Source organism: Leptodactylus fuscus, chromosome 7, assembly GCF_031893055.1.
Source record: "Leptodactylus fuscus isolate aLepFus1 chromosome 7, aLepFus1.hap2, whole genome shotgun sequence".
NCBI lineage: Eukaryota > Metazoa > Chordata > Amphibia > Anura > Leptodactylidae > Leptodactylus > Leptodactylus fuscus.
In genome coordinates, this window is record NC_134271.1 from 28,476,509 (window position 1) to 28,620,687 (window position 144,179).

A 144,179-nucleotide genomic window follows, 5' to 3' on the forward strand; every position below is an offset into this window, starting at 1 on the left:
GTTACACATGGAAACATGCTGACCCTATAGACTATAATGGGGGCTTCCAGGTTTCTGCTGATTTTGTACTGAAACTAATGGAGAGAAAAGTCCTCTTTGCAGGTGTGAAGAATATTGCCTTTGCCAAACTACTTGGCACACCTGTGATCACCCTTCTTACCTTTTAGGGCTAGTTCACACGTGGGCAAAGGGGCAGGTTTTGACAGCGGATTTCGCTTCAAAATCCGCCCCTTTACAATGGTGGTCTATGTAGACCGCCGGGCTTTTTTTCCGCTAGCGTCTCCCTCGGTGTCAAAACCCGCGCGGGCAGTTCACGTGTGAACTGACCCTTACTCACACCCCAGGAGTGACTGGGTTCATAGGATAAAATGAAACCAGCTTTATAAATTTTATATACTTATTAACCTGAGTAGGTTGGTACTAGCCACTAACATATACAGAAATATACATCAATGGCTGGTCAAGCAAATACAGGTAAAAGCCCAGTACAATACAGAAAATAAAATGGGAATAACAGGCAAAATGAATACCAGAACAAATCCGCAATCTGGTTCACTGAGGCTGGACTCCTCTCGTCTACTGAGGCCTGACCCTCCAGATTTCAAGCTGCCTCCTTGCTGAGTGACTACCGTAACAGTCTAGATATTCCTTTTAGCGTATGGCTAGTGTCCCACCCACACTTCCCTCACAGGTAGCTCCCCTCCTCTTTCTCTCACTGCAGGACCATGGGAACAAAGGATGTCTTCCTAGGGGATAGGAAGGATGTGTGTCTGGGGGTGAACTTGGTGTCACTAGCCTCCTCTCCCTCCCTGGGGTTGCCTGTTGCCCAGGGGTAATAAACTGGATGGCCATCTCCCATGGTATACACATAAACCCACTGAAGCGAATTGACCACTAATATAAACACAGCTTAAATACAATAGGGATGATATAAACAACTAAAAATACATTTCTGAAAAAGATACGTAACTGAGGCTCTCATCATCACAGCATGACTTTTCTCGCCGCCGATTTCCTCAGGTTTTCTATGAAGGCTGATTAAAGAGGACATTTTATGCCCTTGGGCACACGCATTTTATGCCCTTGGGCATACTGCTAGAAAGCCACTGAATTCAGTGCACTGTCAGCTTTCCCCGTTATGTGACCCGGGGCAAGAGATATCGGTGCAGTTACCGATATCTCTTCACTGACAGTACTGTCTATAGCCCTGTACTGTCAGAGGGTGGGTTCCTTACCACCCAGTCATAACACTGAGCTGTGAGCAACATTCCCCCCAGTACTAGTCTATGGACGAGTGCAGGCAGGGAAAGGTGGGGGGCATTCCTCACAGGTTAGCGCCATGGCTGGGTGGTAAGTATTGCCCCCTCTGACAGTACAGGGCTATAGACAGTAGTGTCAGGAGGGGCGTTCCTCACAGCTTGGCTAGACTGTCAGAAACGCCCTTCTGACAGTGAAGAGATATTGGTAACTGCACCGATATCTCTTGCTCCGGGACACATAACAGGGAAAGCCGACAGTGCCCTGAATTCAGTGGCTTTCTAGCGGTATATAAAACCGCATGTGCCCAAGGACATAATAGGTTCTCTTTAAGGCTAGGGTCACATCTGTGTTGGAGTCTCCGTGCGAGACACCGACGCAGATTCCGCTTAAAATCAACAGAGAAGAAAGTCCTGCAAGGACAACTTGTACCAAATCCAGTATAAAATTGGGAGAAATCCAGCGGACCACATTATAGCATGGAGCTGGGTCCGACAATCTCAAGTTCTGGGGGATCAGAACCAGGCCAGAACCCCCAGGTCTAGAATCTGCCAAATCAATAAAGGTAATTTTTGGTTATCTCAAGAAATAATATCTTCTCCAGCTAGAAAGTATTACTTATGGCAGAAACTGGCGTAAGTAATTCCCAATGTGTCTCGCTGTTAAGGCCCTACCCATCGCTACCCAGAGCCAGTGGCATAACTAGGAATGGCGGGGCATCAAGGCAAAAATTTTATATCCCCACCCCCGCATTCTTACACACAGTATTATGTCCCATAGTGGCTCCTGCACACAGGAATATGTCCCATAGTGGCCCCTGCACACAGTATTATGGCCCACTGTGGCCCCTGCACACAGTAGTATGCCTCATAGTGGCCCCTGCACACATATTATGCCTCATAGTGGCCACTGTACATAGTATTATGCCCCATGGTGGTCCCTGCACACAGTATTATGCCTCATTGTGGACCAATTGTAGTACAATTATTATACTTTGGGGCCCCATGCTGTGGAAACGCATTGTTTATTTGTTGCAGAATTTACTGCGTTTTTCTGAGCCAAAGCCAGGAGTGGAATTAACAGAAGAGAAACATTTAAGATCTTCCTATGTATTTCCCATTCCTTCTGTAGCCACTACTAGGTTTGGCTCAAACAAATGAAGCAAAATCTGCAACGAAAAAGCAGTTTCAGCCTACGGTGTTTTCTGTAGCCATTTTTGGCTTTGGCTCAAAAAAAACTCAGCAAAATCTGCATCAAAAAAGCTGCATTTCTGCAATGTGGGGCCTCAGCTTTAGGCTGGAGCCTCACAGGCCGGAGTCGCCGCGATTTACAGTAACTGCAAAGTGGATGTTATTCTTGTGAATCCCATGTCCACTTTGTGGTAATAACCACGGCATGGACACGCCGTGATTTTCAAAACTGGCGCAGTTTTGGAAATCGCAATATGTCAACTATAGCTATGGAAACGCCAGCGGCTTCCCGTAGATATAGTTGTAAAAGAAACTCTGAAAGATTTCTGTTCAAAGCGCTGTGGGAAGAACTGTGATGTGCCGCGGTTTTTCCCGCAATGCTTTATAGCTGTGGGTTGCCCAGTGGGGCCTTAGCCTTACAGTTTTTTTTTTGTTTTTTTTTTAGCCATAACTTTTTTATTTTTCTGCTTGTAGAACCCATTGAGGGCTTAATTTTTGCAGGAGAAATTGTACTTTGTATTGGTACCCTTTACTATTCAGTATAATGTACAAGACAACTGGAAAAAAAATACAGAATGGAGTGGTAGAACTAGAGAAAAACTGTATTTGCGCAACTTTCTTGCTTTGTTTTATGACCTTCACTATGTAGCCAAATTGACATGTCATTTATATTCTGTGGGTTGTTGTGATACCAAATTTAGATAGTTTTAACCCATTAAAAAAATCCCAAACTTTGCATTAAAAAAAGGTCGTATTCTGAAACCCATACCTTTTATATTTCCATGCATAAGGCTTTTTATTTTTTTATTTTTTGCCGGGCCAGATGTACTTGGGAAATGTCTTGTTTTCTCCAATTTATTTTTATAGGAAGCAAAACAGCAAAAAAAACCCTGCGGTTCAGCTCATTTAAATTTTTCCCCCGTTTACCGTTTTTTGTTTTTTTTTATTTTTAGTTCTGATTTTTTTTAGACCACCATGGTGTCTTGATTGCCAAGGGGGTCTGCTCACTAATTCAATGTATGCAATATATTGAGAAATTTAATGCTTCTATAACAGGCATTCTAGTGACAAGTCTCATAGTGAGTGAGATCCAGGGTCAGTGATTCACCCCAAAATTGCAGTGCCCATGTCCCACGGGGGAAAATGGTGCCTCACTCCTCTTTGATCGAGGTTTTACGAGGGTTAATCAGTGCTTAATATATAATACAATGCGCTTCAGTGGCTGTCATATTTAAATATCCGCTGGAAAAATATGATGGATGTCAGGAAAGGATTAATCTGCTTTTCTAACACGGTTTTTGCAAAAAATTTTTTTTTAAAAATGTGTTTAACTGATACATAGGCTTCAGTAGAAAAATGCATACTCTTCTTTTTTTAACTAGATAAACAGATGATATCTGCTGTAATCCATCCAGAAAAAATGCATTGCTTTGCATTTTTATAAAAAAAAAAAAAAAAAAAAAAAAAGAAAGAAACTTCTAGATATATCTTATTAAAGAGAAACGCTTCTCTCTCCATTGATTAAAGCTGAGTTACATCTACGGAGAGGGGAGCGGGAGGAGCTCAGCTAAGGTCTTCTTCACTTAGTAACTAATTTAGCTATGTTGACTCTACTATATCTAGTAGTAGTAGATAATGCTCGACCACTGTAAAGAATGAGGCAATAAATCAATTAACTATCCAGCAGCATCCTCCTTCACCCTACCCTCTCCATAGACTGCTGTGTATGAGGCTGAATACGGATACAAGTGCTATTAATGTAAAATGGCTGCTTACACAGTAAGCTGGTGAAAGCGGCCAGATAGAAGCCGCAATCTCAGTACTGATGCCAGTGCTTATGGGTCCCCTAAGGCTCCTGAGCCCTGGTGCGACTGCACATTCTGAACCCCCTCAAGTTACGTCCCTGTACATACTATACTGACACATAGTATATTTGAAATAGAGTATCTGTAAGCATTACAGTGAAATTACTGTGCGATTCTGGGTGAGCTGGGAGCCATCTATCTCAGGGGTCCACTGGGAATACACCTCTGGGCCAGTCCCAGCCTGCAGAACATGTCTGCTGTATTGCCGATAATCTGCATCATTTATGCTGCACAAAAGACATCATTTTTCATCTAATCGGCTCAGGACAGTTTGGGCGCAGGCACACAATGGGGCCCAATGGATTCACAATTTACAGATTGTGGTATAATTCAGTTTTGCCTTTAAAATCTTGCGTGCGGGCGTGGCTTTGACTATTTGCAGTTAATACACTGTCTACCTGTTTGTCAGCTTATAGGAAGGATCATTTTACAGGAAGATCATAGGGGACCAGTGTACTCAATATGATGTGTAATACGTGAATGAATAAAATGGTTATTTACATGAAAATTGGGCTAAAAAACGGAATAACAGAGGCATACTCTATAAAGTACTGGGATTATACCCAAATTACTGCTGGCTAACTCCCTTTAAATCAACTTTTCAAAAAACACGTATTATTATGCTCCATAGTGGCCCCTGCACGCAGCATTATACCCCATAGTGGCCCCTGCACACAACATTATACCCCATAGTGGCCCCTGCACACATTATACCCCATAGTGGCCCCTGCACACATTATACCCCATAGTGGCCCCTGCACACAGTATTATGCCCCATAGTGGCCCCTGCACACAGTATTATGCTCCATAGTGGCCCCTGCACACAGTATTATGTCCCATAATGGCCCCTGCACACAGTATTATGCCCCATAGTGGCCCCTGCACACAGTATTACACCCCATAGTGGCCCCCGCACACAGTATTATTCCCCACTGTGGACACCCATGAACAATTATTATACTCTGGGATCTTCTCAGACCCCAGAGTATAATAATCGGAGACCGAGGGGGATACCAATATAAAAAACACTGTTACTTACCTCTCCCTAGCTCCACTGCACTCCTTGGTGGTGTTGGCCATCTTCAATGACGTCCGGGACGTCACGTGACTCTGGCCTTGGTCATGTGACATCAGGGACGTCACACAAGTAGCCCCGAAGCCTGTCTGGAGTGTGGGGCCTCCGATAATTATACTTGGGGGTCTGAAAAGACCCCCGAGTATAATAATAGTGTTTGCGGGGCCCACAGTGTCACTTACTGATCTCAGCCCGGATCGGTAAGTAAATAAGGCCCATTACTGTCTGGAGTAACTCCAGCCAGTAACGGCCCATTAAAAACCCCCAAAAAACACAGCAGTAGCGTCTGTCGCTGGGCCCCTAATGTCCCGGGCCCTGTGGCAGTCACTACCGCTGCTACCCCAGTAGTTACGCCCCTGTGTAAGTTAGCTCTTATTCTCCAAGTGGGTGGTACCTTTGTATTTTTCTCCAACAAAATAAAATGCTACCACCCACTTGGAAAATAAGAGTGAATTTACATACATGAAAAAAAATAGTGACAGGTCGTCTTTAACATTACTTGTGGGGTAAAAAGTTGGGTATATTTCACTATAAAAAGTCCAAGACCTCTTAGCAATTGTGGCACCAACACACCAATGATCCTTCTTGCTCCCACGTTTCATAAAAATAGACTAAGTGGAATAAAACAACAAAAAGTTTAATTTTTTTTGCATAACAATACAAAAGTGGAGAACATTATTAGACTGTCATAGGGCATTTTATTAACCCCCCCCCCCTCAAATAATGATTGGTAAACCTACCCCAAATTAAAGTGTGCTCTTAATTGCGGTGATTAATGAAGACTGGCATTATTAATGCCAGTCTTCATAACCCCTGAGCCAGCAGAGAGTGCACCTCATTTACTAGGTGCACCCTCCATCAGTCCATGTATCTTGCAGGAAATATACACAAAGTAATAGCTGGCTCACATTTCCCGCATCACCTTATGCCAAAGTATTTTGTAGCACTGATGTGGAATACAGTGAGGCCTTTTTGGGCAGCTGCCTGGGGCCTGAAGCTCCTGGGGAGATTTTGATACTTAGAAGTGGTCTGTGGTTGCAGTAGAATTTTGCATATACCTGTGAGTAAACACATGTACTGCTGTAATCTGTCTTTCTTGCAAGGGACAGCATCTTAAATGGGTTATCTACTTTCTAAAATTGATGGTGTATCCTTAGGATAGGCCTTTGATGGTGAACCTATGGCATGCGTGCCAGAGGGACACTCAGAGCCCTCTCTGCTGGCATGCGCGCTGTCGCCCGGATGGCTCACTAATGGGGAATCTGGTACAGGATTCCCCGTTAGTGAGCAAACACTTCTTTACATACAGCTGAAAGATGTCAGTGTAGGCCGCAGGTCCGCAGTTTACACTGATTGCACTGTGTGGGACTTCAGGTAAGTATAATACTGTGCGTGTGTAGGCTACTGTGGTGCATATAATACTATACAGGTGGGTTCGAGGGGAGGCTACCGTGGAGCATATAATAATGGCTACTGTGGTGCATATAATACTGTGTGTGGGGGGCCTTCTGTGGAGAATATAATACTGTGTGTGAGGACCCTACTGTGGTTCATATAGTACTGTGTGGAAGGGCATACTGTGGAGCATATAATACTGTGTGGAGAGCTTACTATGGCGCATATAATGCTATGTGTGAGGGCCTACTGTGGTGCATATAATACTGTGTGAGATGGGCTACTGTGGAGCATATAATACTGTGTGGAAGGGCATACTGTGGAGCATGTAATACTGTGTAGGATGTCTTACTATGGTGCATATAATACTGGGTGGAGAGCTTACTAGGGCGCATATAATGCTATGTGTGAGGGCCTACTGTGGTGCATATAATACTGTGTGAGATGGGCTACTGTGGAGCATATAATATTGTGGGGGGGCCTAAAGTGGAACATATAATACTGTGTGACAGTCCAAAGTGGAGCATATAATATTGTGTGAGGGTCCACTGTGAATCGTATAGTACTGTGCAGGAGCCCACTATGAGCAAATAATACTGTCTGGGGCGACTGTGGAGCACATTGTACTGTCTGAGCGCCACTGTGGAGTGTATTATACTATGGGGAGCCACTGTGGAGCATATTTTACTGAGTGGGGGCCAATGTGGAGCACATTGTACAGTTAGATAAGGCATGTCGCTTCTTTTTTCCACTACTAGTTAGCGGAAAAAAAGCGAGCAGCTCCCATTGAAATCAATGTTGCCATTTTTGAAGTCAGATTTGGAGGCGGATTCTGCATCATAATCGGCCTGCAAAAAACTTTGTGTGAACATACCCTTACCTTTCAGTACAAAGTTGTTTGTATTATTGAACGCTCGATAAAGCCCCATTCACACAACTGTATTTTGCGGGTCCGGAACTGTCCACAATTGTGGATCTGCACAGTATTAAGGTTTAATTGCCGTGTTGGCACTTTACGATAATTTCGTGGGTTTTGGGCAGGGGTACACCGCTAATGAGGCGAGGTGAGGCGGCCACCTCAGGCGAAACTTTTGGAGGGGAGGCAATTTTACTTTTTTTAAATCTTTTTTTCCCCTAAACTAGCCCAAGATAGGTCACTCTGAAAACAAAACTGAGCCGCCCTGTCCTGGCTTAGCCCTCTGTGTCTCAGCGTAGCAATGATGATAACTTGTTATTACGCCTCCTGCGCTGAGACGCAGACATCTTATGTGCGGCCAGGTTTCTTCCCCACAGTGGCCCCTGCATTTTCTATTATGTCCCACAGTGGCACCTCAACCTGTATTATTCCCCACAGTGGCCCCTGCAACCTCTATTATTCCCCACAACGGCCCCTCACTGGTTTTGGGTTGCAGTTTGGGCTCTCGATCTCTAAAAGGTTTGCTATCATTGGGATAGGCCATTAATATTAGATTTGCAGGGGTCCAACTTCTGGATCACTGGTACAGGGGTAGCGTGGGATAGCTGCGCTGCTCACTTGCTGTACAATCTGTAGCGGTGAGTGTAGGTACTCTAGTGCTTCCCCATAAACTTCAATGGGATAGCGCTGCAGTACCTACACTCACTGCTACAGTTCGTACGGACACTGGGCAGCAAAACTGAGCGGGTGCAGTAATCTTAGGGGGTCCCAGGGGTCAATCCCTACAGATCTCATATTAATGGTCATGAATTGTAAAAAGAACCACGCACCCTTTTAATGTGTGTGTGTGTGTGTGTGGGCATGGTTATTTCTGTCATAGCGAGTGAGGCTGTTGCTCCTTCACAGTGAAGTCCCCCGTCCTGTACCTGGTGGCCTTAAAAATAAAATTACCGTCACCTACACTCACACGTGCAAGGTATAAACCCCACTTAACACTGCAAAGTGACTGAGAATGAACATTCCTATGATTATAAATGACTATTCAGCTGATTATCAGCTCATGTAAAAGACCTTGAAAGGCGCTATAACTTGGTGGGGGCCGCAATCTTCATATAGCCCACGGTAGTCTAGCGGGGGTTTGAGGAACACTCCCCCGACTGTACTGTCCACAGTGCTATACTGTCAGAGAGGGCTTTCCTTACCACCCAGCTATGACCCTAACCCGTGAGGAATGGCCCCCCTGACTGTACTGTCCATAGTGTTACACTATCAGAGGGTAGTTCCTTACAGCCCAGCCATGATGCTAACAAGTGAGGAACTCCCCCCCCCCCAACTGTACTCATCCATAGGCTAGTATGGAGGGGTGTTACTCACAGCTTAGCGTCATAGCTAGGTGGTAAGGAGCGCCCTTCTGACAGTGGGCAGAGAGAACCTAGAGGAGCAGAGCGTTTTGTAGCACAAAGGTGTTTAGGCTGCAGAACATTTCATACCCCAGTGATGCAGAGCATTTTGTATCCTAGGGGTGCAGAGCTTGGCATGTGTGCAGAGCATTTTGTATCCTAGAAGTGCAGAGCTTGGCACGTGTGCAGAGCATTTTGTATCCTAGAGGTGCAGAGCTTGGCATGTGTGCAGAGCATTTTGTATCTTAGAGGTGCAGAGCTTGGCATGTGTGCAGAGCATTTTGGTATCCTAGAGGTGCAGAGTTTGACATGTGTGCGGAGCATTTGTATCTTAGAGGTGCAGAGCTTGGCATGTGTGCAGAGCATTTTGTATCTTAGAGGTGCAGAGCTTGTCATGTGTGCAGAGCATTTTGTATCCTAGTGGTGCAGAGTTTGGCATGTGTGCAGAGCATTTTGTATCCTAGAGATGCAGAGCTTGTCATGTGTGCAGAGCATTTTATATCCTAGAGGTGCAGAGCTTGTCATGTGTGCAGAGCATTTTGTATCCTAGAGGTGCAGAACTTGGCATGTGTGCAGAGCATTTTGTATCCTAGAGGTGTAGAGCTTGGCATGTGTGCAGAGCATTTTGTATCCTAGAGATGCAGAGTTTGTCATGTGTGCAGAGCATTTTGTATCCTAGAGGTGCAGAGCTTGTCATGTGTGCAGAGCATTTTGTATCCTAGAGGTGCAGAACTTGGCATGTGTGCAGAGCATTTTGTATCCTAGAGGTGCAGAACTTGGCATGTGTGCGGAGCATTTTGGTATCCTAGAGGTGCAGAGTTTGGCATGTGTGCGGAGCATTTTGTATCTTAGAGGTGCAGAGCTTGGCATGTGTGCAGAGCATTTTGTATCTTAGAGGTGCAGAGCTTGTCATGTGTGCAGAGCATTTTGTATCCTAGTGGTGCAGAGTTTGGCATGTGTGCAGAGCATTTTGTATCCTAGAGATGCAGAGCTTGTCATGTGTGCAGAGCATTTTGTATCAGAGAGGTGCAGAGTTTGTCATGTGTGCAGAGCATTTTGTATCCTAGAGGTGCAGAGCTTGTCATGTGTGCAGAGCATTTTGTATCCTAGAGGTGCAGAACTTGGCATGTGTGCAGAGCATTTTGTATCCTAGAAGTGCAGAGCTTGGCACGTGTGCAGAGCATTTTGTATCCTAGAGGTGCAGAGCTTGGCATGTGTGCAGAGCATTTTGTATCTTAGAGGTGCAGAGCTTGGCATGTGTGCAGAGCATTTTGGTATCCTAGAGGTGCAGAGTTTGACATGTGTGCGGAGCATTTGTATCTTAGAGGTGCAGAGCTTGGCATGTGTGCAGAGCATTTTGTATCTTAGAGGTGCAGAGCTTGTCATGTGTGCAGAGCATTTTGTATCCTAGTGGTGCAGAGTTTGGCATGTGTGCAGAGCATTTTGTATCCTAGAGATGCAGAGCTTGTCATGTGTGCAGAGCATTTTATATCCTAGAGGTGCAGAGCTTGTCATGTGTGCAGAGCATTTTGTATCCTAGAGGTGCAGAACTTGGCATGTGTGCAGAGCATTTTGTATCCTAGAGGTGTAGAGCTTGGCATGTGTGCAGAGCATTTTGTATCCTAGAGATGCAGAGTTTGTCATGTGTGCAGAGCATTTTGTATCCTAGAGGTGCAGAGCTTGTCATGTGTGCAGAGCATTTTGTATCCTAGAGGTGCAGAACTTGGCATGTGTGCAGAGCATTTTGTATCCTAGAGGTGCAGAACTTGGCATGTGTGCAGAGCATTTTGGTATCCTAGAGGTGCAGAATTTGGCATGTGTGCGGAGCATTTTGTATCTTAGAGGTGCAGAGCTTGGCATGTGTGCAGAGCATTTTGTATCTTAGAGGTGCAGAGCTTGGCATGTGTGCAGAGCATTTTGTATCTTAGAGGTGCAGAGCTTGTCATGTGTGCAGAGCATTTTGTATCCTAGTGGTGCAGAGTTTGGCATGTGTGCAGAGCATTTTGTATCCTAGAGATGCAGAGCTTGTCATGTGTGCAGAGCATTTTGTATCAGAGAGGTGCAGAGTTTGTCATGTGTGCAGAGCATTTTGTATCCTAGAGGTGCAGAGCTTGTCATGTGTGCAGAGCATTTTGTATCCTAGAGGTGCAGAACTTGGCATGTGTGCAGAGCATTTTGTATCCTAGAGGTGTAGAGCTTGGCATGTGTGCAGAGCATTTTGTATCTTAGAGGTGCAGAGCTTGGCATGTGTGCAGAGCATTTTGTATCTTAGAGGTGCAGCGTTTGGCATGTGTGCAGAGCATTTTGTATCCTAGAGGTGCAGAGCTTGTCATGTGTGCAGAGCATTTTGTATCCTAGAGGTGCAGAGCTTGGCATGTGTGCAGAGCATTTTGTATCCTAGCGGTGCAGAGCTTGGCATGTGTGCAGAGCAATTTGTATCTTAGAGGTGCAGAGCTTGGCATGTGTGCAGAGCATTTTGTATCTTAGAGGTGCAGAGCATTTTGTATCTTAGAGTTGCAGAGCTTGGCATATGTGCAGAGCATCCTGTTACATGTATATACAGGACACTGTATGCCTAGTTCGGGTTCCTCGGCCATTACAACCCCCGCCAGATGATGGCGCAGACCTCCAGCCCCCAGGGTGTCCCCTCTCTCCACCCCTCGTCCCGTGCGGCACCACAAGGGGAGGGTCACACCCCACGTGACGCAGCCTAGCCGGTCCCTGTCCTGTGCGGCGCTCGCATAAGCCCCCGTCCTGTATCGTGACGTCACCGTCCCCGCCTCCTCAGTCCTGTGCGGCGCTGTACAATAGCGCTTCTCCAATGACGCCATGTTCCCTCCCCTCAGTCCTGTGCGGCGCTGCCTGGCCCTGCCCCTTCCGTGGCGTCAGGCAAAAGCCCCGCCCTCCTGTGCGGTGCTGTGCAGCGTGTACCTCGGGCCCTTCGCGTCTGTGCCGTGTGCACTCAGGGTTGCAGAGCGGAGAACGGGACAACAAGGGCGGAAGGTGAACGAGAGGCTGAAGGGATGCACCGCGCAAAGTTTAAGGAAGAGGAGCCGGAAGTGGCGATGGGGCCCAAGATGGGCCCGGCCTCGGAATCACCATCTAAGAGCGGCAGCCTAGAGCTGGATAGTCCGATGCTGGGAATAAAGGAGGAGGCCGCAGGGGGTGAGTGGCGGAGCCTGATCGCGAGCGGTGACACATGGCGGTACGAGGCGGTAATTACATGGGAGGGAATCCGGCGACATCTAGTGGCTGCAGGAGATGTGGCATGCTGGTTCATCACTCGTGACGTTCAGACTGCCGGGTCTGCTAGCTGTGGGGGGCGAGTGGTGTGATGTGCGGGGCTAGTGGTGTGATGTGCGGGGCATGCTGGAGCTTGTGGTTGGCTAGTTATCTGCTACAGCTTACTGGCAGCTACTATACTACATAACTAAGAGGGATTCGTCATATTATATGTCTAGAGCTCTCCAGATATCAGATGTTTTTATCTCCAGCAGTCTAAGAACTACAACTCCCAGCAGTCTCTAGGTCCCTTTTTATTAGTGAGAAGGTTATTCACTCCTCGCTCTATTTTTTTGTTACCTTCTATAGTGCAGTTGCTCAGAGGCCCAGAAGGTCAGGGGCCCCCATCATCTTAAAGGGGTTTTATAATTGGTGACCTGCCCTCTACCCTGGTCCCTGCCCAGGGCCCCTCAGCTGTCATTGTATGCCCCATGTGGAAAAATCTCACCCTGACTTCAATATGTAAGCACAGCCGTAACTTGGGCTCTGTTCACACTGCGCTGTTCACAAGAAAAGCTCCATGGTAGCTATATGTAGACCTATAGGCCCCCATGATTTTACAGGGGACACTGCAGAGATCTTTTGGAATCTGTTTGGCGGTATCTTCACTGGTCCAGTTTTTTAACTGTATGGAGTAGACAATGGACAGAGGGGCTTCCTTTTATAGGGGTTCTCCAGGATTTACATAATGATGAATGCAGGTGCAGGGTGAATTGAGTGTATTTCTGGTCTATGGTTGTAAGGGCCCGTTCCCACCATGTAGTGCGGCGCTCACTCTGACACATAAACACGTGTCAGAGTGAGCCCTTCAAAACAGAATCCCATTGACTTCAATGGGTTCCATCTTACGCTAGGTTCACACTAGCGTTCGGCAGTCCGTTCTGTGGTTTCCGTCTTCTGCATGCAGAAAACGGAAACCTGTCAGACTGGGTCTGGCATTGAGCGGCGGTGAGCGTTTTATGCTCTCCGCCGCAAAACTGTTTTTTTTTAAACCGGACACAGAGTACTGCATGTCTGACTTAAAAAAAAACGGTTTCGCGACAGAGAGCATAAAACGCTCACGGTCGGACATCTTTCAAACCCATTCAAATGAATAGGTGAGAAAGAGTCCTACAGGTTTCCGTCTCCTGCCTCTGTTTTGTGCAGGAAACGGAAACCTGTAGAACGGAGACCGGGCGCAGATGTGAACGAGCCCATAAGCGCACTACACATTGAAATCAATGGTAGGCTTTTTTTTTTTTTTTTTTTTTCAAATGTAGATTGTGAGCCCCACATAGAGCTCACAATGTACATTTTTTTTCCCTATCAGTATGTCTTTTTTGGAATATGGGATGGAAATCCATGCAAACACGGGGAGAGCATACAAACTCCTTGCAGATGGTTTTTTGCCCTTGGCGGGATTTGAGCACCAGGGCCCAGCGCTGCAAGGCTGCAGTGCTAACCACTGAGCCACCGTGTGGCCCCCCCCACTGAGCCACCATGTGGCCCCCCCCACTGAGCCACCGTGTGGCCCCCCCACTGAGCCACCGTGTGGCCCCCCCACTGAGCCACCGTGTGGCCCCCCCCACTGAGCCACCGTGTGGCCCCCCCCACTGAGCCACCGTGTGGCCCCACCCACTGAGCCACCGTGTGGCCCCCCCCACTGAGCCACCGTGTGGCCCCCCCACTGAGCCACCGTGTGGCCCCCCCACTGAGCCACCGTGTGGCCCCCCCACTGAGCCACCGTGTGGCCCCCCAATGGTAGGCTTTTTAACCCACTGATTTCAAAGTGTTACACTCGTTAAACGGAACCCATTGAAGTCAATGGGATTCTGTTTTGAAGGGCTCACTCTGACACGTGTTTACGTGTCAGAATGAGCACCGCGTTACATCGTGGGAACGGGGCCCTAACTGCCAGGGTAACAGTCATTGCAGCTGCTATGGGGCCCAACAACTAATTAAGAGGCTCATATAAAACCTAGGATGTATTCACTGATAGCTGTGGATGATGGAAGAAAATGCGAAAATCTGCTTTCACCTCCATTATTTTACTTGAACTTCATAATACCTTGATGTGACATCATAATCACTATTAGCATATGCTGTGATGTCATAGCGTATACAAAGATCTTTGTTTGTGAGTTATTCGTTTGCTATGGTTTCATAGTGAGTGTTATTCCTGTACTATGACATCACTGTGCTTATCATCCCTTTACTGTGACATCACTGTATGCGTTATCCATGTACTATGACATCACTGTGATTATTATTTCTTTACTGTGACGTCTCTGTGTGCGATATCCTTGTACTGTGACATCACTTTGTGCATTATAATTGTACTGTGATATCAGTCTGGATGGACACTAGTTACCATACACTGTACACAGTAGGTAGAGGAGAATCTGCTCTATAACGCTCTCTAGCCGCCCCAGAATAACTACTGACCTGTACTGATGTGTATAAAGTATTTTGGTTGTGATAAAATCAGACGGCGACTGTGGTTTCTTCTTATATGTCCTCTGGTCACTTCTCCCCCACCCCTCTCCATAGACTACTGTAAAGATTAGTCATCTGAGTCATGTGACCTATGACAATTAGTTTTGGTGTCTGATAGGCTATTTAGGCATCTACTGTCAAGCGGGTGGTGTCAGGAGCAAAGGGAGTCTGATTCTGAGCTGGGACACTTTCCAATTAGAGGTGGACAATATCAGAGTTCAGAACCAAGCCCCCTTGCCTGTTCCTGCCTGGCACCGCCCACTTGGCAGAGATTGATCAGCCTATCGGACACTAAAACTAACTGCACCCGGGAACGGAGCGAGCTAGAGTAAAAATTCCACCGGTTCTGGGATCAATCTGTTAAAGAGCTAGTGTTGGTGGTGAAGGGGACTTAGTATGTTTGTGAAGTCAGCATTTAGTGGTTTGGGATATAGTGTACATATAGCTGAGTTAAATCTAAGATTTTCTGGCAGAATTTGTGACTTTAGTAAATTTTGTAATAAACTCTATTTTTTTATGTGAAATCCTGCATTAACCGTTTCTGTATTGTGAGCTGAATTTACACTGCGTCTCACTGCTGTAGTGGTATACAGCCTTTGTATAATGCAGGAAAACTGAGGCAGAGGGATCACGTCAAATGGTTATAAAATATAGAACCATGCTTCTGATGTCCTATGAAGGATGAGATTGTTCTTCCATACAACACCAAGGTTACAGTTCTAACTACGGTATATTCTTTCCAGTGATCGTATTGAGAGAAGTTGAATCCTGACTTCTTTAAATCAATAAGGTAGAACTGCAACCTTGGTGCCATATGACTGAATGTAATCTCATGTTTCATGTAGTCTTAAGAAAGGCTATTCTTCTCCTACATTTAGATGTCTTCTCCAGGCCACCATTTGGTTAAAATCCTGTTTTTTGCCAGTATGCAAATGAGTTCTCTCGCAGCACTGGGGGCGGGCCCCAGCTCTCAAACAGCACTGGGGGTGTCGCCAATGCTGCAAGAGAAATCTCCAGCGCCACTTCTATCTTCTTCAGGAATGGGGTCTTCACGCGTCTTCTTCCGGGGTTGGTTTCAAACTTCTAGGGCAAAGCTGACTGCGCATGCCCACCGGCCACAATAAAATGGCCGCTTACACAGTATTGGAAGCGGCCATTTTCTTGTGAAAAACAGGATTTTAACCGAACGGCGGCCTGGAGAAGACATCTCAAGGTAGGAGAAGAATAGCCTTTCTTAAGGCTATTCCTACGTCTTAGTGAGAAAAAATTGAGTTTAAATGATAGGATCCCTTTAAGCAGGGAAGCAATGACTAGAATTACATTCCATGTATTAATAGCCAAATTAGGGTTTCATTTTTATGGCATTCACTGTGAATTTAAATTGACATGTTACTTATATTCTTTGGGTTGGCATGATCATTCCAATAACAAATTAGTATATATTTGCTACGCTTTAATACCTTTACAAAAATCCATAATTGAAAAAATATAAATAAAAAAAATATATATTTTAGTCTCCATATTCTGACCACTTTTTCATGTTTCTGCGTAAGGCTAGGTTCACACTACTCTTAGTTAATGTCCGTTGCTGTCATCTGTCACAGGATCACCCCAATGTTAAGCAGTTATTGTTCGTTGGTGGTCTCATTTTATCCCAGAACACCGCATGTGTGAATATAACCCGAGGGGTCTCCTTTTTTTTTTTTTTCTTTGGGTACAAGATGTACGCTTTATTTCTACCATTTAGAGGAATTTCTGATGTTTTGATTCTGCTTTTTTGGGAGGTGCAACATAAAAATGCCAATTCGTTTTTTTTGTTTTTTTTTTACCGTCATAGTGTTCACAATGCGGGATAAATCTTTTTTTTCCATTTTTATAGTTTAATCATTTTCAGAGGGGTGGGAGTCTAATTTGTTTAGTCTTTTTGATCTAGGGAAGGGGTAATTTGAACATCATATATATACAGTCCTATGAAAAAGTTTGGGCACCCCTATTAATCTTAATCGTTTTTAGTTCTAAATATTTTAGTATTTGCAGCAGCCATGTCAGTTTGATATATCTAATAACTGATGGACACAGTAATATTTCAGGATAGAAATGAGGTTTATTGTACTAACAGAAAATGTGCAATATGCATTAAACCAAAATTTGACCGGTGCAAAAGTATGGGCACCTCAACAGAAAAGTGACATTAATATTTAGTAGATCCTCCTTTTGCACAGATAACAGCCTCTAGTCGCTTCCTGTAGCTTTTAATTAGTTCCTGGATCCTGGATGAAGGTATTTTGGACCATTCCTCTTTACAAAACAATTCAAGTTCAGTTAAGTTTGATGGTCACCGAGCATGGACAGCCCGCTCTCAAATGATCTGAAAACAAAGATTGTTCAACATAGTTGTTCAGGGGAAGGATACAAAAAGTTGTCTCAGAGATTTAATCTGTCAGTTTCCACTGTGAGGAACATAGTAAGGAAATGGAAGACCACAGGGACAGTTCTTGTTAAGCCCAGAAGTGGCAGGCCAAGAAAAATATCAGAAAGGCAGAGAAGAAGAATGGTGAGAACAGTCAAGGACAATCCACAGACCACCTCCAAAGAGCTGCAGCATCATCTTGCTGCAGATGGTGTCACTGTGCATCGGTCAACAATACAGCGCACTTTGCACAAGGAGAAGCTGTATGGGAGAGTGATGAGAAAGAAGCCGTTTCTGCAAGCACGCCACGAACAGAGTCACCTGAGGTATGAAAAAGCACATTTGGACAAGCCAGCTTCATTTTGGAACAAGGTCCTGTGGACTGATGAAACAAAGATTGAGTTGTTTGGTCATACAAAAAGGCGTTATGCATGGCGTCCAAAAAAAACAGCATTCCAAGAAAAACACATGCTACCCACTGTAAAATTTGGTGGAGTTTCCATCATGCTTTGGGGCTGTGTGGCCAATGCCGGCACCGGGAATCTTGTTAAAGTTGAGGGTCACATGGATTCCACTCAGTATCAGCAGATTCTTGAGAATAATGTTCAAGAATCAGTGACGAAGTTGAAGTTAGGCCGGGGATGGATATTTCAGCAAGACAATGAACCAAAACACAGCTCCAAATCGACTCAGGCATTCATGCAGAGGAACAATTACAATGTTCTGGAATGGCCATCCCAGTCCCCAGACCTGAATATCATTGAACATCTGTGGGATGATTGGAAGCGGGCTGTCCATGCTCGGCGACCATCAAACTTAACTGAACTTGAATTGTTTTGTAAAGAGGAATGGTCCAAAATCCCTTCATCCAGGATCCAGGAACTGATTAAAAGCTACAGGAAGCGACTAGAGGCTGTTATCTTTGCAAAAGGAGGATCTACTAAATATTAATGTCACTTTTCTGTTGAGGTGCCCATACTTTTGCACTGGTCAAATTTTGGTTTAATGCATATTGCACATTTTCTGTTAGTACAATAAACCTCATTTCAATCCTGAAATATTACTGTGTCCATCAGTTATTAGATATATCAAACTTAAATGGCTGCTGCAAACACCAAAATATTTAGAACTAAAAATGATTAAGATTAAGAGGGGTGCCCAAACTTTTTCATAGGACTGTGTATGTATATATATGTGTATGTGTGTGTGTGTATATATATATATATATATATATATATATATATATATATATATATATATATATATAAATTTTTTAATTCCCCACAGAGGGATTGAACTTGTTTTTTTTTTTGTTTTTTTTCCCCTAGACTGCAGTATAATTGTATGTATTGCAGTCTATGGGAGAATCACTGTACAGCTATAGAAGGTGGTCACTGACGAGCCTCACTGATCAGAAGGACAGGGGACCAAAAGTCCCTCTAAGTCCTCCTTGTGAATGGAGCACTTGTGTGATTGGCACTCTATTCACTTCTATGAGGCTATGGGTACTATGAGAGATTACGGTCCCGACAGCTCCATACAAGTGAATATTGGGCTGGTCACACTGGCGCTTTATTCACAAGGGGGGCTTTTGGTCCCCTATCTTTCTGATCACTGGGGACCCCAGTGATTGGGCCCTCAGCAATCAGACACTTATCCCCTGTCCTGTTGATAGTCGATCAGTGTCCATAACAGGCCTACCAAGGTGGTTATGAGCCCACTCTTGCTTCTGAGCGGACAGACGCCATAGTACTGTGGGTATCGATGAGGGTTGACTACAGGAAGAAATCTGGCATGTTGAAATCCAACTTGCATCTCCTTCTTACCTTTGACATCTGCTCCCGGGGACACCGGACCCCCCCCACCAGCATATATGATCGACAGTAAATTATTTTACATTATCAGCACTTGAGCAAGAGGGGTCTGTTTATGATCAGGTGATGTTTTTGCAATTTTTTTTTTATTACAGTGTTTTTTAAAAATTAAACCAATTCATTTTATTATCCCACTGTGGTCGTTTATATATTATTATAGTAGCTGGTTGAACTAATCCAGGAGCCGGTATTAAATTTTTACAGAATTTTGTAGACCTCCAGTGTTAGTCTGTAATTTCTAGGCACCCTTGAATGTATCCTGCCCTATATTAGAGAGGTTATCCTATATGTCCTATATGTGTTACGTGATCGCTCGGGTGACATCCGAGAGGAAGTTGTCCAGCGCTGACAACCCTATCTCTTGGCTTTCTTCACTGGAATAAACTGCACTTGGATTCCTTGTATTTTACCTTCTGTCTTCATAAGGCTGGGTTCACATGGGAATTTCGGACCAGATTTTGATGCGGAATCTGCCTCCGAATCCGCTCCAAAAAAATGCCTCCTTTTGATTTCAATGGGAGCTGTTCACTTCTTTTTTCTGCTAGCGGTTTTGTGCTGCACGTGGAAAAAAGAAGCGACCTGCCCTTTCTTTCTGAGGCTGAATCCACCGCGGCGTTTGCGGCACGACACCTCCCTCCCGACTAGGCCCGTTCGTTTGGGCCTAATCCAGAGTGGAATGCCGAAGTTTCCACCCTGATTCTGCCTTCTATAGTGTTCAGTGGGCATCAGAGATCAGGCGCGACGTAGAAAAAAATAAGTGTCCTACGTGATCTCACTGCGGATTCCGCGGCTGATTCAAGCCACAACGGAATGCTAATACTCGGCATTGTCGCGGGGGGAAGCAAGGGGTGTATAATGAAGGGGAATTTGACTCATCTGTCCAGTTTCTGATGTGGACATCCCACAGTGGACCCAACATGTCTGACCTTAGCCTTAAGGGGATCTCGGACCACATGGATTTTCCTACACAAACACCCTGATTTGGCGTAACACCACATGCCATTTACCATTTTGCCAAACTGCAGTTACTACATGTGGTCTCACCTCTCAATTCAAGATTTGGGCAAGGATTCCTTGGTATCATTTGGTCGCACCTAGCAGCAATTTGTTTTTCTTTGGGGAGAACTTCACACGTTGCTTGTGACTCCTTCCCATGAAGGAAACCCTTGAGGTCACAAATAAGTCGTGTGATTTATGGGCAGCTATCCTTGGGGCAGGCTCAATGGCTTTTTGTGACTTGAATGCAGTGCTTTGTTTTGTCATGCTATAGGTGCTGTTGTGTGACCCCGTATATCACTATGGGCTGTAGTTTTACATTGCATAACGTTACCGTACATTGCCCATTACTGGGTATTTGTATAGTGCCAATATATTCCACATTGCCTCCTATCTACGCCTGAACAGACACCATCTGGAATTTTAGGTCTCCCCTTCTTTTTCTATGTTATGCTATCAGTCCTACGATGTCTTTCCACTTGGGTAGCTAGAGATGGTACCATAACTGCTCATGTACGTGTCCCGATACCTGTATCTGTAGTGCCGTATTGTATGTTCTAAAAGGGTTAAATGCGCTACCGTAGCATCTATCTGTAGTATGGTAACTGGGTTTCTTTCACTTGTCCAAGTGTCTTTTCATATTTGCATTGGGGGTAAATTAGCCGAAACTGAACATTAACCCAGAACATCAGTGATTTTGTGCATGTCGGTTATTTTGGTTCAGTTATTACAATATGTGTGAGGTTTTACCTGCAGTATTATAATAATATAATAATAATATTTTTATATAGCGCCAACATATTCCGCAGCACTGTACAATTTGTAGGGTTCAAGTATAGACAAAAAGATACAATACAAAGAAATAGTCACTTCACACAATGGGACTGAGGGCCCGGCTCGCAAGAGCTTACAATCTATGAGACGAATATCACAAGTTTCATCCGACACATACTCTTACTTTAAAAGAGTGTGACCTAAATAGTCGCCATTAATCGTAATTGAGGTAAAATGCCTGATTGATGGCAATTTTGATATAGGTTGTAATTAACCAGCCGTAATTGAAGGATTGATGGTCATGTTTTTTTTTTTCGTTTTTTTTCCTCCTCTCTCTCCTCATTCTGGTAACATGACAAAAATCCCGACAGACCCCATCAGTAGTCCATCTAGTATCCACCATCTGCTGAATTCCTCACAGTCCTATGACAGAACATAAAAACGGAATGCCCAACTCGGATGTAACTGAGACTTACAGAGGACCTTTCATGTCCTCGTGCGCTGTCTGTTTTCCCATTATGTGTCCCAGGGGAAGAGATATCGGTGCAATCTGAAGGGCATTCCCGACAGTCTAGCTGGGAACGCCCCTCCTGACAGTACTGTCCATAGCTCTGTACTGTCAGAGGAGGCGTTCCTTACCGCTCAGCCATGACGCTGGTTGCTAAGGAACTCCCCATCTGACATTATAGCGCTATGGACAGTACTGTCAGGAGGGCCGTTCCCAGCTTGACTGTCGGGAATGCCTTTCTGACGGTGAAGAGCTATCTGTAAAGGCACTGATATCTCGTTTCCCCTTGAGGACATAACGAGAAAGCTGACAGTGCGCTGAATTCAACGTACTGTTGGCTATCTAGCGGTATATAAAACCGCATGTGCCCGAGGACATGAAAGATCCTCTTTAAAGGGGCTCTGTCATTGGGAAAAGTCATTGTTAACTAATGACATCCTTGCATAGCCTTTAGAAAGTCTATTCCACACCTACCTTTAGTACGTAAATTGCCTCAGTGGTTTCTGAATAAGTCCATTTTTATTCATATGCTAATTAGACTGGTGCACGATGCATGGTGCACCCCCTTTGCTATTGTTTCCTATGGGTGTATATAGCACAGGCTGCTGCTGATAACTCAGCTTCCTGTTTGCACACACATAGGAGATAATAGCAGGGACGAGTGCTGCTGGGTACTTCCTGTTCTGGCTGGAAGCTCATTAGCATATGAATAAAAACAGACTTATTCAGAAACCACTGAGGCAATTTACATACAAAAGGTAGGTGTAGAATAGCCTTTCTAAAGCCTATACAAGGATGTGATTAGTTAAAAATGACTTTTCCCAATGGTAGAGCCCCTTTAAGATGTTTGCTTCCGATTTCATAAAGAGGTTTTCTGATCCCCAAATTGAATTTTTACACAACAGGTCATTGGTCTGTGATCTTTCAGGAACCAACACCCGGACCCTGCATAGATCATCTGTTCTAGCAGCCTCTCGGTGCCGATGGTGATGATGTACCTACCTTTCCATTTGAGGCTGGAAAACCATTTTAGGCTGAGGCCCCTCATTGCAGAAACGCAGCTTCTTCTGTTGCAGATTTTGCTGCGTTTTGTTGAGCCAAAGCCAGGAGTGGATTGAGCAGAAGGGAGAAGTATAAGAGCTTCCTATGTATTTCCCATTCCTTTTGTAGCCTTTCTTAGGTTTGGCTCAAGACACCGGAGCAAAATCTGCAACAAAAGAAGCCGCGTTTTGGCAACGTGGGGCCTTAGGAGTAAAATGTGGGTCTGTTTGGTTTAAGTTGTATGTGACAAAATCTATCTAGTCGCATGTTAATAGCCCAGAATTGTGTAAGGATCTAATAAGTTACTATTTGGCAGTCAGCAAATTTTTTTTTTTTTTTATATATATATATATCGAAATAATGTTTAATAAATAGGAAAATGGTAAAAAGAATAGGATAGTTTGTCTTCTCTCTTTTATCTGTTGTGGTCTATTCATTTAACCACATGCGTTTTTTTTAATATATATATTTTTCTGATTTTTTTCTTTTTAGATACTAGTTTTTCAAGCTCCATAGATGCCATGTATCCAGACCCATCTGATGCCTTTCCCGGTGGGCTTTTCCCTGGTTCTTCCTCATTTGATTGGAGCTCCCCAGATAGTAGTAGTGAGGGGCGAAATCTCATCGGAGGAGTGGCAGGGCAAGAAATGTGTGAAGAAAGGGCATCCCGGCCAGGTAATAGCCGAATCCCTGGAAAAGACCACAGGCGTTACTACCATAATCACTGGAGACTAGAGTATTTGATGGACTTTAATCCCCGCTCCCATAGTATGATCTGTATGGTTTGTGGCAGTTCTTTGGCCACTTTAAAACTCAGCACTATCAAGCGACACATACGCCAGAAGCACCCCTATTCCCTCAACTGGACACCTTGTGAGAAGGAGGTCATTATCGGTAGCTGGGATGCCCACTTGTGTGTTGATGCTCAGACACTTGCTGGAAGTGAGGAGCACATGGCAGGTAATTCTGTGCTAGTGATGAATGTATGCTTGGTTTTTGTTATCATGACTACGACGCCTGGCGCCCCCGCCAGTTAGCTGATTGAAGGGGCTGCGGAGCTTGGGTGAGCGCTACAGCCTCTTCTTAATATTCCTGGCGCCACCGCCATTTGTGGTTCTTGGGCGACCACTCGGCCCCCTCCTAGTGACTCTGTCCTTACGCCCATAAGTCAAGTGGTCCCATTCAAGTGGAAGGTACTAAGCCAAAATACCAGGCATAGACTACACAATAAAGAGGCTGCAGCCGAGGAGGAAGTATATATAAATTTGCAAATTAGCAGGCGATTAATATAGTATTATTATTACTATTATGGAGATATAGATGGATATTTTTTTATTTATTTTTTAAATCTGGTGTCTGCATAATAATTTTTTTTTTTAATATGAAATAATTTTCTTTTCGATTTTTCTTTTTTCGTATTTAACATACTTTAAACTCCTTTATGCTAATACATTAGGCTATGTGTCCCTCAAAGTGACCTGAAAGAGTAAGGGCACCTTCACACGGCGTAAGCGCTCGGCTCATTCCGAGCCGTACACGCGAGCGCTTCTAAACACTTCCCATTCACTTAAATGGGAACGCGCGTAAAGCCAGCTTTACGAGCGCTCCCATTGAAGTGAATGGGAAGTGTTTAGAAGCGCTCGCGTGTACGGCTCGGAATGAGCCGAGCGCTTACACCGTGTGAAGGGGCCCTCATACTGCATAAATCAAAGGGTTAAAAAGTAGTATGGGATCTTTGAGCGCGAGGGACTGTTGCCTACGGTTTGTTCTTGCTCCAGTTTGCAGACTGATCCGTTGCGTCACCTACCACCAAAAGACAGTAAACGTTCGCTTAGAAGTATAAGGGAGCCTGTCAGGTCTATTTGGGACACCCACCCCTGTGGACTGCTTGTTTAGTCTCCCAGATAGCCCCATTGCAACCCTGTTTGTGACTGCAGTGAAAGCATAAACCTGGATTCTGTGCTCCTGCAACTGTAAATTGATCTTGGTGCGCATGCGTCAGACCCCAGGCACATGCGTAGTGAAGCTGAGATCTACTTTGCTGGCTTCTTGTAGGTGCTGAGAGCACTAGAAATTAGACTTATTTAGGATTTTGCATTGCAGGTGCGGACAGGGTTACTTTAGGACTATTTGGGGCACTAAGCCATAAGGACCTGTGGATGGTTTAGTGTCCAAAATGGACTTGACCGGTTCCCATTAGCACCAGGTTTTATACTTTAGCACTATGTATGTCTGTACGTATTATGCTGTCAGTACAGAGCCATGGGATTTTTCAATATAAATTTGGTCAGAGATTTAACTATAATAATACAAGAAAAATATCACATATAAGATCAGCAGAATACAAAAGGATTGCTGATGAAGGTTTTTACTGAGAGAGGAGCGAATAATTTTGTCTGATTTGTTTGACTTCATAGATTGCAGGGCCCCCTACCCCACTGTGCCAGTCGGTCATTGTTAGTATTAGATCTACCTGTATATTCTGTGTACTGTATGTAAAGCACCATGGAATTAATGGTGCTATATAAATAAACAATAATAATAATAATGACTTCCCCAGTTTATAGATTTCTTAATCTGAATTCACTTAAACCTAAATGTATAATAAGTGCATTCAATTTCTTTAATAGGAAAATTACTGAATAAATGGTTAATAACTTTGCAGTATAAGAAAATTCCATAATCTATTATCGAAAAAATCTTTTCTTACACTCCTCAAAATTGCTTTTTTCACTCTGAAACCTCTGTGAAATCCTCCTTGGCCTTCCAAGACAGACTGTTGGCTTACAAAGGTTTTTGATTAAAGCTGCTTATAGAAGTTACTATTGGCTCCACTATCTCACCCCAAGTGCTTCATTCACAGCAACATTGCTCAGTAGTTCTCTGTAATATCCTATATGGTGTAATATCCTATACTTCTCAGGGGGGATTAGAGAGGGCTTTTATATACCAGAAATGATGTTTCTTCTCATATACATACTTGTGGCAGCTTATCCCGAAAAATCCAAAAAGTTTAGAAATCCTATAACAAGATCAGCAGAGGAGGAAAGTCCTAAGGTGCTCTCACCTAAAAACTTACTTGGCTGATAACTATTCTTCCCAATGCCCCCATATGTATGTATTTGATACTTGATTCTGCTGAATGTGCTTTTTTTTCAGTGGGGGAGGACATTAGACCACTGGGAGGATTGGGCATACTAAAATTTAACATGACCAATCTTTATTTTTGTAACGCTATTTGCAAAGGGGGGTATTGCACGCCAGCCTATGCCTACAGTGAAATAGGCGCCTGGGTCCTCTCAAAATCCATTTTGCCATCTTTTCTCTTATGTAAACGGGGCCTTTATTTGGTTGGGGGATATTTTTGTTCATAAGAGGTCTTATCTTTGTTTAGCATAGGGGTAGACAAAGATGGCAATCTTTAACTAGAGCCAAACGTGGCATTCTGGGATTGGTGTTTTGAGCTTGGTTTACCTGACTGGCACACGTGATGAGAAATTTTACAATGTACGTTTATTTTCACCTACTTGTCTCGCTTGCTGGCTATAGTTCAGTTTCATATTCTCTTGTACCTAATTCTGATTTCTAGGATTTTGAGATTGAAGGCCTATCCTTAGGATAGGTTGGTGGGGTTCAATCAGGAAATGTACAGGAACTAGACTGTAGAGAGCCTGAACAACACAGCTCCTTCCACTGTGTAGTGGCCATGCCTGGTTTCTGCAATTTAGTTCCTATTGAAGTGATCGTGAACTAGATGCATCTGGAGCTTTGGCTCCTGATATCAGCTGATTGGTGGTGTGTCAGACCCCCACCAATCTGATATCGATGAGGTCATTAATATGGGGTGCCAGACCCCCACCAACTGAGATCAATGAGATAATCTAAGATGAGGTCATCAGTATCTAAATTATAAAACCCCTTTAACCAAAAGGTAGAGGACAGAAATAGAGGACAGTTTGGGATTGAAAGGCTCACTAAAATGTAGCTTGGAATAGGTTGGTCTTTAATAAGAATGTCTTCCTTTCATGTTTTTAATGTCTGCTTTATTAATTTTTCTTTATTATTATTATTATTATTATTATTTAGTATCTTATTTTTCTTACATTTTTCATTTCCAGAGAATATGAAAATCCGAACTGGCCCAAAGAAGAAAAGACGACGTCTACCACCAGTGGCTAAAGGAACATGGCGGCCTGTGCTGGGTCCTGAGCGTCCTCTTCCTTCACCTCTTGACAAAATCCATCTGGAGCAGTACATGAATGAGTCTCTTCAGCAGTGGTTCAGATTGGAGTTCCTGATGGATTATGACTACCAAGGAAACAATGTTCATTGTATGATGTGTACAGCTGACTTACCGAGTCTCAGTCTTAATGACATAAAAAATCATATTTTGGATAATCATCCCAACTCACTGCAATTCAGCGCTACCCAGAAAAGTGTGATTCTAGATGCCTGGATAAATCGCAGGGAGACTCCAGAGATGGGAGCCATGATACCAGATTTGGAGTTAGAGGAAGACATGACACCAGAGATGGAAGAGGACATGGATGATGATGAAACCGAGGACAAATTTCCTAAAATAGATCAAGCTACAAAACTGAGACTTGAAAAAAGGATGATGAAAATGAAAAGTTTTGGCGATTTTATAGAGAAAGACATGGAAGAGAATATTAGTGATTGTAGTGCACAACTGATAGAAGATGACAGAATTGAGTCTTCAGATTTGGAGCTGTTGGAGGAAGATGAATCAACTGGAGATGTTCAGCTGATTGAGAAAAAGAAATGGGATACCAAAGAGGTGCAACTTCTGGCTGAAGAATGGAAAGCTAGGAAGAAATATATGCAGGCGCCTGATGGGAAAACCAGAAAATGGCAACATCTGGAGGAACAACAGAAGGTTAGAAAGGAGCTTGAGGCTAGGGAAGGCCAATCCATGGAGAAAGAGAATGGGAAAACTAAGGAGGATCAAAAGAGAAGAGACAGACAACTAATGGAGGAACAAGAGAAAGCCAGAGAGGCTGCACCGTTACAAGAGGAACAAGTAAAAGCTGGGGAGGCCCAGATGCTGGATGAAGGAAAGAGTAAAGCAAATGAGGCCCAATTGTTGGAACAAGAAAAGCGGAAGACTAAAGACCTCCAGCTGTCAGAAGAGGAGGGAAAAGCTAAGGAAGCCAAGCTGCTATTGGAAGAGATGAGGAAAGCAAGGGAGGCCCAGTTGTTGGAGGAACAGAAGTTGGCAGCTATGGAGGCCCACCTGTTGGAGGAAGAAAAGAAGGTCAGAGAGGCCCTTCTGATAGTGGAAAAGAAAAGGCAAGCTAAGGAAGCCCAAGTAATAGATGAAGAGAATAGAACAAGTAAAGAGACCTTGGTCCTGGAGAAAGAGAAGTCAAAGACTAGGGAAGCTCTGCTTCTAGAAGAGCAGAAGGTTAAAGAATCCCAGAGACCAGAACAGGAGAAACGGAAAGAACTGGAAGGAAAACTGAAAGGGTTATCAGGGGAAGCCCAGAATTTGGATCCAGAAATAGTTGTGAAGATAGAGGACCACCAGTATGCGGAACTGCCCAATAGTGAACTTATAAAGACTCCGACCCAAACAAATCATGTTGAAGAGGAGAAGCCGCCGATTCCTCAAAATACTGTCGAAGGTGGAAAAACACAGGCGAGTGAAGCAGGGCAGCAAGTAATAAAGGTGCAGCCGGCACAGCAAACACCAGCTGTACTGGGAATTGGACTTCCCATGTTAAAAAGTGAGTAAATGGATATAAATGAATTATCTTTACTTATGATTCTAAGGGCGGGTTCACACCAGCACCCGATCTCCGTTTTGAGGTTTCCGATTCCTGCCTGAGAAACTGGACAGGAGACGGAAACTGGCAGGCAGTTTTCAAACCCATTCATTTAAATGGGTTTGCAAAGTGCGCACCCGTGAGCATCTTCTGTTCTTCGCGGCAAAACCGTTTTTTTTTTTTAACCGGGCACAAAGTCGGACATGCAGGACTTTGTGTCTGGTTAAAAAAAAAAAAAAAGTTTTTGACACGGAGAGCACAAGACTCTCACCGGCGGACACTGAATGCCGGGTTTCCGTCTCCTGTTGGCAGAAGACGGAAATCGGAGATCGGGCACTGGTGTGAACCCGCCCTTACTATTTTGTGTATGCATATATTAGAAAAGTCTACAGTAAAGGTAAAAGTTATGTAACTATATTGTATATGACTGTATGTCAGTAGACTAATCACTAACTTCTGCTTTTCTTTAAGTGGAAACTCCGACCCCGATCATCATAACACGGGTTTCTGTTATCCCAGAACATACAATCATCCAGCCACCAAAACCCAAACCCTCCACTTCAGCTTCTGACATCTCAAAAACATGGCGGGTTATTGCTCCTAAGGTCTGTCCATCAGACATCCAGAATCAGAAACCACTGACTGGCAGCCCTGATTCCGCCCTCTCTCCTACTGGGGTGGACCCCGCTGTATGGGAGGTTAGCATGTGGCGGGGTAACAACGCAACTACTATCCAAAACAATGCGTACCAAATTCGTTGGCGCTCGGATTACCTTATGGACTATAATGGACTACGAGGGAGTGTGGTGTGCATGTACTGTAGCTCTTCTCTAACTGTGCTCAAAGAGAGCAGCATCAAAAGACACATTGTGCAGAAACACCCACATACAGCGAACTTCAGTGCCGACGAGAAGGCGACCATTATGCTTGACTGGGAGAATAAGTTGTCTGAAATAAAGACTTTGGGACTGAAGCCAAGCACAGAAGCAGTAGTTATAGGAGGTAAGTACTGTGCGGATATCTAGTTATGACCACGTAGTATAGTTACATGTTAACCTATTAGGATTTCTGACTCTGATGATAGCGCAGGCTTCCCCTTCAAGACATTTCAGAATACTAGAAATATCTGTAATGGAAGACTATTTCAGAATAGTCCTCCATTACCTCTTGCTGTTGGCCTTCCGACTCCATCATACGTATACATGCTCATGGCCAATAATTGATATGTTTTCAATGGAGGATAAAGCAGTGGCTTCTCTCCTAAAGGAACAAGGGATCAAACGGCATTCACCTTGCCAAAACTTGCCTTTCTGGGCTTATTTAGAATGAGTCTCAGGCTGCCAAATCCTATTCATTAGATGGTCAGTCCAGGTTTGGCTGGCCCAAGTCTCATATGAATGGCCAAAAGGTTTAATACAATTGTAGTCCTATCCCACAGCTGCTTCTCATATTGATTCTGGGATTTGTATATCTGTTATCAAACATATATGTAAGGCCCAGTTCACATCTGCGTTTGGTATTCCGTTCAGGGAGTCCTCTTTGGGACCCCCATCCTGAACAGAATATCGAACGCATTGACAAGTGGTGAGCAATGAAAGCACACGGACCCCATAGACTGTAATGGGTCCTTGTGTTTTCTGCACAGTGTCCACACGAGTCATGCGGAGAGAAAAATACTTCAAGAACTACTTTCCTCTCCGCATGATTCGTGTGGAAAACACATGAGCCCCATTATAGTCTGTGGGATCCGTGCACTTTCATTGCTCACCGGTTTTTAATGCATTGAGTATTGTGTTTGGGGGTGCCCAAGCAGACTTCCAGAATAGAATACCAAATGCAGATGTGAACTGGGCCTAAGGCTTTATTGGCATAACCACGTGACCCATTATTTTTTAATGACCCCATACATGCGCCTGTCTATTATCACTGGTCCATGTGAGCCAGGGAGCAAAACTCAAGACACGTCCTATTCCTGTCCATTAATGCATTGAATGGGTCCATGGAGGCCTGGATGACACACGGTTATCTCCCATGTGGTGGTTTCTCATAGATCTGGTCATACATTCATCTGTGTGTTGCCCAAGCATGTGCCATCCCAGGAGGCGACTGATGGTCCATTCTATTCCAATGAAAATAGAGCAGTGTTCCATACACTAGTCCAATACATCCAAGCTTTGGGTGGGTTCACACCTGCGCCCCGGTTTCTGCTTTGTGGGATCTTCTGCCCGAGAAACTGGACAGGAGACGGAAACTGGTAGTCAGCTTTCAAACCCATTCACTTAAATGGGTTTGCAAAGTGTCCGCCCGTGAGCGTCTTCTGCCTCTTCGCGAAAAAAAAGTTGTTTTTTGTTTTTTTTTTTAACTGGACACAAAGTCGGACATACAGGACTTTGTGTCCGGTTAAAAAAAAATAAAAATTTTGCAGTGAAGACCAGAAGACGCTCACGGGTGGACACTTTACAAACTCATTCAAGTGAATGGGTTTGAAAACTGACCGCCGGGTTTCCGTCTCCTGTCTAATTTCTCGGGCAGAAAATGGAAACCCACAAAGCGGAGACCGGGGCACAGATGTGAACCCGCCCTTTCTCTGTTTGGTCACCTGTGTTTAGTCTTTACTCCACTTTCCCAAAGTGAGATTTGCCTTCCCTCTACTGGAATAATAATAACTATTACTAGGACATATAGAAGTTATGGGGAAGGGGGTCCTGACTCTGGTGGGCGACTGTTAATTTGGTGATAATTTCTAAGGGGCGATCTTCATGGTTATGTTCATTATGCCGCCAAATACAGTATTAGTATATTCACATCTATCCATTGTTTCTGTTATTCCAGACCAGATACTGAATATAGTAAAAGCACCAGATTGTGACCCAGTAGAACCTGAAGAGGAAGAAGAGTGTACCTGGTCCGGTGTAGTACCAGAAGGTAAAGGTGCTTCTTGGGAGTTTGCATTTGGAAGACTGCAAGCAAAAGTAAAGGACCCCCGTAGGTATCAGCATGACCGCTGGAAGCTAGAGTTTTTAATGGACTACACCCCAGCCAAGGATGGGTTAATCTGCATGGTATGCGGTGCGACACTGATGAACCCAAAAATCAGTACAGTCAAGATGCACATCCAGCAGAAGCACCCGGATACCACGTACCTGAGCGATCAGGAGAAGGCTGTCGTCATGGAAGAGTGGGAGCAAAAAATGGCTTCCGGTAAAAAAGCCTCAGGACAGCAACATGGTGATGATGAAATCTGCATAGAAATAAATGGTAAGACAACCGTGTGTGGAAATATAATCCTAACCAATAATTCATAATCCATTCATTCTACCGTGAGAGATTGGTTAGGATGAACAGAGATCCAACAATACAAGGTGTCCAGCAGCTTATATATACAATGGTATACAGTAACAAAAAATTATATATTTGTTAATGGTAAATTTTTTGGGGGGAAATTCTGATTTCGAACAGATTTGCCGAATGCAGATGTGAATCGGGCCTTAATAAATTCCCTGTTAACTAATTGATAACATATATTTGTCATACTGATACGGCGGAGGCAGCAAGGGATAGGCAAACATTTTTGTACAGCGTGTCAATTTTTATTAAAAAAAAAAATAAAAAAATCAAAGATGTGGCCCTTGGAGTGCCATGCAATAATTGTAAGGCTGAAGACCGCTATACTAAAGTCATATACCACAAACCATATCACAGAAGTGCTGCCATAAGATGCTTCTGGGCACATGTGTTTACTGTTATTTCCTGGGACGCAGGTGACAAAAATGCCTGCACTTTTATTGGAAAACTGCCTGCGTTTTTATGTGCAAAGACACACCGCTATACAGACTAATGTCCCATAGCGGTCCCTCCACACGGTATAATGTCCCATAGCGGTCCCTCCACAAGGTATAATGTCCCACAGTCGAATTTTTGGTGTTTGCCACTCTCGAGCTATTATACTTAGGGATCTCTTTAGACCCCAGAATATAAGAAGCAAAAGCTGACGAAACATGACAAACATAAAAACCTGTGTTACTCACCTTCCCTGGATTGCAGAGCATCTCCCTGTTCTCTTCGGTGCTTCTGCCTGATGTCAGATACTGCTGATTGATCTCAAGGGTCACATCGGCGTCATGATGCTGGTGTAACCCTGAGGCCCTACCAGTGGTGTCTAATGTCAGGCAGAAGCGCCGAAGAGAACAGGGATTTTCTCTGCAGTCCAGGGGAGGTGAGTAACACTGGTTGTTATGTTTGGTCACCTCCTCTGAGCCTCTGATCATTGTACTTTTGGAATTGTTTGGCTTGAATGAAACTGGTGGGTGAGTTTGTCCAAGTGCCGCACTCTCAGGGACTTTGTCCAAGTGCCTCATATGCCACTCCTGATGTGTTTGCCGGGGGGTGCTGTCCCCTGCCCTAATGTAATAGAGCCAGAGCCCTGCTCTAATGGTGGGAACTCCGGTTAGCATTGACAATGGACTACCATTGCTGTAGGATTTATAATAATATATGACGTGCTATCTAAGCCATAATGTCCTAACTGCACTTCTTATACTTTTCCTTAACACAGAAGACTCAACCACCACTGAAACCAATGGATCAAGCGTTGCAGCCAGCAGTCCCCGTCCTGAAGTGATTTTACCAACCTTCCCCAAGACCCCTAAATCTACCCCATCCCTGCCTCCCCCATGCAATAGTGCAAAGCGCAATTACCAAGTCCGCTGGCGCACGGAATTCATGATGGACTATGACTGCCGTCGCCAAGGTCTCATCTGCATGGTATGTGGCGGGACATTAGCCACCCTGAAAGTCAGCACTATCAAGCGCCACATAGTCCAGGTTCACCCTTACTCTGTAGATTTCACAGCTGAGGAGCGACAGAGGATCTTGGAGGCCTACAGTGAAATGGCGCTACATTATATTCATTCTGAGGAGTGTTTTAAAATGCAGCCCCAGGAGGAAGTAAAAGGACGTAAGCGAAAATCTGCTGCTATAGAGGAATCCTGAAGATCCCAATGGTCCTGCCTTCGTGTGCACAGATATAGCAGTCACCATTAACTTTGGCCTAATGTGTGATTTTGCACATTTTAAGATGGTGTCATTTTTATGCCTGATTTACACTTTATCCAACCATTTCAGAGACAGGTGCCCATTCTGAGACTGGTCTATGGGATTAGCAACAGATTATCCCATAGTTCCTCCCTTGCTATCAGTGAGCGTGCGTCTAGTTGCTCCCAGAAGCGTATGTTTTGTCCAAATCTCCCTTTGCGAGCAGACTGTAACTATGCATACCGTATTTTACCTGTATGTGGCTTTGCGGTTTACAGCCAAGCGTACCAGACTGTGAAATCGTGGTCCATGAATGATTTCGTTTTTGGAGTAAAATACATGGTCAGCAATGTACCTTATTTTTTTATATTCACCTAAATGCTTTAATCCCATCAACTGTATTGACCTTCTTTACCCCCTACCCAAAATAAGTGTTCTCTTCCGTTGCTAGAAGTATGCTGCAGTAAAGAAGATTTTAATTGATTCTCAATGGGCTCTTTATTAAGAATTGTTCTCGGGAAAACTTAAAGGGGTTTTCTCGTCTCAGACATTAGTAGTACACAGTCCAGTCCCATTAATGTGACCACCAGTCAAAATCCAGAATAACCACCTTTGGCAGAGCGGACCGTTGCAAGACGTGCAGGAAGAGAGGGGATGTTGTGATGATGTCACTGGGATGTTGAGCCATGTCGACTCTAGTGCTGTGGCTAGGTTAGGTGGTTGAGCATCCATGGCGCGAACAACCTGATCGAGGTGGTCCCACAGATTCTCGATTGGGTTCAAGTCCGGGGAATTTGCTGGCCAAGGGAGTACGGTAAACTCATCCTGGTGCTCCTTGTACCACGCACGTACACTGTGAGCTTTATGACACGTCGCATTGTCCTGCTGGTAGATGCCATCATCCTGAGGAAAAACATTTTGCATGTAGGGTTGAACATGGTCCGCAAGGATAGATGCACACTTGTGTTGGTCCAATGATGATGAGTGCACCCAGATGGTGGCTGACACGTGCTTTCTGCGATTGGTTATTTAACGTTGACGTCATAAGTAGGTGGTGGTCACATTAATATGACTGGACTGTGTATATATCCATAAACGTCCTATAGATGTGGGTCCCACCTATGTCGAAAACAAGCCGTTGGGGGTGCGTGACTTTCTCTGTTGATTTTTCTATGGGATTATCAAAAACTGCCAAGCGTATGTGCTCGTCTGTACATCCCATAGAAGTGAATGGAGAGAGACTCTCAAAAAAGGGGGTCTTTGACCCTGTTCTTGGGTTATGTGTACATACCAGAGGTGGGCTCTATATCTATCTATGTATCCTGTGGATATGTCATTAATGTCCAAAGAATGGAAAACATTCCTTAATTGCAGGTATTTTCTGAATTTTTTAAAGCATATATAAGCTATCATGTATAAATTAACTTATGTCAATGGGAGAGTATGTCAAGAGTCATCATACTGGGCCTGTGCCCCCCAAACCAACTCCAGTACCTGTCTGTGTTACCCCAGGTTTATCCCTTGCTGCCCTTCCAGTGGTGCTTCGAAGAAGCAAGAGGGTGTAAATTGGCGAAAGAAGTCAAGTCCTCCGCACCTTTAATCCACCCCTTATGGTTTGGAATCACAGGAATTATAATTTTGAGACCTGCCAAAATCTCACATGCGCAGTAAACCAGTGAGTACTTGTCCCGGCCTCTGGCGTAGTCGTAGTCACCACTTAAGCCTGGACAAGTCTACTTTGGCTTACTACGCTTTGCAGCGCATGCGCATGATTTCAGAAAGGTTTGGCACAATCCCAGCATTTTGGGACTTTGGAAAGACATAGGGGAAGGATTAGGGACGTGGAGAGTTGAGTTCTGCCATCACTGACCTGTCACTCCTTGACTGGATCAAATTGGAACTACTTCTAGTTCTTAATTGTACGTTACAGGCAAGGCTGGGGCATATAGCAAGGGCCAAATCGGGAATAGCGCTGTCAGGTAGCGGGACGGTTTAGGGTGGGGGGTGTCACACCTTGACAAGTTCCTTTAACACTCTCACTCCTACAAATTAGGTAGCACCTTGGGACACTGCAAGGTACCTGCAAGAGCGATGATTGGCTATCTCTGATCCAGAAGTATAAAGAGAATATTGAACATGTGTACTGGAATTTAAAGGGATTTCTTAAAGGTCCTGACCTAATGTCTAATTCTCTTTACTCATCTGCCTCATTTGGGCTTTCGCTGATAGGAAGGCATTCCCACTGTTACATTTCGTACTGAACGCCAGTTTGGCAGCCGATCCGGGGACCCGTTCATTACTTGCCCTGTTTTTGCTTATAAATATGAAATGACGTTGCTCATAAATAAACTGTGATCACACCATGTTACAGATCAGCCTGGTCTCCATGCAGGTCGTGACTCCTATGTTGGATGTTATTGCTTTGTGTGTTGTACAGCCTGAGGGTGATGCATAAAATGGTTCAGAAATATGTAATTTTGCTTATATTGACTTGTCAGATTTGGTTTTTGCACGGTTTGGTGATCTTACATTGGAAAAGTTGAGAAATCAAAATGGCAATGAAGGCCTATCACTTTTGATACTGGTGGTGGTGGGGGGACATAATCACCATTTTTACAGCGAGTCTGTCAATGCCAGTAGGGTGCACAGTAAGGCCCCATGCACTTGACAGTCTGCTTCCGATGTGGGGCAGTGTGGTAAGGCCTTGTATGCCAGAAATGCTATTCTACATGCCAAAAACCGTTACGTGTCAGTCCTACCCATGGAAACGCTGGTGATATCCCTATAGGTATAACTGATGCAGAAGGTTTGCAGAGGACAGCACTTTGGGAAAAACCTCAATGCGTTTCCACTGTGGTTTTTCCCGCATTGCTTTTTGGCTGCGGCTTGCTACGTGGGGCCTTAGCCTCAGATTGAAGCAGTGACACACATGGAAAGTCATTATAGAGATATGTAAGGCGTCGTGTGTGACCGTCCTCAGATCTGCTTTGTGAAGGGTAATGAGAGACTAAGGGATATTGTAGTTCTATGTATAGTTCGGTAATCCAATTTGTACAGAGATGCCACGAGCGACACAATACTGAACATAGGGGAAGAACTAAAATAAAAAGTGGGATTTCAAAGCTGATCTGACACCTCATGCGACATGTCAGAATTATTAAATTATTGTATTCCGTGTTAAATTCTGTAGCCTCTTTTCTAATGCTGTTATGGAAGTCCATTGTTGTGATCTATCATTGGATCAGAGCATTGGACTGAAATGATGATAGAATGACTGCTGCAGACCCAGCACCTCCCCCTCTATTCATGTCCATTCACTCCAATGTAAAAAAACAAAAAACACAGTGTTTTTTTTTAAACATTACAGTGAAAGGAAACAGAGGGAGCTCTGTCTGTATTTAAGTCCGCTGGTCTGATTCTATGATTTGTCACAAGGGACTTCAATGATGATCGTGTATTCTAAGAACAATGTATTGTGTTCCCCTTTTATTCCTATTAGAAATGTTGCAGTACATTGACTGGAGCATAGTAGTTGGAGTGTTCCTGCAGCTTCTCAACATCACCAGAGTCTGCCTGTGACATACCCTCCTCCCTCAACTTTTATCTACCAGTTTTTAAGGGGGTTGTGCAGGAAGTATTAATTTACTTACCTGATCCTGGGGATCACTGATGATGGTCCTGGGGGTTCCAGCAACGTCCCAACCCCTGGGTCATGTGGTCCAAAGCAACATTTAGTCCTCCTGGGACATCACAGGTCCATCATCAGTAGTCCCCAGGACCAGATAACTAAATTACTACTCCCGACAACCCCCTTTTTATGTATTCATATGTTTCTAGGAGGAATAACATTGGAACATTGCAGATTTCTGTAAAGATGCTCTACAATGATAAGTTTATAAAGACTAGCCTTTTCCTGCGACTTTGAGTGGTTGTTTGCAATGATCCGCCTATATTTAGTGAAATCCGCTCGGTGGTGATCCGCCTGCACCCTTGTCTCGGCTCTGCTACATCTGTGCATATATGCAACAGACCCAGCGGTGCCCGCGTCTCGGCTCTGCTACATCTGTGCATATGCTCAGCAGACCCAGCGGTGCCCGCGTCTCGGCTCTGCTACATCTGTGCATATACGCAACAGACCCAGCAGTATGTACTTACCTATGGAGAGAAGAGTAAGGTGTGCTACAGCGCTGCTACATCAGTCAATTTGGATTACAGGGGTTGTCTTCTGTCAGTGTGCGAGCAGCTTCTGTGATGGAAATGGCTGTTGCTGACATTTGCCACAGTTCACCCCCCTCCTTCAGAGGCCGAACACCACATTCCACTGTCTTACGCACACAAACTGAAGCCTACATATACTCCTTGTACCCACACACAGCCTGCATGTGCTGCACTCTCCAGCCCTTCCATGATAGTCCATTGTGAGTGGTTTCCACTGTGCCTGCTGCAATCGTATATAGCACCGTCCACACCATAGCATGATGCTATCCGAGAATGGCGCAAGGGCTTGTGGTGATGTCATCAGTCTTTTAGCATAGTGTCAACATGAAATCATTGATAGCGGTCGTGAAGCCATGTGTTTTATCGGGATAAAAAGTAGCCTATGTTACAATCCAGGTTACAATCTATGTATGTGGCCAATTTCACATTTATAATAGGAGGATTACCATAATATACTAAACTAGGGAGTTCAGTGTTTAATGTTTCATATGTAACAGACATTTCGTATTGCTTTGGTAGATGCAAGTTTTGACATTTCTTTGACCGTGCCCTTGCTCGGCTTCAGGTTTGAGCTTTTCTAGCTTGTTCCACCCTGTATAGCTCACTTTCTGTTTTTGGATTTTGTCCTGTGCAACGCTGGGAAGAAAACAGGATTTACCACAGGAAGGTTGTACCTATTTTCTTATGATGATATGACATTTAAAGGGGTTTTCCAGGACTCAGCTATCCATAGGATACGTCAGGTAGGGAATGTACAGCTTTCCAGCTGTTGCAAAACTACAACTCCCAGCATGCATACTTGCTCTGCTGTTCTTGGAACTCGCATGGAAGTGAATGGAGCATGTTGGGAGTTGTAGTTTCACAGCGGCTGGAGAGCCAAAGGTTCCCTACCCCCTGGGATAAGTCATCCATATCAGATCGTGGGGGGAGAGTTTGACACCTAGAAACTCCACCTATCAGGTACTTTCAGGTGCCATCGCGTTTGATTGACTGCTTACATAGCACTGTACCTTGGTTGTTTTTGCTATTGCAGTTCAGACCCATTCATTTGGATGGGATTGAGCTGTAGCATGTCCATGTGACAAATAGATGTGATGACACAGGCCTGAGAAGAGGAAGCTGAGCTCATCCAAGGACCACAAGCAGGGGCAGTTATGTGAAGACTGGTATTATGCATGCCAGTCTTCATGGCAATGGAGTCAGCCTGCTTTCTGGTGTAAAGGATAGTAAATTTACCAAAACTAATGGCCCCAACCCCCATACATATATTATGGTCATATGAAGCCGGTCTAAGATAACTGCTTATTCCCCTATCATCGCCATACACATGTACACTCGGCTGTATGGCTGAAAGTGTCCAGAATAGGGAGAAAGCTGCTGCTACTCCTATACTTGTCTGGCGGTGATGTCATCTGTCAGGGGAGTGATGTCATTCATCCCCCTCAACTTCTCCCATGTGTATGACTCTTTTAAACTCCCGTTGGCAAGAAGCAAGAACACGTGATGGCGAATAAATATTATACAAGACATTATTAGCAAGAGACGGCACATGATCTCATAGACTGCGGCTCCCAATAGTATATCCACTAATGTCCTCAGCGAGGCTCTCCCTACTGTCTTGCATATATTAACCATCACCATGGCAGCAGAAAGCACTGTGGTGCCCGGGTGGCGATAAAGAAGCCGTCCCCTGACACTATCAAGACAACAAGAGACAGAAGGATCAATAAAACCCGAACAGACACTCACTGGCATGACCGGATGTACTTCAGTATAAGGGCCGGCTACAGCAGGGAGATTATATAGTACCTTATGTATGCGTAATGGGGAGTGCACTTTAAGGTTAGAAGTAATATATACACTTACAGGATTGTTCTCTGATGGGGACAGAACCCCCGACCGTTCACAGAACGCAGATGTGAGCCCAGCCTTAAAATCCCCAATGTGAGTGCAGCACCAAGGCACTGGAGTGACTGGCACGCCATTCATTATTATAGGACTATTGGAGACTGTCACACGGAGGATGGATATTGGACTTTGTCCTCCATTCTCTTGATCAGTGGGGGTCCCAGCGACTGGACACCAGCTGTGACATTTATTCCCTATCCTCTTGAAAACGGTTGGAAAAAACGGACATGGTTGTAAACAGACACTAAAGGAAACAGACAAGATAAAATCCCATTGAAATGAATGGAAATTGCAAACTGACCAGCTAGTGTCAGTTGCTAAAATCTTGTACGGACAATGGCCACCACGGACACTGCTGAGCGGACACCAACGTGTGAACACCCCCTAACAGGACAACCCCTTGAAGAGGATTCTCCTGAGATAGGAACTTCTCTCTTTACAGTAGTGATTCTCATCCTGTAGTGGCGAAGAACCACTATGGTAGTGGCAGATTTATTGAGTGCTCAGGTCCCAGGCTGCCACCCAAACCACCCACCACCATCAAATACTGAGGCAAAATGGCCACCAAACAGGCAAATGTCAGGAGACATCAGGTCAGGGTTAAGCAGCGGATAGTCTGTACTAATAGACAGTTTCTGAGTTGTGATACGATGTAAGAGAAGCTGGTTGGAATCTATTAGACCCTCAAGATGTTTTGTGTGTCCCTATAACTGCCCCCATAAGCAGGAGGATTGAGAGCAGGATCTGTGACATGATGGTCACTGTAGAGCAGGGGTAGGGAACCTTCGGCTCTCCAGCTGCTGTGAAACTGCAACTCCCCTCATGCTCCATTCACTTCCATGGGAGTTCCAAGAACAGCAGAGCCAGTATGCATGCTGGGAGTTGTAGTTTTACAACAGCTGGAGAGCCGTACGTTCCCTACCCCTGCTGTAGAGCCTATTAGGGGTATATACAAGACCGCTACCACCTACCTCCTGGGATCCCCCAAGTGTCCGCATGCAAGGAACTGCCGAAGATAGCCAAGTCTGAGTTTTACTCCTTACCCAGCCCTGAAAAACCACAACAGAGAAGTTGTATGGATCCACAGAGAAGAACCCATAGCCAGCTGTGAGTTTACATTGTACCTTCTTGCTATAATACATAACAGACTCCATATAGCAGAGTCCCTACATGTCCATGATACTCCACGTACCACCACATGGGGCCTGTGCACACCACTTTACCGCTTTTTACTCCCCCCACCCCCCAGTTCCATCCTTGAATCCGGGAAAGAAGAAACAAAACTCCCAGTTTGTGTCCTACTCTTTAATACCACATGTATTTGCAATATATATAGAATTTTGTTCCACAGAAACTTAAAAATAAAAAAAAAAAAATAAAAAAAATTAATTTTTATTTCAGACGACTCCCAAAATAAAAAGACTTCTTCCTGCGCCAACAAGCTACGATACCGGCTTACTCGTGAATACTTCATCAGCTTGCTCCCTTCTCCAGTCTTATAGTAACAATAAAGCAATTCTCTTACACAACATCTTATAGTGACACACAGTGAATAGTTAGAAGCTCAGTGCAACACAAATCACATTAATAAAACAACCCCCCCTCTAGAGAACAAATGCACCATTTACATCCAGCCTGATCCCCCCCCCCCGACACAACAGTGGATCATACTCCATGGAGAGGTATATAGGATCTACTCTGTGATGTCACAGGTCCCTTCATGACATCATGCTGCACGGGTAGGTCACCTGATTCATGGACAGGGTCTAGTATCTGCTTGGTGGGGGGAAGAAGTCATATTTTACTCACTGCATGAGATAAATGGAACCAGAACCCATCCTTGAACATGTGCCAACAATAGTGCCATGTAGGGGCCTTTAATAGACACCACAAACTGATGAAGCAATGCAAGAATAAGCATCTTATTATGGATATGCAAGTGCACCGAGGGCGGAGCCTGATTTGCCCACAGAGAGCAGCAAGTGCTTTGCCTCTCTGGTATGAAAAGAGTTCTAAAATTCATTTTTAGCCTTCATCTGCATCAGAGCACTTGAGGAACATTAAGCCCCTCCCCAGGTGCACTTGCAGGCTGATTTGTATATCTATAAAAAGAGGGTTATTTCTGCATTGCTTCCTAAATTTTTGGGCACAAGCCCATGTTTCTGCTTTTAATAAAGGTCTCTGCACTCACTATTAGCAGCCCGGGAGGCATTTTGGACCTGATAGACCCTTTAAAAGGGTTTTTGAAGGATTTTAAGAAATTTCTACTTAATTTACCCGACAGCAGGAACCGGTGGTCTCATTGGTGTTGTGTTATAGGACAAATGGGGCCACCAAAGCAGCGCCAATGGAGCAGCAGGATCAGAGGATATCATTTTTTTTTAGTGTATATTATTTGGCCCCGTAACAAATTTCTTAAAATCATGGACAACCCCTTTAAAGGCCTTTACAATATCCCATAGATCTTATCACACTTATGGTACGACATCACAGAATTTGGCTAACCACTGACTCCCCCCCCCCTCCTTGTTCTGCTCCACTGTTGTGTTAACCCTAAAATACTTTTATTACTTAAAAACTAAAAAACAAACAAAAAAAAAAAACTCCCAAGGCTGGTTCACCACGTGTTAAATTAAACTCCTAAAAGTGATCCTTAAGTCCATCCTTAAACAATGTTTTAGTTTTGTTTTTTAAGCCTAAATCGAGTTCTTTATATACCTCTATAGCAGATTTAACACAGAGCTCCAAATGTTTAAAAACTAAATGCTAGTACATTGTAGTCACCACTAGAGGGCGCATGGAAGTTGTATGCAATACAATTCAGAGCTCCCTCTAGTGGTGACTAAGAATTCACTACCATATTTTATTTTATTTTATTAACTGTATGCCTTTTGCAGGGGATTTGGTGCTTTGTATCAGAAGAATGGTGCTTAAAAGATATATTACGGAATTGATCGGTACAGAATTTTGGACCTCAAGACGACATGATGAGAAAAGGTGGAGATGGACTCGTTGCGTATTATTATAACAGACCTCAGTGGTTACTCTGGACGTGAATTTGTCACATCAAGGGAGGACATGGCATTGTTCTATACAGTGTAGGGAATGTTCCATCTCTCCTGATGCCAGGGAGGGGAAAGCTACGGACACAAGCACGGAGTGGAAGAGAGGGACACCTTATAGTCCGTTACCATTCCGGAAAACAGAAGCAACTCGCCATAACAATATATATATTTTTTTAGTTATGCAACTTAACACATTTCTACACTTAATTCTCAGTATAGACATGAAATATAAATTAAAATTCTGCATTATTAAATAGGAAAACTTGTTGTGGTGTAAGAAACTCCAATATATTGGTTAATGTGGCAATAGGTGGAAGAGTGGTCGAACTAAGTAAGAGGATAGAAACAGACGAGAGAAGAGTTTTACAGGGTGAGGGGTGTGAGAGGGCAGTACGAGTGTCAGGGGTGTGAATAGGGGCAGAGGCCTGACAATAAATAATTTTAATAAGATGAAAGTCATAGTTAAAAAGCCTATAAAGAAGAATCAGGGCATACGAGAATCTGTGCGTTAAACTGACCATAGGGATGAGACGGAGCAGGGGGCGACATGATTTCATGATGAGATGAGTAAAGCAAAGTATGAATAGGGGCCGATCATGTTTTCAGAACCCCTATGGGATGTGTAAGATGCAGTTATGGGTTGCTAGGTCCCTAGCCGACTCTTCAGGAATCATTTTTACAATCCATGACACTCTCTTCCTACTAGAGAGGAACCATGTACACGCAGGTATACATGAAGTACATGCATACAAAAAGGTTCCTGTGAGCTATATAAAGGCAGCCAATTGACAGAGTAGTAATGAGATATGTAGCCAGTGTGTATACTGTAAGACCCTCCCAGCCCACCCACCCAACATTTTGATCCTTCATTCTGTTTTCTTCTTCAGTGCTGCTGGGAGCTTTGCCTGAATCCTACAAGGGGGGAAAAAAATTTTTTTTTTTAAAAAAACAGTCAAGTAAAAATGTAATGCAGAATGTAAGATTAACGCTAGGTTCACACTAGCATTCGATCTCCGTTCTGTGGTTTCCGTCTTCTGCAGGCAGAAGACTGAAACCTGTCAGAGCGGGTCCGGCCGTGAGCGGCGGTGAGCGTTTTATGCTCTCCGCCGCGAAACCGGATGTTTTAAACTGGACACAGTACTGCATGTCCGACTGTGTCCGATTTAAAAACCCGGTTTCGCGGCGGAGAGCATAAAACGCTCACCGCCGCTCACGACTGGACATCTTTCAAACCCATTCAAATGAATAGGTATGAAAGAGTCCTGCAGGTTTCCGTCTCCTGCCTCTGTTTTGTGCAGGAAACTGAAACCTGCAGAACGGAGACTGGGCGCAGATGTGAACGAGCCCTTAGATGTCAAAATACAAAGTACTTAAAAGAAACAGAGGATAAATAGCTCATTGTGGAGGACTGACCAGTGGGACCCCCACAGATTCTGAAAAGGCAGGTGTTGTACCCCTACTGTGAATTCAGGAATGCCCCGCTACTCTCATTCACTTCAATAAGAGTGCCACACATAGATAAAACTAATTCGACTAGCTCTTGCACTGCCAATGATGTTAATGGGAGAAAGGATCCGTCCCATGTAGCAGGGGCACACCAGCATTTAGGCTCAATTCACAACAAAGGTACAACACCACCGTTCTTAGTAGTCAGCGCTCTACAAACAGCTATTTATCATCTTCGAGTATACAGATAGAGATAAATATGATTTGAGCCATAACCCCTTTAGAGTTCAAGGGGTTGTGTAGTTACGGACACTTATCCACTATCCAGTGGATAGGGGATAAGAGTCCGATTGCTGGGGGCCATTGTGAATGGAGTGACAGTGTGCTAGTGATCGGACAAAGGAGACAAGGGAATAAGTGTTCATAATGGGACAAACTATTTAATTCTTTAAATTCGGTTTCTCATGCACATGATGTTTTTTTCTGCACCGAATTTGACCTATGGTACATATTTTAATATAGGCAGTATGTTAATTTTTTTTTTTTTTTATGGCACAGATTTTAAAAATAAAAATGGTTTAACACACCCCAAAGTCCAATTGTACTAGCAAGAAAATCCACCATCCAAAGAACCAACATCCAGGTCAGCTGGTGTAGATATCCTGCAAGCACATCCTGACAGTGTGCAACAAATATAAATGCCCATCCATTAACATCTGGAGATTGTCGAAGAGGGCCGGAGCAGGAAGACTGTCATGAAATGCAGTGATGACATGTTGTACAGGTGTACGTGACCTCGTACATGTGATCACTGAGGCACATGTATGCACACTGTTGCTGCAGTACAGTATATAGATGAGCAGGGGCCAAAGGGGTGGCAGAGCAGGTTTTGGGTTACACCTGTCTTGCCGTGAACACCATGCTTGTCTTCAGGGTATGTTTCACACTTTTGGAATTTAGCGATTTGAGACTATATATGTTCTAAAGAAACTAAGTCTGTAAAAATCATAGAAAGTACTTACTTCTCAGTTATAGACTTCACGTGACTGTGCACAAGAGACACATAATGGTCAATCTGTACCTATGAGAAACAGAAGTGAGAGGACATGAAAACCAAAGTCAGGCAACATTACAAGGTTGTGTCGTGAAGATGACCCCATGTCCATAGGCATTATAGGGCCCACAGTTGCTATAGAGGGGCATTCTCTGCTCAGGGCCCCTCTGTGAGCCAGGACAGAGCTGACGGCGTGTTAAAGGATTGACCAGTTAGTTTCACATTTTCCCTGTAGAGGCCACAGCTTCCCACACCAGATTCAGTGAATGTTTAGAGATGCCAGGAACAGGCCCTGGGGCAGCAGCAGTCTGAAAGCAGTTCTATCTGAGGCGACATCCATAGTAAAATGCACCCACATACCTACAAGGGTCAAAGCTACATCCATCCACCCCACATCCCTTCATTCAGTCTCTCCTATCACTGTCTCTGTCCTTCTCCCCCTTCCATGAGTTTGTGTGAAACAGTCTATGGGTTCCATTAGTGATAAAAGACAGTGGATCTAATATATGGCTGCATTAAGTCCCATAAAGTAGTGGTTCTCAGCCTGGGGTACGCTCAACAGTTAAGGACCACCGCTCTATATCACATGCTGCACAGCATGCGGGGGCGCTGTCAGGGTCGTTATGTTACGACTAATTTCAATCAACCACCGGAGATAACCAAAATCCACTACTCAGCTATCTCTGGTGATTTTCTTGAAATGAAGAGGACACAATGGACCACAGATCCATTCAGGTTGGGCAGCTAAGCACCCCAGTTCTTATGGGCACTGAGAGGTCCCAGAACTTGGAGCCCCCCAATCTGCAACTTTCAACCCTTAATATTTAAGTCTTATGTCCCTTTATTCACCTTACCTTGTATTTCTCATACACAACCGGGGCAGTGAATGCGATCAGGACCCCTAAAGGAACATGGAGACACACAATAAGTCACTGACGTCTATCTATAGGTATACATTAAGCTTAGAGAATGGTTCCTTACCAAGAATGAGCAGCGTGATCCCATTAAAGACAGCTCCAACATAGGTCATCAGCCACATGAGAAGGGCAAACTGATGGGAGAAAATTTGCAAAAACTTCTTAAGTCTTTCCATATGGAAGCTACTACATTAGACCCTTATAATAAGAACAGATTTTAGCATGCAGACTATTCCATAGATTTTATTAAGATGCAGACAGCAGCACGTTGCCTGCTTTACATGGTAGCGGCATAGCATAGAAGCTCTACAATGAACAATGGGTGAATGGTGTGACTGCAGAACAATACAATTTATGAGACTTTTCACCTTCAGGGAATCTACAAGGTCCTCCACAAGAAAGAGTCTTATGATGTACTTCAGGGCATGGTTGACGTGAGCGAGAGATGCATTCGCTTTCTTCTGAAGGGTATCGGAGGACAGAGTGATATCCTTATCCAGCAGACACCTGTCAAGTCAAAGGGTTTGTCATTTATTATTGATTTTGCATTGTCAGGTGGAGTAGAAAGGAACAAACCAAAAAACACTGCAAAATAGTCACAAAGATGGGCGTTCGCATGTTCTGCTTCCTATAATGTGATCTGTTGGGTGTCCGTTCTTTAAAACTGTATAAAACTAGTTAGGCTTGCAGGACTTTTTCGTCTGGAAATTTGGGGAACCTCCAATACAAATGTGAACGTCCTAAGACAAGGTTTGCAATGATTGTCCCATACAGAGCACCAGGTTATATACACATATACAAAAATGACTTCTGGTGAATGTGAATGCTTGTGTCGGATTTACACATCACACACCAAACGTGCATTTTACTACAAGGCCCACAGTAGAAATCGAAAGCTTATTTCTATTACAGATATGTGGTGGGTATGCAGCAGGTCAACACCAAGGAGTCGTCCCACTGCCGTTCCACCATGTATAGTAGGTGACATATAGACCAATTTTCAAAAATCATAAAAATGGAAATTGTATTAAAAGGTCAAACAAATACAATAACTAATACTGCAAATGCACCACATCCCCTTCAATGTCTAAGAGCAATGACACCATCTACATAGACGTAACCCTGCTTGATGTGGTTTAATAACGCAAGACATTTATATGAAGTGATATTATTGTCTCGGGTCTAGAGAAGCAGAAATAACAGGAGCCCTTTGAGAACAGATTCGGTTCCCTTGTTCCCATGACAATACCTCCTATAACACTAAGCCGACTGTACAAGAAGTCACCAAGGATTACAGCAACCAATCCCATCTCTACTCAATGCAAGCACAGGTAAGGCACACCAAAGGCTTAACCCTAAACTGGGGGATGTCTGCAATCCTGAGAGAAGGGTGTGAGACGGAAAAGTTGAGCTCTGTGATATATAGGGTTATAGGATAAGCATCTGACCACTGGGACCCCCTGATACCATTAACGAGGGATCCAGGGTCCCTGTGTGAATGGAGTGGAGTGCACATGTATGACCATTATGCCATTTCCTTCAATGGACTGATGGACAATTATTATTATTTATTACACTTATTTTTATAGCGCCATCATATTCCACAGCGCTTTACAGACATTGACAGTTACTGTCCCATATAGGGCTGACAATCTATATTCCCTATCAGTATGTCTTTGACATGTAGGATGAAACCCACGCAAACACAGGGAGAACATACAAACTCCTTGCAGATGTTGTCCTTGGCAGGATTTGAACCCAGGACTCCAGCGCTGTAAGGCTGCAGTGCTAACCACTGAGCTAACAAAGCTGCGTACAGCTCTGTGAGCTCCATAGCACAAGTGTAATCTCTCTCCATTCACACACGAGACACCCTCGGAATAGGGATCTTTAATCCCCTGATCTGAATGTTGCAGTGGTCATGCTCTATTAATTTCAGTGAGAGCGCCAGAGATATCCGTGTACTGTAATTCTGTTATCTCTGGCAACCCCATTGAAATGAATGCAGACGTGTGCGTGCTGTCCAACCACGGCTCCAATCAGAACCGGTTTCCTGATCAGTGGGATCCGACCCCCACTGATATGCAAGTTATCCCCCCTATCCTATGGATAGAGGAGAATTTGCTTTAGTGGGCAAATCCCTGTAATAAATGTCAATTTTCTATAGTAACTAATCCATTTACACTTCACTTTCTTAGTTTTGGTACATAATGCCCTTAATATCTTAACGGATTTGTAGGTTTATGATCGTCATAAATAAGTGTATACGTCTCTTACTTGAATGGATGCCCCTCGTCAGTCTTCTGCACAGCTTGCATGACGGCCTTATAGACCCGGAAGCTAATGGTAACGGTCAGCAGGGCTAAAATCAGGTAGGAAATAACACTAATGATGCTGAAGGCGGCCAGTGACAGGAGCAAAACCATAGTCCCTCCAAACACCATCCCAGACTTCTTCACATCTCTCCAGAACAGCAGGTCGTGAACTGCGGAAAAGAAATGGATAGAATTCATTAACACAATCCAGACTAAATATTCTAGAACGTGGGGACAGCTCGGACAGCCCGACTTCCCAGCATATAGTAAAACCAGTTAGACAGGATAAGTAATAACATCAAAAAGTATATTAAAGGGGACCCGTCATGCTGAACATAGCATAGAGGAAGAGTAAGCGGAGCAGACTGAAAAGATTCCTTATAACTTGTATTTATTCATGTAAATGTCTACACTTTGCTTAGGAGTCCAGTGGGTGGTCCTACTCTGTGCTAACACTGAACAGGACCGCCCACCGGACTCTTAAATATAGAACAGGGATTCAAATAAATACATTTTATGCAAAACTATATATTGTTCCGTCTACAGAACAGATGCATTGAAAATGGCAAGTCATATGAGCTGATCTTGGGTATTATAAAGTGATGTGCTGCTATAGATAAGTGGTTAGTGAATAGTCACCAGTCCAGCATGTTCATGAGGGGTGCATTACTTTGCCTCCCGATGCGATGACTGATGTCCGACTGCTATGTATAGCTATACACTGCTGAGACGGATGGAAGGGGCGAGGGAACGCTCCCCTCATGAATACAGTGGACTCATAGCTGGGAGTCCAGGGGACAGATCCATTTCACCCTGTATGTGTGGCACATCTATGTGCATGCTATTTCTATAAGAGGAGGTAATACTGCTGCTCTGAGCACCATTCACAATGAGGAAAAAACAAGGCACAGCTTATGCAATATCCAGGAACATGGAGGAGGCTATTAGTGAAAGAAATTTAATATCATTAAAAATGCATTTTTTCATTTCCATCAAGTCAGTGTCATTATCCAAGTACATTGCACAGGGTGTATGAAACAGCAAAGCAGGGACACACAGCAATGGGGTTAAGGATTACACATTGGGGGGAATTTATCAAGCTCTGCACTCCAAAATTAAAGCGACAACAAGTTGCAAAATTGGGGTTGTGCAACTTTCTGGGCTTATTTGTGCCAAAAATGTGACGCAACATTAGCCCCTCACTCCACTATTAAACACTGGGTGAGGAAGGGAGTGGGGTACAAATATATATATATATATATATATATATATATATATATATATATATATATATATATATATATACATACATACATACACACACACGTGAAAAATTATCAATTTGGTGCAAACAACAATACAATAAACTTAATTCCCTTCCCTGATAAATGTCCCCAATGTTTCTTTTTTCTACAGCGTCAATGAGCAATACATATGAATATATATAAATTAGGGGAACGTGACGTCTTCCTCGCTTTTCAGCGTCTTGTAGTTCCCCTTTTTTCTGCCTGCAGGCTTTCTGTAAATGTTTCTCTATCCCTATAAAATCTGTCTAGAGCGGCGCTTCCCAACCCAATTTTAAAGGGAGACTGTCAGCAGTTCTGACGCCTCTATAATGCTGACGGCGCTATACAGAGGATGTGTAAAGGGGTTTAGGAAAATTTACAAGAATGGGCATGTTAGCTGAATGTCCAAGGAACACACGTCAGAGGAAGAGTTCAGCTTGGGTCCTTAGGCTAATCCACACGACTATGGGTGACTGTAGTGTGCTATCCACCATAACCCATGCACGCTACTATGCATTATCATGGGGCTTTGTGGACCCATTCGCTGAAATGTGACTCCGTGGAAAGCATGGAGATGGCAGGACCTTCAAATTAGATTTTAGTGTAGAAGACAGATTATTTTTCAATTACAGCCATTTACAAATCTTCAGGATGGCGTATTCTAGAAACTGAGCAGAAGTTGTGTGAAACATTATTTAAAGGGGTTTTGCAGGAGTAGAACACATGGCCACGTATAAGCAGTCTCTAAGGCTGGTCTTACATGACCGAAGTGGTTTTGAGGTCCGCAATTTGCGGATCCGCAAGGCAAGTTTCACTTAAACTCATTCCGCAGACGTCCGTGCCCAACGGCAAAGTGTATCCGCAATGCTCCGTGTGTATCAGTATTATGCAGATCCACAAAAAACAACACATCCAACATCGTAATGTTGACATCCGCAATTGCGGATATACATTGATGTATGTTCAGTGTATATCCACATAACTGCACGCGCCCATAGACTTGTATGGGACAGTCCGTGCCACACGGCCATGCGGTATACTGTCCGGACCATGGTTACCGCATGCCACACCACGGACAAAGCTACGGTGGTGTAAGAGGCCACATAGAAAACAGTGGGTCCGCAATTTAAAACCCGCAATTACGGACCATTTGCGGTCTTAAACTACGGTCGTGTAAGTGTCCGGGGTCTCCCCAAGAACGCTACTCTGCTTTAAAGGGATTGTGCAGGATTAGAAAACATGGCCGATTTCTTATGTGTAGGAAATTATCTCATGTTCATTGGTCTCACGAAAAGCCACATTTCAGTTCTATTAAAATGAATGAGACTGAGCTTTGGCATGGCCGTGTGACCAACAGATGTGATGTCGCTTACTAAGAAGAATACAGCCATGTTTTATTCAGTATAGTGCTTGGGGGCGTCCAGAGCAGAGACCCCACATACTCTGGATATTAAGGATTCGCTTTTATATGGTTGTGTAACTATCATGACCATCCCCTTAGATCTGTTTAATCCCCTTTACACACCACCTATTTATATGTATTTATAAAGACATGCAGAGGGACTGAAAAAAACCCACGGCCCATTTATAGTATAGCGGGGTACCCACGGGTTGCCCCCTAAAGAAAAAGCAATTGTGCAATACTACATGAGCTGGAACATGTAAGGTGTTCTCACTGAGAAATACACAGCTGTCCTAAGCTGTGCTGACACCCTATGCCTGGCAGCAATGGAGGCAAACATGCCAGTCTCTCCATCAGCCGCTCTGCCACTCAGCTTACAAGGGGAATGTAGACAGAACCTCTTCAAGGTTTTTCTGGTTCCGCATAATTAAAGCTTAAAGGGAATGTAGTGTCAGGTTTTTTTTTTGGTTTTTTTAAAATAATATTAAACATATTTATAGGTGTTTTGTTTTTTTTGGTGATTGTGTTTATTCAGTTTCATTTTTAGAAAAAAAATCCTAAATAATCTTGCAATGCCAACTCCTGCCACTTAACCCAAAATGGTCTGGGGCACTAACTTGTATGGGAGAGTTTGGTAGGCATGCTCTTATGGACAGACACGAGGCGATATCTCCTTTTGTGACTATGTGATATCTATCATCAGTGTGCTCAAAAGTGAGCAGACTACTGCAAGGAAAGCTCCTACAGAAAACAGGTAGCCTCAGCATATTTGGCTTAGAGGTCAGAGTCAAAACTGAAGGAATTTTTATTTTTTTAAACATCATGAAATTATTATTATTTTTTTTTTTAAAATTACCACCATAAATTTTACAAAAATGTATTTGCCGTAACATAAAACAGAATTTTAAATATTTTTTTGAATCATTGTATCAATGAAAAATTCTTGATTTCTAATAACCTCTTTCACAATTTTGTAAGGTCACTAATGCACAAGTTGTGATACAGTATTTTGGAAACTGACACCTGGTGGGACGCAATCTTATTCCTCGGAATAAGCAGGTTTATATTAAATTCTATAATTATTAAAGGGATTCTACCATTAAAACCTCTTTTTTTTTCTGTGGCTAACACGTCGGAATAGCCTTTAGAAAGGCTATTCGTCTCTTACCTTTAGATGTGATCTCCGCCTGTGCCGTTCCTTAGAAATACCGTTTTTTACCGGTATGTAAATTAGTTCTCTGGCAGCGATGGGAGAGTGCCCCAGCGCTGAAAATGCGATGGGGGCGTCCCCACTGCTGCTCGAGAACACGATCCTGCGCCGCCTCTGTCTTCTGCTGGATCCTCCCCTTCTCTGTCTTCTTCCTCCTGCGTCACCTCTGACGCCTGTGCAGTTGGCTCTGCCAGTGAGACCGCTCTTGCTCTTGTAGTTCAATGCAGGAGCGGCCTCCCAAAAATGGCCGCAGTCTTCCTCTTGGAGGTGACGCAGGAGGAAGACGACAGAGAAGGAGAGGATCCAGCCGAAGATAGAGGCGTCGCAGGATCGTGTTCCCGAGCTGCAGTGGGGATGCCCCCATCGCATTTTCATTCTAAGGAACGGCGCGTCAGAGATCACATCTAAAGGTAAGAGATGAATAGCCTTTCTAAAGGCTATTTCGATGTCTTATCCACATAAAAAAAAAAAAAAGGTTTTAATGGTAGAATCCCTTTAATATTGTATAATTTTCTTTTTACATATTTACTTTCATAGGAATCCAAATCACTTTGCTGCTTCTGACTGAACATGGCGGTCAGCCTTTTGTGAAGGCGTCAGAGTCTGACCCGGTCTGTGAGAAAATGGAGGAGTCAGTGTCAGAGTCAGTTTGGTCTAGCGACTCCACGAGCCTGTTCAGAAGTAGTTAAGTATTGTCGCTACATGAAGTTTCGGAGGATATCACGCTGAATGTACTTGTCTTGCCTTCTTCACTTCACTCAAGTATGTGCGTCTATGAAATGACCTAAATTTTTTTTAGTTGGATATTATTGTTAAAGGGGTTGTCTGGGCTTAGGCCACTTATGGCCCATCTTCAGGATAGGCCATAAATACCTGATCGGTTGGGTCCATACGCTGTTGGGTGCCACTTCTGTTGTCCTATACACAGTACAGGATAAGAAGCAGAAAACTCTATTCTCTGTATAGCAGCCAGACGCCATCACTGCACTTGAGCACAGCTTACATTGACTACAATGAGTGTTGCGTTGCAGCACCGAAAGTGGCTCCTTACAGCTGATAGATCCATTACCGGCTCCCTAGTGATTAGGAGGATAAGCCATAAATAGCTTAAAGCCTGGACAACGTCTTTTACCGATGTTCCCCAAACAAGGGCTCAGGGATCACGTGTGACCCAAAGGCATTTGGCCCATACAGCCCCAGCTGGTTGACTGAATAATTCTGGGCTCACTGAGTAACATAACGCAAGTCCACAAAAACCCATACAATAAAGACTACCCCCAATCGTGCAAGCATTGACTGCTACCATAAGTCACTTACAAACCGCAAGCTGTGCTACTACATGATACATTATGGATCCACATTCATTTCCTTAGAGAACTGTCAAAGAATCTCAAAGCAGTTGTGTCAGGAAGACTGTCCATCGCTATCCTTATAGCCATGGCCTCAACAAAAACCAAAGGAAATTCTTTTATACAAAATGTTGCTTGTGCACACAAAAAGTTGCCGGAGAGGCCTCACCAGTGACCACAGTGTTATCTCTCCTGCCCCATAAACTGGCCACACACATTAGATAGCGGCTGTCCTGACAAACACACCGATCTCCCACCGCTATCATACACAATTGTGCAAAAACTGCCCCCAGACACCCTGGACTAGGGCTTATATTCCCCATCACATAGGATAGTGTATGCTGAAACACAGCAAGATAATCCTCATGTCCGCCAGCATTTGCGATCAGAGGTCAGGAACCCTCATGCGTATAAAACGGTCTGCTAAAAATTAGCTTAAAGCACATGGCCGCTTGCGCAACCCCTTTAATGTGACTGACCAGCTGTAAACATACAATGGAAGACATGGAGGATATCCAGGCTGCACCAATACACACTAGACTGTAGAAGCTGCCAAAATAGGGCTCGTTCACATCTGCACCCGCTCTCCGTTCTGCAGGTTTCCTTTTCCTGCACAAAACAGAGGCAGGAGACTGAAACCTGCAGGACTCTTTCATACCCATTCATTTGAATGGGTTTGAAAGATGTCCGGCCGTGAGTGTTTTATGCTCTCCGCCGCGAAACCGTTTTTTTAAAATCGGCACAGAGTCGGACATGCAGTACTCTGTGTCCGGTTTAGAAAACCGGTTTCGCGGTGGAGAGCATAAAACGCTCACCGTCGGACCCGGTCTGACAGGTTTCCGTCTTCTGCATGCAGAAGACGGACACCACAGAACGGAGACCCGAACGCTAGTGTGAACCTAGCGATAGATGTAATGTGTATGCTCGGAACGAATAACCAAATATATACGTGTAGGTGTGCAAGAAAGACGTAAGTGCTCTCTCTGGAAAAGCCCTGTTCACATGGAGGAATCTGCAACTGCTTTTGTAGCAGATTTTAGCCGGATTCTGCCCCCATTGTTTTCAATGAGAGGAAGAAATTGCAGCAGGTTAATGAAAAAAAAAAAAAAAAAAAAAAAAAAAAAAGCATCTGGTTCAATCTTGCAGCAGATTCGGTGGCAGATTTAACTGCGGAGTCCGTGGCTTGAGACTCCCGGCTGGTGAGGCACATTCATCGAGGCATACTCAGCCGTGGAAAGCCACAATGGAGTGGAGATAATCTGCATCAGAAACCCACTGAAGGGAGTCTGAGCGGAAAATGAAGTTGAATCAAAGACAAATATTTAAACTGTGTGAACAGGGCCATGTGTTCCAAAAAGCAGCTAACACAGAAGTGCTCTGCAGGCAGTTTGTTGGTGAACTCTAGCAATGGCGTCAAGGACCTTCCAAGTGGCTGCTGCAGGACACAGCCGAGGCCGGAGATTGGCTGCAGCGCCCACATGGGAGGTCTTTGATGTCATCTCTGGAGCACCAGAAACGGGAATCAAAGGAGGCAATGGAAAGGGCAAGGGGAAAACTGGGAAAGTAAAGTGTTAACTTTTTTTTTTTTAACCATTATTTGACCATCCCTTTTTGTCATGTAATAGAATGTACCCAGGAAATGAAAATATTCCAGCACTTCAGGTAAAGCATCTTGTGGTATAGATGTACAGGTAACAGAAGCATGGTGGCCAGATCAGAAAGAACAGCCACAAAACAGGGGAATTGCCAAATTGGACATGGAGGAGTCAGACAGCCTTGCCAAGACTATACAATCACCATCGACTTGATGCGATGTACGGTAAATGTCTGGGACTAGCTATATATATTATTCATATTAGGGGACTGTAAGTGCAGCTTTTTGCCTAAACAGGAAGCACAGAATGTGATGTAATGAAGATCAGCACATATAGGGGATGGGGTTTACGGTTATACTGCGCAATTGTTACAGAAAAGGCGAAAGTCAAAATAAGGCACGGCAGAAAATTTCCATTGACCTTGGTCATTGTACAATCTACAATGGCCCAGCAGTTCCTCATCAAAGAATAGAACATTTTAGGTAAAGGGGAAGGGGGGACCTTAGTAGATTACGATTCGCTACCGTTGCCCACCCAGATAGTGTACGGGGCCTCTAGACTCCCCCCCCCCCCCCCAACAGGTGTCTGGGAGCAGTCGGATTCCAACATGCCTGATTTTTTTTTGAGGTGTCCCCTTTTCCAACTTAGAACATATATTTGCTCAGCCAAGTGCGCAGGTGTATAGGGTGGTCAAAAAGAATAGTGGTCCGTGAAATCAAATTTGGTCAAAAGCTATGTAATGTGTGGCCACCCAGACCAGGTAAATGGCAAGTCCAGATTACAAGTTGTTAGTAGGGGAGGGGGGGACACATTGTGCTATGGAGAACTATATCTGTAAGTAGGGACAAGAGTTAGTAGACTGAGCAAATAACGTTATCTAATCTTACAGGTCCATCTCCAACCAAGCACATATTTACCAGAGGTCATAAATTAGGTGATGTTATTGTCCTCTTTCCATTGCAGAAGAATCTCATCACAAGAAATGCTGACACAGTTGGGTGACAGTTTAAAGCAAATCTGTCTCCAGAACCCAGCCCTGCCAACACAGCGACCTAATCTGTGTCTCCCCCTTGATGAGTTAGGGTCACCAGAATCAAATGGAGTTTTCCCCTTGTGAATCGGTACCTCTATTGCCAAGAGACTGCCATTGACAAGACTGTTGCCACTTACCTATCTGAAATGCCATTGCTCCGTAGAGCTAAGTAGCAACACCCTCTTTACTCCAAAGACTTCATTTGCAGCTTGACAAAAAACACAATATCTCAGAATTGATGGCATCAATTCAGAAAGCTTAGCTCACACGTAAATTACGTGTGGCTTATTTTGGCATCAGAAAAAAACGCTTCCTAACTAGGAATAGAGATGAGCGAGTACTGTTCGGATCAGTATTGTGTCTGATTACCCCAGACACAATAAGGCCAATGAGTCCGAGCCTTGCGCCACAGAATCAGCTGCGGCAAGAACTACTGTAGTAGAACGCTTCTTTTTCAACATTCGGAAATAAGTACCCGCCACTGCCTCCCATTGAAAACACAATGGTAGGTAGATTGGGGATGGAATCTGGATGCAACTGTGAGGCAGAATCCTCCATGTGAATTGGCCTCTACCAGTTGTGTTCTCTGCAAGATTTCTACAAGAAAATCCTGCAGACTGACAAATAATGAGGGCAAGTTTATCTTATCATGTATAGGTCTTATTACTGGTAATAAGGGCAGGGTTCAGAAAACCTACATTTCTAACATGGATTTGATCTTAGGCTATACCTGATGTGTGCAAGTCAAGAACTTTCCACCAGAACCTTACCTAGCTATACAAATGTACGTATATACAGAAAACATTAAAGGGGTTTCCCTACAAAAACACTCCTTATACCCTATCCATAGGATTAGTGATAAGTGACTGATCAGCATTGTAACCCCCCCTCCCCCCATTGCACTTCCATATTTGCTCCATTCAACTTTCTGCGACTCATGGAGATAGTCATGAACAGTGCTTGGCTATAACCATCAGTCCAATAAAGAAGAATGGAGATGTTGCCATTTTATTCAAACAAGTACACAGGACACCCGTTCTTAGGAATAATGGGGGGTCCCAGGGGTCAGGAACAAATCCCCTGTTCTGTGGATAGAGAATAAAATGTTTGTGGGAACACCCCTTTAAGGGTGTATGAGGAACACCCCTTTAAGGGTGTATGAGTTTCCGTTTACAGAAAGCCTGAGATACTGAGAAACAAGTATGTAGTATATATTCATATATACATACAAATAACGCACAGTAGATAGGAGGGAAAAGTATACAGGGAGGATACATACATGCCAATTCAAACTTACATAGAGTACAAAGAGGTAAAAGAAGCAGGTAAAGGTAAAAATCGGATAGCCGTGCATGGCAGCAGTGTGTACAGAGAGGGCAGGTTGCTGTGCCAAGAGCAGGTTGCACATGCGGTGAGTCAAAGATGTGCCGCTGGGCATCATTGATGCGTATCTGCAATGGGTATTAAGACATCTAGAGCATGCCAGTGTGTCATGGCTCATGCCAACAGAGCATGCCAACAACAGATGACTGGGCATGAATGGTGTAAGTCAACAATGTGAGGATCATGCCAACGGTGCATTGGATAACAATTCTTCTTTACCTTTCACACTGGCAATACCAGCAGTAGACTGGAGGTCCCGCTCTGCTGGAGATGGTCTCTCTTTTAATTCCTCAAAATTGGTACCTTGGGGAGACAGGATTTCTGGAGAGGAGTCACGACTTTCTGAATTCCAGTCTTGCACCCCAGCGGCCAATGCTTTGAGTGCTTCAATGGTTAGACTTTCCTGAACTTTATCTTCCAAGGACTCAGACGAGTATGTAGCTCCAGTAGGAGGGTCAGTAACACCGGTTTCCACCAGGTCAACAAAGCCTTCACTATGTGGAGAGTCTGGGGTCTTTGAAATAGCACGGTCAAGCTTCTCAGAAACACGGTCATTTAAAGGTAATGTTTTGGAGCCAACTATAGCACTCTCAGACTTTGAGTCTTCTCTGCTGGCTTCATTCCCTTGGCGTGTATCACTAAGCTCTACCCAGCCGTCCTCGGCATGCTCCCTTTGATCAGTCACCGTAGTTTTCACTCTCCATCCGGCATCTATAACCGTGTCATCAGACTCCCCAGAGCTGTCCAAGTCTTCTTCTGCATCAGGCCATCGAAGATCAGCCTTTGATTCGTAAGAACTCTCTTCATTTTTGACAGACCCAAGATCTACACAAAAGTCCAGGTTGTGGTCTGCAGAGCTTTCATTTTTTGACGGCTTACAAATTTCTTCTACACCTTTATGTAAAAACTCAACCTTGTGACCAGATGATTTAAAAGGAGCTCCCATAGTTGACAAATGTCCAGGTTCAAAGTCTTCTGGTCTGTGTGTACCGACACTCTGCATGGAAAATTTGTACCCAACTAAATATGGTTCATCGCCCTCGGGAGATTGGTAATGGAGGGGCCTCAGGGTGGAAATTTGTGAAAGTCCATGGTTAATCGCTTTCTCTTCACACTCTTTGAACTCAAAGCCTGAGCTGTTGGCAATCATTTCGAAAGGAGACCCAGGCGATTCTGGACTGGGGTGTTTAGGATGAAGTTCTGGAGAGAAGGGTGTCAGAGAAAAGTCTGTCAAGTGTCCAACTAACAAATATGGTCTTTTAAAGGAACTATCCAACCAACCCTAAGGATAGAGGATAAGTGTCTGACTACTGTCATCATTATGAGTTAGCCATTAAAAAAGGTATCACCTACTGAAGACTTGCAAAGTTTTTTTGTTTTTTATATTTTACTGAGGGCCCAGAAGTGATCACAAGAACGGAGACTCTTAAGTCTTCTAAGGGCCCATGAACACAGCGTAAGCGCTCGGCTCATTCCAAACCGTAAATGCGAGCGCTTCTAAACACTTCCCATTCACTTCAATGGGAGCGCGCGTAAAGCCGGCTTTACAAGCGCTCCCATTGAAGTGAATGGGAAGTGTTTAGAAGCGCTCGCGTGTATGGCTCGGAATGAGCTGAGCGCTTACGCCGTGTGAAGGGGCCCTTAAGGCAGTACTCCATACACTTCTATTGGACTGATTGGTTTGCTCCCTTCTAGTCATTGCTTGAGGGCCCAGTGGTCAAACCACAACATTCAGACACCTATTCGGTATCCTTTGAATAGGGATGGTTAGTGGGAAAATCCATTTATGACAGGGCAAAAACTTTTAGGACTGACTCACCGACAGAATCCACATACATCTTGTCTGAAGGGTACATGAGGGCGTGAGCGTCAATGCTGCATTTAGGTTTTCCTTTAAGTCAGCCATATTTTTGTTTTCATGGCTGAGGTAGTCATACAGAACTTCTCCAGATCACTCGTGTATTACCAACATTACCACCGTAAGGAACTGCATAAGCATGACCGAAAACAGCTGAGCTTGACAACTCGTGATATCAGGATATATTCTCAGCAGGTTAACCGGCAGTCTTACCGAAAACCACAAAGATAACCCAGCTTGGCGAATTATCATGCACAAAATACAGTCAGCTGACAAACAAATACGGCTCTGCTACATCTGGATGTAAAAGCAAATTCTATTGACTACTGACCATGGACTAAACATGGCCAATATCACATACTTATAATATCCAGACCAAAAAGCATAAGGCGTCATACAATAACCCTCTAGATCCAGCTAATAGAAGACAACGCTAATACTAGCCACTGCTTTGAGGTACACGGGGTAGAAAAATTTTACGATGGGTTACACCTTTTTTGACATTTGGCATTTATTTTAACTTATTTAAAGGAACACTAAACACAGACGAAAATAAAGAAGAAATAGAATAGAAGAAAATACAGGGTTTACTTAGTGCCCCATCTTCGGCTGGTGGTCCACTCAAGGGAGCAAAACAGAGCAGCAGGGGAGGGCTGCTGAACCAGCCAGTTGTTTTACAGTCTGTCATAGGACAGCGCGGAGGGACTGGGCTGATCTCCTGGGACACAGGGAAGGTGAATCGAGAGATTTTGATTACAATTGTAATGCAAGAGAAAATAGGATTAATGGAAATAGGAAGTTGAAAAAAAGGAAGTGCTAGTTTAATACGTAGCGCCTTTTCTGTGTTTAGTTTCCCTTTAAATTTAAAGGGGCTGTCCAGGATGAAAAACAGAAATATGACATACACGCCTTTCCCCAATGTCCAGTGCCCTTTCTTTACTGCTGAGACCAATCAGTGGCCACTCACATAGAACTGGTGATCTCATTGGCAGGGATAGAGGAGTACACTACTTTTCTTTTAGACCCACCCTGGCCAACCCCTAGAGTTTACTCTAAATACTGGACATCCAGGCGATTGTAAAATATTAAACAACATATCTCCATCTAGAAAATTAATCCTAAACCTGAAAAGCATTATAATCTAGGTGAAAAAAAAAATGCTTGACTACATCTTAATATAAAGCATCAAGCTGCATTTGATACTGATGATCAATCTAAGATAAGTCAACAAAAATCAGACAGACGAGGGTTTGACATGCCACAACCCCACTAATCAGTTGATAGGAGAAGACACTGCCTACAGACCTACAAAAGGAAACGGCTCCATGGGTGGTGTAGGGGCGGGGCCAGGTCACTTTAGGTTCACATTAGTGTTCGGGTTTCCATTCTTCAGTACACTTGGGGACCCAGAAAAACAGAAAACCAATCCGCTTAAAAAGTGGTAACCCACGGCCCCCATAGACTATAATGGGGTTTGCCAGGTTACTTCCATTTTTCAAGTGGAATGGAATTCCGAAATGTAGAGCGAGCGCTAGTGTGAACCCAACCTTACAGCAGTTCCCATTCATTTGTAGTAGTTAATATTCAAGTAATGGAGAACTCCTTCTGGTATCACAAAAATAGATGCAAACTAAGCAGAATAAATCTAAGTGTTAGCACAATCTTCCAAGGAAACGTGCTGGCTGCTTTGGACAATCCCTTTTTGCCAATAGGGTATCCCGGTAATAAAACTGATCACGGGGCACCCCCTGCTGAGGTCCTCTGGCATCTCAGCTGTAACAGATGGCATTAAATGTGGATCTTACTTTATTAACTCAATTTCCTAAAACAAACAGAGAACCAGAAAGCCTTTCAGCCATGTAAAATGTCTTCAATACCACAAAAAACAAGTCTTCAAGGAATCCTGGGACAGGGATTAGCAGTCACACCAGGAGGACATAGAGCGTATATCCACTACCACTCTACTGCAAAGTTGTATTAAACCGTACCGCCAGTTATAAACAACTCTGTGTTAAAGAATAGTACAGGTTAATATATTAAACTTTGTAACATATCTTATAGAAGAAACCTGGTTTCTTCACGTTCTACACATTCAGTTACTTTCTACATATTAGTCTCTGAAGAGGGGAGGAGGATAAAAAGGATGCAACAGAACACACTCCTAAGTGTTGCGGTTACCCTTTGTTCTTAATACTGCTAGGTTTGTAGATAAGAGGCTACCAGTACGCAGAATGAGCCAATAACTCAGCCAGATGGCAGGGGAATCTCACTTCTCCATAGAGCTATGTGATAACGTAATGCAGCAGTCAAGTGGAAAAGGAAACATTTCTATAAGATACATTACAAAGTTTCTTATATTCACCCGCACCATTCATAACTGGAGGTAGGCTTTAACTATATTACATTTTCAGACAGACACAGTGATTTCTACTGACAAGAACTCTAGCATTAGCACAGATAAGATCTTGGAGACCTTCTATAATGTTACAGAACTGCCACCAAAACTGGCCACCAGCAAAATACATCCTGGGCCTACTATATATTTTTTAATCAGTTCCTAGGGTAAGGTATAAACCTACCCCAAAGATAATGAGCATGCTTGGTCAACCTCCGTTTTATGTTTACAGCCAACTTTCTGTTCTGCTGTATCTCAGTTACATCCGTTTCAGACACCAGGAGAGACATGCACCGTCTATTGCTTCTGTACCAGGATGAGATATCTTCAAGCCTGACCTCCCTTACCAGTGAAGGCGGCTCAGAGAATCAGAGAGAATACACTTCAGTCCAATTCTGTTATATTAGACTGCGACACACAAAGGCAGCATTGCTAACATAAATAATAAGTTTTGCAAAGGCAGTGCAAGAAGATTATGAGTAAAAAAGGTAGCAACTGAGTGAGCTACAGGAAGGATGGGGTTAATGTATTCGGGAGCAGAATGAGCAAACTGATTTTACTAGGCCGGTACAATGCAGCCGTGTCACTATTATGACAGCTCTCCAAGGGTATGTTTACACAGAGGAAAAGGTGGCGGAAACCGGTGAAGGATCGGCACTCCGTTGTGGCATCCTGCTCCTGATTAGGCCTGAATGAATGGGCCTAAGCATGAGCGTGTCTCGAGCCACAGATGCCACGGCTGAATCAGCTGCAGAATTTGCAGCAAGATAGGTCATCACGCTTCTTTTTCCCGCTAGTGGGAAAAAAACGCTAGCAGAAAAAAAAAAAAATGAGCGGCTCCCATTGAAGTCAACGGGAGCCTTTTTTGCAAGCAGATTTTGAGGTGGATTCTGCGTCAAAATCCGCCTGCAAAAAACTCTGTGCTAATATACCCTAACAGTTCCATTCATATCACAGCTCTTACAGTAAAGAACCCTCATCTATGACTGGTAAAGAAACCATCCTTGGCTAGAAGTAGTTGAAGCTCTTTGTAAGGCTAGATTCACATGGAGGAAAATGAAGCAAATTTCCACTTCATTTTCTGCCTTGGATTGCCGATGTTGCTGCATTGACATTCCATTGCGGTTTTCATCCCAGATGAACGGGACTTATGAGCAGGGACTCCGAAGTGGTGGAAACCATGGCAAGAGCGAGCAAGGCGTTGAATTTTTTTCCCCATGTGCCGCTACAATCTTTGTCTCCCATTGAAAGCAATGGGAGGCAAATTCGGAATGAAATCTGGGACGGATTTGGGGGCGGTATCCGCTCCCAAATCTATGGCAGATTCCTGTATGTGGATCTAGCCTTAGAGTATTTTGAGAAAGGATGCAGCAGCAGAATCAATCAAACTGGGTGGTGTATATATGTAACTATTATTATATTGTTTTAAAGAGGACTTTTAATGGTTTTGGGCACAGGCAGTTCTATATACTGCTGGAAAGCCGACAGTGCGCTGAATTCAGTGCGCTGTCAGCTTTCCCGGGTAAAGAGCTTTCGGTGCCGGTACCGTAACGCTTTACAGTCAGAAGGGCGTTCCTGACAGTCTGTCAGGTACGTCCTTCTTCAAAGCAGCACCCATCGCTCTGTACTGTGTGAGCGGGGAGGAACGCCCCCTCCCCTCCTGATAATACTCGTCTATGGACGAGCACTGTGAGCAGAGGGAGGGGGGTGTTCCTCCCTGCTCACACTGTACAGCGTTATAGGCGCTGCTTTGAAGAAGGATGTACCTGACTGACTGTCAGGAACGCCCTTCTGACTGCAAAGCGCTACGGTACCGGGACTGATAGCTCTTTACCCGGGGCACAGATTAGGAAAGCCGACAGTGCGCTGAATTCAGCGCACTGTCGGCTTTCCAGCAGTATATAGAACTACCTGTGCCCCGGACCATAAAAGGTCCTCTTTAACTTTTACATTATTTTAGACCCTTTCATAGTTTCGGCTATAAAACACAAAAGAAAAATGTAAGAATAAGATTAACACAAAGAAGTTTCATACAACTTATTTTTATTTTACAAAAGGCTATCTAGCAGACCAGGCGTTACAAACAATGACTGGAATTTGAGGGCAGGGCTACAATGGAATCCACTACAACGTAATCCAAAGAGTAAAAGCAATTTCTATCAGAGATTTGCTTTGGTCCAAAAATAACCTATTAGCAGTATAAACTATTATACACCCGCTGCATAGTCACGTTGCGATTACAGCTCATTAGGTGATGATGATGATTAATAGAAACAAAAGCCTGCCTTGTTATTAACGCACATCTGTGCCAAAAAAGGGGGAAGTGGAAGAGCGACACACCGTCCAAATACATAGCAACACGCCAATACACTCACATCACAGAAGCACACCCAACACTTTCTCAGGCTTCAAACAAGAAGGAGAAATGCAAAAACAATAAAGTGTATTTTATATGGTTTTGGTATAGGAGCGTTCAGACATTTTATAATGATGGCCTATGCTCAACAGGAGGCTATCAATATCTGATCGGTAGAAGTACAACAAGCCCTCCGATCAGCTGTCCTTGACTGCTGAAACCATCCATGAACACGTTCAGTATTCTTGCAAATTCCACACGGAAAACCAGGGGTCATGTCCCACACATTAGTGACATGGAATGGGGCCAAACTTTATGGGTAGGTGCTGACAAATTTGTGGCACAAATCAGTGTAATCCTTAACCTAACAAAAACTTGGGACAGCCACGTTATCGGGGCTTTTCCAGTAGCCCATTAGGTCTACTGAACCTATAAAGCTTTTATTTGTTGACTTAGAGGGTTTGCTGAGCGTTTTTTGGGAGGGGGCTGTCCTCGGAACAGGCCTTAAATATATAATTGATAGGGGGCTCCCGGCACCTGGACTGATCAGTTGTATGGAGCCACTTCTAACTCTGTCCTGCACACAATACCGGCATGGAAGCAGAAAGCTCAATCCACTGGGTAGCGACCCAGTGCTTTCACTGAAGCCCAGCAGCCACTGTCAGCGGACAGTTTTCTGCTTGTGGCCCTGTATCATGTATTGAATGGGCCCCGGGAGCATCTCTATACCGAAGATTGGTCAAGGGACAGATATCAGCACCCATCGATCATATATCTATGCCGTGGCCTGAGGACAGGAACCCCTTTAAAAATAATCTTCTATGCTTGAAGGAAATCTGTCATGGAAAATGCTGCTTAGTCTGCAGGTGGCATGTTATACAGCAGGAGGAGCTGAGCAGACTGATTATATATATATATATATATATATATATATATATATATATATATATATATATATATACACATACACATAGTAGTGTTGTGGGCGTCAGTATAACCTGTGATTTATCCATTGCAACCAAGCCAAGGCGGCAGTACTATCATTGACTGTGAGCCTCTTGTCTACTACTGTGCATACAGAAGTGGTTGTCAATTACTGATAAGACCGCCTTCTTAACGAGCAACATAGAAAGTGCTTAGATTTCAATTAATAAATTACTTTTTATGCTGATTATTTTCCCATAAACCTATATATCAATCTGTCCTGCTCCTCCTGTTCAATAATATGCAACCTACAAACTTTTTCCCTGTGTCCCTTTAAGTACAAATAAATTGACATATCTGAATTTCCATGTTGGAAAGTCCTGCAAATCGACTAAGTTACTCTGCTTGAACGTCACGTCTCCTGCCTCCATTCCCCATCACTGTCTTAATAGTTTTCCTCTTTCTCCCATTAATTCAACCAGGAACTTCTATATAATTTTCCCCTCCACATCTCTCTCCGGGTGTAACAAAGAGACTTCCCATAGCTTTAGCGATCTAAACTCGCAGTTTGGGCCGTCTATAATGTACTGCTTGAGCCGACTACACCTTATGCAGTAAAACAGACTGTTAAGACCAACTTTACTAGCTACGCAGAAATGTCTTAATGGGATTTTCCCAAATCAGCGACATATCCTATATCTACAGGATGGGGAATAAGCTGCATATTGGTGGGGGTTGGAAAAGCGTGCCCTATGCTCCATTCAGACTGGGAAGTAAACACGCTAGTCTTAAGATCGCTGATCAGACACATCACTATCTGTTACAGGGTATATGGCCATCTCTCTAATAAGATCTTACCCATCTGCTGATCAGAGAGCATCAATCCATATGGTGAACGCTCTATAGCGAATGCAGAATTGCGGTCATTTGTAGCCATCTGTGGAATCCTAACTAAACAAATTACATACTATAAGTGGTAGGCATAGCCATATGGCTGCCATACGTTTGGTGTAACTATCTACCCCCCGCCCAAAGCAGGGCATACAAGGCCTAGCAGCATCGTGTACACAGACTACGGGTACACCATCATCTTAGAATTTGGCAGAAGTCACAAGTGACACATAAGACATATTGTTAAAATAATCAGTAGGCGGTTTCTGGCAACGGAATCCTGCCACTGCTGCAAATCTCAAGCCATCCTCTATACTGGCACATAAAGGGAGAGTACAGAAAAACGGATCCTTCACACTAGCGGTCTGCACTGCCTCGGACTAGTGAAGGAAGGAATATCTGCCTTGTACTATGAACACCAGTTATATTCCTGACAGCTTAAAATAAAAATAAATGCCCTCCCCACCCCCCAATGTGTGACCATATAATCCACGCAACCAAGTGATCACAATGAATGTCCCTATGCATGTTCCCACATATGTTAGTTTGCCCGATCTTCTGCCCATGTGAACAGACTTGATACAATTGCAACAAAAAAGGCCTCAGCCTAAAGGGGCCAGTTTCAGCAATTGCTATAGACTACAACAGTCCACGTGAACGGATACCAAGAACGCAAGATCAGTAACAGATCTTGGTGGATATTAACATAAACCCTAAGACAATAAGCTTCCGTTACAAGACAACTAGATGTCAAGGAATGAATGGTTAAAAGCCTTACCTAAAGGGAATGTGTCACCATTAATGAAACTGCTTTAATTTTTAAATTTTCCATATCACTATCTAGATTTTAAAATGAACACTATTTCCAGTAATTATTCACTCTGGCCACTAAACCTAATAACAGGCTAACACTTGCCAAATTTGCACGAGTTCCCTTTGCAGCAATCAACTCATTTACAAAACAGGCAAGACAGTCAGGATCCCAATAGAAGATGACACTTCTACAGTTAACACCCATAGTTAACCCATCTTTACATTCATTACTGACACAAGATGGTGTCACAGCTTATCTCCTCCCAGTCCCTTCACAAAGCTCTCCCATAGTCTTCAATGAATCAGCTCCTGACTATTGCTGCCTATGGCCATGACTAGGCTGTAAAGCATCTCGCTAAATGTTATTGGATCAGGGGAGAAGTTCAGGTGAGATGGCCGCCCCCAAAAACACGTTCAAAAAAACAATAAAAAATGTAATAGAAAGCAGAAAGAAATGCTATTAGTAGACAGGAGTTGGGCTTTACCTCAATATTTGTCAGTCTGCAAGAAATCTCTTGCACTTTCCAAATAGTGATGAACTCAAGGGGGCTGGAATTAGCCAAATCGGTGGATTAACACTCTGTGTTCTATTGTAGTCAGAGAGGAGGGGGAGGATCCTGCTGCAGTTAGCTGCCTTGAAGTCAGGCACAGAAGAGGAGTTGGGGGTGGGGTGCTGAGTTAATGGGACACATATAGAAGATTTATTTTGTATTTTGCAAAACATCTCAAAGAATGGACCAAAGAGGAAGAGGATTTTTTTTTTTTATTTCTGTATTTTGTATGTTTAGTGTTCCTTTAAGGTTATATATCATGGGGATATTTATTATAATGCACAGGAGGATTACATCTATGGAGGGTTAGGCTTCAGATTTTGGCCTGAGAAATTCTGACACGTATATAACAGCACAGTGTCAGCATTAGGCTTGTTCAAGTTTTAGTAGGCCTATTCGAGTGAATCTGTTTGAGCTGAACTACCAGACACAGCCCACGCATAACAGTGGCGCTGTTTATCCGATCTCAGATGTTCCCTCTAAAAGAATCCCAGGTGTTACCTCTTATTTCATCAACTGAATAGGGGACCCCCTATAAAATAGGGTCCTCTATAAAGCGATAGGGGTTGGTTACTTTCCCAGAACCATGTATATGTTGAAAGGCACATATATTTAACTTATTAGCATAGTCTTTACAGAAATTAAAAATTCCTAGAAAACCGCTTCTACGCTACATGACCACGGCTATGTGCAGTCTACGGGTCAGTAAAAATCGCATGGGTGACACTAGGATTGGTATCTGTGTGTGATCTGCGGTTTACGTTGGAAATGTCTTGGCAGGGCCGCAAATGTGGACGGGTATAGCTTGCGGCCCGGTAATTCAATTGCATATGGGCCCAATGAAATGTATGGGTTCGTACTTTTTATCTGCAATTGTGTATAAAAAGTATGGTCATGTGAATGAGGCCTAAGGAAGACCATGCACAAGTTCCTGTGGCCAGTCTCGGCCCTGCTAATGATATGAATGGCACCATTTTTCTGCAGCAAGTTATAACATGATAAGAGGTCACCCTGTAATGGCCAATGTAGTTATCTTATAAGTAATACATGGTGCAGGGTGTGTCTCCATGTGCACGATACTAAGGCTTGATTCACACTAGCACATGGCTTTGGGTTGCAAATGAATCCAGACAAGACCTTTTTGTCTTACAAGGGGCGCCATAAGATAGCTTTAATAGCAATTACAGCGCTGCAGACTGCATTATCTTGACAGCAATTAAGAAGATGTGAACAAGACCCTAAAGTACAAGCTGCTGCTTCAAATGCACAGTCGGTTCTAAAGCAGATATTTAGCATGTATTACATTCTAGGAATCCAGCACCGCACGGCAACCTCACCATTGACTCATAAGGTGTGTCCAAGCAACTCAATCCATCTGCATGCATATATCAAAGGCACATGTCACAGTAATAAATGAGTAGATAGATTGGACGTCTACCTGCACAGCTGCCGCCCTTCTCCGCCACCGACGAGGAGGTAACAAGTGTAGACTGATGTCCACTGGTTTCGGCCATGTTGCTGGCAATCACTGCATTTAGATAACATGTGGAGGTTTGAGAATGTGCAAGCATACTAGTACATACAATAAAGAGTTAATATACTAGAATATAAACCGTGTAATAAGGGAATCCTGCAGCACCCTTGTATTTTACTCTCCAACAGCTGAGTCTGATAGCGAGATGTCATGGTGGGACAGCACATTTATTGAAGGTTTTTTTTTTTTTCCTAAAGAAAGGTCTAGAATGCGACCCTAAAAAAAAAAAAAAAAAAAAAAAAAAGCACGCCGCACAAAAGGATGCAGAATGTCACAAAGTCCTTCAAAAGGAGACTGCCTAAAATGGCTGCCCCCAACCCAAAGACCTTCTAAAGCACCTTCCAAGGATTGATAACCTTGCTTGGTCAAAGCCAAGACTGATCCTGGCTTCCAACCAAGGAACCACAACTTAGTCTGATGAGAGTCATTTCTAGGTAACGCTGGCATGGATGGAGTTAAAACAAGGCAATTTGGGACACTAAACCCCCAGTCTATAAGGACATGTGGGTGGTTTAGTGTCCCAAATCAACCTACCAGGTTCCCTTTAAGTCAGCCCCCAGAAAAGGAGACTTGGGAAGAAGGTCCCTCGGGCAGGTGGACTTAAAGACCTTGTAGAAACAAACATGGACAATGGCCACACAGTGATAGAGTTCTATTAACTGGACGTGTTCCAATACAACATGGACGCTCTCCTGGAGTTCTTAAGCAGAAGGTCCAGACCAAACAGGCGAGAGTGTGGTAAAATGCCAGCGAGTTCAGTCTCCAAAGGGGCACTTTGACTTTCCAAACTCCAAGCCTGGGATGGTCGGTCACCTACGTCTGACCACACCCAGAAACATCCACGCCCTGTGTACAGCTTGACCAGTCCATCAATGTCCACTAGTCACAACTCCTGAGCGGTTTTTAAAGGGGGTTACCAGATTAGAAAATCATGCATGAATTCTGCCAGAAACAGTGCCCCACTCACCCATGGGTTATGTCTGGTATTGCAGCTTAGCTCCACTGAAATGAAAGGTCTACTACTCTAAGATAGGGAACTGTTTGTGGAAGAAGGCAGCAGAAATCGGACCCGGCATTGCCCCACACAATCCCCATCTCTTTCAGTGAATCGGTGCTCAGGACTCTCCAGGCTTTCCTTAGAGTGTCAATCTGTCTTCCATAGGAATAGGAATTGAGAGTTCTGACTTTCAGTTTATAGAAATACACTTCCTGAATTTGCTGCCAGATGACATGGGGCGGCGCCGCATCCAATATCTGCCAGAGACATGGAACTGTAACGAACAAAACAAAACCCAAAACAGTGGAGAGGTCCTTTCAGCTAGTTTAGGACCACAAACCTGCCGTTAAAGGGGTTGTCCAGGATTTATTTACATCAATGGAAACTGAGTTGCAGTTATGGTGCCCAGCCATTATACAGGGATCAAAACCAACTGCTTTCAGGAGTTGGAAGTGGCCCCTTATAGCTGATCTGTGCAGGGACTGGCTGTCAGTCTTCATGATCAGATATATATGGTCTATTCCAAGGATAGGCCATAAAAAAAATCCTGAACATCCCCTTTAAGGGTTTAGGGTGCGAAAGCTCTGTAACATACCACCGCTAGTATATAGAGAAATCAATGCTGAGACCTGGGGTCTGCTGATGGACTACAAAGCATGTGTACTGTGTGTAGCAAAGCCAAAGTCAGTACAACTTGGACATGGGTATAGCTTAAGGGGTACAGAGGAGGCAGTCACATTGGGGGCCAATGTTAGAAGACCAGTAATATAAACAATATATTATAGCTGGAGGATTCAAGAATTTGTATTTGGGCCCTGGAGCTTCAAGCTATTCCCCTGGACAGTGAAATGAGGTGCCCCAACTTAGTCTTCACTACATGCAATGCAAATGTGCCGGAGTCCAACAGTGGACTCATCTATGCAGACCCTGGATCTTTACAAATCTGATGTCTCCAGATACAATGGATAGGGTGGTAGTACGTTACACGTGTCTGGAATCCTAAACCCATCTGGTTAAAGGGGACTGCCAGGGAGCCTTATATTACCCATGTGCAGGCCAATTCCCACTATAGGTCATGTGACCTGAAACAGCACCCAGACCGTGCTGCCTCTTCCCTTATGTATTGACCTGTGCTATAGGGGCTGGCTTTCCATAGTCTGCCAGCCTCCATAGCACAGCCCAGGTGCAGATTCCCATCATGTGATCCATAGTAGAAACCCCCAGGTACTGCAAAATAAAAAACAAACAAAGGTACTATTCCGTTATCGGGCCAGCAGCAGCGCATTTCAGCACCAGCTTTCGGGACAGCAGTTCAGTTCAGCAGCGGGAATTACAATGACATCCGAGGACTGCTGGCCCGATGCTTGTGCCCAGTAGCCAGTACATCAATGACCCCCCCTCCATCTCCTCCTCCTTCCAGTGCTGCCCCCCAGCTCTCCTTACATCTACCCCGTACCCTCTCCCCGCCACATGACTAAGCCGATGCTGGCCCGATGATAGAGGCCGTGCTTGTGTGTAGTAGGCAGTACATCGATCGATGCCCTCATCCTCCTCTTCCTTCCAGTGCTGCCCCCCAGCTCTTCTTACATCTGCCCCGTACCCTCTCCCTGTAATAGGCCTCACCGTAAATCTTGAGCAATGAATGCTACTAGATAGCCGCCGGACGCTGCAGAAAGTTTGTCCCTCCGGCTCGCTGTAGCTCACCGTTCCTATAGTCGGCGTGTTTCTTGTCAGGGCCTGGATTGAGCCCCGGTGTCTTTCCTTTCGGTCTCGGTACTAGCGCTGAGGTGAGGCCTAGTCGTGTGGCGGGGAGAGGGTACGGGGAAGATGTAAGGAGAGCTGGGGGGCAGCACTGGCAGGAGGAGAAGGATGGGGGAGGGGGGTCATCGATGTACTGGTTACTGGGCACAAGCATCGGGCCAGCAGTCCTCGGATGTCATTGTAATTCCCGCTGCTGAACTGCTGTCCCGAAAGCTGCTGCTGAACTGCGCTGCTGCTGGCCCGATAACGGAATAGTACCCAAACAAAAAAACCTAGAGAAATAAAGTAAAATAAAACACTAAATAACCTGTGTAACAGCAACCTGACAATTTAGTGGTCCCAAACCAGCTGATGGGTTCCCTTCAAAGATACCCCACCCCCCATTTTTATCATTATTAAAAAAAACAACAACACATAGTTGAGAGATTGACATTGTGATCTTTGTCCCCTCGTTATATAGGTAAGGGGTCAGCCATCTGTATCTATGTAAAAGATCCCAGGTCAAGGCGGGGTATAATTAATAAATCACGTGTTCCACCATGACAATTCTCCCGATCATCTCCACAAGGGTTAACGCCCATTTACATGGAGCAGTTTTTGACAAGAACATAAATCGCTTTCTGCAAAGATGAAAATATGGAGCAAAAAAAAATCTGACTTTGCAGAAAAATATAAAGGTCAAAAATACAAGAAAACTTACAGAATCTGAATATTGCTAAATTGTCAATTGCACCATATAAATGGGCCTAAAGGGATCATCATCATGTGCAATCCTGGTAAGATATTGCAACATATATAGTATAGGACACTGCAGGAGACCAGTATATACACGTACTACCCATATATATACCTGCATATATACCATACATATACCTGCATATATACACAAACCCAATGTGCAAGCAAACAAGAGCACATCTGCACTGTTACAATCAAGCTAACCCATCATGGCACACCTATGGCTGACAATGCGGGAGAACAGAACGTGCATGTTCCCATCATACATACACATGCAGACATACAACAATATAACTGGAAACATAGCCATTACATGAATACAGTAATGAGACAATATATACGTGCGTATCCCTGTCCTTCTCCTACCACCGAGCGACCAAGCGCGACACCGACACAATGACGCAGCGAACGGGCGACGTTAGCGGAGGGCGGAGCTACTACTCGAGGGGTGGTGTCACCGAGCCACAAGAAATTATAACATTTGGGCGTCGCTCTAGGGCGGAGCCGCAATCAAGGCCATTAATGCGCAGGCGTGCTCGCTCGACTCTCAGGTTCCGCCCGTCTGCTCCTGAATAAACTTTATTAACACTCGGCTGATATTGACATATTCTTGAATGTTTACGCCTATCTGCAGCTATGCTATTTTAAATAAAGTTGTGGTGTTTAAAATGTGCGCGGAGTTACTCGGGATTTGTAGTCTCCATGAACGTACTAGACTGAGCAAAATATTGTTTGCGGAACTACATTTCCCTACAGGACATTGTATATTTCGTCTGCCCCGCCTTGTGATTCTCCCGTGGCGTTGCAGAGCTCCCGGAAAGCATCAGGTTGGTTGTCAGGTAGAAGTAGTGTCTGCTTCCCGCCACATATCGCTATGGAGCGGTGTATATGTTATGTAATAGTGCATGTGGTAGCCTTGCTGTGGTGTGAGGTTGTATAGACATTGCTGGTTCTTCCTGAAGGCTGGATTGTATAGCTGCTGTGTATATGGGAACGTCACTAGCTGAAAATCACTGTTCCGCAAAGTAGCCAATCAGATTCCAGCGCAGCTTAGAAAGACGTGTTCTGATTGGCTGCTTTTCTGCTATTCTGTGTGTGCAGGATTTGGGTCACCACGAAAGGTTTTAGTAACTTTGTTTTTGGTCTCCTTCCTTGTATACCAGTCCTAGCTCTCTACTATAGAGGGAGTCCAGGATTTTTTTTTCTCTTGATCATTGGGGCGTGGGGATCAGGAATTAAAAAAAAATAAATTCCTGGACAACCCCTTTAAATGAATTTCCAGTGTTAGTAATGGATAGCTCATTGATTGTAAAGAGCTGCAGAATATGTTGGCGCTATGTAAGTAAGCTAAATAATAGATCGGCAGGGTGCTGACACCCCGATCAGCTGTGTGAAGAGAATACAGCGCTCCGGAGAGTGCTGGAGTTTCTTCAATACTTACTGTGAGCAGCGCTGTACCATTGTATTGTGACTATGCTTAGTATCGTAACTTGTCAAACCACTGATCTGTGGAGGTTCCCAATATCGGACCCCTCACTCTACCGATCTTTGATTGATGACTTTTCCCTGAAAAACTCTTTAAGGCTGTGGCGCAAAAAACACAGCGTTTTACAGACCCTTCAATTTGGATGGGATTTTAGCGAATCCCGTCCACACATTGCAAAAAAATACAGGCAGCGGAAAAACTGATTTTTCAAAACCGTTGCAGCCTGTGAGTTATACCTACAGAAATAACAGCGGTTTCCCTATAGGTATAATCGAAGCAGAAAGTCCACAGAGGTAACTTTTGCAGGCCTGCTACGTGGAATCTTATCCACTTTTACAAAATTGATGGCCAATCTTTAAAGGGAACCTGTCTGGTTGATTTTGGACACTAAGGGCTAGTTCACACGGGCACTAAGGGGGCCGATTATGGCGCGTAATCCACATCATAATCCGCTCCCTCACAATGGTGGTCTATGGAGACCGCCAGGCTACTTTTTTCCGTGAGCGGCATGTTGCCACTCACAGAAAAAAGAAGCGGGCTGCTCTTTCTTCAGGCAGATTCTGTGTCTGTCCGCCTGCCTGCAGCAACCTCCGTAGTTCGCCCATTCATTTTAACCTGCTCCGGAGGGGGAAGCCGCGACTGTCAGAAGCTGCGACAGTCGTGGCAGGCGGATTTCAACCCGAGAGTGATGCGGCTCCCCGCTTCACTCTTGGTGCCAAAATCCGCCCACATGCTCCCTGTGTGAACTTACCCTTAAGCACCCACAGGTCCTTATAGAGTGGGGATTTGTTGTCTCAAATTGCCCATGCAAAGTTCCTCTGTGCCCACATTAAAAAAAAAAAAAACTTTTATAATGTCATTGGACTCCTCTCTGTTGCTCTCGGTGCCTGCGCAGTTCTACAGTGAAGCAGAAGACGTACACGAGTCTTAGAGGAATGGGCCGTTCACTCCTTTGGCTTCAGTGAAGAACTGCGACAGCACAAGGAGTACGGCGGCACAGTGGTTATAAAGATTTTTTTATTGTGGGTGCGGATGAGTTTATAACAGGGCATTTCAGGACCAGTCTATAAGGACCTGTTGTTGGTTCCGTGTCCTTAATCGCTCTAACAAAGGTGTTTGCACTCGCCAGATGTTTATAGCATATTCACAGGATGTGCCGTAAGTGTCTGCTGATTTTGGGTTTCATCTGTGGGACCCACACAGATCTCTATAGTGACCCCACTAGGCTCCATCACCCAGCTCTCTCAAACCCCCATATATGCTAACAACCATATTCAGACTCAGTGGTGGTCGGGTTTTATAGAAACAATGTAACCCTCTGATCTACACTGGTTTTGTAGGGATATGGCTACACAACAGCAACTATGATTGCAACTCCTTTACTTATGTAAGTGAATAGAGTTCTATTAAAGGGGTTGTGCTGTTTTGGACTTCTATTCCTTTTCCACAGGACGGGATGAGTGACTTATTGCTGGTTCCCCAATGGTCAGGAGATCAGGGGACCAAAGTCCTTGTGAACGGAGCACTTGCGTTACCGGTGCTCCATTCACTTGTATTGGGCTACAGGCTCTACGGAAGATTCCAGTCCCGGCAGCCCCATAGCAGAGAATGGAGTGTCGGTCACACAAGCTTACTGGTGCTCCATTTATAAAGAGACTTTAGAGGGGCTTTTGTTCGCCCACCCCCGTGATCACTGGGCCACTTATCCCCTGTCCCGTAGATAGGGAATAAGTGTCCATGGCACAGCACCTTTAAAAATAGCACAGATATGCAAGTAAAGCGAGACTTCTGAATGGAAATGTTGTCGCCTCCATGTTTGACCTTTCCTCTATATACTTACACACTGCACCTAATCCTATGTCTGAGAGGTTTTTGTTTTCTGATATACTCTTACAAAGGACTTTATCAATGGTCCTAGGAGACAGACACGCCCTGGGCCTATGCACGAAAATCCTCCAGAACCTTTAACTCTTAGCTGTCCTTACAGCTGCCCCAAAGTACATTCATTTTAATAGACTTCAAGGATGTTTCCACCATTACAACTGTTGTATTATGGGGAAGGGTTGTCATACTGGTAATACGGTACAGAAAATCCAGTTACAAAGTGTAATGGTGCCATAATCTAAGGCCCCATGCACATAGGGCAGTCAGGAAAATCCTGTCTGGACATTGGTTGGATTTTCTTAGTCAGGAGACTCGGGATTCCTTGTATCGTAGTGATATATAATGCTGGTATTGGACAATGTGGCCTGAATGAAGAAAATTCAACCGCAGCCATTAGTGCGCATTCACATGGAACTACTATGCTGCAGATTCCTAGAATATGTTTATTTGGAACAGATTAATTACAGATTTTCTGTCTTGATTTGAAGGGAGAAAACTTGTAGCAGATTGGTTCAGATTAGTCCTAGGTATACAGAGGAGAACTGGATGGAACCAAAATGGAGCCTTTCATGAGGGCGACGATGTCTGTGTAGAAGCAGTTCTTGTTCTTTTACTGATAACTTTATGAACAACATGACTAGAAATTGGCAGCCATGTTAGGAATTACCCGGGAATGGGCAGCCATGTTAGGAATCGCTTAGGGATAGGCGGCCAAGTTAGGAATCACCTAGGTAAAGGCAACCATGTTAGGAATCGCCTAAGGATAGGCAACCGTGTTAGGAACTGTCTAGGGATAGGCAGCCATAATAAGAATCACATAGGGGTAGGCAGCCATGTTAGGAATGGCGGCCATATTAGGCGGCCATATTAGGAATCAATAAGGAACAGGCAGCCATGTTAGGAAACACCAAGTAATAGATAGGCATGTCAGGTATCACCTAGAACAGGCAGACGTGTAACTGAATAACTTAATGTTATGCAACACCAAGAAATAGCCATATCAGGAATCTCCTTAGAAACTGGCAGCCATGTTTACGAATCATCTAGTAATAGATAGCCATGTTAGGAATCACTTAAGAACAGACAACCATTTTTATGAAGCTTCTAGAGGCGGGTGAAGGCAGAATAACAAGTAGGTCTCTGGTTATCTCTGTCTTCACTTAATCTTATCAATGTCCTCATGTGCTTCTCTGCCCTCCTACAGTATATTGATAAGACTTGTAGGCCTCTGTTTTATCAAGTACCAAACAGCAGCGATCTAGAAGTTATAACAAGGCCGGACAAAGCCCAGCAGTCAGGTAGGTAATATGCAGGTAGCAAGTTTATTTTTTTCTATTGATGTTTGGGGAGATCTTCTTGTCCGACTACTATATAAATCACACAGACCCTGTGGAATGCTGTAACTAAATGACTGTAACATGTCCACAGCCAGACTGCAGAGTATATAGTGTATACAGGTGACTGATGCTAGTGGCGTGGCATTCTTCAATGGGCGCTTTGTCTTGACATGAATTCATGTCGTGTATGTTTGTCTTGGATTCATTGACAAACAGGTTTGCCGGGGACTGGAAGGTGTGCAGCAACGAGTGTATATATAAATATATATATCTTTCACTTAATTGCAGTATTACTGTTTCCATTGCACACAGTGGGTGTATAATAATGCGGTGAAATACATGTGTCACACTCATGGCATGAGCAAACGGCAGGGTGTGAGTACAGGTTGCTAGATTTAGAGTCTGACAAAGCGTAGCTGAACATCCAGTTGTCTTTATATAGTTACATAGGTTGAATAAAGATACAGACCCATTACATTCAACCATCAATTATACATTAAAGGGGTTTTCCCATCTGAACAAGTTATGGCCTATGCACAGGGTAGGGCATAAGTTGTAGATCATTGGGGGTCCGACCATTCAGACCCCCACAAAACAAGAGTACAGGGAAGTTTCAACTCCTGTTCTGAATGTTGTAGCCCGTGTACTGCTCAATGCATTTCAATGGGAGTTGCAGAGATAGGTGAACATGAAAGGTACTGTGCGTGTGATGTCTGACTACTGCCCAATTCAGAACTGGGGTCATCATAACGCCCTCATTCTAATAAGGCGGTCTGAGTGCTCGAGCCCCCATTGATCTGCAACTTGTGCCCTGCCTTGAGGAATGAGCATAAATTGCCCAGATGGAAGACCCCTTTAGGCTAAGGCCCCACGTGGCGAATCACGGCAGAAGGCATTTTTCCTGGCAATTTCACAGAATCTTTCTCTACGGGCTTTCTGCCCCTATTGTATCTATTTGGACAATACCTGAATTTCCGTAGATATAATTGACATGTTGTTATTTTAAAAAATATGTAAAATATGTGAATGTGAATTCCAGAAATGACAACTACTTTGCAGGTAATGTAAAATGCAGCTTTTTTTTTCCTGCCCTATTTGGAGATCAGGCTTTTTTCTATTTTAAAAAATACATCCTAAAGATGTATTTGCTTTTACAGCTGCTGCTTGACGTTGAGAACTGCATTATTTGTAACCAGAATTCCCAGGTCCTTCTCTACCATGTACCATGTAACAGGTCCCCCGTAATGTGTAGCATAGACTGGCCTGGAAGGAACAGGTACTAGCGGGAGAGCACAGTTCAGCTTGGGTGAATTATATGTATAAGGACAAGGTAAAATACATCCTGAATACTAACGGACAAGCCAGGATGGTGGTAAGTAAGGGTATGTTTACACAGCAGCTTTTAGAGTGACTTTTGAGACAATGATCCTTCTCAAATTTCTCTCCAAAAACCACCCCTATTCTGTCTCCATTAATTTCTATGGGAGGCAGTGATGGGTCCTGAAGAAAAAAAAAAAGTGACCTACTTTGTCTTGCTGGGGTTTCAGCGGCAGAATGGCGGCTAAGACCATGGCATGTTGCTTCACACTGCCTCGCTCTATTGAGGCTAACCCCACATGTAAACCCATAGCAGAAACCTGTAGTTAAAGAGGACCTTTCATCAGACTGGGCACAGGCAGTTCTATATACTGCTGGAAAGCCGACAGTGCGCTGAATTCAGGGCACTATCGCCTTTCCCGATTTGTGCCCCAGGTAAAGAGCTTTCGGTGCCGGTACCGTAGCGCTTTACAGTCAGAAGGGCGTTTCTGACAGTCTGTCAGGAACGTCCTTCTCCACAGCAGCGCCCATCGTGCTGTACAGTGTTGAGCGGGGAGGAACGCCCCTCCCTCTGCTCACAGTGCTCGTCCATAGGCGAGTATTATCAGGAGGGGAGGGGGTGTCTCCATATCTGCTTTAAAATATGAGCGAAAAGTCTGCGATGCAGGACTTCTTTTTTTTTTCCGCATTTTTCAGGAAAAACCCCGGTGGACCCCATTATAATCTATGGGGTCTGTGGGTAACCACTCTTTAAGCAGATTAGGTCTCTGTTCTTCAGGTTCCCATGTGGACCTGAAGAACAGAAAGTCGAACTCTCTGTGGGTGATGTTTCACTCCTACCATATCAGGTGGGCAGGTTCTATGTACTCGGCGGCGCCACCTCTCTTCTTTCTGGTGATTGAGATATTTCCCTTTGCAGGTCTTATATCCTTGTTACAGTTTGGTTTGTATCCGTTGTATTTTGGCCATGTTACACATTGGATCTACATTTGATACTTGTAATCCTTTACTAGCATTGACTTCAGCTCTGCTTTTCCATCTCCGATTTCCGTTTGCGGACTACCTGGCTATCCTCTGACTACTGTTGCTATATACTGCTTTGTATGCCAAGGTTGTGGGGTTTTCTTTGGCGCGCATTCCGTAAACCAAAATTCTACAGCTATGCAATGTCTGAACCTGGCCAATGTAAAAGAATAGAAAGGACATTGCGCAGTAAAAACCCTGGTTATATAAATGAAGATTTTTTTATTCGCTGACTTTTGAGGAATGTTCACTCTCATAATTTCTAGAACACTGGCATTATACTGTATGTTGCATTGGTAAGCTGTTAAAGGAGACCTTTTTTTGGAAAAAAAGGAATTTCACTTATTCGCTATGAGTAATGGTTTAACAGGCATGACTGGCGCATGAAGCCGCTGAACCAGAAGTAGTCACACGACAAGTAACGCTATACTGAAAGTAACTATTGTGTGTTATAGACTTGTCAGAATAGGGGCAAGGAACCGCATATGCTGCTCGGTATTCTCTGCAAATTACTGGGTGGCAAAATCGCAAAATGGTAACTCCTCGCACTCCTGGTAACATTTACATTAGACATTTCAGCCTAGTATACGGATCTTGTAAAGCTGTTGCTTTTCCTGCTGCGAGACATTTACACCCCAAGTGATTATTGCTGTGTGTTATAGTCCGTGCGGTACATTTATTAAAACCGTCTTGGTTGCCCCCAGCAACCAATCGCATCACAGCTTTCATTTTCTATTCTGCTCCTAAAAAATGAAAGCTAGATTGTGTTCGGTCGCTATGTGCAACCAAGACAGTTTTAATAAATCAGCCCCGTATGTCTCACATCTGCCCCGGAGACTCCGTAGCAGAAACTGCCAAACTGCTCAATGAAGAAAAAACAAATGTAACGACAAATGCCATCATTATTTGGTGCGACCTTTACTCTTTGGAGGAGGAGTCCTGGTAGTGATGATACGGCCCCCACAGATATAGCCCTGATCTCACCATCATTCAGTCTGTCTGGGACGACATGAAGAGACAGACGGATTGGAACAAGCCTACATCCACAGATCTGCACTTAGTTCTCCAACTTGGCGGGAACAACTTCCCTGCCGTGCTCCTTCAAAAATTGTCTGCAAGTACCGAGAACAAATGGTGGAAGGCAAAGGTCACACCAAATATTGTATATTGATATTTATTCATGTACATTGATATATTCTTGGCCGGCGATTTCTTCATGCATGGCCTTTGGTTCTGAGAAGGTCCCGGACCCTGGATCATGTGATCAGAACCAGCCCTGCCTCATGGGTCGCTCCACCCCCTCTCTCCCGCTCCTGTTTTCATGCCTGGTGCTATGGGGACTGGTAGACACTAGGAAAGGCAACCCCCCATAGCGCAGGTAAACCTGTGAAAACAAAAGAGGAGGGAGTATACAGCATTATCCAAGGTACATGACTCAGGATCAGGACCCCCATGTCCTGCCTGAAAAAGCTGCCAGCCAAATTAAGTTAAATAGAAGTCTATGGATAACCTCTTTTTAGCATCTGTTAGGAGACCTGTATAACTAAAGCAAAAACCAGTACTACAAACCGATCCAAAAGAAGGGCCACATGGTCAAGAACAGGGCTCTGGGCAGGTCAGTCAGGTCTCCCATTCTAGGGTTCGGCCTAGGTGTCCCACAATCCTATATATCAATCTGCCTGGGTCCTCCTGCTCTATAACATGCCGCCTGGAGACACCATGGTCAACATAAGCGGTTCCCTTTAAGAATGCGAGGCTGATCTGATCCTTCTAATCTGGTATTTGGGATGGGTGTGGTTTACAGTTTCACTTTACAGCAAGTAGTCTGTTTTGATTTCTTTTGCAGTCTCCCCTTTCCACATTCCGATTTTTTTTTTTTTTTTTTTTTAAATTGAGCACACCCTCTTTGGGGCAGTTCTTGGCTTGTTGGCGTTCTCCTTCCACAGACGCCTGTCAGAGATCCAACTAAGCAGCATCACTGTATTACCAGCTAAGGTCTTTGTTTATGTAGTAGTCGTGTTCGCCATGCCGTCCTCTGCCTCACATATATGTACAGCGTCTCTCCTGATAACCCTTTCATTGCTTCCAGTTTATTCCCTTTTTCTCCATAACCCATTTTCTCTCTCTGTTCCTGTGTGTCTCATCTCGCTCTTTTCATGCCAGTTAAGGGTTAAACCCAGAAATGCACACACATACTATAGCAGTGTCCTATGAGTCATAGGTGTTGGCCCAGGACGCTACATTTCCTCTGGTGGGTGTGGGCCTCCTCTGCTGGCATCCCTGCTGTATACTCGTAAGCTCCCTCCTTTGTATTTTTCTCACAAATGTTGCTGTTTTTGTCACTTTGTTTCACATATAACTATATTTCATGTCTTATATGTCAATGTTTTGTGATACAATCTTACAGCTGTTTCCTTACAGATTATCTTGAACGCACAAAATGCTTGACAGGGTGTCCAACCTGCAACCCCGGAGGGCGATGAATGCGGCTCAACACAAAATCATAAACTTACTTAAAGGGGTTGTCCAGAGCCTTTACAGATCATCTCTTCTAGCAGCCTCTGGGTACAGGAATCTGCTTCTTCACCAGACCCACCGCTATCGGGATGGGATTCCTATTACTTGTATAGGATCAGTGCTGCACGTGCCGCTTGTCCACTTGCAGCTTCCGGCACCCAGAGGCAGCTAAACTAGATCTGTGCGGGATTTGGGTGTCTAAACTTGTCACATCACACACTGATGACCTATCCTGGCTGTTCTGTGATTTTTTTATTTCTGTATATAAAGTGTGACCTGAGACAACTTTCTTTTTCCAGTATGGCTAAGAGGCACAAAAACCTTGAACACCCCTGTATTTAGGCACCAGTTATCATATTGTGTAGTGTTTTGTTTTAAGTGACTGCTGAGACCACCACCGGTCCCAGGAACAGGACCCCCGAATCACTCTTCTTGAGTGGATTGACAGTCGTCCATGTCCATTGTACTGCATTAAAGTCTATGGGACTGCAAGGCTATCTCTGGCAATCCCATAGAGAATGCAGAGTAACATACGTGTGACAGGTTAATGGGGACAAGTGCTTCAGGAATCCCATACTCTGTCCTCACTGACATTTACCTCTGTATATCCAGAGGAAAAGCCCACCGTGAGTTCTGATTTTTGGGATTTCAGCTGTAGAATGGAGTGTAGATTGTTACGGATCATTCCTGGAGATAGACTTGGATATGCAGGATAGCACCATAGTGAAGTATGGACACATCCCATGCAAACCGCTATGTATGTGGATAAGCCAGCAGATGTCTCCTATGAAGTAGATCACCCTCAGGATCCATATTTGATTACATGATATATGTCTCCTGTACAGGGATTGCTTCTTTTCATTCTTGTAACCCATTCTAAGCTTGCTGAACAACCCTTTTTGAGTTTGTATAAAAGCCTCGTCTTGTGTGTCCAGTCTGATGTTCACCCCTCTGTCTGTTTTTTGTCTGCAGACATGGCTCCGTCGACTCCTGGCCCTGTCCAGGTAGTTATAGTGCAAAAGCACGATCACTCCTTCCAGCTGGATGAGGAGGCTCTCGCCTCTGTTCTACTTCAGGACCATATTCGGGATTTGGATGTCGTTGTTGTTTCCGTGGCTGGTGCATTCCGAAAAGGGAAATCTTTCCTGCTTGACTTCATGCTGAGATACGTCTACAGCCAGGTGATGACTCACAAAGAGCACATGTAAAACCATGCCCCTTTTAAAGTAGGAGTATGTGAACCTCACGAGATTCGTCTTGCGAGTTTTGACCCAATGTTTTAGTTTTCACCAAAGTTTTCCGAACCAAAACTATTATACTTGGGAGGGCTGTGAGTGGAGGACAGCAAATATAAAGAACCGTGTTACTCACCTCTCCTGTCATCTGGCGTAGCTCCTTGTTCTCTTCTGTGATCTTTCCTCACTTCAGGGACCTGTGATTGGGCCTTATTGGTTACGTGTCATTGTGAATAAACAGGTGGCCCACGTATATGCTGAGGCCCAGTCACAAGCCTCATCGGTTGCACTGGAACCCAGGAGAGGTGAGTAACACAGTTCTTTTATGTTTGATCACCTCCCCTGGACCTCTGCTTATTATATTCTGGGGTCTGAAGAGACATTGGTTTGAACTTCAGTTTCGGCTATTTTTTTGCTTAAGGTGAACCTACCACAATGGTTTACTGTACTGCCTAAATCCTTCCAAATTCTAGTACTACTTGCTAAAATGTCCTGTTTAAGACGTTGCTCTTGTGACCACATTTTCTTATATTCTTTGGCTTTTCATGCTTTGCAGAAAGATGGTAATGCACCCAATTGGCTGGGGGCAGAAGATGAACCTCTTACTGGATTTTCTTGGAAAGGAGGTTCTGATCCAGACACCACTGGTATCCAAATCTGGAGTGAGGTGTTCACCATGAACAAGCCGGATGGTAAGGAGGTGAGAGCTGCTCATTCCAGTAAGTAGTACATGTGAACCTGCCCCCCAAGATAACTCTTATTAAGATCTTGTGATCTCCTTGTTTGTCAGGTTGCAGTGGTTCTGATGGATACTCAGGGTGCATTTGACAGTCAGTCCACGGTGAAAGACTGCGCTACGATTTTTGCTCTGAGTACGATGACCAGTTCCATCCAGGTCAGTAGATATTAAAGTTTTTGATGTGTGACTTGTAGTCTTTTCTGTTCTGTGCGTCAATTGGTTTTGTGTTCAGCAATTACTGAGGAGTCACAATGAGTATTCCTGTCACAAGATGCCGTTTATTGTAACCTACTGTACATCAAGCTCAATTTATAATCCTGCCCTGTTGATCCAGAGGAAGTCAAGATTCCCCCCAATGAGGCAGATGCCAAATTCCCCAATTTTTAAAGGGATTCCATAATTAGAATCCTGTTTTATGCTAAACCCTCACCGGAATAGCCTTAAAGAGGACCTTTCATGGGTTTGGGCACAGGCAGTTCTATATACTGCTGGAAAGCCAACAGTGTGCCAAATTCAGCGCACTGTTGGCTTTTTATGATCTGTGCCCCGGGTGAAGAGTTATCGGTACCGTAGTTCTTCATCGTCAGAAGGGCATTTCTGACAGTCTGTCAGGAACGTCCTTCTCCACAGCAGCGCCTATCGCGCTGTACAGTGTGAGCGGGGAGGAACGTTCCCTCCCCTCCTGATAATACTCGTCTATGGACGTGTACTGTGAGCAGAGGAGGGCCTACCCTCCCCCCCCCGCTCACACTGTACAGCGCTATAGGCGCTGCTCTGGAGAAAGACGTTCCTGACAGACTGTCAGTAATACCCTTCTGACGATGAAGAACTACGGTACCAGTACCGATAGCTCATTACCCAGGGCACAGATCATGAAAGCCGACAGTGTGCTGAATTCAGCGCACTGTCGGCTTTCCATCAGTATATAGAACTACCTGTGCCCTAAGTCATGAAGGTGTCCTCTTTAAGAAAGGCTATTTTTCCCCCTACGTTTAGATGTCTTCTCAGCACCGCCTTTCCTTAGATATCCCGATTTTTGTCCATATGCCTATGAGTTTTCGGGCAGTACTGGGGTCGGTCCCCAGCGCTCAAACAGCACCCAGGGCATCCCCAGTGCTGCGAGAAAACTATCCAGCGCCCCTTCTTCTTGTTGGCCTCTGTGGCACGGAGAAGACCTCTGAGGGTATGGGAAGAATAGCCTTTCTTAAGGCTATTAAAACAAGATTCTAATGATAAAAACCCTTTAAGGGGAAAAAAATCTTTCTAACTGCAAATATGCCTGTCAAAATAGATCCCTGTCTCAACATCCAGTCTCAAGATACTTTTCCTAACTTCTGTTTTTTTACTTTCAAGAAAGACATTGAGGCCCATCTTGAACTTGTACAACGAATCCATCATCACAGCTTCCTGTGGATGCGAATTCCATTGTCTGCATCGTAAAAAAATCCCATATATGTAGATGGTGAAAGCGGCCTTTCTGTCAACATAGACCCTATTGTGGTTATAGGCCTAGGTGTAAAGACATCACTGGAAAGATCTCTGTACAGTCCATTAATATATTTGTACATGGTGATCAGGTCGCTCCATATGTCATCCCTTTTTTTCCAAATGGAAAAACCCCAATTTTGATAACCTGCCTTTGTACTCTAAAGGCCCAGGCAAGCAGAAGACTTTGGCATTTATTTTGAGGGGGAATCCACCTCAAAATCCGTGACAAATTTTGTTCTGAATCTGCCTTTAATTATATTAAATGGGAAGGAGGGATTGAAGCAGTACTCCTTAAGGAAAAAAAAAAAAAAAAAAAAGAGCTTGATCTTGTAGTGGATTACACCGTTGATTCAGTCGCAGAACCTTGCGGCTCGGGCACTCCACTGATTAAGCCCATTCATTTTACACTAGGTCCACATTAGCGCTGGTGGACCCCAGTGGACCACGTTTACTATAATGGGGTCCGTTGGAACATACCTACTCATAAAAGCTGATCAGATTAGTCTGACAGGACCGGTCCCTCATACACTCACATACACTGTGCTATAAGGTTATTACCGCTGACATCTTCCAGCATAACATCTCTTAGAAACCCTTCGTATATTTTCTATACACTATTGGCGCCATATTGATACATTGCTGTTAGTTGCAGGGTAGTAAATAAGTATATGGCAGTAGTAGGCTGATTTCTCATATATTATTTGGTTATACTATACACAGTTCCTTTATATTTCTGCCCTGTGTGTATATTTGGTTTTATATCCGTTCATCATCATCATCTTCTTACAACTCTCCCATACAGATCTACAACTTGTCCCAGAACATACAAGAAGACGACCTCCAGCAACTTCAGGTAGGACAGTGATCTTATAAAGTAGACTAGTACTAGTGACTATGCACAAAGCAACGTCCATAAAGCAATGGTTGTGGGAACTGGAAGAACATGACAGACCCACAGCCCCATCCAACACCTTTGGGTTGAAATAGAGGGGAGATTGTGAACAAGGCCTTCTCCTCCTACATCAGTGTCTGACCTCAGAAATGGTCTGTTGCTTAAATGGGTAAAAATTCCCTCGGTCACAGTCCAAAATCTAGAAAGCTTTCCTGAAAGGGTAGAAGCTGTTTTAGCTGCAGGGTTGCAACATACTCCATGTTAATGGCTGTGGATATAGAATAGGATGTGGTAAAAGCTCTTGTAGGTGTAATGTGTAGGCGCCACATTACTTTTCTCCATATAATATATGTAATTGAGTGATTTCTGCCGTAAGATCAGGGATATGCGCAAAACAAAAGAGCCTAAGGTACACTCTGTACGTGATGTTTTTGGCAAGTGATGACGATTTCACAAATTTGTTTTTTATTTCCAGCTTTTTACTGAATATGGACGTTTAGCTATGGATGAAATCTTCTTGAAGCCGTTTCAAGTAAGTCCATTATGTGCTGATCTATATCTTGGGTGAGACCTCCCCCAAAACTAGCGACGCACAGGCATCGTCCAGGTGGTTGTGTCCACATGTGTTTTGGAGCTTGCCATGTTTACTCGGGACGTGGTCAGCAGACACAAAAATGGCAGAAATTGTTGAAATCTGCACTTTCTCCTAGATACCCTCCCTCTTCCTTGTTTCTAATGTATTTATTTCTGTCCCCCAATGTGTCCTACCTAATTGATGTAAGAAGTTGGGATAGCAGGTTCTCATGTTATATGTACAATGTGATGGTTCTTGTTTCATAGTTATGGTTCATTTTTCTTATAGACCTTGATGTTCTTGGTTCGCGATTGGAGCTTTCCCTATGAGAATCCGTATGGAGCAGATGGAGGCAACAAGTTTCTAGAAAAGAGATTACGGGTAAGGCAGCCGATGTGGTAGGAATGATTTTGATTACTTTTGTTCCCAGGTTGTGTACAATTTTGTGTGTGTGTGTATATAGGAACTGGCCAGACAGTATATTTTTAAATAAAAGGGTCAAAATAGGGTAAAAATCGAAAGGAAGTGATAATCGATTTCCGGATCCACCACTACTGCCATTCTGATGCTTCCAGCACTCCGCTGGTCCCTACTTTTTAGTCCCTTTTGACACAAAGGAAATAACACACAAAGGGTAAATCGTTTTCATGGGATATCGTTCTCTGACTGAAACCCCCAGTAATCTTAAGAAAACCTATCCCATTATGACCCTTCCTGGAATCCACTGGTTCCCACTTCCTATTTCCTCTTAAAGAGAACCTTCCATGGCCTTTGACATTAGCAGTTTTATATACCGATAGGAAGCTGAACATGCACTGGATTCAGCCCACTGTCAGCTTTCTAGTGGTATATAATAGCAATGATGTCAGAGGACATGAAAGGCATATTCCCACAAACATAACCCATATTTAGATTTGACAATGAAATGTTAAACATTTTTGCAAATATAAATTACTAAAAATTTTGCTGAATTTTAAAGATTTTCTTACAATCTTTTGTTTTGATTGGTGGTCAATGAATACAGCCATGAATGCAAAAACTTTCTATGGTCTAGGATATGCCAGAAAGCCAACCATGAGTTCCTTATACTGACCGGGTTATCAGGCAGGCACAGTGTATAGATGAAAAGATAACCTGGCTACAAGAAGAAAGTCACGGCTCGGTTTCAGAGTTTTGAAAGTTTCCGTGTTCATGGCGTCCCCAATGCTGTCAGAGAACTTTCCAGTGCCGCCTACATCTTCTTCAGGAACGTCCTCTTCATGCGTCTTCTTCCGGGGTTTGGCTTGAGACTTGTAGGCCTCGGGCAGAGCCGAGCATAGTAAGTAAGCGGCCATTTTCTTGTGGCCTGCGGGCATGCGCAGTCGGCTCTGCTCAAGGCCTACAAGTCTCAAGCCAACCCCCGGAAGAAGACACATGAAGACCCCGTTCCTGAAGAAGATGGAGGCGGCACTGGAGAGTTCTCCCACAGCATTGGGGACGCCCCCAGTGCTGCAAGAGAACTCATTTGCATACAACAGAAAACCGGGATTTGTATGGAACGGCGGCGCGGAGAAGACCTCTAAAGGTAGGAGATGAATAGCCTTTCTTAAGGCTATTCCGACGTGTTAGGGACAAAAAATGCCATCTGAATGATAGGATCCCTTTAAAGTCAGCATTCGTGGTCGTGTTGTATTGGGACAGCTCATAATGTCTGTCCATCTGTCGATGGCAGAGCTGAATGCCAACATTCCTATTGATGAGAATTTATCAGTCACCAATATGAAAATTAGTAATTTTTGGTCCACTAAGTCTGAAGCATTAAAGGGTAAATCAGGTACCCACAGGTTAGGACATGACTGTCTGCTAGGAACCCAAATAATTGTGACAAATGGAGATCCCATGTGCCCTCTACAGTATGATTGTTGCAGCTCCATTCATCTCTATGGGACTACTAAAGATAAGAGAACCGAAGTGATTGAAGAGACCGCTCCATTCATTCAGGGTAAAGGAGGGCTCTCTATTCTATGCGCAGTTGGGGTCCCAGCAGTCACACCGTTATCTCCTATCTTTAATCCTCATCTTGGAGACATCTCCAATACTTTTCAGAAGATGAGGGGTGGACATAACGAAGTCTGAAAGGAATTTACTATCATATACTGAAAACGCGGTGCTCAGGCTGGTTTCTTGTTGTTTATTGAGAGAGATCTTTTTTGGGCTTCACTTTCTGATTTTTAACCTTTCAGGTACAGGAAAATCAGCATGAAGAGATCCAGAACGTGCGGAAACACATTCACTCCTGTTTCTCCAATGTAAGCTGCTTCCTTCTTCCACATCCTGGGCTCAAGGTTGCAACCAGTCCTCAGTTTGATGGTCGTCTGAAAGGTTTGTTAAAGTTTCCATCTGAAGAAATATTTTTGTCTTTACTCCTTACTTGCATAGCTGTTGTATAAGTTTAGCAGGGACAGATGGACCGCTCATCTAGGGATGTTGTAGATCTGTGAAAAAACTGGGGTCGGAAAAGAGAGTCGCAATCTTTCTAAATGAAATCAGATTGTGGTCTCAAGGTCAAATCCTATAGTAATGTAAAACTGACACAACAATAACTCACAATTCCTTTTCATACTTTCTTACAGATATTGCTCCCGAGTTCACAGAACAGCTCAGTGCTCTTGTTCCTCTTGTCCTCGGCCCTAAAAGCCTTATGGAAAAAGAGATAAATGGTGCAAAAGTAACCTGTAGGGGACTTCTGGAATATTTTAAGGTAACTTAGGTAGTCCACATGAAGAGGAATTTGTGGTGGACATCTGCTGTCTCAAGCTGTAGAATCTACAAAAAGATGGAGCAGGATGCTTATTTTTATTTTTTTTCGGTATCCTGCTTCAATCTCTGCCTTCTATTAAGTACAGTAGGAATCTGCCACTGTTTTGGGGGTGGAATCTGCCTCAGTTCAATAGCAGATTATGCCATGTGAACATCTACTTAATATTTCTGGTCCAAATGTAAAAATTAAGGAAGGGGTCCCCACTACAGGGCGTTTATTCCGCTACTCCATTGGTGTGTTTTGCTCCCTACATTGCCTCAGCGGTCACGTCATTGGGTACAGGAGGAACGGGAACCTCTGCAGTGACGATGTGACAGAAATCTCAATGGTAACACATGACTGAAAGCCCTGATAGATATGTCATCAACCACATTTTCCTAGATTTCAACAACGGAGATAAAAATCTATACAAAATGGCCTTTATCCTCAGATTGCTCCTTCTATTTCATCAGCTCTGCATGTATCTGCATGGATGGATGAGCTTAAATAAACTGCGCAGTATTAGAGACAGCTTTAATTTGATTATTAATATGTTGTGGGTTTTTTTTTTTTATATAAAGGCGTATATTAAGATTTATCAAGGTGAAGACTTACCCCACCCCAAATCTATGCTGCAGGTATGATTTATATTTTAGTTCTTGCCAAATTTACAAAAACTTCTTCTGTCTAGTCCCGTTTTTTTAATCATTTGCCCTCCTTTTCGCAGGCAACTGCAGAAGCCAATAACTTGGCAGCTGTAGCTTCTGCTAAGGACTTATACAACAGCAGTATGGAGAAGGTGAGTAGTCATCGGGCTTTCCCATCTCTTACGGCATATCCTAAGGATAATTGATGTACATTTCACCTCCTGAGACCTGTGTCTATCTGAAAAATAGGGTTGGCGCCCTGCGGCTGCTATGAATGTAGTAGTGAATGTGCGCGTACAGCTCTCTTTCAGCTTCTTTAGGAGTTCTGAAAACTTCCAAGTTTGCTTATGTATCTGTTGTTAGGACTCTTATAGAAATGATTGAAGAGATCTTCTCATGCGTGGACATCTTTCTTATCACTGCAGCTGCATTCTCAGTTTCCAGATAGGTCTGCTTCCCATTCGTACGTCCCATGTCATAGCCGAGCAAACTGTACCCGAGCAGTTAAAAGATACACCACTGAAAAAGAAGCAAAACTAAAAGCACCATAAATGCCCTGAAGAAATGTGTGTGAATTCCTAGATATATAAGGCAATGTATCTAGAGAGTTTATTAACTGTGACTGGTCTCAAGTGGCCTACCTTTTCTTGAAGCTGCCCTGGCGATCAGATGGTGATCGCAGGTCTCTAGGCGCTCGTGGTGAGTTGTCACAGGGTGACACTGAGTACAACCTTCTATTTCCTTTACAGGAGAAGTTTCAGATTATGGCAGGAGACTTTACAATTGACTCCTTGTATGCTCGCTTTCTGAAGCCCAGAGACATTTACTGTTGTACCTACTACATAAATATATAGGGTCTATAAATCCCTTTGCTTCCCCGAATAGGAGCCAGACCAGATACAACTTGTCTTAAGCGTGGCTATGATAATGCACACCTATTACTTATGTTTTCAGAATGTACCATTATAGGACCTTTCTGGCATTTACTCATACAATATGTAACTGCAGGCGGATCCTAAGGTCTGTCTTCCAGCCCTTTTGTTAGAGGGAACTAACATGGGGTCCCCAGAATCAATGGGGATTTCTTGTATTTTATACCAGGCCAGGCAACTCCAATGGTTGAATTTGCAGCCGCCAGGAAATTAAAAACTAAAATGAATGCCGTTAATAGACAGTAAAGGAGTTTGTACCTTTCAAAAGGGTTGTCTAGCCCCAAAAGGATTTTTCATACTGATATGACCGATTCATCGGTATTCGATCAGTGAGTGTTCCAAACCCGAATCCCACGCAGATCAGCTGTCACGGCAGCCTTTGGGCTTTGGAAGTTACAGCAGTAGACAGGAGGCACATGCAGCTGCTCCTATTCTTTGGATTCCACAGGTGACTATTCCTGTAGATAGGTCATCACTGTAAAATATCTTTTTTTTTTTTTTTTTGGGATGGATACCCCAGGTCTCCCTATGGTGAGCCTGCTGAAAGACCACTCTTCTTTCTTATGGGGGTAGCTTATCTTAATAATGTCCCATATTGCCATACGGATGACATTGTGTACTGGCTGCGTGTCTGCTACTGACCTTTTTACGTTTGCTGTTCTTTGTGTAAAGTGTGCTATAGTGTCTATGTCCAGATTATGGTATCCATGATTATGAAATGGCAACCCTGTGATGTACCACCATGTATGTGTAGAGGTTCTTTGGGGGAGTATTGTTCTTCTTCTTCAGTGAGGACTGTGAGGCTAACTACATTGTACTGAAATCTGACATGATATGTATCTATACCCCGCGCTGTACTTATCATATCAAACAAAAAACCTTGCTTCACATGGAATAGGGTTGCTCAGATGGGACAAACCCAGTAAAATAAGGTTCAAAGAAGACAACATATGTTTCTAGCTCTCCTTATGTGACCCTTTTCCTTTGTAAAATACATCTCATCGTATCCTTGTTTTCTTTGTAATCTTTTGAAAGATTTGTGGAGGAGAAAAACCTTACGTGTCGCCTGATGTCCTGCAAGATCGACATGCCGTTTGCAAAGAGGAGGCACTGTCTTCTTTCGACCGTGCAAAAAAAATGGGAGGAGTGGAGTTCAGCCGACAGTACAGAGAAGAGCTGGAGAAAGATCTTGAGGAAATGTATTCTGCTTTCTGCAAGCACAATGAGGGCAAGAACATCTTCACTGCGTTTCGCACCCCAGCTGTGTTACTGGCCCTGGTGGCAGCATTATACATGGCCTCCGGTATCACAGGCTTTGTGGGGTTAGGAGTGGTGGCCCAGCTGTTAAACTGTGCAATGGGGTTGATTCTCATTGCACTCCTGTCTTGGGGCTACATCAAGTATTCTGGACAGTACAGAGACCTTGGGAAAGTCATAGACTCCAGTGCAGATTATGTTCTAGATCAGGTAAGTTTACCTTGATGGAAAATGGAAAACTCACTCTAGCTCCAAATTGTGGAAGGTACCTCCCTATGGATCAATGCCTGTTTTTTTTTCTAAACCCTTTGGGGGAATCTATCATTCCCTATATGATTGTTTTCTGGCATAGAGGGGTGATATTGAGGCATGGGTTTGACGAAAGGCCCTTTCTTTCACCAAATGTGCGCCTCAAGCCCTGATCTGGCTGATTTATTAAATCTCTTATCAGTTTCCCGGAGTGAATTAGAATGGAAATATTTGCCAGTTCCTACCTGGCGTCAATATCCATTCTGGCGCTGGGATTTCCGACAGATTGACAGATAATATTCTAAGTCCCTCAGCCAGTTGGGCCGTTAAATCCGGCATACAATACAAATGTCGGTCATCTTAATACATTTGGCCCATTCTCAGGGCAGAAAGCCAAACTAGAACATCTCTTCCAGAACGAAACAGCTATTTTAAGGTTATTGCCCCTTATGAGTGCTAGGTGAGAGGTCATAGACATGGGTCAGACGGGTACTATGTCTCCTTAGGGAGATGTCACTTTTACAGACCACCATATTGTGTGTAGAGTCTATCAGACTATGAATATTACATATTCCTTTCCAAGAATTCCTAGTCGAGCTTGCCTGGACTGTTAGACTGTACACAGCGTAAGGTGGACTGCGAAGGTGACATCTCCTTAAGGACATGTGGTACACCTTTTGGTCAGATAAGATTATGTCTGTCTTTGAATTGTATCTCATGGGGCTGCTGCGTATATGTGAATATATCCGTGCGCTAGGTTCAACTTTGCGTTCGGCTCACCACTCTACGGGTCTCCATCGGAGACCCTGTCCACTTAAAAAGCTCTTACCCATGGACCCCATAAACTATAACAGTTTCCGCAGCTTTTATAACGAAACCTCCTTGCCAGACTTCCCCTCCACCGATTTTAGGCGGTATCTGCGGATACTCCAATGCAGATGTGAATCTGGCCTTACTGTTCCCATACAGATGCAAACAAATTTCTAGCCCTGAGTTCTGTCCAAGTTTGATGTAAACCCGCACCTATAATAGTGTGTCTAAGAAATATTGTGTGAATAGCATGTTTTCCAAAATCCACGTCATATTTTTGACTTTATGGAAAGATAGATTTCTACATGATATAGGATATCTTTTATATGGTTACCTGAAGTAATGCGTTACCTTTTTATACAACAACAGGCTACAAACCGCTTGGGCAATTCCACTCGTCGCTTTGCAGAACCAGCAGTCGGCGCCCCACCCGAGAGGAAGAAGCAGAAGTAGCATCAGAGCTCAGTAAATCACATCTTTCCTGCCTCCAGCCCAAGTCACCGGCTTGTATCACAGCCATTCCAGCAATGTCACCTAAGATGATATGACAGCAGTGCCTTTCTTTCTTCTTTCCAACCTATCTACACATTCCCTACTTAATATAGGTAGACAACATTCAGCCTTGCATCCTATGATGGGTATGGGGATCCACAGTGTTTTATATTTTATGCCCTGCACTTTATAGCAGCAGCTTCTACAGTCTGAGCTAATATATTTCTATTGAACGTAAAGCTGAAAGTGACTCCGACTGTTCACTATACTCCTTATATTGCCCAGTAATGCGGACTATAGTTACTACAGGAGCTGCGGAGACTGGTCTGTCATCACAGTCCCAGTGCCATATCTTATTACTGTAATGCAGACCCTACGGATTCAGCATTATACCTGTGCATTTGTTATATCCTTTATCTACAAACCTATATATCTGAGAAAGTAATATCCTATATATTCATATTTTATGGAGCTTAGCTAGTTGTTACACTTAGTTTATGTGGTTTGCTGCTCTTTATTCCTAAGTTTATGTTATTGCTATTTTTGTATTTCTGGAGGGGCCTTAGTATAACCCTTGGTAGTGCCTTACAGTTTTTAGAGGGTTAAGAACCTGAATTATCTAGATCTCACTAGAACAAACCATGTCACTAAAAGGGGTATAAATCTTTGACATTTATGTTAACTTAAAAGAAAAAAAAAATCATACTAACGTTTCGTGGCGTGGTCTCATAGAATTAGTTATACATTGCTTAGAGAGGACCTTTCGTGTCCTGTACAATGTGACCTATTATATACTGCTGTACGGTATGTGGCTCAGAGGTGTTAGCTTCGACTACTGATATCATTGCATTGTCAGAGGGACGGCCTCGCAGCTTAGCGTCATTGCAGGGAGGTAAAAAAACAACAACTCCCACTATAGTACAAAGCTATACAAGTACCTTACCACCTAATGATGATGCTGAGCTTTAAGGCCCGCCCCTTTGACAGTGCAGGGATATCGGTAGCCAAAAGTAATGGCATTGATATCTCTGGCATTGGGGCATATACCTACAAAACTGACAGCTGAATTCCGCATAATGTTAGCTTTGCAGTGGTTTATAATAGGTCACATAGTGCATGAAAGGCGCTCTTTAAAGGGGATGTCCTAGCATAGCAACTTATCCGCTATAATAGGTAAGATGTCTAATCATTTGGGGTCACAACAACAGTGACAGTTGTACACATGCGTGACCACCACCCAATTCAAACGGAGGACATGGGACCCCCTGTTCTCATGATTGGTTTGGGAACTCCATGGATTAAGAACATGTTACCTACTCTGTGTTGAGGTAATATCTTCCATTTTGATGCAACCCCTTTGAAGCGGGTCCGTTATCTTTATATGCCAGCATACTCAAGGTATGAGACTGGTGTCTTCTTTCAGCTCCGCTACTAGCTAAACCGCACATTTCAGCATAATAGGCTAAGATATATATATATGTTCTTTATGTCAGTCAACTGTAACAAATAAAGAAGAAAGCACAAGTAGCAGGGGGCCGACTATGAAACATCGCAAGATTCCTGCAAAGTTTATCAGTAGCCAGAAGACTTACTATAAAGTCTAGGGACTGTCTGAGGCTACATTGCCTTATAGAGCACCTATCACATTGAATGCTGAAAACTTGAGGTATAGCACAGGACAAGCATGGTAGTTTATTGGGAAAGTAGTCAGTATATCTTATTTATTGAGCTCACTTCCTGTTGTCTCAAGGTTTGACTCTAGTGGGCAGTCTCATTCTGAGATGGATTCTCTATATAAGCCTACATGTGCATTAACACGTGCATGTATGGGTTTGTGAGACAACGGCAAGGACAGTATGTGGATGGCATCCATGTACTGTCTGTGCCTTCCATGGACTCCTATAATTCAATGAATGAGCAAGGACCACAAACAGGAATAGGACTTCAGAATGTTCAATAGGTTTTCTTAAAGTTGGAATTAAAACATTAAGGTTCTGTTCACTACTGCAACCAAAACACAGTATAAAAAGCCTATAAGGACTTGTAGATTTGGACACTTCTAGGCCTTTCATACCAAAGGAGTTCACTGGGAATTAGGCAAAAAAAAATCATATTGTTGAGGATACGAAACCCGAATCCTGGGATGATCAGCTGATTCAGCTGCCAGAAGAGTCCTATACAGATGAGTGGGATTAGAGCTGCGGTTCCCCAATGCCACCACTATAGCGTACGGGGCTGGAAGCTATATACTGTGTCTGGAGCCGTACACTGTAGCAGCTGTGTAGACGAATTGCAGCTTTTGTCCCATACACTTGAACATACTTTGTATACGGCTTCCGGCTTCTGAATCGGCTGATCTGTGCAGGGTCTGGCTGTTGGACCTTTACTGATCTGATAGTCATGACTTGTGGATAGGTCATCAGTATCCATTTTGCCTGAGTCTCAAACAACCCCTTTAAATAACCCTTTAGGCTTAGTTCACACGCAATTACGTGTGTGCATATTTCGTCGCGGCTTTCCGCTCTGGATTAGGCCCAAATGAACGGGCCTAGTCCGGAGGGTGCTGCTGCGAGGCGGACACCGTGCCTGATTCAGCTGCGGAATCCGCCTGAAGACAAGGCCGCTCGTTTCTTTTTTCCGCTAGCAGTCTACATAGACCACCATCGTGAGGGAGCAGATTATGACGTGGATTCCGCGCCAGAATCCGCCCCCTCTTGCCCTGTGTGAACGGGACCTTAGGAACCCTCCACTGACATGTTTAGTGTTTTTGCTCCTTTTTATGGATTTCCGTTGTTTTAATAGAAAATTCCAAAACCACAGGCATAGATTGGCCTAGCGGGAATGGACCAGAGTCGCAAAAGCGGATTTCCCCCCCCCCCTTTCTTTCTATACTTGGCGTACAACCATTCCATTGTCACTTTATTCTATGTGGTTACACTTCATTAGTATTGAATTGATCCCAATGTTCAATGTTCCAGTTTTTGTGAATCTTGTTCCCTTTGCATTAGGTTACATTTACATCGTGCCTTACGTTATGAGTCTCCATAAAGTGCTCATGTATATCCAATCCCCTATATACATCTATGCTTCCTTGCACTATACACATTCCTTTCTATGTGCAATCTTAAGATTTATCTATAACTAGAAGTATATTGTATGTGGGCAGTCATGGTGATGTATGTAATATCTGTGCCTGTTACGTTTATGCAAGCGCATATATATGTATATTTGTGAATATATAGGGATGTCGTATACTAAACACTAGTTTGCAATGGTCTTGCCGAATTGACGTCTCCTCCCCATCCAAAGTGACATATTCTCTATGGTAAGAGCTAAATTCCAAAGCACAGTTAAAATCTGGACCAATATTTCCTATTACTGCTGCTTCTTTTTCTATCCTTTTTTATTTGTAATAAAAGCAATTGTAACACATTTTTGTGGATGTTTTTTTTTTATTGACTCTTTATTTTTTTGGGGACCCAAAATAGTTATGTTTTTTGCAGCTGCTCTAAATATGTGGACGGTGCTGTGATAGGATAAGCTGCATCACACTGTATGTTGCAGTCTGTACCAGAAGGTGGCGCTGTAGTACACTCAGATGCTTCTTATTGAGAAGGTTGCAACAAGTACTTCAGATTTCATCCTTCGAAACCGGACATTGCTTCTGCCTTTTAGAAGAAACTGCTAGACTTCTTACCTTGAAAAATTAAACATGATAGAAGAAGGTGTCACTCATGTTATTTATACTAGTCAATGGGAGCAGACACAGACAAAGGGGGGTCCGTGGACAAACTCCATTTCTCATGATTCATCTGCCTGCTCTCACTCTGTACACCCCTTTCTTCTCCACTCTCCCCTATATGTAAATTCCCTCCCTGCTACAGGGTCTGCTGTTTGTCAGTGTCTGTCTTGTGTCTCACTTCTTCAGTCCATGCAGCAACGCTCTCCTTCGCATATCTGACCAGGTAATGAATCACTCCCATGACTACAAGGGACAAGGAGATCACATGCTGCTGTGATGTTTCATTTGCTGGCTGTGCTGCCCACAGGGAGGGGTAGTGAACTTGTAAACGAAATGTCACAGCTGAAGTCTATGACCTGAAAATAAATCAGATAAACAGGGCTGAATTTATAAAGGATATACATTAAGAACTCTTTTGTCTTGATACATCCTGTTATTTGGCCTATATATATATATATATATATAATTATTATTTATTTTTTTTAAACCACATAAGTTTATGGTTTTCCCTGCTTTTGTATATTTCACAGTCACGGACTTTCCATTATATATGAGCACAATGTGATCTGATGCTTGGCATGGCTGGTTTTGCTCTGAGAATCTGATGAACCAAACATTTTGCTGCCATTATAGGATAAATGTAGTATAAGAAGGGGACCATATATGACCTGTTCAAGTCTGCCTGAGCGAAGGCTGCCATTTGGATGAGCTCATGTTGCTTCTTTTGTCAAAACGTAACTAAAATTTCAGACAACTTTTGTGTCATTAATACACTTTGTAATATACTTTACTAACAAATTTTGTCTCCTTTCTGTGAAATCCTGTAATATATACACTGTGTGTATATATATATATATATATATATATATATATATATATTTTCTTTTAACACTTTCCTTTGCTTCTCTATTGCGGGCTATAACCTATGAGGTCCGTGTGATTTCTTAGCTAACCGTTTTTTAATGTGTATAGGTATCCGTCCCCAAATGCAGATGTGAATCGGGCCTAACACAGTGAAGACAGTAGAGTATGTTTGTGGTAAGTGGGAGACTACCTTTAACTTACATTTCAGCGTTATTACATTTCTTATGGGATTCCAGTAAGAATATTTATCCTCCATCCATAGGATAGAGTGTAAATAGCTGATCAGTAAGGGTCTGACCACTGATACTGAGAATACGGAGTGTTTGTTACCTGTTCTGAATTCAGCTTGACCACTACCAAAAGCCGAGAGCGACAGCTGAACTAAGAAAGGATGTACCTTCATCTTTACACATAAAACTAAGGCTGGAGAACATTCTACATAGGCCACCTGTTATGGCATCCAGGTGATCTGATCACTATGTTAACCAGACTAATGTGGAAACAGAAGACAGCTCTATGGTAGTCAGCAGGGTCTTCATCAAAGTAAAGGTGGCATCAGGCATCCTAGTGACCAGATGTGGCCACTTGCAGGGACTTACTCGTTGAACTGAGGTTAGTAATTTCCCCTATGTAGCATATGGACAGACCCAAACCCATACATGTCCCGCTACCTCACCAAAAAATAAAGACCAGGATACAAATATTTCTTTTTGATGGGCGAGGGGTAGCTGCAGCTTTAATACACATTTAGGAAACTTCTCATCGATGACAAATGAAACGCGTCATAACTCAGATCAGGAGTGGTAGGCCTGGCATCGGGTGCCCAGTAGGCAAGTCCGCCTTAACCTCCCACCAACCTCCACCTGTGACTTGTATAATAAAAAGGGATAGACAGTGATAAGGTCAGAGTTGTGTTTATGACTAATTGACCAATAATCCTGGGTAACTGTCGTCATCCTAATTAATTAGGCTAAGTTCCAGGCAGTCCAGAAGTCACATCACTCTGTTTGCTGAGAGAAGAATGAATACCAACACAATGTGTGCAGATTCACTTTTTATTAAGACGCGTTCTTAAATAGTATCAGAGAAAGGAAGTGATTTAACAACAACGTAAGATTTTATATTCAATCCTGATTGGTATGGTACATCTCAATTAAACAGAAAAAGTTTAATCAGTTCCATATATAGCCAGCTACTCCCGGTCCTGTGTGGTGACCTTGGGAGCTGTCTTGTGGCAGCAAGCCAAGCATTTGTTTTTCTTGCACCCATCTTGGATACAAGCGCCACTTCACAACAGATCTGGTAACAAATGTGAAGTCACTGAATTCATAATGTCCCATAAATGATATCCCACAGTCGGGCTTTCTTTCTTCTGATTCACCATGTTATACCTGGCACAGGGCTTGAGGAGGTGGAGCATGACACAGATTTCAATCTGGTTATGTTTATGGAAAAATCCTTTAAATTCAGCCAATTTGTGAATGACCGACTATGTAAGACTCTGTGAGAGCACTTAGTTGTTTCTTTAACTGTAGCACTTGGAGGGTCTGGTGGAAATTGCAAATTCCTTAAATTGTTCCTTCTTGCTCCAGTCCCAGCTCAGAGGAGTCCTTCCTTTCATATTCAGCTGTGTAGCCTGCGGCGCGTTGAGTCCCGGGAGTTCAGACTGATGTTTGCTCATAACTATAATCTTATTCTATTGTGTGACATTTATCGGCATGGCTGCCAGAAATACCGTATGTAAGAGAATAGAAAGTGAAAGTGTCTATAAATACTGTATATAACAGACCCAGTGGCTACTTCTAAGCAGTGTCGGGAAGGAAGAAGCTCTGGTGTAAGTAAAATTCTTAGTGATAGTTTATACGATTATGTCTCCATTCTCTTCTTTTCTCTGCCTCTCATCCTCCTCTCATGTTCTCTCTCATGTATAAAGGCTTCCTCACTTGCATTTTAATGCTTTGTTATCTAAACATTTATTAGAAGTTTAGCATAAAGTATAAGATATTACATTTCGGGAATTCTTAGTTCACTCCTGGCATGGAACTGTCCTTTGTCTCTGCTGTACACTGGCAGAACATTACACTGCATAGGAATACACATCATTATTGGTTTATGTTTTTTCAATGGATCCTTAGGGGGCGTTCACACTTGCGCCCATGTCCGCCACCGAGTCTCCGTCCTATTTCCCAGAGAAACTGGATAGGGGACGGCTTCCCTGAGGTCACTTTTAATGTAATGTTCTGAATGGATCCTAAAAGCAAACAACCCGTGTCTATAGCGGCCTCTCTGCGGGGTAACCATTTTTTTTTTTTGGCCATATCCAAAGTTTTTTTTTTTACAAAAAAAATGGTTTCACTGCGGAGAGGCTGCATACGGACACCTGTGGTTTGCTATAAAGATCCATTCAAATGAATGGGTTTTAAAAGTGACTGCCGACAAGCCGTCCCTTATCCAGTTTCTTTGGCGGGCGGACATGGGCGCAAATATGAACGACCCCTTATGGGTGTGGAATGTAACTATATGGCGTCTAGTACTAGCTTCTGTCTGACTTGTGTGCCTTGAGTGTATACCCGACAGGAGGCTTTAATATGGTGTATACAGAGTCTTATACAATAACTTGTCCTCTCTGAAACAGAAAAAGTTAAAAAGAACTTCAACCTTTCAAAGACAAATCTTGGATGGTTAGCGGGAACAGCTTAAGGGATGTGAGACTCCTATTGATACTATTGTTCTGTGAATAAGGAGTCTATGTAAGGTTAAGTTTACATCTGCATCGGAGTCTCCATTGGAGACTCGGAAACTGCCAAAGATCGGTGGAGAGAAGAGTCCTGCATGGAGGACACCCAACAAAAACCCAACAGACACCCAGCGGATCCCTTTATAGTCTATGGGGTCCATGGGTAACCATTGTAGTAGCTGACTGGCTCTCCGTCGTTCACATCCCCCTGCAGACCCGAACGACAGAGAGCCATGCCCAGATGTGAACCTAAGATCATGTGTATATGTAGATGTTTTAGCGGTCTGGCTCTTTGTTGTCGGGTCCCCTGGTGGCCCCAAACCCCAGAGACCTGTATGCAGCGCGGATGTGAACCTATCCTAAGGTTATATTCATATTCACATGAAGCAGTAATATCTACAATTGAAAATCTGTTCTGTTCATCAGAATGGGGTGCTTTTTGCAGAACCCGCACTTCTGAAACAAAATCAATGCATCTCCTTAAGCAATAGGTTTTTATCAGGTAGCATACAATACAAGGATCATAAGATTTAGCAAAGGAAAGGTTACATACGAGGTGCTTAGTCGTACAGTTTTGGAAAATTCTGCCAATAGTTAATACTAAAGTGCAGAGAATATAAAAAGTTCTACAAAAGAAAAGAAACTGAAAGTAAAGATGTGAGAGGGGGAGGGGGGGAGGTTACCAGGTGGGTCCTGTACACATTACAAAAAGCAGCGGCTGCTTAAATGAAAGTATTTGGCTGACACTTCTGTATTGCACATATAGGCAATGACTTGCAAAACAGGTAAAACTGCTTAGTTTTGTAAATCCAGAGAGAAGGCAAAAAGGCGCATATAATAAATAATATCACCACCTTAGATCAAGATATATCAAAAAGATTAAAAACTGCTAAAAATGTACCGTAAAAGTGCAAACAGCATAGTCCTGACTCCTAATAAAGTAAGGGGCTAACCACATGGGTGTATATAATATATATTATGGAGACATTAGCTCAGTAGAAGCAGTGGTGCGGACCCAACCAGTCAAAACAGGGATATAAAATATGCAGCAAACTGGTTTATTTAGAAAAAAAAAAACAGGAAAATAATTAAATCTTGATTTCAGGCACAAAATCAGCTAAACAAAATCCAGCCTTAACTTCAGACAAAACCAAAATAAAAAAAACCTGCTTGTCTGAGCTAAATAGAACAGATAACCTAACTATATGTGTGGCTTACTACCAGCCGCACGAAAAACACAGGCGCAATATAGTCTCACCGGACTCAGGGTTACAGGATATAATCCTACAACTCCGCCATGCAATCTAAGAGCTGCAGCCTTTTCTGGCCCAGTAACGAGCCAAGGATCTAACCTGGGATAAGGCCTACTCCGGATGTGCCCTGGACCACACATATGTCAGAAACCAGGGGTTGATATATCTGGACTCCAGCACTCTGCCTGTCACCTGCTCACAATATATAGAAATCATGCCCAATATAACACATTACTACTATGCCATAGATAAGGGTACAGAAATCCAATATCAAACACATAATACAATGTCCAAAGTGCTTAGTGAAGGATCCAGAAATGTTCCTCAAAAACAAGAGAGATCAATGGCAAGTGCAAATATAGGAGCTGTATATCAGCTTATTGCGGTTTTATGTTGGTGCACTTCTCTTTTTTACTTCCTTTTGGCTTCTTTGGCCGTAGCCTTGCTATCTGGGATTCTGACTGCTATTACTTATAAAAGTGACCGTAAATATCTATTTATATACATTTATAATTCTGAAATATCCTGTAGGCAAATTTATAGGACTGCAGGGAATACGTAGAAAACCGGAGTCATGCCTTTAGAGGTAAGTAAAGATGGCAGCTTTTCTACCAAGCTATGTAACTATGGCAAGAGCAAAGGTACATTGCAAAACTTTCATTCTGTTGCACCCAACATACATTAATAAGCACGCTTGCTGTCCATAGTCCCTATACAAACTCTGGATAAAGTGTCCCCCATAACAGTCCTATGTGTTACAGAGCTGGAACAAAATTGTACAAATGTTGTACTTCGTTTTAATGTCCATTGCTCTGATCCCCTGATGGATCTAAACAATTACAGTCCTAGTGTGAAACTAGCCTTAGAAGGCAGGGAGTTAATGATAGTACTTTTGTCCTGCTTGGATGCGTAGAGACAAGGACATAGCACTGTCCATTATACAGACACATGGTTGCCAACTGTCCAAAATTTTCCTGGGCCATCTCTAAATTTCAGGTACACTCCTGGATATTTTGACACCTCCTGGTCAGGAAAGTGGGCATGGTAAACAAAGACACAGCTCAAAGTGGATGGATCTGTCCTATTTAAGGATGCGACTGAGTGATCTGGGCATGGCCACAGGGTGGTTTGGGGGAGAAGCTTACTCATCTCTTTTTTACAGACCTATAACCCTGTAGTTTTCTGGTTTTAGGGGGAATCAGCACCATTTAAACTCCACCCCCAAGGAACTTTGTAAAAAGAAAATCTAACTAGCCATAATAATTTACAAAATTTAAAAGCCAGGCTGCTATCAATAACCTCACATCTTCTGTTCATTCATTGGAGGAAGACCCCTATGTATAGTGGAAATCATGTAAAATGTCCAAACTTACAGGTTTTCATAAACATAAAACCTAAAGTACCTTATATACTCCTGTGCACAGTCATGTATACAGTGTACAGTGTTGCTGAAACAGTGTAAGGATGTTCATAATGGCTGGTTGTGCCACAAACCTGCTGAAGTATGTGGCTCTGTGAATGAGTTCCTCTCCCATAAAGCATAAAAAATATAAAAGTTATAGAAGCGTAAAAATTCCCCCTAAAAAAATCAGCAAAGCAATAAAGAAGATCAGGAGGAGGGGGATGCAACTGCAGGTTCCCTGTTTTTAAAGAAGACCTGTCACTAAGCCTGAAAATGCCAATGACACATCTCAACTGGTAGGCACTAGAGATGAGCGAATACTATTCGAAACGGCAGGCTTCCATAGGAATGAATGGACGCAGCCAGCGCACAGCTGCGCCAGCGTCCACCCACTTAAACCCCTGCGCACCGGCCGCTCCCATTCATTCCTATGGGAGCGTGCTATTCGAAACTGTTGTTTCGAATAGTATTCGCTCATCTCTAGTAGGCACTGTGACAATGGTCATTTTGGTGTTTTGTTTGTCTAAATCTGTTCAGTCTTTCCAAAAATATAAGCCCTTTTAACACTAATGTAAATTAGGATATATTAGGCAAATGGGCAGTAACACTGTGGTTCCTATGGGGCGGGGGTTTGTGTGGTATATGTCATGCAATGTTACTGCTCTCTTAGCTGGTAGACCCTTCGTTTCATCAACACTAACAGGGCTTATATCTTTGGAATGGCTGAACAGATTTGAATAAACAAAACATCAAAATGCTCAGGGTGTCAGCGCTGATCACGTGATGTATGCTATATGGCTTTTTGGACCCATTTGCAGGTCCTCTTTAAGCATTTCAATAAATTAGGCAGGGAGAGGTGTTGGAGCAGCAGAGGGGAGAAATCTTATTCGGGGCATGGCAGTAACTTCACTTATGTATCCCCTCACTCAACACACTTGGAGAGAGAATATGCATTCTCAAAAGGAAGGTCCCAAATTATAATAGCCAATCATGATCCCTGTAATATAGAACTGTCTAAGGAGGAATTGAGAATTTAGTTTTACGTTCTATATTATTATTATTTATTATTATTATTATATACTGTACACTGGGATTTTTTTTTAAGGGCTCTCCACCAAAGCCAGGCGATTTGATTGAATTTATACGTCCTTTATACCAACACTGGGGAGTGTTTGTCGGAGATGGCAAAGTTGTTCATTTAACAGGTAAGATGCTCAATAAACCCAAGATCCATTCAGCAAAGCTAAGTCTTGAAAATGGTCTAAACTATAAAATCCATAGTATATCTCTAAAAAGCAATCGTAAGCTCAAGTTCCACAGATGTAAGAACTTTCTGCTTCTTACTCAGATCAAGATGGTTGGTCTAGCTTATCCTCAGCCTTTGGAAATACAGCTATGGTGAGAGAAGACCCTATAGAACGTGTCGCTGATGGCTGTATCTATAGAGTAAATAATAAGTATGATGCAAGAAGACCACCATACCCACCCCGAAAAATTGTGAACGCGGCACGAAGAGAGGTGGGAAAGAAGAAGAACTACAGCGTCACCAGCGCCAACTGTGAACATTTTGTGACCGAACTGAGATATGGCGACAGCTTCTGTGATCAGGTGATCTATGGGTGACATTAGTATAAATTCCATAGAATATGGGGTGGGGGGGATTTATTACCCCATCTATACCAGTTTTTGGCTATGGTTTGGTGATAATGTAGTGCATCTTTTGCACTAGGCCAAAAAATATTACACATCCACCATTCTGCGCCTGTGAATGTGGGCAGAGCAGGGTGGGGACGCCTTAACCCAACAAATTATAAATCAGTTTCTATACCTGACTGGTGTATATTTCCATTCTGGTGCATGATTATATACCTGATTTTTTGAGAGGCCTGGACCACTTGATAAATGAGACATGCCCTTTATTAAGAATGGTGTATGAAAAATCAGTATTAATACATCTTCCCCATTGTGTTTAGTGCAATGTAGTAGTACTGTACTTATATCCGGAGCATACTTTACAGACCCCGTCTCCAGCTGCAGGTACAGGTTCTCCAGCCAGTTTGATAATGTTACGTCATTGAAGGCACTGTTAAAAAAATAGAGTAAAGCTATAATGGAGTTCTTCTGCCAGTCTGACATCAGAGCGACACTGTTAGGAATCTTAGCATGTCTTCTCACTGCGGCACTGCTTGCTTCTGTTGCCTGAAGGTTGCCATGCTGACAAATGAAGCTTTTAGCGCTTTAAGATGCTGAACCAATCAGCAGCTGAGGAGGGATATTTAAAGTCTGTTCTGAACTCCCCAAGTACCTGCTATTAGTTCATTGTGATTTGTGAGGCTCCTGTGCTCTGATCATAGCCGTGGTTTGCTGTATTCCTGACATTGGCTCAGTATGCTCAGTTCCTCTGAGAACTACAGGAACGTGCTGCGCATGCGCAGTATGGTCGTGCAGTTCTCTATAAGAAAATGACACTCAGGCATGCGCAGTAGCACTCATAACGGAACGTTACTGAACATGCTCAGTAGCTCAGTTCCCCTGAGAACTACATGAGTGTGCTGTGCATGTGCAGGACGGTCATGCAGTTCTCTACTAGAAAATAGCGTTTGAGTGGAGCAGAGCGGATGCGTTACTGTGCATGCATGGGACGTGAAGCGCCAGGAGTGAGACAACAGAAGATGTAGGTAGTACAGCAAGTGTGAACGGATCACAAGCCACGGAGGGGCTTTACTGTGGTATGACACGGGGGTTTGCTCGCTGGCCCTGGGGAACGCCAAGGGTGCTCGGTGAACCTCATTAGCATATCGTTTTTGCAAATTTTTGCTAAAAACGGGTCTTTGGAAGAACTGGAGGCAGCATCTGAATAGCCTTTTTAAAGACTTTTTAAGGAAAATCCAGCAATTAATCCCATCTGGTTAAAACGGAACTTTTAATTTAATTTAGGAAACATCTTACAAGGAAAGGTAAAAACTAGCGATACAGCCCATAATGGAAGGTGGCGTCCGGCTGATGCGTTACGGAGATGCAACTCTCCATATGCATCATGAGTTACCTTTCCTTGTAAGATATTTCCTAAATTAAATTAAAAGTTAAATTTAACCGGATGGGATCGATTGCTGGATTTTCTTCTTCGTTTTCCACTCCTGACTATGGCTTAAAAAACCGCACCAAAATCTGCAACAAAAAATGCTGCATTTCCACAAGGTGGGCCCTTTGCCATACAGTCACAAAATGGAACAACCGTATTTTACTAATTTAATGTAACAGGATATGTTAAAAAATAAAATGTTAATTAATATTTTTTCTCTCTATAGGTGGATAATGCAAAGACGTATACTGTCGGAGGGCTTGCAGTCGCGGGATTGGCTGCTGTAGCATTGACCACTTGGCAAAGATCTCGCCAGAAGCAGTGAGACATTGGAGAAACCTCGCTTCATATATAACCATACAATCTCCTGTATCCTAACCTGACGGAACCAATGGCTGGTTTATCAATGAACAGACAATAATATGTGAATGCATTTCCGTTATTGCGCACACTGGTCAGAGTACTTCTATATTTTGTAGTTTATGCCTCTGGAATTCGAGTCTGGTAGAAAAAAGATTTAATACAAAGTGACCGGTACCAGAATGTCACCCCTATATACCCCATTACACACTTTCCAGCATACAATACACCGGAGATGAGGATGGGGCACCAATAATGTATCTCCTCTACCATCTCCTGAGAAGTTTGCAGTTACTGTGACAATATCCTCACAAATTTCATCAGTAGGGGTGTAACTTCAGGCTTGTGGGCCCTATTGTAAAAGCTCTTGGGGGGCCCCCTGTGTACTTCTCACTATCATCAGCTGCACCCCATGCATACATTTACCATTCCCTTAACGCCTCTCTCGGGATCTGTGCATACAAGCTTTCCACCATTCCCATTCTTAGTCTCTGACCTCCCCTCCCCCAAAGTAATTGTGTCCCCTTTTGTGCCAAATACCCCCTCCACAGGATCCCTCCTTGACTATATACTGCTACTTTGGGCAATAAAATTTGATCTTCTTTCTGATAATGAAAGGCTGTGTGTCATAAATCTTCTTCACCTTTCTCACCCAGTGCATCAGAGGACAATGGGCAGGGAAGACATTAACAATAGCAACAATAGCATGTGTAATAGCCAGTGTTGGACTGAGTTTTCTGGGGGCCCACCCTTCAACAACCTCTTTGGACACCGTCTGCTCAACTAGGGGCGTAACCACCAGGGCCACAGGGCCCTGGGACAGCAGAGGGCCCGGCAACAGCTGGTACCGCTGCATTTTTGGGGGGTTGTTTTAGTAGGGGTAGTTTTAGTAGGCCGTTACCTGATAGAGTAACTCCAGCAGATAATAGGCCCTATTTACTTACCAATCCTGCCTACTGCTCACAGCCGACGGTGCTTCCCCTTCTGCGGAGGCGGCTGTGAGCAGGAGCCAGGATCGGTAAGTAAGGCCACGGGCCCTCAAACCCCACAAACATCGCTATCATTATACTTGGGGTCTTTTCAGTGGGGAGTGCGCCGGAGCCCAGGAGAGGTAAGTAACCTAGTAGTGTTTTTTATGTTTGTATACTCCCCTGGGTCTCCGATTATTATACTCTGGGGTTTGAAAAGACCCTAGAGCAGGGGTCCTCAAACTTTTTAAACAGTGGGGTGGAGGCAGAGCAGGTTGCACAGACATTGGGAGCGGTGCCCTCCAATAGATAAAGTGAAGTGCACTCCATGGCCTGGCCCGAGCTCCCCAGGAGCTTCATTATAAATGCACGCCTGCCGGCGTTGTTGGTGGGGCCAGACAGAAGTGCTTGGCGGGCCGCATGTGGCCCTTGGGCCGCAGTTTGAGGACCCCTGCCCTAGAGTATAATAATTGTACATGAGTGGTCCACAATGGGGCATAATACTGTGTGCAGGGGCCACTATGGGGCATAATACTATATACAGGGACCATTATGGGGCATAATACTGTATGCAGGCGCCACTATGGAGCATAATACTGTGTGCAGGGCCACTATGGGGCATAATATTGTGTGTAGAGGCCACTATGGGGCATAATACTGTGTGCAGGGGCTACAATACTGTGTGCAGGGGCCACTATGGAGCATAATACTGTGTGCAGGGGCCACTAAGGGACATAATACTGTATGCAGGGGCCACTATGGAGCATAATACTGTGTGCAGGCACCACTATAGAGCATAATACTGTGTGCAGGGGCCACTATGGAGCATAATACTGTGTGCAGGAGCCACTATGGAGCATAATAGTGTGCGTAGGAATGCAGGGGGGAACTCAGCCGTGGGGGGAAGGGGGGCGGTCAGGGAGGGGGGTCATGTCAAATATTCTCCTTGTGGCCCTACCATTCCTAGTTACGCCACTGTGCTGGACCATTATGGTTTGAAGAGTCTGGACTCAACGGAGGATCCTCTGGCACTTTGGTGGGCCAGACTGACACTAGTAATAGCACCCTCACATTTTATCCAACCTTATCAACTACGTTACTAATCACTTGTTGGATAAAGGACTAACAAAATTTGTTACAATACCAAGTGAGTACCCTCTTAAAAAAAACTCTTTTAAAATATAACTTTTATTTGTTCATTTTAAAGCCCTAGGGCGCCTGTCCCTATATAAAGCAGTGGGTTTCTCACACAAAGGTACTGGAATATCAATATTCGAATATCCCTGCTACTGAAAAGTAAAAAAATAAAAAGATAAGGGCTTACTATAATGAGAGTGTCAGCTGCAAGCGCATTTGTATGGTCAGACCAAGACACACTTAGATATAACGCAGCAGAACTCCTATACTAGATATAGTCAGATGGGTGATATAACACCATGAGCAATCCCAAGCAGAGGTGCAATTATAGTTCCGTAAGGATATCCCCAGGTCTTGGGTTATTACTCTGCCACAGTAACAATAATACACTCATTAACCTGTGATAAATGATATCACTTTAGATTATTAAACTACCAAAGTCCAGCATAGTCCTGGTGGCAGACAAATTCTCAGTCCTGCCCCCTCTAAGCCTCTCCTCTCGGTGGCATAAGGTATGTCCACATAACTGTAGTCTATAATAGCGTTAGGAAATGCTCCAATCTCTAGGTCTATAGTTATGTAAGGGAAAGCATGCTCATCGCCAAATGCAGCTATCCACTTACCGTCTATAATACAGTCTCAACGCGTTTCACTAATGGTGTCTTAGTTCATCAGGAGACCTGTTCTACTCTGTTTACCCATATAACAACAATTGCGCAGTTCCCTGGACCCACATGGTGGGTCCCGCTACTCATGGTCGGCCTCTATGAGTTTTTGTTTAAGAGGGTACCCACTGCTTATCAACTATGTTGTTGAGAAATGTGCTGAAGACTGAAATTTAAAATCCTAGACCATTTTCTATGGAGTAAAGTACATATATACCCTCATTCAGTTTTTCTGCTGAGTTCCAAGTTTCAGGAATGCTTCTTAAGATTAGGAATGAGCGAACCAATTTGGATGGAATCTGATTCAACATGAATTTTCAAAAATTTTAGGCTCAACCCGAACCCAAAACTTTTGGGGTTCATCACCTGTGAAACACTATTATACTGCAGGGTCTCTTCAGACCCCAGAGTATAATAAGTGGAGGCCCAGGAAGGAGAGTAAAGATATCAAACTGATACAGTCACCTGGCCTCACCTCTACTGGGCATCCAGCTGGTGTCCTGGCATCCTGTTCAGGTTTCTGGCTGATGTCACGTGCCTGGGGGCCACCTCTGAGGCTTGTAATTGGGCCTCAGCAGTCATGAGGGGTGCACTGATGTCATGACACTTTGATGTTACGTTGAAACGAATTTTGTGACTTCCACCGATCTTTACTTAAGATGTTTCCACCTGTGCCAGCTTTTTGTAGTCTCTATTGGCATACTTGGTGGCTTTGCCCTGATATTTAGTGTTTCTGGAACAAAATATGCTGGTTTTACATCACTGCCATTTCTTCCTTTCTCTTATCCCTGGTTTCATATGTAGCTCAGAGATTTAGAAGGGTCTCTTGGGACCAGTAGCATAACACCTGGAGTAGCAACCATAGCTGATGCCACAGGGCCTGGGATATTAGGGGCCCAGTGGGCCCCTTTTTAAAAAAAAAATAAAAGGCCATTACCTGCTGGAGTAACTCCAGCTAGTAATGGGCCCTATTTACTTACCAATCCTCGCTCCTGCTCACGGCCTCCGGCGCTTCCCCTTCTGTGGAAATGGATGTGGCGGTGAGAAGGAGCAGGATCGGTAAGTGAAGCCACGGACCCGCAAAACCTCAACAAGCACTGCTATCATTATACTCTGGGGCCTTTTCAGACCCTGGAATATAATGATTGGAGGCCCAGGAGAGGTGAGTGAACATAAAACACTGTTACTTACCTCTACTGCGCTCCAGGAGGATTTGGGCCTGTTTGGTGACATCACAGACATCATGTGGCCCAGGTCAGTGTGATTATGCTTCAAGATGCCGGCCTGGTGACATCTGGACCAATGTTGAAGAGATCTGCGGGGTGTGCGATGAAGCCAGGGAGAGGTAAGTAACGGTGTTTTTTTATGTTTGTATCCACTCCTGTATCTGAAAAGACCCCAGAGTATAATGATTGTTCATGGATGGACCACAATGGGGTATAATAGTGTGTGTAGGGACCACTATGGGGCATAATAGTGTGTGCAGGGGACACTATTGCACATAATAGTGTGTGCAGGGACCACTGGGGGGCATAATACTGTGTGCAGGAATGAGGTTTGTGCAGGGAGGGGAGGTCAGGGGGCTGGGGGAACCCCATGTCAAATGTGCGCCTTGGGATCCTGCCATTCCTAGTTATGCCACAGCTCGGGACACTTGTAGTACCTGTTTGACAAGCTACTGAGGATGTGCTGGGCCCCAAACTATCAAAGCTTTTGTTGAATGACTCAATGTAAAATGTGACTGACATTCCAATAGACAGATCTGATGTATTTTCCTTCACCTGGGCGGTTTTGTTCAGCTTTCATGGTTTACGTGTCAATAAATACATCCTCCGGTTTCTTTTATGACCTAACCCCTCCTCTTCCTTCCATCCTTCGTCTTTCCTTTATCATCCTCATTTTGTCACCCCATTTTAATGTCTGTATTACATCTTATTCATCTTCATGTATATATGTGCTAAATGAATAATTACAGTAATGTGCAAACGTTTTAGGCCAAATGGTGTTAGAAAGTTAGACTGCTTTCAGAAATAGAAGTATTAATGGTTTTATATTTGTTGATTTGATATTGAAATGAATGAAGAATATAAAATCTGTCAATATGTGGTGTGACCTTTGCCCTTTGCAAGTGTCCCATGGAAGGCTGACAGTTTTTGAAGGAGCTCAGCAGGGAGGTAGTTCCTGCCGCCGTTTTAGCACAGGTCATCTGTGGATATAGGCTTGCTTCAATCCCTCTGTGTCTTCATGTCATCCCAGACAGACTGGATGGTGTAGTGATCAGGGCTATATCTGTGGAGGCCGTATCATCACATCCAGGACTCCAAAGCTCATACCAAACATTCTTTCTTCATTCACTTTCAATTTTGTTAATCGGCATTCTCGTTTTGCAGCATTTTCCCCGTACCTGCCTAAAACATTTGCACAGCACTGTATAGTACCCTCAAATCTTGCATATGTTGTATACAATGGTTGCATTTCCTTTTCTTTAGTTTTAACTCCATTGCTTTGCTTTCCGCACCATTACGTAACACATGGCAATATTCCAGGTACACGGAGTTTGACCTTTGGCAGACAGTGTCAGATAGAAGTCTCTCTGATTTTATGTGCCTCATAGTTATCGATCCGCAGTTACACTATATCTGGGTAAAGTAGGAGACCGATCACAAGGATGTCACTGGAACCGGTGAGTTATCTTAGGCTGTAGCATTATTTCCCACAATTCCCCTGCTCTCTGCTAAGCGTGAGGGGAGGCTGCTGGAGAAGCTCTGCGTCCACAGGGCCTCCCCAATCCACTGCTCGCTTCCTGTGCCGGGCTACCGAGACAGTGACACTAAGCCAGTCCAGGACAGCTTGTCCTGGACTGGCTTAGGTCAGCAAAAATGCCGCCCCCCGGGGCCCTGGCATAGCGCCGCCTGAAGCGGTTGCTTCAGGTCGCCTCATGAGAGGTGCGGCGCTGCTGCCCACCAAAGTGTAATGAGCATATCAGGCACCAAAACTAACAGCACATATTGCTCAGGAACTGTGGGGGCTAAAGAAGAAAATCCAACTGTTCCAGAATCAGTGGAGAGAAACCTATTAAATAATGCTGAGAACTGGAGTTGGTGGAGGTGGGGAAATGTCTCAAAGTTAAATCTTGCTGTCTAGAAAATAAACTTTCAATGCAAATGACCAAGGGATAGGATGAGTATCATTTGCCTTGACACCCCCCTTTAATCTCTTCAATATGGTTCATTATTTCTGCTTTATTTATGGGGATTATATCGCTGCATGAGATACAGACTTGATTCATTTTGTAATATATTCACATTTACTAATACTTATTGGTTGGACAGAATATTTACTGAATGTTGTAAAAATTATGATGATAGATTTGGCATATAGGCTGAACATAATGTGTCCCTCCAACAGGGCTGTTCTCTGAGTGATGGAGACATCATTGAGATTCTCCAACCTGGGCACCGGCATTGGGCAATATACGTTGGTGATGGAACTATTGTGCATATAACAGGTATTTACTGAACTGTGGAATAACTGTGTCCCAAGTGGAATAGTTAAACTATAAAACCCCATGATAAAGGCTTTAACCCCTTCCCAATATCTTCCGTAATAGTACGGTGGATGCCGGATCTTTAAAGATGGCAGAGGCCCGAGCTAATGCTTGCAATAAGAGTTCATTCTGATCACAGGCATTGCTATGGTGGTTCCACCCAATGTGCAAATTTTACCCCGAAGTCCGTTCCATTTAGTTCCCTTATCATCACTATGATCAGCACAATCTAACTATTTATGGTTATCACAAAAGGAACTTCTGAAGCAAAGTCACATTGTGCTATCAGAAGCTGCTCCCTCTGTCCACCCCTTCTTTACCTTTTTCCCCAGACCCTCCCTGTAATATCAGAAGAATCAGCCCTCTCCTCTGCTACACTATGGGTCAATTGCAAAGACCAGTGGCGTAACTACCGCCATAGCAGCGGAGGCAGCTGCCACAGGGCCCGGGACATTAGGGGCCCGGCGACAGCCGCTACCGCTGCTATCATTATACTCGGGGTTCTTTTCGGACCCCCGAGTATAATGATCGGCGGACCAGGAGAGGTAAGGGAACGTAAAAAACACTGTTACTTACCTCTCCACGATCCTGCCAGGCCTCCTTCCTGACGTCCTTTCTGACGTCTCTGACGTCACATGAACCCGGCCTGCGTTCTGGATCATGTGACGTCCGATGTCATAGCAGAAGGAAGGCAGCAGAGAAGACAGCGTAGGAGCCACTATTCGGGTACAATACTGTGTGCAGGGGCCACTATTGGGGTACAATACTGTGTGCAGGGGCCACTATGGGTCACAATACTGTGTGCAGGGGCCACTATTGGGGTACAATACTGTGTGCAGGGGCCACTATGGGGCATAATACTGTGTGCAGGGGTTACTATGGGGCATAATACTGTGTGCAGGGGTTACTATGGGGGATAATACTATGTGCAGGGGCCACTATGGGGGATAATACTGTGTGCAGGGGCCACTATGGGGCATAATAGAACGCGCAGGAATGCGTAGGAGGGTCTCGGTCGAGGTCTTCGGTGTCGGTCGGAGGGAGGGGGGCCCCATGTCAAAAGTTCGCCACGGGGCCCCGCCATTCCTAGTTACGCCACTGGCAAAGACCCTACGTGGTAAACCATGCTGAATATAAAGCTTATCAGAAGGAATAGAAAACCATATTTTAATATGTGTATGTGCGATATATATATGTAATCCGTGACCTATAAATGGAGTCTGTGTGGTCCAACGTAACCTAGTTGTGTCTTAAAGGTTAGTGTCTTTTCTTACAAGAAAGTAACACGTGCCAAAGATGTGCCACATTATAACCATGTACGGCAGAAAACTGGCATAGATGGGTTCATAAATTCCTCCCAATGGGTCTGTGATAGAGATGAGCGAACACTGTTCGGATCAGCCGTTCCGAACAGCACGCTCCCATAGAAATGAATGGAAGCACCTGGCACCGCCGTGCCAGGTACTTCCATTAATTTCTATGGGAGCGTGCTGTTCGGAACGGCTGATCCGAACAGTACTCGCTCATCTCTAGTCTGTGATACTTTAAGAACAACTCTGATTTTGATAAGACTTCACCCAGTCATACTGCCACTTGTTTCAATGAGAGACATTTCTGCTGAATATCCTACTTTTTATATATTAAGAAATTATACGAAGACACTTATTAAGATAATATACACTTACTCCTCAGGCAGTATTGTGGGTATTGGTGAAGACTCTGTCCATGGAAACTCAGTGGTTGAGAAAAGCACATTGGAGACGGAAGCCAAAGGGTGTGAAATCAAAGTGAACAATATTTATAGTGGGGAACTGATCCCCATACCCAAAGAGGAAGTGGTCCGATCAGCCCTGAAAATTGTGGGGGAAAGTAAGCCGTATGGCTCCTGCTGCAGAAACTTTGTCCTTGAGCTGAAATATGGCAGCGCAAATCTGGATCTTGTAAGTATGAGCCAATTTATTAGCATATTATATCCAAAAAACTTAGCCATTTCCCCCATCTTATAAAAAACCCCAAAAAACCTAAGCAATGAAACGCCGGTCTTGTTGCAACTTTCACAGTGTTTTACAATTATTATGGTGTATCACTGAGATAAATATCCTGGAAATGAATCGACCTGAAGGTTATAGTGTCAGGACTCTTTTCTTTCCTTAATCCCTTGATAACATGTGATGTACATGTATGTAGCACGGGCTGTACGGAATGCACATAGGAGCTGAGCCTGTTCCATACATTGCCAACTGTATCACATTGAAACCAATAGGGAAAAAGCAGCCTTTTCATTTCAATGGGGAGCACACGTATGCCGGCTCCCATTGAAATGAATGGGATCTGCTTTGTACGTGCTGATTCTGAACGTGTTTTAACGTTCAGAATCAGTCAGCGTATACTCAGTGTGAATGCACCGTAAAACTAGAGATAAGTGAACCGATTGGATCCAACAAATTATCCTAAAGTTTTGTGTTTGTCCAAAAACGAAACTATAGGGGTTTGTTACCCGAGAAGTGTCATTATTATACTCTGAGGTCTCTTAAGGCCCCAGAGTATAATAGGTGGAGGTGTAAAAAAAAATAACAAACAGTTATACTCACCTCTTTTAGTCTTCTTCGTGGTGTCCGGTGCTCTCTCTGGGTCCCCTTCTGGCCTCCTGGGTGAGGTCATGAACCCCCAAGGTCATCGTTGAGTCCTGTGATTGGGTCTCAGTCACCCCATGGGGCACGCTGAGCATCCTGATGTTATGGCATTACCCAGGAGGCCAGAAGAAGACCCAGAGAGGTCACTGAATGCTGTGAAGAGGCCCAGAAGAGGTGAGAGAAGGTCAGTAATGTTTGCTATTTTTTACACCTCCCTGGGCCTCCACCTATTATCCTCTGGAGAGACCACATTGTATAATAGTGTTATTTCTGGTTCTATCTGAACAAGTTCGGAACTAAATGAACTGGAGGATCTGCTCGTCTAAACCTGAAGCTAAAGGACTCTTCAGAGGTTCACCCATCTCTGGAAACCTAAAGACTAGAGATGAGCAAGTACTCTTCGGATCAGCCGATCCGAACAGCACGCATGCATTGAAATGAATGGATGCACCTGGTACTTCCGCTTTGACACCGGCCGCCCACTTAATTCCCCGTGTTCCGGCTACGTCCATTCATTTCAATGCGTGCGTGCTGTTTGGATCGGCTGATCCGAATAGTACTCGCTCATCTCTACTAAAGACGTGATCCCACAATAGTATTTAATAGGTCACAACTTCATTGATCCCCAAGTACAGGATGTTTTTTTATCCTGATGTTGATGCATGTATGCTTGGTCTACATGGAATGGATGAATTGACCACCATGATGGAGTATTTTCTGACATGATTTATTGATTATTGACTATTTTTTTACCGGTTAATGACATAATTGATCCATTTTTTTTTAAACTCATTTACAGATACTTAGGAACTTGATGCCAATTCCAGGAGAAATTGCAGTTGCTGCAACTAAAGGAGTCAAAGTCATGGGTTCAACTATAAGCTCAAATTCTGAAATAGTGGGATCAATTGCAGCTAAAGGAGTTGATCTTGCAGGTCAGGGACTGACAGCAATGTCCGATGTAGTAGGCACCGCTGCCGGGAAGGGTGTAGCAGCTTTTGGGAACATGTTGTCCATTGGTGCACAAACTTTGGCTCCAGTAATTGCATCTAAAGTAGATGCCATATCTCCTGGGTCGGGCTCTATGGTGCTGACTGCTGCTGACTGTATCACTCCATTGGCAGAGTCTTTGGCCGCACAATCTGGAGAAGCAGAGGAGGCCACAGCTCACAGTGTTATGCAGCTGGGATCTTCTGTTGCCTCCAGTTCGTCTGCTGTAGGGTCCGCAGTGGCCACTGGATTGTCCTGGTTGGGGTCAGCATCAGCTGCTGGAGCTTCCAGTCTTCTAGGATACTTCAGGTCTGGTGCCGAGTCATCGAACCAAGCAGATATTCTTAAAGTTTGTGACAAAGACGATAGTAGTGAAAAGAAATAATTGTCCACTGTCATTTCTAATTCTGTAGCTTATCATGATCATTGTCCGTAATTGTAAAGTATCACTGACTCCAGGACAGGGTTAAGGGGATATCGTCACTCCTTAGGGAGAGACCACCATATACCACTCTATATAGAGAGAACACCATGACCCCAGGACAGAAATAGTCAGAGGTAAGGACTAGGCAGAAAGATACTGAAAAATAAATTTGTGTTGTAGACATTTTAGGAGTAGTTGTATAGCGGGCCCCCTGATGGGGCATAGGCGTCCAAGCCCGACACTGATCAGACATATTACCATCTACTGAGGTTAGGACTAGAGGTTACTCATTCCTATTTGGTACCTTCCCTTTATTTCAACATATCTTTATCTAGATTTACCAAAGGTGAATCCACACTTGACCTTATCTCCTAGGATCTCCTTGTACTCTGTACTTTGCATTGATGACATCATAGTATTGTATAATATTTTGTATGTTGGCAAGAAACCAAGAGAAACAATAAAATAATAATCATTGTACATCTTATAATCCATTCATATGTAATGTGTTTGCTCTCAAATTGTAGCACATTTTATGTCTCAGTAAAGTATGGCAACTTAATCACTTTATCAATTTTATATACAGATTGTAGGAATGGCCATGGAGTGCTATGAGCGAAGGATTATACACCTATCTATTGCCCAGGTCACATCTCCAATACCACCCAGGTGGGAGAAGGGTTTGTGCCATTACAGTCTAATCTCCTGTCCCCAGGATAGGGGATACGTATGACATTGCTGGGGGACGAAACCATCAGGACCCCAGCAATCAGATTGGAGGACTGAAAATTCCCCTGCATCCTCCTAGTCAATGAATCACCTGTACCAGTGGCGTACTAGGAATGGCGGGGCCCCATAGCAAACTTTTGACATGCCCACTCCCTGCATTCCTGCACACAGTATTGTGCCCTATAGTGGCCCCTGCATACAGTATGATGCCCCATAGTCACTATGAGGCATAATACTGTGTGCAGCGGCCTCTATGCGGCATCATAATGTGTGCAGGGGCCACTATGGGGCATCATACTGTTTGCAGGGGCCACTATGGGGCATCATACTGTTTGCAGGGGCCACTATGGGGTATAATACTGTGTGCAGGGGCCACTATGGGGCATAATACTGTGTGCAGGGGCCACTATGGGGCATCATACTGTTTGCAGGGGCCACTATGGGGTATAATACTGTGTGCAAGAGCCACTACGGGGTATAATACTATGTGCAGGGGCCACTATGGGGTATAATACTGTGTACAGGGGCCTCTATGGGGCATCATACTATATGCAGGGGCCACTATGAGGAATAATACTGTTTGCAGGGGCCACTATGGGGAATAATACTGTGTGCAGGGGCCACTTTGGCATAGTGGCCCCTGCACATAGTATTATGCCTGTGTCTTTAAATATTACTTGTCTTTAATTTTTATCTCATTGAATGTGGTCCTTACTCTGTACAAAAGCAAATTAGTTTACAATGCAGTCTATGGAGAGGAGAAGGATAAGGAGGAGAAGGGGAGAGAAAGAGATATGAAGCAGGATAGTAATTTCTGATAATCCAGCTGTGCAATGAAAGAAACGTGTATCTTTACAGTGAAGATGTCTTCCTCCCTTCCCTTCTCCATAGACTTCTATTGTACAGATAGGGCAGAAGGAAGCAAAAAATTGAAGAAGCAGACCATTTTCCAATGAAGAAATAGGTATTAATACACTTTAACTTCACTGTATTGTAGAAATTCATATGCATTGCGCTCCACCTAGTGGCAGCTCCAGGCAGTAACTATCTGCTGCAAGCAGAAGATTTTAGGGGTGACTATATTCAGACCGAACTTTGATCCACCAATCTGATGTGCACGGGAATAAGATGCAACAAATTTATTAAGAGACCTCTTAACATATTTGGCGCATATTTGGCCGGCTGTACATCACTAAATGAGTTTTAGTGAATCTCTTGAGTCCGGACACTTATCCTACTACTTTTTATAAGTGTCATAAGAAGCATAAAAAGGCAAAAAGTTACAAATACATTTTTGTGTAAGAATGGTGTGCGCCAAAACTTGCAATTTCTTCACCCCAGAAAAGTGGCGCAAGTCTTATCAACTACCGACCCAAACTGTTACTTGCATATATTGTATGATAGAAATCACTGGTCACCCTCCTACTAAGGGGCACATTGGGGCAGATTTACTAAAGTGTCTGCAGCTAGAATGACATAACATGTAGCAAGGACCGGCATTTTGGTGTAAATGTTGCATTTCGTTTTGGGCCATTTTCTTGGCCCTTCTTCTTAAACATGGATGTGATATTGGGAAAGGGTTGTGGCTTGGAATGTAACTCTTTGCTCCAAAATTGTTCCAAAATTTTGGCATTTCCCACTAACTAGGCCAACTAGTATGGGGTGTAAAATTTTAGACAGGCAGGTTATGCTCCACATTTTTCGTACAGCCTGAACACTGTGATACGGTAAATCTGATGCATTTTTGGATTGTGTATGTTTAGGTCATGTAACTGTGCGCCATAGTCCTCTTCTGACGCAATATTGTGTTCTCTATAATTACACGATCATGTTAATTGTAGATAGTGACCTAGTTCCTAATATAGAATCAGCTGAATCGGTCACAGCCTAAACCTACTTACAGTGGGGCAAAAAAGTATTTAGTCAGTCACCAATAGTGCAAGTTCCACCACTTAAAAAGATGAGAGGCGTCTGTAATTTACATCATAGGTAGACCTCAACTATGAGAGACAAAATGAGAAAACAAATCCAGAAAATCACATTGTCTGATTTTGTAAGAATTTATTTGCAAATTATGGTGGAAAATAAGTATTTGGTCACCTACAAGCAATCAAGATTTCTGGCTCTCACAGACCTGTAACTTCTTCTTTAAGAGTCTCCTCTTTCCTCCACTCATTACCTGTAGTAATGGCACCCGTTTAAACTTGTTATCACTATAAAAAGACACCTGTGCACACCCTCAAACAGTCAGACTCCAAACTCCACTATGGTGAAGACCAAAGAGCTGTCAAAGGACACCAGAAACAAAATTGTAGCCCTGCACCAGGCTGGGAAGACTAAATCTGCAATAGGCAACCAGCTTGGATTGAAGAAATCAACTGTGGGAGCAATAATTAGAAAATGGAAGACATACAAGACCACTGATAATCTCCCTCGCTCTGGGGTGCCACGCAAAATCTCACCCCGTGGGGTCAAAATGATCACAAGAACGGTGAGCAAAAATCCCAGAACAACGCGGGGGGACCTAGTGAATGAACTGCAGAGAGCTGGGACCAATGTAACAAAGCCTACCATCAGTAACACACTACGCCGCCAGGGACTCAGATCCTGCAGTGCCAGACGTGTCCCAATGCTTAAGCCAGTACATGTCCGGGCCCATCTGAAGTTTGCTAGAGAGCATTTGGATGATCCAGAAGAGTATTGGGAGAATGTCCTATGGTCTGATGAAACCAAACTGGAACTGTTTGGTAGAAACACCACTTTACGTGTTTGGAGGAAAAAGAATACTGAGTTGCATCCATCAAACACCATACCTACTGTAAAGCATGGGGGTGGAAACATCATGCTTTGGGGCTGTTTCTCTGCAAAGGGGCTAGGACGACTGATCCGGGTACATGAAAGAATGAATGGGGCCATGTATCGTGAGATTTTGAGTGCAAACCTCCTTCCATCAGCAAGGGCATTGAAGATGAAACGTGGCTGGGTCTTTCAACATGACAATGATCCAAAGCACACCGCCAGGGCAACGAAGGAGTGGCTTTGTAAGAAGCATTTCAAGGTCCTGGAGTGGCCTAGCCAGTCTCCAGATCTCAACCCTATCGAAAACCTTTGGAGGGAGTTGAAAGTCCGTGTTGCCAAGCGACAGCCCCAAAACATCACTGCTCTAGAGGAGATCTGCATGGAGGAATGGGCCAACATACCAACAACAGTGTGTGCCAACCTTGTGAAGACTTACAGAAAACGTTTGACCTCTGTCATTGCCAACAAAGGATATATAACAAAGTATTGAGATGAAATTTTGTTACTGACCAAATACTTATTTTCCACCATAATTTGCAAATAAATTCTTACAAAATCAGACAATGTGATTTTCTGGATTTGTTTTCTCATTTTGTCTCTCATAGTTGAGGTCTACCTATGATGTAAATTACAGACGCCTCTCATCTTTTTAAGTGGTGGAACTTGCACTATTGGTGACTGACTAAATACTTTTTTGCCCCACTGTATATACATATACTTATAGTGCTTGTGTACTGTGCCCTTACTGGTTCTTCCTAGTGGAGCTTGGCCCAGCGATTCACATGGATACACAGATTGTAGTAAAACAGGAACTTTACTCCATAGAGGGACAGGCTTGATAGTTACACTTTAGGAAGGCTTTGTTCATAGGGGTTACAGTCCTCACAGCACAATGCTTGGTAGATGGAATGTACAAGCTGAGAATCAATCTGGGCCCTTGTCGGAGTCTCTTGCCAACAATAGTGACAACATGTGCAGATTTTGCCCTGCACCACCTTTCTGGTAGACTTGGTCCATTCAGTCCACACTCCTGTCCTAAATCCAAAAGGCCCTGGAAATCTCTGCATGACTGTGCATGCTAGGAAAGCCTCCCTTAGTGTATACACAGTGTCAGGATGGCTTCCTGCTTCACCAATGTATATGGAGAGTTGAAGCTAGGACATACTACTGGTCTTCCAGGACAGCACCGAAATCTGTCCCATTGACTCTGAGATGGTTGGGAAGCATTTATACGGCTCCTCCCTTATTATAATATACAGTATCCTACTTTATTATTATATACTGTGCCCCCACTTATTATATAAAGTTCCCTCCCCTGTTGTAAAGAGTGTTCTACCTTATTATAATATACAGTGTCCTCGCCTATTATTATATATAGTACCCTCATTATATACAGAACTCATCTCTTATTGTATCCATTGTCCTACCTTATAATAATACAGAGTATCCTCGCTTATTATTATATACTGTGCCCCCTTATTGTAAAGAGTGTCCCACCTTATTATAATACAGTATATAGTATCCTCGCTTATTATTATTATATACAGTGCCCCCTTATCATACACAGAGCCATCTCGTTGTATACAGTGTCATACTTTATTATAATATACAGTATCCTCATTTATTTTAACATTCAGTGCCCCCTATCATTATATAGAGTCCTCTCTTATTATAATATACAGTGCCCCCTATCATTATATAATGTCCTCTCTTATTAGAATATACAGTGACCCCTATCATTATATAGTGTCCTCTCTTATTATAATATACAGTGCCCCTTATATTATATAGTGTCCTCTCTTATTATAATATACAGTGCCCCCTATCATTATATAGTGTTCTCTCTTATTATAATATACAGTGCCCCTTTATTATAATATAATAACACTGGAAACATAAATTTGTATTTCTCAATAAAAGTGTAAAAACATATACAATGCTTCCTATGATTCTATATCTTATAATTAATATACTTCAGTCACCGCAGGAATATCTGACTTAGATCTAAAAACACCGAAGCAGCAGAAAACAATATTTGGCTCAATCTCAACCTTTAGCCACGCCTGTAGAGGAGAATGTATATTATTAAAGTCTTGATATAGGAGTCTTCTCATTCTAAGTTAAGCTTTATAGTAATGAATAAAATTGTCAAAATTATATATAAGAGAAAACTTTTAATCTAACTGTGTGACCTATAGCCTGGAGAGATGGAAGAGGAGAATCGAAACCTGAGCGTCCTAATGACACAGAAGGCCTATGATATGAACACTTTATTTACATACAGTAGACTTCTGGACTCGACGCCGCAGATGGAAAGTCCAAGCTGAAAGGAAAGGAAAACTTACTAAAGATAAAAGCAGCTATTAAGTGTTACACACAGCATATACCTCATAACAGAGTCACTCCGGGCACTAGTAAGTCCTTTAATATTTGTTGTATGGTGATCGTAGGATATTGTGATGGATAGTGATGTATATAAAGTGTATGTTACCTGCAGAGAATGAAGGTCCTATATCAATAATATATATCTTATATAATAATAATATATAATAATATATACCTTGAATAATAATAATAATAATAATAATAATAATAATAATAATAATAATAATAATAATATATTAATATATACATCATATAATATTTAATAATAATTTATACCTTGTATAATAATAGTAATAATAATAATATATACATTGTATAATAATAATAATAATAATATATACATCATATAATAATAATATATAATAATAATATATACATCGTATAATAATAATATATAATAATATATACATCGTATAATAATAATAATATATAATAATAATATATACATCGTATCAATACAAATCTGGAAATTCTATTTGTTGATTTTTTAAACAAAAAAGTTTTAAGGAAAAGATTGATCGGTAGATTTTATGAGTATCCGCATCTTCAGTATCAGTATCACAGCCCATGCCTGCAAATCCAGATTCTAAATCCACAGCATATCCACAATGTGTGAATGTACGCTAATAGTTTTAGGCTGGAGATATACGGCGATTTTGGCTGTGTGAACAAAGATTGCTGTGTCAACCTGTTTGCACGGAGACAAAGTAATGGGTCCAAATTGTAACCCCAGTGTGTCCACGACTGCGTCTCTGAGTCACAAGAGGATGGATCGCTGCTCAATCAATGGTTGTGGCAATATCACAATGTGTTGCAATGTGACCCCAGTCACTTGCATTTTTGCAGTTGTCAAAGCGACCTCTGGTTGCAGGATCCTGCGCTTGCTGAAGAGTTTTGGAAAGCCACAAAAGGAGAGAGCTGTCCTTTAGCCTGTGGGGGCCAGACCTGAGAGGGAATTAGGGGGGGAGGGGGACGGGACACTGTTAGGGTGCATGCACACTGAGTAACGCCGGGCGTGTATGAGAGCCGTACACGCCGGCATTACAGCAGACTGCCGAACACTTCCCATTCACTTCAATGGGAGCGCTCGTAACAGCGGCGTTTACGAGCGCTCCCATTGAAGTGAATGGGAAGTGTTCGGCAGCCCTGCTGTAACGCCGGCGTGTACGGCTCTCATACACGCCCGGCGTTACTCAGTGTGCATGCACCCTAACACTGACCGATTCTGAAACTGCAAATTAAACACCCCAAACCTAATCTAACATTACAGAGGCAGTATAAGATAAGATAAGATAATCCTTTAATAGTCCCACAATGGGGAAATTTCAGTGATATAGTTTCATAGATGGTACAGTAGTATATAACAAGAGAGAGAAACACATACAAGCTCATGGCAGATAGAGAAATCCTAGGAATCATAGCAACTAAAAAGAAAGAAACACAGACACACTGCAGGATCATTTAGTTCTCTGTGTGAAGTGATGTTAATAATACAGCCTACTGCGGTTGTAGGACATGAGGAGGGGGGGGGGGGGTCACAGCATATAGATATAACAGGTAGAAACGTTTTTTGCAGAGGTGGGGGACATAGGCAGCTATCACGATAACATGTGGTAGTTCTTTGGTAGGTGGTGAGATCTCCTGCTCACAGCTGATAGTTCGGTATCTTGTATCAGCACTATTGTCCATTAACCACAAAAAAATGCCCCAAGTGTCCTTCATCACAGCCCTCCTCCTTTCTTCTTACTGCCCAAAGACGTCTGAAGCCATCCAGGTAGACAGGCTGCTGCTCTCTTGCCAAGCTTCCATAAACACATGGGGTAGGTGGGTGATGGTAGGTTCCCAGGCTGTAACAGAGTCCCACGTGTCCACAGTAATAGAAAGAAATACCAGTCAGCTGTAGGGATCTTCACACATCAGCAATAGACTCCAGAAATCATCTCCTTGAGAGAAGAAGTCCACACATCCATGCAGGTTTCTCCTCCATGCTGCATGGTGAAACATACTGTCCTTAGCTGCTGGGGGGTGGGTGGGGGTGGGGATGGTAACAGGCACATGTGCAAACAGGAAAACTCCAGCTGATTCAGGTCTTGAGTCTTGTCCATGCTTAAAGGGGTTGTCCCATCACAAGGATCCTATCTATACTGCTGGTTAATGTGGATGTAAGACTTTTCCTAAATACATTGCTTCAGCAAAACTGCTTTGTTTGTCCACTATCTTACTTTATTCAATTCTTTGTGGCCACAGCCCTGACTTAGCTGCTCATGAGTCAAGTGATGTATCTGCTGCTCTCAGGGGGAGGGAGGAGGGGCTAAGTGCAGGGAGCGAGCCTGTGTATCTAGCTATTCCTGTGTCTGCACCACGTGACCTAGCTCCCTGCTATCAGATAGAGGAGAGGAGCTGCTTTCATTTCTTCTGTTCTCCCAATTATCAGGTTAGCTAATTCAATTGTGTTCATTATGGCAGAGACAGGTAGTCTCTGTATGTAACACAGAATGGAGTTGCTGCTGCCTGTACTTCATAGTCCAATATGGGTGGGCAGAGCTGCACGCGAATTTGGGTGCGGAACTAAACGGCAGGTTGCATGTGAAACCCCGCCCACCAAATGATGCAAGAAACCAAGAAGAAAGAAAATTTTACAGCAGTAAAGACTGACAAGTATGTGAGGTGGGAATACCCCTTTAACAATAGAAACAAAAGGAAAAATATACTCCACAGGGTCTTCCATTCGATTAATAATTGCTAATTCATAGTGCTAGTTTGCTTGGTTAGAGGATTCTTGAAGATACAGACAAAAAGAGTGAAAAAGGAAGATAAAGGTTGCTCCCAGCTTGGAGCTCTGTATTGAGGCAGCCACTCAAGGCGGCGCCATGATAAGAAATCACAAGTCCTACAAGCTGTTGTAGTTGTCTTTATGTGAAATTATGAGATGACAGACTCCCTGTAAGCAATATAGGTCTGTTCATGGATTACTGTATAGATATTATTCAATTGTTCCATTTTTTTTTTCTGTATGATTTTCAGATCCATAACTGTGTGTGAGAAGAGATCTGATGAAAAATGCCGCTACAGGTAAACGACAAATGACTTGCAACCATCATAAATACCATTATTATATAGATCAGGGATGTTAAACTGGTGGACCATGGCAGGGGCGGATCCAGGGCCGGGCGAGCCGGGCAACCGCCCGGGGCCCCGCGGCAGGGCCCGTACCTAACAAAACTCGGGTCGGTCGGCAGGGCAATTGCCGAGGGCCCCAGCACTTGCAGGCGCCCCCTGTTGGTCCTCTATCAATAGCTGCAGCTCCCTGCACACAGTGTGCTTCACACATATACTTTTCCTATTAGGAAGTATATGTCGGAAGCACACTGTGTACCTGCAGCATCGGCTGATAGACAGCAGCCAGCCAGGGAGCTGCAGCTATGGATAGAGGACGCTCCCTCCTCACCCCCCTTCTCTGGCTGCCCTCTGTCAACCAATGAGAGGGTGAGGAGAGCCGAGGAGGCGGAGCTTATCGCTCTACAGAAGATCCCTGCCGTCCTGCATCCTGCACTGAGAGGGAGAAGTTCAGCAAAGTGAACGTAAAGACAGAACATGCAGGTACAGGCTGGAGGGGGGAGAGGGGTTACTATTCCTATTACTGTCAGGCATTTGGGGTTATTCATTTAGTTTTGGTAACTCCATGTGCCTCATATTAATAGCAGTTAACCCCATCATGTCCCTCACATCAACCCCCTGTGTATTTCACCATAAGGGTTACTGATGTGTGAGATATATGGGGGTACTAATCATGAAGATACTTCATTATTACCTCCATGTCTCTCACATATCAGTAACTCTTATGTGAGGCACACAGGGGGTTAATGTGAAGGACATGATAGGGTTAATTGCTATTAATATGAGGCACATGGAGTATCTTAGGGGGCGTTCACACTACCGTCAGTGTCTGCTGCTAATGTCGTTCAAAATCTTGCACAGACATTAGCAGCGGACACTAGCTGTGTCCGGGACATTCTGCATTCATTGAAAGGGGCTCTATCAGCAAAATTATGCTAATAGAGCCCCACATATGCATGAATAGCCTTTAAAAAGGCCCCGTAAACGTTATATTAACCCCGGTTCCATTTTTAAATAAAAGCATTAAAACATATATGCTAATCGTACCTGAATGTGCACCATGGGCGGGGATGCACGATGCTACGTCATCTTCGAGCACGCCTGCCTCTTCTGTCTTCATATAGTGACGCCCTTTGGTTCCGTGTCTTCTTCCGTCTTCTTGTCTTCAAATCCCACGCCTGCGTAGTAGCGCTTCCCTACGGAGCACTACTGTGCAGGCTCACTTGCCAGCCCCCGTAGAACTACATGAGCGTAGTCTTAAACATAAATATATGGGATATACATTTAAAGGGGTATTCCAGATTCATTTTTATTGATGATGACCTCAGGATAGATCATCAATAAGAGATCGGCCAGATTTGCCATGACACAGGCTGAGGCTGAAAATGTCAGTTTGCACTAGCAGCCGTCTATAGGCAAGTCTGGTAAATCAGGCCCCGCCCCAAGTGCACTTGCAGGCTGATTTGCATATCTATACAAGGATGATTATCTCTGCATTCCTTTATCAGTTTCTGGCCACACATTTCTATTTCTGCTCCTATTAACCCCTTATTTCCTATTATTATTGATTGGGAGGCATTTTGGACCTGACAGACTCCCTTTAGAGATGGAATTGTAACAATTTCCTCCTGTCTATTATGTGGAGAGACAACCATCATTGTACGAGCTTGCGCTATTTATTAACCCCCGCATCACTGGACTATTATCCATATGGTTATATTTATAGGTTGCTATACATCTGCTCCTAGGGTTATGTCTGCGCCCGGCCCTATAGTAAGCATGTGCCACAGATCTCCATTTATTTGATATATTTCTAATTATTTTTTTAGGATGGTTTGATATTTGTGGTTATTACCGTATATACTCGAATATAAGCCGAATTTTTCAGCATAACATGACCAGCCGCAATAGTAATGTATAACTGTATAGAATCTCCCATAAAATAGTGAAAAAAAAGAAGCTTTAAAAAAAATATGATAAAAAAATAAAATAAATAAAAGTTGTAAATCCCTCCTTTTCCTAGAATACATATAAAAGTAGAAAATGACTGTGACACACATACACATTAGGTATCCCTGTGTCTGAAAGTGCCCGGTCTACTGAATATAGGGGATCTGCAGTGCTCCTGTTCCGTCGGGAAGGGGTTAATAGGAGCACTGCAGATATCCTATAGACTGTGTAGATTAAACAGCGCTAAACCATGTGATCTCCCCCCCTTCGTGAAATAACGACTCATACAACAATGTAAAACTCAAGTGGACGGGGTCGGCCACAGCTTTATTATTATTTGTTTATTTACGTTAACCAATAACGTCATCTTTCAATTACGTAAACAAACTTGTGACGCAATAAACCACGCCTACGTGGCTACGTCATACTCATACGGGAGACGCGATATGTCCGCCGCAGGGCGGTTATCCCTGCGGACAAATCCGCCATCATCCCGGCATTCCTACTTCAACCGCCAGCTGTGACTTTTGAACAAACCAAAAACTCAACATAAACAGGAGCAAAATAACGACAGAATAACAAAAAAGGGGGAGGGAGGGCGGGAAAACGCTTCTGGCGAGGGCTGTCAAGAGGAAGAGGAAGAGTCAGGTACACACTTTTAACACTTAGGGATCTACCATTAACTTGTCAGGTGAGGGTATATCCGGACGCAGCTACACTTAACTATCACCAGCTACCCTACATTAACCCCTTTAATTCCCCCCATATCCCAGAATGGGCTAACCCCCAGTAAACCTACTAAGACAGCGAAGGGGGATTGGAGATAAGCTAACATTAATTCTATGTCTTATATCTTACTCCACAGTCTTCAACGCCTTCACTATTAACTTGGCGTTGTCCAATTCAGCCAGGTTGAGTTCCAAGAGGGGGGGGAGAAACCCAATCCTCAAGCTCAGGGAAGGGGCAGACAGACAACCAAAACACCCCCTCCCCTTCCCCAGCAACTACTGCACCCAAAAACTCCGACCATTTTAATTTTTGTCATTTTCCAGTAGCTGCTGCATTTCCCCCCTAGGCTTATACTCGAGTCAGTTTTTTGTGGTAAAATTAGGGGCCTCGGCTTATATTCGGGTCGGCTTATAGTCGAGTATATACGGTGTGTATATATATGTATATATATATTTTTTTTGGGGGGGTTAAATTGTAGCAGAAGGAAGTACTTTCTTCTATTTGGTATATTTGGGTCAGATGGGTATATCTGGTTTGCTGCCGCTCCCTGATTCATAGAATTATTATTGTAGTTACTTATATGAATTATATCATTATTATTATTATTATATTACATGTATTTGAAGAGATTCATAACTGGTAACATCTATAATGCCGATCATATAGAGCCACATAGTGCTTATATATCGCCATCTTGTGGACACAAAGTCTTCATACAGCAAATAGTTCCTAACAATTTTCTGAAGGGAGCACTGTGTTTCAAATTATTATGCAAATAATATTTTCTCAAATTTTCAAAAATTACATATATGAATTGCAGTCATTGTAATTTTCCAGTCATCAACCGATAAGATAGAGATACCAAACTCTAACAGGGAATATAAAATCCCAGGTACGTTCACCTGTAACACACCTAATGTAGTGTATTTAATAATGTGCACCAAATGTTCCACCGAAAATCTGTATGTTGGAGAGACCGGTCAGAAGCTCAGAATGAGAATTAGTTCACATTGCCATACAATTAGAGAACAGAGAATGGACCTTCCCGTGTCAAAACATTTCTGCAATGAAGATCATAATATCACCAATGACATGAAAATTTTGGTTTTAAGAGGGAATTTTAAATCAAGGAAAGAGCGACGGATTCATGAATACAAGTGCATGACCCTATTTAACACTCTGGAGAATGGAATGAATGTCTCACATGGGTTCATGTCATTCTATAGAAATCACTGAACTAAGACAGCCATAAAGATAAGAACATGGGAACTGTGAATGGTTTACATGTATATACTAATAAGCCTCTTCCCCCCTCTCCCCCTGAAATTTTATCCCTATGTGTCCTGTTGTACATAAATATGCATCCTTCAGAAATTGTTCTTAGTTATATCTGAAGAAGAAGCCAAACAGCTTCGAAACGTTAAATTCTGTCATCATTATGAGTTAGCCATTAAAAAAGGTATCATCTACTGAAGACTCTCAAGTTTTTTGTTTTTTATATGTCATACCCACTGGCTAACAAGGTACAAAAACAAACATTATACATTGAAACTATTGAAAGGTTCCTGAAAACGTTACATGTTGTAATATCTCTCCAATACAATCCCTCACATTCAGACTAAAATGATAGAGATATTTGTTTTTCTATCCTTAGATGTAAATGGTCTCTCGAGTTTATCCACAGCACTTGGGGGTCTGGTTATTGTGAAAAAGGAGACTCTGTCAAAAGTCGCTAATGGAGACGTCTACAGAGTTAATAACAAGGATGACGAGAACCTACCCTACCCAGCAGAAGTAATAGTACAGATGGCGCTGAAAGAAGTGGGAAAGATAAAAGACTATAGCCTGACAAGTTACAACTGCGAACACTTTGCTACAGAACTGAGATATGGCAGTGGCTTCTCTGATCAGGTATTGTATAGACATTGTGGGGAATCGCTCAGGTAGATGCTTGTAGCAATGCAGGAAGCAGGGACACAGACACTGGATTGCACACAAGTTCAGGCTTTATTCACATGTAACGCATACACTGCTCTTGCAAAGTCCCAGGATAAACAAAACAAAACCCTTCTCGGCTGAGAAACTAACTTAACCGTAAGGAAACTTTTCCCTGACTATACAGGAGACTGGCTACAAGTCTCCCACCTTGGCAACAACAATGGGTGGCACAGTACCTGCTTTGGAGGTCCAGTCTGGACAGTTCAACTCTGTCTGTGTGGTGCCACCCTGCTAGTCTTCACACTCAGACTGTTATTAGGGTCTGATTACCCAGCTGACCTCCCTGGTGTGAATCTTTACCAAACACCCTTTAGCTGCCTGGCTGGAATATACTTGTCTTCCCAGACTACACCCTTCACTCTCTCACAACTGGCTCTCCTTATTGGAACATGACGGGGGGAACAAATTATATTATGTCTCCTGCATGATATACTGTATATGAAATACATGTAGTCTGCGGTTTCCCCCAAATTCCGCATCCTACAAACAGTGGCGTAACTAGGAATGGCGGGGCCCAGTGGCAAACTTTTGACATGGCCCCCCCGACCCCGGCACCGAAGACCTCGACCAACCCCCTCCTACGCATTTCTGCGCGTTCTATTATGCCTCATAGTGGCCCCTCCACACAGTATTATGCCCCATAGTGGCCCCTGCACACAGTATTATCCACCATAGTGGCCCCTGCACACAGTATTATCCCCCATAGGGCCCCTGCACACAGTATTATGCCCCATAGTGACCCCTTAACACAGTATTATGCCCCATAGTGGCCCCTTAACACAGTATTATCCCCCATAGTGGCCCCTTAACACAGTATTATCCCCCATAGTGGCCCCTACACAGTATTATCCCCCATAGGGGCCCCTGCACACAGTATTATCCACCATAGGGGCCCCTGCACACAGTATTATGTCCCATAGTGGCCCCTGCACACAGTATTATCCCCCATAGTGGACACCCACAAACAATTATTATACTCTGGGGTCTTTTCAGACCCCAGAGTATAATAATCGGAGGCCCAGGGGGGAGAAAAACATAAAAAACTTCTGTTACTTACCTGTCTCCGCTTCCTCTGCCGTCCTTGTTTAATGACGTCTGACGTCACATGACCCGGGACGCAGGCCAGGTTCATGTGACGTCAGAGACGTCAGAAAGGACATCAGGCAGGATCGTGGAGAGGTAAGTAACATGTTTTTTATGTTCCCTTACCTCTCCCGGTCCGCCGATCATTATACTCGGGGGTCTGCAATGTCCCGGGCCCAGTGGCAGCCGCCTCCGCTGCTATGGCGGTAGTTACGCCACTGCCTACAAAACAACCTTAGGTGGATACTATATGGCTGTCTGTGGGCTCTATTCGGTACTATATATTCATAAATTGGCGATGTTATGTTCCTTTATTTTGGCACTGCATAATATCTGGGAAACGCCTGGCATTCTGAACAATGTAGTATGCTATGTAACCGGAAGTGAACGGCTGTGACTTGGTACTGGATGTGCACTGTGTGCATTATATATCTGGAACATATCTGGCACTGGGGACTAAATCTGCTAATCTTGGGGGTATAATGTGTCCAGGGTACTCAACATGTGCCTGATCTTTGGACGCTGCTAGATCTTGTTAGATTGGGTTAGATAGCTGTTAGCCATATGTTTCCCATATTATCGCTATCATATGATATAATATAATATCACAGGGGTTTGTTACTTCGGATGGAGCCATAAAATTGATACAAATAGTAGAATGCGGCAGGTAACTTTGGGCACATTCTGATATTTGGGGGGATAAAAACCAGTGGTGTAACTAAAGTCTTGTGGGCCCGGGTGCAATCTTTTGTCCGGGGTCCCCTACCTCATCCCTACAGCGAATTCTTGAAGGGATGGTTACGGGTGCTAAGGAGTTTAATCCACTTTAGTGTGGTTAGGGTAATCTGTGGGCCTCCTTGGTTTATGGGCCAGATGGACGCTGCAATCTCAATACTGATGCCAGTGCTTATGGGCCCCCTACGGCTCCTGGGCCCCAGTGCGCCTGCACCCTCTGCACCCCCTCAAGTTACGCTCCTGCTATGAGCTGAATCTAGATAAATCCTAATATTGGAAAAAACCATTTATGTAAAATATGGAGCAGGTAACAATGAAGCTCTCTGTCTATTCTTTGCAGGTGGATGATGCAGTGACTTACACAGTGGGAGCTGCTGCAGTTTTGGGACTTGTTGCAGGCGTAATATATGTCACTCAAAGGAACAGAAGACAAAACCAGTAACATGGAAATGGACCATATACAGTATATAGAAAAGACCTTTTAAATCCAAGGGCCATTAAAATCTTTCAGGTCTGAGTGCGAATTCACTTAATTTTGATAACATTGCATTGTCTTGCTTTACCTTGGCCAGTATCTGGTGATGGATAATAAATTACTGATATTTCTGGTAAATGCTGATAATTTCTATATAATATAAAGCGCTGCGGAATCTGTTGACGCTATAGAAGCAAGTAAAATAAATAAATAAAATGAATTGTGGGGAAGGATCCTTTTGTAGTATGGCTTCTTAAAGGGATACTATCAGTCAGACACAATTTTTTTGTAGGTATCACGTTGTTATTCGTCTCCTACCTTTTGTCATCTTCTCTGCACCGCCGTTCGCCTACAATCCCGGCTTTTCTCGGTATGTAAATTAGCTCTCTCGCAGCACTGGGGGGCGGGCTCCATCACTCAGACAGCACTGGGGGCATCCCCAATACTGTGAGAGAACTGTCTCCAGCGTCGCCTCCTGTTCTTCAGCAGTGTCATATTCAGCCTCTTCTTCCGGCAGTGGCTTGTAACTTCTAAGGTCTCAGGACTTAAGCAGAGCAGACTGCGCATGCCTACAGGCCACAAGAAAATGGCCGCTTGCACAGTATTGTAAGAAGTTACAAGCCACCGCCGGAAGAAGAGGCTGAAGATGACGCTGCTGAAGAAGAGGAGGCGGCGCTGGAGAGAGTTCTCTCGCAGCAGTAGGGATGCCCCCAGTGCTGATTGAGCGCTGGGGTCCACCCCCAGTGCTGTGAGAGAGCTAATTTACATACCGAGAAAAAAACGGAATTGTAGGCGAACAGCGGCGCAGAGAAGACGACGAAAGGTAGGAGACAAATAGCCTTTCTTAAGGCTATTCCGATGTAGTACCTACAAAAAATTGTGTCTGACTGATAGGATCCCTTTAAAGAAATCTCTTACTCTATCTAGCACTCAGAATCTCTGAACTCACTGAAGAATCCTTAAGGCTGAAGCCCCACATTGTGGAAACACAGCTTTTTCATGTTGCAGATTTTATTGCGGTTTTTTGAGCCAAAGTCAGTAGAGACTACAAAAGTAATTGGAGATATACAGGGAGTTCTTATACTTCTCCCTTCCGCTCAATCCACTCCTGGCTTTGGCTCAAAAAAATGCAACAAAATCTGCAACAAATAAAGCTGTGTTTCCGCGATGTGGAGCTTCAGTCTAAAGGAGTTTTCTTGCACCTTAAAATAAAATTCAGTATGGCAACAGATGAGAACATTACAGAAGCCTCCTCGCCTCTCCCTGACCCCCCTTCCCCCAATACCCTCTACTATCTGATGGGAGTCTATCATGGTCCAAAAATCACTAAGTCACTTATATGCTGTTGTAGGGGAGGTCAGTAACATAGTGAGAAGACCGTTTTGTGTCAAAAAATTGGCTTACACTTAAGCTGTCCCATGTGCTCCATGTCATCATCCAGGCGACTCATAGGCCACAAGCCTGGTCTAGATTCATTTAGTTTTGACACTGGCCCTGAATCCAAGCGCTGCTTACTTATGGGAGTCCTGCGGGTACGTGAAAGGTGCGCCCCTGAGTCACTGTAACATATTGTATGTAATAGCAGGGTGACAACTGGTTATCATGGCAGCCACGGGCCTTGTGACGGTACACAGGTCTGCCATTTTAGAAATCCTTTTAAACCATGCCAGAAGTGAGGGAAGACACTGCTGAAGTAATACATGGCGGCATCGAGTAATGGGATATTGACGTCTTAGAGAGAGACTAATAAAAAGGTAATACAGTTCAACTAACTAAATGAAAAACGCAATTATTAAATTTCCCCCTTATCCCCTATAGGACAGAAGGGAAATAGAGAAAAAAAAACAAAAACTGAAATTCCTAGAATTGAAAATGCCAAAAAAAGTTCAAAATATTAAAATATCAGAATATTCATCGGGCACAATGAACGCCATAAAGAAAATAAATTCACAATGTCAGAATTGCTGATCTATACTTATCTTACATTGGACAGAAAACAAGGACATTGATTATATATATACCTAGATATGTATATGTGTATCTTCATATATCTAGATATATCTGCCATTGAGCTCCATCCAGTGTCTATGTGACTGGCATGAGACTGCTCAGTCCTGGCACCTGCACAGATTGTGGTTTGAATTCTCAACTGCCAGTCAGTGTTATTGGAGTTTCGCAGCGACTTGAGATTTATTTCCAAGGAGCCTTTTGGAGTTTCTTTACTTTGAGCCGCCAGGCATATTATTGTTCTTTGTATTGTATTGTCTGTTGTTCTGTGTGTCTGTGAGTGTTTGTGTGTCTTTGTGTTATTTTTTTGCAGGTTGCACGTTCTTCATCGCCTATTGGTAAGCCCTAATTCACACACTATATACATTGCACATAGGGTAATACATGCACAGTACACGGTGTATACAAGCAGGGGTGGAAGGTGACCGCTTCAGCGGATTCTGTAAAGAGGTTGTTACTATAGATGGGTCCGTCAGCGACCTCCATTGGATTACACTGCACACTGCATAGATAACTGGCACATACACAGCACCATGCACAGGGTTATTCCATAGGGGGCGCTGATGGACAGATGCGGACACGTGCCCCTCCCTCAAGGGTCACCTTGGCAGCACTGCTCAGCGGGGACAACCACAATTCTGGGCTTATTACAGGATATTAGTAAATGCTCAGTGATGTTTCCAGCACATTTGTCACATTCTGGATTAAATGGCCGACCCTTCTTTTGGCTCCAAACTGTTGCACCACCCGTATCCTTGTGGTGGGAAAAGATTTGAGAACTGATGAGATCTGAAGAACTTTACCATGTTATTTGAAGACTAAAGATCCACTTTCTCTTCCTTCTGTTTAGATAGTGGGTGATTAAACTGGTAGTGTTGTTGGCGCCTCGTTATCTTTCACTTTTCTTAGTCTTAGTTCTCTCTGCAACCCCTCCCCCTTTCTTTCTTGTCTGTCTTATTTCCATTTTCTCTCTTTCCCCCGGTTGGAGTGATATGTCTTACATAATTGACCCATGAATTATCTTTCTAATTTTGCTTATACGCAATCCGGGCTGATATTAGCTAGTACGTGTTCATTTTATCCTAAAATTGGTATAAGTCATCTCAATTTCTCACATTAACTTTTTGATATTCATGGACATTTTGTTATCATTTTCAAAAAGATTCATTTTTCTTCATTGTTCATTTGTTTTTGTTGATCTATACACTCAAAATGATATCGTTGTTATTTTGTTTATTGAATTTCTTTTCTGTAAAATTGAAAAATCCAATAAAACTTTTAAATTAAAAAACAAAAATGACCGACCCTTCATTTTTGAGAAGCTTTTTAAAGATATTCTAGAAAGTATTGTACAGAAAATAGTAATAATAATAATAATAATAATAATAATAATAATAATAATAATGTATCTATCAGGAATAACATGAGCTGCAGATTTCTGGTTTCACCTACAGACAAATATCAGGATGGGGAAACTGATGTAATGCCCTGCCTAGTAATATAAAAAACCAAAAAACTTGATAGTCTTCAGTAGTTGATACCTTTTTAATGGCTAACTAATAAATCATGTATTATCATTTATTAGTTAGCCATTAAAAAGGTATCAACTACTGAAGACTATCAAGTTTTTTGTATTTTTATATTTCCTACCCACTGGCTAACACGGTACGAGAACAAACATTTTCCTTATACTGCCCAGTAATGTGACTGGTGTCCAAATATGCCCTAATACTTATCTGCACCTCCACCGATCTGTTTCTATACCGAATGTCTATACCATGTATATATACACACAGATATATATATATATATATATATATATATGCTACTACCGTAGATTGATATTACATGTTAGTGAATAGGGTTTCATATAACCCCATTCACAGCTTCCATGTGTGGCAGGATTGTAGATATGAGACAATATGTACAATATGTTTCTGTTCAGGAGCCAGCCAGGACGGACGTCGACATGGACCACCTTCCTGAAGACGACGAGACATTCGACGTGCCCACCATGATGGCATCGGCACTGCTGGCCGGATTCACCTTTAATGTCAGTGTCGGGGTCTTTTATCTGTAGTTCTTACTTTCTGTCTATTTATAACATTGAACACATACAACATGTCTATACTACATGGAATTCAGAAATACATGAAAACCTCTTTGAGATGACAAAAAACTGCACTTAAAAGTGATCTTGTAGAGGAGGGGTCTTCTTAAAGAGGACCTTTCATCACTTGGGGCACATGCGGTTTTATATATCGCTAGAAAGCTGACAGTGCGTGAATTCAGCACACTGTCAGCTTTCATGATCTGTGCCCCTGATGAAGTGCTATCGGGGCCGGAACCGTAGCTCTTCACTGTCAGAAGGGCATTTCTGACAGTCAGTGAGGAATGGCCCTTCCTCACAGCAGCGCATATAGCGCTGTACTGTGAGAGCGGGGAGGAACGCCCCCTGTGAGGACAGGAAGGGGGCGTTCCTCCCTGCTCTCACAGTAGAGCGCCATAGACTCTGCTGTGAGGAAGGGCCATTCCTCACTGACTGTCAGAAACGCCCTTCTGACAGTGAAGAGCTACGGTTCCGGCCCCGATAGCACTTCATCAGGGGCACAGATCATGAAAGCAAAAATGTTGGCATTTTAGCATTATATAAAACCGCATATGCCCCAAGTGATGAAAGGTCCTCTTTAAAGAACGTGTATAAGAAGTATGTATAATATATAGTAGAAGGGAAAATCTGTGGTGTTTTAGAGAGGTATTTTACATGCTGTCATGGAGTATATTAGTGTATATTTATATATATATATATATATATATATATATATATATATATATATATATATATATTCTACACCAGGGGTGCTCACACTTTTTCAGTGTGTGAGCTACTTTTTAGTTGACCAAGGCAAAAGATCTACTAGGGCGGGGCCAGGGCGGGCCTGTGGGCCGGGCCTATGGGCAGGACCGGGCGGGCTTGTGGGTGGGGCGGGTGTGTCTGTGGGAGGGGCCGGGCATGTGGGCGTGGCCGGGCGGATCGCGAGAGCAAGACAGCCTGCCAGTGTCCGGAGATGATTCTCAGACTGCACTGTGAAGAAGCAGACACCGGGGATCCCTGCATCCCGCGATCGACCCATACGTCCTTTGCGATCTACCAGTAGATCGCGATCAACGTATTGGGCACCCCTGTTCTACACCGAAGATTACACACTATGTAATGGTGCCCTTGCAATGGTGGAATAAAATAAGGGTTGTTTAGAGACCAGTCCGGGGCCTATGGACCTTCTTATCTTCCATTTTGCCCTGGAGATACCAAACCTCTATTTTCCTCCCAGATTATCGGCCTCCTTAGGACATGAATGAATAAATCTGGACATATCTTTGCTGTTATAAAGGCAGTGCATCACTGCAGTCAGTACATTGGCCCCATGTTACTATTGGGATTCAGACCCCCACCTGACCCTTATCACGTCCATATACTGTATAGGAGAAATGGCTGGACATGTCTATGGCCCACTCCACGGATGTCTATGGGAGGTATAGAGACAGCCAAGCCAGAGACTCTGTTAAACTTCAGACTAGAAGCCACAGACACATGTTGTCACCTCTATACTTCTTCCTCACTGTTAGGAACCTCCGAATGGCCATCAGAGATGGTGTGTGATGGAGGACCCAGGGCTACGTTCTATGTCTCCTCCCTATAGTGCGGTCTGTTCTTCACCACTTACATTTGATCGGCACTTTTTACATTTGTTTCATAAGCATTATATAATATATAAGGTTTTGATCTTGTGGCCATATTTGTAACTGAACGTTGTGACAAGTAAATATAAGAATTTTTCTTGCAGCCTCCTCCCCTGTTCATCACGGAGCACATCATCAGGAGGGCCGAGGACTACGTAAGTGATACCAGTGGACACTACACTAGAGCAGCGCGAATACATTTACATATCATTTACACTGACATGACCCAAATACCTGCCACAAAATATTACTTTTATCTCCCATACATCACCTTCTATAAGTAGATACAATCCTATATGACACATGATGTCGTCTCTTTCCAGTTCTTGAGGAATCTACAAGAAGAGGAAGAAGAATTTACTATAGCGAAGGTGAGAACCTCATTCACATGTCCTCTGTACTTTTACAGCTTCCATACATGTATGTACAGGTATGAAGTCTTGTTATGTTACATGTGATGTTTTTCTGTCCCATATACTAAGGCTTAGGTTACATGGGCAGTCACACTGTGATAGCAGGTTATAGATGTGAACAAGCCTTTACCTGCTATACAGATGACCAGAGACCCCTATGAACACGAAATGTTGTCATTTCCATATTTTTCTAGAGATGTATCCAGAACTTGACTAGATGGAAGTGACTCTAATATTATATTATTAATATAATCTTATGACAGGCAAAACTCATCCAACTCCGGATCACCGAGAGCTACGTAAGTGATATTTGCAAATCATCGTAACACAGGACATAATATTACATAATATTCAGATTTGTCACATACATCTGATATTCCAGAAATCCCCCTTTACTGCCCCCTCTCCACATAAGACAACATCATACAGTTGTGTTAGTTATTGTGCTGTATTGTAGTGCTCTATAGAGATTGTTATCATACACATCAGTCACTGCCCACAATGGGGCTCACTATATAATGTCCCTATATCACACACATATACAATGGGGTCAGTTTATAGGAATATCAGTATATTGTGGAGTGTAGAGGGAACTCATGTAAAGACCAGGAGAACAGACAAACTCTATGCACATGTTGTACTTTGTTGGATCCAGATCCAGAACTGCTTAGGTTGAATATGATATTTATCTCTTTACTTCCCCAAGGATGAAGATGACGATGAAGACTCTGAGGACGGGGTAAGAGCCTTGTACATATAGACTGTAATACATACACAGATCTATACTTATAGATCCACTAGATTACTACACATGGTTAGTTTTCTGTGCCATGTAATATTATTACCATTACCTGATCTATTGCAGCGGATCTACATGAAGCTCGATGACGGCGTGAGAATCCTGGATAATGTAAGTGATGTCACTGTATAATCATATTATATCATGGAGATCCATCATTTATCTTCACATTTATGTGAAATAAAAGGATTTATGTTCATTTGTGACTTCATTTTGTTCATAGGAACCAGCGATGGAGACGTCTGTAGAGTCCTCAGAGGAAGAGGCTGAAGAACAGAAAGAGGAGACAGAAGAAGAGACAGAAGAAGAGACGGAGGAAGAGACGGAGGAAGAGACAGTAGAAGAAGAGACAGAAGATCAAACAGAAGAGACAGAGGAAGAGACCTCAGTAGAAGAGCAGGAAGAACCATCTTGTTACACCTGCGTTCCAGCAAGGAGGATTATTAGGAACATTAGAGCCAGGATCGCCTCCTTGTTTGCTAGAACATTTAGATAAGTATTGGTAAGTATAGTTTAGAAATAGTCATAAAAAATGCAAAATTTTTTAAATATTATAAGAATGTAGACAATGTATAAGATAGAATGATTGTAAGCTATATACTAGAGGAAAGAGGTTAGTATAGATATAACATTAAAATGTAGTATAAAAATGAAAAAAAATAAAAAAAAATATGTCTAGGATAAATAAAATATAGAATGATAGAGATTACATATATTGTATCGTATATATGGGATAAATTATATAGTACAGAAATAAGATTATTATAGTATAGTATTGAAAAATGATATAAATTTTTTTTAAAAAAATGGATTATAAGTATGATATGGAATGGTTAAGTATATATAAGATATGTTATATACTGCAAGGATAATATTAGTAAAGGTTTAGTAGAGAAAAATAGTATATCAATAAAAAATGTATTAAAGTGATAAAGTAGAATATAGAACAATAGAGATTATATATGGGATGTTATATTAGTATATAGTAGGTTTAGTAAGAAAAAAATAGAATAAATAAAACAATATAAGTTTGTAATACATACTGAGATATACCGTATTTTTTGGACTATTAGATGCACCGAGTGTGATCTGATCGTGCGCATTAGCTCCGGGTGTCCACTGTATATTACATGCATTTGGACTATAAGACATACCCTCCATTTTCCTCCCAAATTTGGGGGGAAAAGTGCATTTAATAGTCTGAAAAATATGGTAGCCAAGAAATATATTAGAAGATAAATTAGACATAAGATAGTTATTTCCTAGAAATGATATATATATATATATATATATATATATATATATATATATATATATATATGTGATATTGAAAAGTGGAGGAATAAGGTTAGTATAGGTACAGCAAAAAAATAAATAATGTAAATATGAAAAAAAATCAAAAAAATATGTCTAGGATAAATAAAATATAGAATGATAGAGATTATATATGGGATACATTATATACCAAATAAATAAGATTATTATAGCATTGAAAAATAGTATAAAAAAAAAAAAACCCAAACAACTAGGTGTATGATAAGTATTATATACACTGGTTAAGCTTCTATATAAGATATATTATATACTGCAGGGATAAGATTAGTAAAGGTTTATTAAAGAAAAATAGTATATCGCTAAAAAAAATATAAAAGTGATAAGTAGAATATAGAAGAACAGAGATTATATATGGGATGTTATATTAGTATACAGTAGGTTTAGTAAGAATAACATAGAATAAATAAAAATTAATATAAGTGTGTAATACATATATATATAACAGACTGTATAGGTATACTGAGATATAGTCATTTATGTAGTAGAAAATAAATTAGACATAAGATAGTTATTTCTTAGACATTAAATATATATAAGTGTGACAGGGCCCCATCCAGTGTCATCACTGCAGTGAACCAGGGAGTAGCCGATCGCCAGGACTTGGGGTCAGGAAGGAATTTTTTCCCCCTTATAGGGGGGTTCTTTTCGCCTTCCTCTGGTTCACACTATTTTATGCAGTAAATCCTATAAATTCTACTGGATGGATAAAATGTTTAGGGATTTATTATAGTAATAAACATAGTTAAATCTATTCATTGTGTCCGTGCCCTCTTTACTGTGTTGTGTCGTTCTTTATAAAATCCCCTGAACACTGGCGTGATAGATATTATTTATTCATTTACTATATATATATATATATATATATATATATATATATATATATATATATATACACACACAGGTTTTTCACTGTAGTGGCCCCAGACCTCACAGCTCCTATTACAAGAGTATTATGGGCCCTTTAGTTGCTATCTGATATAGATAGAAGTGTAATATTTATTCACAGGTCCTCTACTGAGTTTTATGGACCATGTAATATCTATTATCACTGACAGGATTGCAATGAAATGTATATGGTGACCGCTCAGCTCCTATTCCCTGCTCCCCCTCCCTGCACAGTCATAGAGCATGCCCACAATAGTCTCTCATAGAAGTCAATGAGCCATCTCAAGTCTACAGGCTTCTAGGGTCAAGTTCACACTTCTGCGGTGTGTATGCAGATCCATTTTCAAAATTCCATCATCGGCTCTTAGACATGGACTATCAGAATTCAGCGCACTTTCAGTTTTGCAGGTATCTGCCCCATTTCCAGAGATATCAGTGCCGTTAGTTTTGGCTGCCACTATCACTACATTGTCAAAGGGGCCGGCCACACAGCTCAGAGTCATCAAGGTGAGGAATATGTACCGTCTGGATCCAGGGCAGACACCATCGCGCTGTCAGCTCTGTAACAGTTTATAATATGTTCAGTCTTGGGACATGGAAGGTTCTCTGTAATTCCTGGAAGATTCCTTTAAAGGGATTTTCTAAGACTATATATTTATGTATGAGATTAGGGCTGGTTCAACATCTCCTCCCCCAGTGGTGAACCTAGCCTCTCTGCTGCCTGAGGCAGACAATCAAAAGACGCCCCCCCCCCACACTTCCGGACTGAATACCGGGGGGATGGAGTTTCATCTTTTGATCGTCCACCTCAGGCAGTGCGGGGTGGGTGGGGATGCTAGTGGTAACATTACAGTGAATACAATGCAATGCAGTAATATTTTGTGTAGCAATACTTACAGGAGATGTCTTCCCATATTTCCACCTTAACCACAATTTCTGGAAGTTAGATACACTTAATTAAAATTGATGCATGTATAAATAAATAAATAATTTCATACATAAATATATAAGTAATGAATATGGACATAACATGATAAGTAGCCTCTGCTAGGAGTAACAACGGATCCAGGAGAGGTGAGTTAGTAACAGTACTTATGTTTCTTCACCTCTCGGGTCTCTGATTATTATACTCCGTGGCCTGAAAAGACCCCAGAGTATAATAATGGTAGTAGTTGTTGGGGTTCGCGCGCCCACTCCTACTCACAGCCGCTTCTGCTCCCCATTTCTGCGTCCTATAGCAGAAGGGGAAGCAGGATCGGC

General features: G+C 43.3%; 4 protein-coding genes across 11 annotated transcripts; 3 read left to right on the top strand and 1 right to left on the bottom strand.

Annotated features, from left to right (window-relative positions):
* Positions 1–11,800: 11,800 nt before the first annotated feature.
* ZFTA (zinc finger translocation associated) lies at positions 11,801–33,793 on the top strand. 2 transcript variants are annotated; one of them, XM_075281475.1, is made up of 6 exons: positions 11,801–12,263; positions 22,951–23,418; positions 26,577–28,205; positions 28,716–29,246; positions 31,077–31,502; positions 32,800–33,793. In XM_075281475.1, the coding sequence occupies exons 1-6, from the start codon at positions 12,122–12,124 to the stop codon at positions 33,234–33,236; spliced, it is 3,633 nt and encodes a 1,210-aa protein (XP_075137576.1). In that variant the 5' UTR covers positions 11,801–12,121; the 3' UTR covers positions 33,237–33,793. The 2 variants fall into 2 exon arrangements, with proteins under 2 accessions (XP_075137576.1, XP_075137577.1); XM_075281476.1 differs by lacking the exon at positions 22,951–23,418 and having other exon boundaries at positions 11,802–12,263.
* A 6,901-nt stretch (positions 33,794–40,694) lies between these two features.
* Positions 40,695–72,823, bottom strand: RTN3 (reticulon 3). Of its 6 annotated transcripts, none has more exons than XM_075281482.1 (8): positions 72,644–72,788; positions 68,686–68,775; positions 48,164–48,371; positions 46,255–46,393; positions 45,951–46,020; positions 45,824–45,870; positions 44,938–44,996; positions 40,695–43,381 (listed from the first exon to the last, which is right to left on the bottom strand). In XM_075281482.1, the coding sequence occupies exons 2-8, from the start codon at positions 68,759–68,761 to the stop codon at positions 43,336–43,338; spliced, it is 645 nt and encodes a 214-aa protein (XP_075137583.1). In that variant the 5' UTR covers positions 68,762–68,775; positions 72,644–72,788; the 3' UTR covers positions 40,695–43,335. The 6 variants fall into 6 exon arrangements, with proteins under 6 accessions (XP_075137583.1, XP_075137582.1, XP_075137581.1 ...); XM_075281481.1 differs by having other exon boundaries at positions 72,591–72,787; XM_075281480.1 differs by having other exon boundaries at positions 72,619–72,785.
* Positions 72,824–73,019: 196 nt separating this feature from the next.
* ATL3 (atlastin GTPase 3) lies at positions 73,020–97,367 on the top strand. Its single transcript, XM_075281483.1, has 13 exons — positions 73,020–73,104; positions 82,814–83,022; positions 83,633–83,776; positions 83,867–83,971; positions 86,106–86,156; positions 86,671–86,727; positions 87,058–87,150; positions 88,992–89,130; positions 89,382–89,509; positions 90,130–90,186; positions 90,276–90,347; positions 92,163–92,594; positions 93,813–97,367. The coding sequence occupies exons 2-13, from the start codon at positions 82,816–82,818 to the stop codon at positions 93,894–93,896; spliced, it is 1,569 nt and encodes a 522-aa protein (XP_075137584.1). The 5' UTR covers positions 73,020–73,104; positions 82,814–82,815; the 3' UTR covers positions 93,897–97,367.
* A 2,912-nt stretch (positions 97,368–100,279) lies between these two features.
* On the top strand, positions 100,280–107,929 carry LOC142212567 (phospholipase A and acyltransferase 4-like). 2 transcript variants are annotated; one of them, XM_075280529.1, is made up of 5 exons: positions 100,280–100,375; positions 103,063–103,117; positions 105,039–105,138; positions 105,282–105,541; positions 107,242–107,929. In XM_075280529.1, the coding sequence occupies exons 2-5, from the start codon at positions 103,106–103,108 to the stop codon at positions 107,338–107,340; spliced, it is 471 nt and encodes a 156-aa protein (XP_075136630.1). In that variant the 5' UTR covers positions 100,280–100,375; positions 103,063–103,105; the 3' UTR covers positions 107,341–107,929. The 2 variants fall into 2 exon arrangements, with proteins under 2 accessions (XP_075136630.1, XP_075136629.1); XM_075280528.1 differs by lacking the exon at positions 100,280–100,375 and having other exon boundaries at positions 103,042–103,117.
* Positions 107,930–144,179: the final 36,250 nt, after the last annotated feature.

Excerpts from the sequence above, each read along its gene's own strand:
- RTN3 (XM_075281479.1), bottom strand. The coding sequence starts at position 68,761 with ATGGCCGAAACCAGTGGACATCAGTCTACACTTGTTACCTCCTCGTCG. Across the intron at positions 58,660-68,685 it reads GAAGGGCGGCAGCTGTGCAG|AACTTCATCCTAAACACCCC; the intron begins GTAGACGTCCAA and ends CCTTCTCTCCAG.
- LOC142212567 (XM_075280529.1), top strand. Across the intron at positions 105,139-105,281 it reads CAAAGTTGTTCATTTAACAG|ATCAAGATGGTTGGTCTAGC; the intron begins GTAAGATGCTCA and ends CTTCTTACTCAG. Across the intron at positions 105,542-107,241 it reads GCGACAGCTTCTGTGATCAG|GTGGATAATGCAAAGACGTA; the intron begins GTGATCTATGGG and ends TTCTCTCTATAG.
- ATL3 (XM_075281483.1), top strand. The coding sequence starts at position 82,816 with ATGGCTCCGTCGACTCCTGGCCCTGTCCAGGTAGTTATAGTGCAAAAG. Across the intron at positions 86,728-87,057 it reads TCTTCTTGAAGCCGTTTCAA|ACCTTGATGTTCTTGGTTCG; the intron begins GTAAGTCCATTA and ends TTTTTCTTATAG. Across the intron at positions 89,131-89,381 it reads GTTTGATGGTCGTCTGAAAG|ATATTGCTCCCGAGTTCACA; the intron begins GTTTGTTAAAGT and ends ACTTTCTTACAG.
- ZFTA (XM_075281475.1), top strand. The coding sequence starts at position 12,122 with ATGCACCGCGCAAAGTTTAAGGAAGAGGAGCCGGAAGTGGCGATGGGG. Across the intron at positions 23,419-26,576 it reads AAGTGAGGAGCACATGGCAG|AGAATATGAAAATCCGAACT; the intron begins GTAATTCTGTGC and ends TTTCATTTCCAG. Across the intron at positions 31,503-32,799 it reads AATCTGCATAGAAATAAATG|AAGACTCAACCACCACTGAA; the intron begins GTAAGACAACCG and ends TCCTTAACACAG.